This window comes from Capricornis sumatraensis, chromosome 4, assembly GCF_032405125.1.
Source record: "Capricornis sumatraensis isolate serow.1 chromosome 4, serow.2, whole genome shotgun sequence".
Taxonomy (NCBI): Eukaryota; Metazoa; Chordata; class Mammalia; order Artiodactyla; family Bovidae; genus Capricornis; species Capricornis sumatraensis.
In genome coordinates this window covers 149490617-149615317 of record NC_091072.1, presented here as the reverse complement: position 1 = coordinate 149615317, position 124701 = coordinate 149490617, and the positions used below count along the sequence as shown (strand labels likewise).

General features: G+C 45.1%; 3 protein-coding genes across 3 annotated transcripts; 2 read left to right on the top strand and 1 right to left on the bottom strand.

Annotated features, from left to right (window-relative positions):
• Window positions 1–12078: 12078 nt before the first annotated feature.
• On the top strand, window positions 12079–62252 carry DYRK4 (dual specificity tyrosine phosphorylation regulated kinase 4). The gene is made up of 15 exons (XM_068971528.1): window positions 12079–12755; window positions 16045–16138; window positions 34312–34392; window positions 35448–35564; window positions 36850–36991; window positions 38498–38661; window positions 40487–40623; window positions 41498–41638; window positions 44595–44733; window positions 47816–47897; window positions 52138–52310; window positions 54437–54497; window positions 58334–58463; window positions 60672–60847; window positions 62008–62252. The coding sequence occupies exons 1-15, from the start codon at window positions 12079–12081 to the stop codon at window positions 62250–62252; spliced, it is 2559 nt and encodes an 852-aa protein (XP_068827629.1).
• Window positions 62253–65907: 3655 nt separating this feature from the next.
• Window positions 65908–83312, bottom strand: AKAP3 (A-kinase anchoring protein 3). The gene is made up of 3 exons (XM_068972239.1): window positions 83217–83312; window positions 72933–75236; window positions 65908–66063 (listed from the first exon to the last, which is right to left on the bottom strand). Exons 1-3 carry the CDS (start codon window positions 83310–83312, stop codon window positions 65908–65910), a joined length of 2556 nt encoding a protein of 851 aa, XP_068828340.1.
• A 9500-nt stretch (window positions 83313–92812) lies between these two features.
• Window positions 92813–114520, top strand: NDUFA9 (NADH:ubiquinone oxidoreductase subunit A9). Its single transcript, XM_068971280.1, has 11 exons — window positions 92813–92885; window positions 98926–99096; window positions 99976–100073; window positions 101424–101515; window positions 102745–102886; window positions 105802–105904; window positions 106368–106435; window positions 107798–107874; window positions 109560–109655; window positions 111590–111656; window positions 114255–114520. The coding sequence occupies exons 1-11, from the start codon at window positions 92837–92839 to the stop codon at window positions 114432–114434; spliced, it is 1143 nt and encodes a 380-aa protein (XP_068827381.1). The 5' UTR covers window positions 92813–92836; the 3' UTR covers window positions 114435–114520.
• Window positions 114521–124701: the final 10181 nt, after the last annotated feature.

Below are 124701 nucleotides of genomic sequence, written 5' to 3'. Positions count from 1 at the left end.
TCACTTTCTGATAACCCCACACTTTTGTGAAGGGGAGAGAGTGAGGGGTCGCTTCACGAGCCTGTTGCATCAACTCGAATCTCTCTAACCTCAGAATGTCCTTCAATTCTTTTCCCAAACTTTAAAGAACGGAGGCAAGAATACAGGAGCAGGAGGAAAAGAGCTGTCTCTCCCGGCTGAGGTGAAAGGTGGTTTGGGACCGGCCCAGAGCCCCAGCCTTTCAGCTCAGGAGTCACAAAAAGGGCGGAAACAGTTTCTATAGCGACGGGAGCAGGGTGTGGCCCTCCACCAGCGCCCGCGGCTGGGACCCCGCAGCGCCCGCGGTCTGCGCAGGCCCGATGCAGCTCCTCCCGCCTCCCACCCACACCGGCGTCAAGTAAGGGGCGGGGGTACACATCGGGGCCATGGGGATGGAAGGTGGGGCGCGCGAGAGTGACAGGATGCGGGAAAAGAGAAGGACTGCGGGTCTGAGGAGAAAAAGGCAGGTGTGAATGCGCGGAGAAGGCAAGTACTATTTCAGATTTCAATCCGAGCCCAGCTGCATCCTCAGAACCCAACCTCAGTATATTTAGGACTCGTTTCATTTTCAGATCATAATATCAAAGTTTGGCCCCATTATCTCCTTGATGACAAAGTACTCAGATAATAGGCATGTCTCTAAGAAGCATGGATCATCATTGCTGAGTGTAGGACCTATACATAACCCTTCTCTGACATGTATTTCCTTTTTTTTTTTAAACTTTTTATTTTATATTGTGGGCTTCTAAAAAGCCTCCTGATGAAAGTGAAAGTGGAGAGTGAAAAAGTTGGCTTAAAGCTCAACAAAACGAAGATCATGGCATCTGGTCCCATCACTTCATGGGAAATAGATGGGGAAACAGTGTCAGACTTTATTTTTTGTGGCTCCAAAATCACTGCAGATGGTGACTGCAGCCATGAAATTAAAAGACGCTTACTCCTTGAAAGAAAAGTTATCACCAACCTAGATAGCATATTGAAAAGCAGAGACATTACTTTGCCAACAAAGGTCCCTCTAGTCAAGGCTATGGTTTTTCCAGTGGTTATGTATGGATGTGAGAGTTGGACTGTGAAGAAAGCTGAGCGCTGAAGAATTGATGCTTTTGAACTGTGGTGTTGGAGAAGACTCTTGAGAGTCTCTTGGACTGCAAGGAGATCCAGCCAGCCATTCTGAAGGAGATCAGCCCTGGGATTTCTTTGGAAGGAATGATGCTAAAGCTGAAACTCCAGTACTTTAACCACGTCATGTGAAGAGTTGTCTCATTGGAAAAGACTCTGATGCTGGGAGGGATTGGGGGGAGGAGGAAAAGGGGACGACCGAGGATGAGATGGCTGGATGGCATCACTAACTCAATGGACGTGAATCTGAGTGAACTCTGGGAGTTGGTGATGGACAGGGAGGCCTGCGTGCTGCGATTCATGGGGTCGCAAAGAGTTGGACACGACTGAGGGACCGGACTGAACTGAACTGGTAGCTCAGCTGGTAAAGAATCCGCCTGCAATGCAAGAGACCCCAGTTCGATTCCTGGGGTTGGGATGATCCCCTGGAGAAGGGGTAGGCTACCCACTCCAGTATTCCTGGGCTTCCCTGGTGGCTCAGTTGGTAAAGAATCCACCTGCAGTGTGGTAGACCTGGGTATGGCCAGTAAACAAACAATGTTGTGGTAGTTCCAGGTGAACAGGGAAGGGACCCAGCCATACATACACAGGTGTCCATTTTCCTCCAACTCCCCTCCCATCCAGGCTGCCACATAACATTGAGCAGAGTTCCATGTGCTATACAGTAGATCCTTGTTGCTTATCCATTTTAAATGGATATCCATTTAGCCGTGTGTACCTCTGACATGTATTTCTTAAGTTAAAAACCTTAAATGTGCACTATTTTAATTGCTTCCTTATAAACTTACTAACTTTTGTATAATGCTCTTTGAAAGTCTCACTAACTGCTCTTAAAAATTTTGGGTGTGGTTGGGCCTCATCCAATTGAAGGCCATCATATAGAAACGCTGACCTGTGCTGAGGGCCTGCATTGTGTTCAGTTCATGTCTGACTCTTTGCAAGCCCACGGACTATAGCCCGCCAGGTTCCTCTGTCCGTGGTCTTTCTCAGGTGCGTTCTTTACCACTGAGCCCTCTGGGCGGCCCTGGCCTTTCCCAAGGAGGAGGGAATTCTGCCCGCAGACTGCCTGCGGATTTTTGAGCTGCAGCGTCAACTCTGCCCTGGTTCTCCAGCCTCCTGCCTACCCTGACAACCTTGAAAATTTCATGTCTGTTAAAGTCATCTTGGCATTAAGAAATGCTATAAAAAACTGAGTGGTACCGGAGGCTGAAAAGATGGCGGAGGAATAGGACGGGAAGACCACTTTCTCCCTCACAAATTCCTCAAAAGAACATTTCAACACCGGGCAAACTCCACAAAACAACTTCTGTAGGCTGGCAGAGGACATCAGGCAACCAGAAAAGCAGACCATTGTCTTCAAAAACAGTCATTTCTCCTCTAATTTTTATTACTATAACCTACTATTACTATTTAAAAAAAAAAAAGTTTTTTTTTTTTTTTTTAAGGCAAACACAATATATAGCCTTTGGATGGTTGTTGGTTTTTTGTTTTTTGTTTTTGTTTTGTTTTGTTTTTTTGTTTGTTTGTTTTTTAATAATTCTTGTTTTTTTTTTCTCTTTCTTTCCTCCTTTTTCCTTCTGCTTCTTTTCTTTAATATTGTATTTTTGAAATTCCAACCTCTACTCTAGATTTTTAATCTTTGCTCTTAAGGTTTTTGTTGTCAATTTTGTACTTTTAAAAACCCAAATTTCACTCCCCAAGTTTACCTGAGAGCGAGATTACTGGCTTGACCACTCTCTTCTCCTTTGGACTCTCCTTTTTCTCCACCAGGTGGCCTCTGTCTCTTTTCTCCCCCATCTCTTCTCTATCCAACTCTGTGAATCTCTGTGTGTTCCAGACGGTGGAGAACACCTAAGGAACTGGTTACTGGCAGGATTTGTCTCTCTCCTTCTCATTCCTCTCTCTTATCCTCCTGGTCACCTCTGTCTACTTCCTCCCTCTCCTCTTCCCCGTATAACTCCGTAAATACCTCTGAGCGGTCCAGACTATAGAGCGCACATTAGGAAGTGACTACTGGCTAGCTTGCTCTCTCCTCTTTTGATCTCACCGCATCTCATTCCAGTTACCTCTAACTACCCCCTCCATCTTCTCTTCTCCTTGTAACTCAGTGAACCTCTCTGAGTGTCCCTCAATGCGGAGAAACTTTTCATCTTTAACCTAGATGTTTTATCATCGGTGCTGTATAGATGGAGAAGTCTAGAGGCTACTGTAAAAATAAAACTGAAAACCAGAAGCAGGAGGCTTAAGTCCAAAGCCTGAAAACATTAGAGAACTCTTGAATTCAGGGAACATTAAGCAATAGGAGCTCATCAAATGCCTTCATACCTACACTGAAACCAATCTCCACCCAAGGGCCAACAAGTTCCAAAACAAGACATAGCACTCAAATTCTCCAGCAACACAGGAACACTCCCCTGAGCTTCAATATACAGGCAGCTCAAAATTATTCCAAAACCTTTGATGTCTCATAACCCATTACTGGTCACTCCACTGCACTCCAGAGAGAAGAAACCCAGCTCCACCCACCAGAACTCCAACACAAGCCTCCCTAACCAGGAAACCTTGACAAGCCACTGATAGAACCCCACCCACAGTGAGGAAGCTCCATAATAAAGGGAACTCCACAAATTACCAGAATATAAAAAGGCCACCCCAAACGCAGCAATATAACCAAGATGAAGAGACAGAGGAATACTCAGCAGGTAAAGGAACAGGAGAGTTGCCCACCAAACCAAACAAAAGAGGAAGAAGTAGGGAATCTACCTGAGAAGGAATTCTGAATATTGATAGTGAAAATGATCCAAAATCTTGAAATCAAAATGGAATCACAGATAAATAGCCTAGAGACAAGGATTGAGAAGATGCAAGAAAGGTTTAACAAGGACCTAGAAGAAATAAAAAAGAGTCAAAATATAATGAATAATGCAATAAATGAGATCAGAAACACTCTGGAGGCAACAAATAGTAGAATAACGGAGGCAGAAGATAGGATTAGTGAAATAGAAGATAGAATGGTAGAAATAAATGAATCAGAGAGGAAACAAGAAAAACGAATTAAAAGAAATGAGGACAATCTCAGAGACCTCCAGGACAATATGAAATGCTCCAACATTCAAATTATAGGAGTCCCGGAAGAAGAAGACAGAAAGAAAGACCATGAGAAAATCCTTGAGGAGATAATAGTTGAAAACTTCCCTAAAATGGGGAAGGAAATAATCACCCAAGTCCAAGAAACACAGAGAGTTCCAAATAGGATAAACCCAAGGTGAAACACCCCAAGACACATATTAATCAAATTAACAAAGATCAAACACAAAGAACAAATATTAAAAGCAGCAAGGGAAAAACAACAAATAACACACAAGGGGATTCCCATAAGGATAACAGCTGATCTTTCAATAGAAACTCTTCAGGCCAGGAGGGAATGGCAAGACATACTTAAAGTGATGAAAGACAATAACCTACAGCCCAGATTACTGTACCCAGCAAGGATCTCATTCAAATATGAAGGAGAAATCAAAAGCTTTACAGACAAGCAAAAGCTGAGAGAATTCAGCACCACCAAACCAGCTCTCCAACAAATTCTAAAGGATATTCTCTAGACAGGAAACACGAAAAGGGTGTATAAACCTGAACCCAAAACAATAAAGTAAATGGTAACTGGATCATACTTATCAATACTTACCTTAAACGTAAATGGGTTGAACGCCCCAACCAAAAGGCAAAGACTGGCCAAATGGATACAAAAACAAGACCCCTCTATATGCTGCTTACAAGAGACCCACCTCAAAACAAGGGACACATACAGACTGAAAGTGAAGGGCTGGAAAAAGATATACCACGCAAATAGAGACCAAAAGAAAGCAGGAGTGGCAATACTCATATCTGATAAAATAGACTTTAAAACAAAGGCTGTGAAAAAAGACAAAGAAGGCCACTACATAATGATCAAAGGATCAATCCAAGAAGAAGATATAACCATTATAAATATATATGCACCCAATATAGGAGCACCACAATATGTAAGACAAATGCTAACAAGTATGAAAGGAGAAATCAACAATAACACAATAATAGTGGGAGACTTTAATACCCCACTCACACCTATGGACAGATCAACTAAACAGAAAATTAACAAAGAAACGCAAACTTTAAATGATACATTAGATCAGTTAGACCTAATTGATATCTATAGGACATTTCACCCCAAAACAATGAATTTCACCTTTTTTTCAAGTGCTCATGGAACCTTCTCCAGGATAGATCACATCCTGGGCCATAAATCTAAACTTGATAAATTCAAAAAAATCGAAATCATTCCAAGCATCTTTTCTGACCATAATGCATTAAGATTAGATCTCAATTGCAGGAGAAAAACTACTAAAAATTCCAACATATGGAGGTTGAACAACACACTTCTGAATAACCAACAAATCACAGAAGAAATCAAAAAAGAAATCAAAATATGCATAGAAACTAATGAAAATGAAAACACAACAAGCCAAAACCTGTGAGACACTATAAAAGCAGTGCTAAGAGGAAAGTTCATAGCAATACAGGCATACCTCAAGAAACAAGAAAAAAGTCAAATAAATAACCTAACTCTACAACTAAAGCAACTAGAAAAGGAAGAATTGGAGAACCCCAGAGTTAGTAGAAGGAAAGAAATCTTAAAAATTAGGGCAGAAATAAATGCTAAAGAAACAAAAGAGACCATAGCAAAAATCAACAAAGCCAAAAGCTGGTTCTTTGAAAGGATAAATAAAATTGACAGACCACTAGCCAGACTCATCAAGAAGCAAAGAGAGAAAAATCAAATCAATAAAATTAGAAATGAAAATGGAGAGATCACAACAGACAACACAGAAATACAAAGGATCATAAGAGACTACTATCAGCAGTTGTATGCCAATAAAATGGACAACGTGGAAGAAATGGACAAATTCTTAGAAAAGTACAATTTTCCAAAACTGAACCAGGAAGAAATAGAAAATCTTAACAGACCCATCACCAGCACGGAAATTGAAACTGTAATCAGAAATCTTCCAGCAAACAAAAGCCCAGGTCCAGACGGCTTCACAGCTGAATTCTACCAAAAATTTCGAGAAGAGTTAACACCTATCCTACTCAAACTCTTCCAGAAAATTGCAGAGGAAGGTAAACTTCCAAACTCATTCTATGAGGCCACCATCACCCTAATACCAAAACCTGACAAAGATGTCACAAAAAAAGAAAACTACAGGCCAATATCACTGATGAACATAGATGCAAAAATCCTCAACAAAATTCTAGCAATCAGAATCCAACAACACATTAAAAAGATCATACACCATGACCGAGTGGGCTTTATCCCAGGGATGCAGGGATTCTTCAATATCCGCAAATCAATCAATGTAATTCACCACATTAACAAATTGAAAAATAAAAACCATATGATTATCTCAATAGATGCAGAGAAGGCCTTTGACAAAATTCAACATCCATTTATGATAAAAACTCTCCAGAAAGCAGGAATGGAAGGAACATACCTCAACATAATAAAAGCTATATATGACAAACCCACAGCAAACATTATCCTCAATGGTGAAAAATTGAAAGCATTTCCCCTAAAGTCAGGAACAAGACAAGGGTGTCCACTTTCACCGCTACTATTCAACATAGTTCTGGAAGTTTTGGCCACAGCAATCAGAGCAGAAAAAGAAATAAAAGGAATCCAAATTGGAAAAGAAGAAGTAAAACTCTCACTGTTTGCAGACGACATGATCCTCTACATGGAAAACCCTAAAGACTCCACCAGAAAATTACTAGAGCTCATCAATGAATATAGTAAAGTTGCAGGATATAAAATCAACACACAGAAATCCCTTGCATTCCTATACACTAATAATGAGAAAGTAGAAAAAGAAATTAAGGAAACAATTCCATTCACCATTGCAACGAAAAGAATAAAATATCTACCCAAAGAAACTAAAGACCTATATATAGAAAACTATAAAACACTGGTGAAAGAAATCAAAGAGGACACTAATAGATGGAGAAATATACCATGTTCATGGATCGGAAGAATCAATATAGTGAAAATGAGTATACTACCCAAAGCAATCTACAAATTCAATGCAATCCCTATCAAGCTACCAGCCATATTTTTCACAGAACTAGAACAAATCATTTCAAGATTTGTATGGAAATACAAAAAACCTCGAATTGCCAAAGCAATCTTGAGAAAGAAGAATGGAACTGGAGGAATCAACTTGCCTGACTTCAGGCTCTACTACAAAGCCACAGTCATCAAAACAGTATGGTACTGGCACAAAGATAGACATATAGATCAATGGAACAAAATAGAAAGCCCAGAGATAAATCCACACACATATGGACACCTTATCTTTGACAAAGGAGGCAAGAATATTCAATGGAGTAAAGACAATCTCTTTAACAAGTGGTGCTGGGAAAACTGGTCAACCACTTGTAAAAGAATGAAACTAGATCACTTTCTAACACCGCACACAAAAATAAACTCAAAATGGACTAAAGATCTAAATGTAAGACCAGAAACTATAAAACTCCTAGAGGAGAACATAGGCAAAACACTCTCAGACATAAATCACAGCAGGATCCTCTATGATCCACCCCCCAGAATTCTGGAAATAAAAGCAAAAATAAACAAATGGGATCTAATTAAAATTAAAAGCTTGTGCACAACAAAGGAAAATATACACAAGGTGAAAAGACAGCCTTCTGAATGGGAGAAAATAATAGCAAATGAAGCAACTGACAAACAACTAATCTCAAAAATATACAAGCAACTTATGCAGCTCAATTCCAGAAAAATAAATGACCCAATCAAAAAATGGGCCAAAGAACTAAATAGACATTTCTCCAAAGAAGACGTACAGATGGCTAACAAACACATGAAAAGATGCTCAACATCACTCATTATCAGAGAAATGCAAATCAAAACCACAATGAGGTACCACTTCACACCAGTCAGAATGGCTGCGATCCAAAAATCTGCAAGCAATAAATGCTGGAGAGGGTGTGGAGAAAAGGGAACCCTCCTACACTGTTGGTGGGAATGCAAACTAGTACAGCCACTATGGAGAACAGTGTGGAGATTCCTTTAAAAATTGCAAATAGAACTACCTTATGACCCAGCAATCCCACTGCTGGGCATACACACCGAGGAAACCAGAATTGAAAGAGACACATGTACCCCAATATTCATTGCAGCACTGTTTATAATAGCCAGGACATGGAAACAACCTAGATGTCCATCAGCAGATGAATGGATAAGAAAGCTTTGGTACATATACACAATGGAGTATTACTCAGCCGTTAAAAAGAATTCATTTGAATCAGTTCTGATGAGATGGATGAAACTGGAGCCGATTATACAGAGTGAAGTAAGCCAGAAAGAAAAACACCAATATAGTATACTAACACATATATATGGAATTTAGAAAGATGGCAATGACGACCCTGTATCTAAGACAGGAGAAAAAGACACAGCTGTGTATAACGGACTTTTGGACTCAGAGGGAGAGGGAGAGGGTGGGATGATTTTGGAGAATGACATTCTATCATGTATACTATCATGTAAGAATTGAATCGCCAGTCCATGTCTGACGCAGGATACAGCTTGCTTGGGGTTGGTGCATGGGGATGACTCACTGAGATGTTATGGGGAGGGAGGGGAGGGGGGTTCATGTTTTGGAACACATGTAAGAATTAAAGATTTTAAAATTTTAAAAAAAATAATAAAAAAAATTTTGGGTGTGAGGAGAGTCGAATTTTTATTCCCATTTTCTTATTGAGAAAAGCTAAGTGACTTGCCCAAGGCCTCCTGATTATCAACTGCTTTCTTCTGATTGGAGCTTCTCCCATTGGCCCAGGTGTGTAGATTAATACATCTGTACCCCCACAGCCCTAAGCAATATGTTTTACTTTTCCATTAAGATAATGTTGCATCACTGGCTTGGACTGAGTGCAGGATGGGGAGAGGTGGGTTTTAGAGAACTCATAAGACCTACTGGACATGCTTCCAGCCTTGATCCCAATACCTTGGGGCCCAGAGCTTTCTTCTCCCTTTCTTTTCTTTTTTTAGAAAAATTTCCTTGGCGTATAGTTGCTTTACAATGTTGTATTACTTTCTGCTGTGCAGCAAAGTGAGTCAGCCACATGTATACATATATTTCCTCTTCCTTGGATTTCCTTCCAATTTAGGTCACTGCAGAGCACTGAGTAGAGTTCCCTGGGCTATGCAGTAGGTTCTCATTCAGTTCAGTTTAGTTCAGTCACTCAGTCGTGTCCGACTCTTTGCGACCCCATGAATCTCAGCACGCCAGGCCTCCCTGTCCATCACCAACTCCCGGAGTTCACTCAGACTCACGTCCATCAAGTCAGTGATGCCATCCAGCCATCTCATTAGTTATCTATTAGTATCAATAGTGTACATGTGTCAATCCCAATCTTCCAATTCGTCCCACCCTTCTATTCTCCCTTGGTATCCATATGTTTGCTCTCTACATCTGTATCTCTCTTTCTGCTTTGCAATTCGGTTCATCTGTACCATTTTTCTCAATTCCACATATATGTGAATATACAATATTTGTTTTTCTCTTTCTGACTTACTTCACTGGGTGACAGTCTCTAGGTCCACTCATGCTTCTGCAAATGGCACAGTTTCATTCCTTTTCATGGCTGAGTAATATTCCACTCTATATGTGCCACATTTTTATCCGTTCATCTGTTGGTGGACATTTAGGTTGGTTCCATGTCTTGGCTATTGTAAATAGCACTGCAGTGAACGAACATTGGGGCATCTATCTTTTGGAATTATGGTTTTCAATAGGCAAAATGCCCAGGAGTGGGATTGCTGGATCATATGGTAGTTTTGTTTTTAGTTTTTTAAGGAACCTCCACACTGTTCTCCATAGTGGCTACATCAGCTTACATTCCCCCCAGGAGTGTAGGAGAGTTCCTTCTTCTTCACACCCTTTCCAGCCTTTATTGTTTGTAGATTTTTGATGATGGCCATTCTCTGACCAGGGTGAGGTGATATCTCATTTTGGTTTTGATTTGCATTTCTCTAATAATTAGTAGTGTTGAGCATTTTTCATGTGTCTCTTGGCCATCTATATCTCTTATTTTGGAAAAAAATGTCTATTTAGGTCTTCCACTCATTTTTGATTGGGTGCCTTGTTTATTTGATATAGAGCTGTGTGAGCTGCTTCCTTTCTTGTCTTCACCACACATCTCATCTGACTTGGTCATAAAAAGTGGGCCCACAACCCCACAGCTCATGTCCAGGGATCTCTGGCTGATACCCACCTCTTCTGAGCAGCCCACATGCCTGCCATTCTATTAGGGGACACCTGCCACTCGGGGGTGATTGCCAGGCTTAGCAAAGTTTTTTTTTTTTTTTTAGAAGGAGATGAACAGTGCAAAATTTGGGATTTTTTAAAAGTCTGTAATTAACTTGTGCTATTGGAAATGTTCCATCAGCCAATTCAGGGCTTAAGTAACCTGCGGCCCCTTTGACCTGTTTTGGATGACTGATGATAAACAATGTTATTAACTCAGGTTTCACTGTTCAGGCTTAAATGGAGACTTGGTGAAAGTGTGAGGCTGTTTAAACAGGAAGTTCAGACTACAAAAGAACAGTGGAAGTGTCCTCAGTCACCGGTCTTGCTTGAGGGATTTAATTGTCTACACGTAGGTACATAAAATCTAGGTGTTCTAAGGAATTCTCCAAACATGGACTCTGCCAAGTTGGTTCTGAGACTTATGTCTGTTAGTTCCCTTCTCTGTTTTGGACCTTATCAAAGAGAATGATGATAAATGTGAAGGGATTCTGGCATGTCAGCCACTTTCCAACTGCTATTGTTGCCAGCACCTGAACTGTAATGCACACTTCTCAGCATGTGGAGAACCAGTGCTGACCATAGACCCAACATGAATGTGTTGTAACAGCTGAAAAAAGCCAGTACTGGTTTTGTCTGCTTTAATTGAAGATCAGTGGCCATGTTGATATAAGGCAGAAACCAGCACAATATTGTAAAATGATTATCCCCCAATTAAAAAGAAAAATGAAAAAAATCAGTGACCTGGTGAGGGATGCAAAATTCTGGCTGCCCAACAAAGTGTTGATTAGAAGAGAACATTAATTCCAGCAAACGGTAGGCTTTTTAAGGGAGGTCATTTTTAGTCCAGACTTTCTCTCCTGCCTGGATACTCTATCAAATGAGGAGGGATTTGATGTAAAAGCACAGATGCCTGAAGATGAGCAGGTGCTGGGGAAGCAAAAAGCCACTGTTTTGAATATTTAAGAGCTCTTGAGTAGAAGAGGGGGTGAGTGTGCTCTTTGTAGCACCGTAGAGGAGAACAGATGTCAGCAAAGAAGAATAGGTGTCAGCAGAGGAGAACAGGTGTCAGCAAGAACAGGTGTCAGCAGAGGAGAACAGGTGTCAGTGGAGGAGAACAGGTGTCAGCGGAGGAGAACAGGTATCAGTGGAGAACAGGTATCAACAGAGAACAGGTGTCAGCAGAGATCAGGCATCAGCGGAGGAGAACAGGTGTCAGCAGAGAACAGGCTGTTGTCAGCAGAGGAGAACAGGTGTCAGTGGAGGAGAACAGGTGTTAGCAGAGAACAGGTGTCAGTGGAGGAGAACAGGTGTCAGCAGAGAACAGGTGTCAGTGGAGAACAGGTGTCAGTGGAGGAGAACAGGTGTCAGTGGAGGAGAACAGATGTCAGTGGAGGAGAACAGATATCAGCGGAGAAGAACAGGCATCAGCGGAGGAGAACAGGTATCAGCAGAGAACAGATGTCAGCGGAGAACAGGTGTCAGTGGAGGAGAACAGGTGTTAGCAGAGAACAGGCTGTTGTCAGCAGAGGAGAACAGGTGTAAGTGGAGGAGAACAGATATCAGCTGAGGAGAACAGATGTCAGTGGAGGAGAACAGGTGTCAGCAGAGAACAGGTGTCAGTAGAGGAGAACAGGTGTCAGTGGAGGAGAACAGGTATCAACAGAGAACAGGTGTCGGCAGAGAACAGGTATCAGTGGAGGAGAACAGGTGTCAGCAGAGAACAGGTGTCAGCAGAGGAGAACAGGTGTCAGCAGAGAACAGGTGTCAGCAGAGGAGAATAGGTGTCAGCGGAGGAGAACAGGTGTCATCAGAGAACAGGTGTCAGCAGAGGAGAATAGGTGTCAGCAGAGAACAGGTGTCAGAGGAGGAGAACAAGTATCTACAGAGGAGAATAGGTGTCAGCGGAGGAAAAAAGGTGTCATCCAGAGAACAGGTGTCGGAGACGAACAGGTATCAGCGGAGGGGAACAGCTGTCAGCAGAGAACAGGTGTCAGTGGAGGAGAACATGTGTCCGCAGAGGAGAATAGGTGTCAGCGGAGGAGAACAGGTGTCAGCAGAGAACAGGTGTCAGCAGAGGAGAATAGGTGTCAGCAGAGAACAGGTGTCAGAGGAGGAGAACAAGTATCTACGGAGGAGAATAGGTGTCAGCGGAGGAGAAAAGGTGTCATCCAGAGAACAGGTGTCGGAGACGAACAGGTATCAGCGGAGGGGAACAGCTGTCAGCAGAGAACAGGTGTCAGCGGAAGAGAACAGGTGTCAGCAGAGGAGAACAGCTGTCGGCAGGGAATAGGTATCTGCAGAGAGAACAGGTGTCAGCAGAGGATGCTGTTCAAGATCATTTTCTCCAATTGACATTGATGGAGGTCGAACCATGTGAAGGTTAACAGCTGGATGTGAAATGGGTTGTCTGGGAAAACAGTGAGTTCTGTTCCAGAAATATTCAAGCAGAGATGAGTGGTTACTTGGAATCCTCTTGAGAAGGTTATTCACACCAGTGGCGGGATGAGGGGGGGAGATAGCTTCTAAAAATTCTTCCAGCTCTTGAGCATCTGTGAATCTGTGGACCATGGAAAGTATCAGGGAGAATTGCATAGAAGCTAAGGAGTTCTCTTTGGCAGAAGAAGCATGTTAAATACACCATCTCCTGTTCCCAGAACTGTAAAGGGACTCCCTGCAAGTTGTATCTTGCCCCAGTCTCTGCCCTGAATGTGGTCCCCGGGCAGAAAGATCTACTGCAATAGAAATCCTGAAATTACAACAGACGAATCTCAAAAGATGTATTTCCTTTCTGGGCTTTGAAGTTCGGTCTAGATAGATAAAGGCTTCCCTGGTAGCTCAGTGGTAAGCACCCTGCCTGCTAATGCAGTGGACACGGGTTTGATCCCTGGGTCAGGAAGACCCCCTGGAGAAGGGAATGGCAACCCACTCTAGTATACTTGCCTGGGAAATTCCAGGGACAGATTAGCCTGGTGGGGTCAGAAAGAGTTGGACAAGACTGAGTGACTAACACTTCCACTTTCATACATAGAGGAAACATTATGTATAAGATTGTTGTGCTTGCAATAATGCGGTGCCACTGTTTACAGTCTGTCTTGCCCACCAGATTCTGAACTCTTAAAAGCAAGGATTCTGGTTTATTATATGTGATTCTTCTATGCTTGGCACAGTATCTGGCACACGGCGATCTGAACATTTCAGATAAATTAACCTAAGCTGTTTTAGATGTCTTTCCTTTCAGCAAATTTGTACCAAGAGATTTCAAATGCAAACTGCTGTCCTTGTCCCCATGATAAATATAAAACATAAAATACCAGTTCACCATTTCTGTCCCCAGGAGATTGACAAGATACAAACAGACACATAAATGGCAACCCACTCCAGTGTTCTTGCCTGGAGAATCCCATGGACAGAGGAGCCTGGTAGGTTATGGTTCATAAGAACATGAAGAGTCAGACATAACTGAATCGACTTAGCACTAGCACTAACACATGATAATTAACACTAACGCTGTTGACCAAGTGACAAAATGATCTCTATAGACAAAAGTGTTGACATCCAGAGGAAGGAGATAGTAATGGGCTGTAGAAGCAGGAAAACTCTGACCCATGAAAAATAATAGGAACTTAAAATCTCAGTTCTCAAAGCAGTATTCCTCTGAATAACTTCTCAATCATGGTGCTGTCACCGCTTATAGCGTGTCCCCAAGAGCTTATTCCCTGGTGGCTCAGATGGTAAAGAAAGTGCCTGCAATGTGGGAGACCCGAGTTCGATCTCTGGACAAGGAAATGGCAACCCACTCCAGGATTCTTGCCTGGAGAATTCCATGGGTAGGGGAGCCTGGTGGGCTGCAGTCAGTCCATGGGGTCACAAAAAGTTGGACACGACTGAGTGACTAACACTTCAAGAACTTATGGCTGGCGTGGTTTGCAGAAGCTGTGATAACATTTGCTTTGGTGCCTGATCTGCTCCTATTCTGTGGATTCTTAACTCCCTTGGCTCTTGCTAGAGTGAGGGGCTGAAAAGGGGGCTTCCAAGAGATGGAGTGGAGTCTCAGCGGAGGTCTGCTGACGTGACAGAAGGTTGATGATGGCGTGAGAACCCTCTAAGACTCGATCATCCATTTCCTCAAGTCACCACTTTAGCTAGAGTCCATAAGCTTATGGGAGTTAGTTTTTCATCTTGCCATGAGTTAATTATTTAGGGAGTTGTGCTTGGAAGGAAGAAGGTGCAAATGTGACCCAGTGAATCCAGAAGCGTGGATCACTTAAGCTAATGAGTAGGTCCATATTTTAGGGGGAAAGATGCTGGCGGCTGGAGAATGGTTTACTCTGCAGTCAGCAGACAGAGGTGGGGCTTTTTGCTTGATGTCCTGAGCTGCTAACCTCCTTCCTAGCTCCTCGTCCTGCCTTGGCCCTGGTCTCCTTCTGCCATGAGCACGTAAGGTTATCCAGTGTCCACGTAGGCCACCAGAAGGGAGACAAGAGGAACAGTGGTGCCTCAGCCATAATTAGACCTGCCACCTTCTCTTCTCCAAGGCTGCCCGGCATTCTTCCCATCCTGGGGTGGGGACCATTACTTACAGAGTCAGTCCCCTACATACGAACGAGTTGCCTTCCCAGAGTGCATTCGCTAAGTCCAACCTATTTGTAAGTCCAGCAAAGTGAGCCTAGGCACCAACTAACACAATCGACTATATAGTACTACCCTGCAATAGCTTTATGACATTTTCATACAAATAACACATAAAAGGCAAACAAAAAGTAAATAAAACGTTTCTAAGCTTACAGTACAGTGCCTTGAAAAGTACAATAGGACAACACAACAGCTGGCACACGGGGGCTGGCATCGAGTGACCAGGCAAGAAGAGTTACTGACTGGAGGAGGCAGAGGAGGGGGGAGAGGGTGGAGCTGAAGGATGGTCAACAACAGGAGACGGAGGGCAAGCTGTCAGCTCACTCGCGCCTGATGTTGACAGCACAGCTTCTGGTTCCTTGTCAGATTCAGTTCTATCACCCCTCTTGGAAAAACGATCCAGTGACCTCTGGGAAGTAGCTTTTTTTTTTTTTTTCTCATCATAGATGGTGCGGTAGCGCTGGACTTTGTTCTGAACGGCTGCTGCAGCCTTTGTGCCCTGTTTGACATTCAGGTCCTGAACCCCCCAAAACTAACTGTGCCTCCTGAAATAAAGACAGTCCCTTTGTCATCTCCTGCGTCGCGTATCTCTTCTGTTCTTCAGTTTGTTCATCTCCCTCTTGTCTACATTTGTCCTTTCCCTGGGCCTCCAATTCCATCAGATCTTCATTAGTAAGGCTCTCATGTTGTATAGCAACAGGCCTGTAAGGTAAAGTACACGAAAGCACACCCAACTCTGGAGGCTGCATGCATGAGACAATGGACAACCAGACACGTGAACTAACTTCCGTGATTGGACGTGTGAACACACGTTTGCATCTTTGAGAATTCGCGACTTGAAGGTTCGTGTGTAGGGCACTTGCTGTGTTTTACTTCTAATACTGGTTTATCTTTTTGTCTCCTTCTGCAGGACTGAAATGGATGCTAAAAAGCCAAGGAAAGGCAGTGTGACATCCTTCCCAATTTTGAAAGCAGCAAAGAAACAAAATCTCACCTCTGTGAAGGTAAGGACCCTTGCATTTCATTTGGGAGAAGAAAGGTTTTGTTGTGAAGTTTTGGGGACTCAGGACCCAGTGGGACTGTTGTGCCCCAAGCATCTGTGGTGACAGGGGGAAGGGAAGGGGCAGAGCCAGGTCTGGGTGGGCCAGAGGGAAAACAAGCTGGATGGCCAGTGTATGGTTTCTTGAACTTGAGGACTTCAGGATAATAATCTAACAGGTGACCTGCATGTGAGGAATCCTGCGTTAATGTCGCTTCTGAAGCACCTTTTATTCTGTTCTGTGTGTTGTTCTTGTTTAGTCACTAAGTCATGTCCAATTCTTTGCAACCCCGTGTATTGCAGCCCTGCCCTGTTTATCTGGGGTCAGTACTGGAAGTGTCCTGGTTTTGATCAAATAGCCAAGAACTGTTTCAGAAAAGATCTGTTTCTGTTTTTCCTAGCATGGTCATGCTGTTTTTTACTCTGCCTCGAAAGCTAGCAAAATGCCACGGCACCAATACTGTGATGCAGTGACACTGTGCCTGCCCTCTGTAAGGTCAACTTCTAAATCAGGTGTATTTTCTAATCTAATGCCTTTAGTATGGATTTTATCACTTACTCACAAGGTCATATTGCCTGGGATTTTTGTTCTGAAAAATTTGCAGCAGACTTTATCCCAGAGCATTCTGGTTTGACTTCCTGAACCCTGCCTGCATCACTGAGTGGGATGAGTGAGTCCAGCAGCTACCCAAGGCCTAGTGAAAACTCCTCTGCAGGCCATCACTACCTCTTTCTTACTTTTAGGCCCCCTCCTCCAGGCAGTTTTCCAGATTTAACCTTGGCCTTCCTCGCTTGGGATTATACTTCATAAAATTATACCCTAATGGAAAATCCATTGTTCCCCATTCCTACCTCTACTATTATCATGTACAACAAAAAACATCTTGCAGTGAATACATTTGCAAAAGATTTATGAATACCGAAACATCTCCTTTGATAAAACAAAAATTAATATAACATATTTGAAATAGTAAATCTACAGCAAATATGACATTATAAGAAAGGTAACATTCTGTTCACATTTTAAAATATGCAAACAGAATGATCTTGGTTGTGATTTTACTTTGGCAAAATTGTCGTGAGTTTTGCAGTTTACCTGTTTTGTTTTAGCTGCTTGAGTATTTAGCTTGTTGAGTGTTTAGATAGCTCCCACAGAAATCTTAGTGGCCAGTACTGTTATTGTCTCCATTTTACAGACGAGGAAACTAAGATTCAGGTGAAGTTAACTGCTTCACAGCCATAAACGAGTGAGTGGAGGATAAAATTCAAACCCATATTCTTAACAAGTCTATCCCATGCCTCTTTGATGAGTAATGGCAACTCTGTTATATGTTTCTTCACATATTTATTTAAATTAATTTTAAGGAAAGAAAATTCTGCTGCAATTACAGTCAAAAAATAAAATAAAAAATCACATTCAAGATAAACTCACATATGTTGTCATTTGTTAACTCACAGATTGACAGCATCATTTAAAAATACTATTTAAATTTATAACTTATAAGGGTAGCCTAACAACTGATGCGAACAAGTCTTGAAAAGATTCACATATTTAAATAAACTAATAATAATTTATATTTATTTCATGATATTTAATATTATGTTATAAAGGTAGCATTATTATAATTTAATATGTAAGTATTTTTTAATGTGGATCTTGATAATATTTCAGTCAAGAAAGTTTTTTAAAACGTGGCTTTTAAAATTGAATTCAGACAATGTGGAGGGGGGAGGGATAAATCAGGAGCTTGGATTAATTACAGACACTGCTATACATAAGATGGATAACCAGAAAGGACCTACTGTATAGTGCAGGGAACTCTACTCAATATTCTGTGATAACCTATATGAGAGAAGAACGTATGTAAACAGAAACTGAAAAAGAATGAATATATGTATATGTGTAAATGTAAGTTCACATATGATATGTAATATATGTATAACTGAATCACTTTGCTGTAGTCCTGGAATGGATTGCCATTTCCTTCTCCAGGGGATCTTCCCAACCCAGGGCTCGAACCTGGGTCTCCCACACTGTAGACAGACGCTTTACCATCTGAGCCACCAGGGAAGCAACCAAGTTTATATATAATATGTAATATATGTATAACTGAATCACTTTGCTGTACACCTGAAACTAACACACTGTAAATCAACTATAATCCAATAATTTTTTTAGAAAATTGATTTCAGCTGTCTTTGAGAAATGGGTGATGCTCTAGATAGTAATCAGTTCAGTTCAGTCGCTCAGTTGTGTCTGACTCTTTGCAACCCCATGGACTGCAGCACGCCAGGCCTCCCTGTCCATTACCAACTCTTGAAGTTTACTCAAACTCATGTCCATTCCTTTCAAAGAAAACAAGCTCACAGCCACTGCTGGGACCGGAGCAGATTCAGAACTCTGGGCTCTCAGGTGGGGCTGTCCCAGGGAACTTACCTGGGAGAGGCATGGGCAAGGGAGTTCTGCTAACTGCAGTTTCCCAGACAAGTGATTGGGTGCCACAGAGTATCTCAGCACACGTGCTGAGCCTTGGGAGAGTAGGCACCCATTCTGTTACTTCTCTTCTACCCTTGGGCTGACCCTGTGGCTCGGTGGTAAAGTATCCACCTGCAATGCAGGGGCTGCAGGAGATGCGAGTTCCATCCCTGGGTCAGGAAGATCCCCTGGAGGAGGGCATGGCAACCCACTCCAGTATTCTTGCCTAGAAAACCCCACGGACATAGGAACCTGGTGGGATACAGCCCATGGGGTCACAGAGTCGGACATGACTAAGTGACTAACACTTTCACTTTCACCATTATTTATGGAGTGAACTCATATTTATGGAGTGAACTGATTTTTTATGGGGTGAACTTTGAATATAACCATAAGCAGCCAATCTAGAATTGATGGTTCCATGAAACATCAGCACATCACACAACATAATATCTGTGTTTGGGTGGACTCGGGGTTCTGAAGTACAGTGCTTACTTGCTGTTTCCCATTTTTCTCCTAGAACCCCACTCTTCCTCCTGAGATCTACTTAGTAAGTACCAGTGGTTTTGTTTTGCATTCCCAGGGTGCTCTCAATTTGGGGAGAGAGGAGGTCAAAGATTGGAGTTTACTTTCCACTGCTGTGACAAGGACATGGGGCAAGCAGGCATGGAGGCATGTCTCTGAGTACCAGAATTAATCAGAGCAGGTAGATAACTCCTGTTGAATACTTCTTCAGGCCATGAAAATTAGCATCCATCTGCTTGACATTGGAGGTGGGATGAGTTGATGTTGGAAACACAGCCCCAACCCCATATGTGTTTCTGTATTTTCTTTTCTCAACAACATTGAGCAAGTCGGCACCCCCATTTTACAGAGGAGGAAACTAGGAACTAAAGAGATTAAGCAAGTTACCAGATAAAGTAATTCTGCTAATAAAGGCTGAAATAAGAATTCAGATTTTCTTCTATAATTCATTCATGCTTTTTAAAAAATGGTTTTTTATTATTAAATGTTGAGTATGTATAAAAGAATATTCAGGGATTTCCCTGGCGGTCCAGTGGTTGAAACTTCACCTTCCAATACAGGGGGTGCAGGGATGATCCCTTGTCAGAGAGCCAAGATCCCACCATGCCTTGTGGCTCAAAACACAAAACAAAACATAAAACAGATACAGCATGGTAACAGATTCAATAAAGACCTTTAAAATGGCTCACATCAAAAAATCTTTAAAAAATAATAATAAAAAGAAATTCTAAGTATATGTGTCAGGTCTAAAGGATAGTATACAGTAGGCATTTTTGCATGTTTCCTACGCACAGTTTAAGAAAGATGGCCCCTGTGTGTCCCTCCCCATCTTATTTCACCCTGTCTGTTGACCCCCCTGAGATAACCAGTCTTTTGAGTTTTACATTTATCATTCCATTAACCGTGTATTGTTTAATTTTGCATGCTTTTATATGTCTTGAATGGTACTGCTCAGTCTTCTCTTAAAGCACACTTTGTAGCTCCGTACTCACAAACACTGGACAGCATTTGACTGGTTTCACTTGGATTGATCAGGTCGTCACACTGACTGATCAGTGCCTGTGCCTGCCCTTTCGATATGTGAATATTGTTCTTGGGAACCTGTTTATGGATCAATTTCACTGCCATATTCAGTGGTATTGGGTGTACTGCACTTCCTATCAGTTTTGATGGGTGAGTGTTTTTTCCCTTATGTTTTTGCCATTAAAAACACTGCATGTCTTCCTGGTGCATACATGCAGGGGTTTCTAGAGCGTGAATTTAGGAGGGGTTTGCTGGGTGCCAGGGTATGTGAATGCCTCACTTTATCAGATGACACCAATATTTTCTAAAGCATCAGCATGAATGTACCTGGCCTCTTGTAGGATGTACACGTTTCTGCTGATACACACCCTTTTTATTCCTTGATACAGTGTGGCTTCTTAGTTTGCCAGTTTAGAAGACATGACAATATTTTCTTCTATTTTAATTTACATTTTGATGATTATCATGAGATTGAACCTCTCTCTTTTCATATGTTTATTGGCCATTGGTGTTTCTTCTTCTGTGGAGTGCCTGGCTGTGCCTGATTTTGCTTAAATTTTTCTTTTATGTTGTCTTTTTCTTACTGATTTGTAGACTATTTATATATAATATATAAAACATGTGAATAAAATAGAAATAAAATATACATATATTCATTTAATACATAAAAACTATTTAAAGTATTTACTAGTCCTTTGCCAGTTATCATCAGTTTAGTCGCTCAGTTGTTTCTGACTCTGCAACCCCGTGGGCTGCAGCACACCAGGCTTCCCTGTCCATCACCAGCTTCCGGAGCTCGCTCACATTCATGTCCATTGAGTCGGTGATGCCATCTAACCATCTCATCCTCTGCCGTCCCTTTCTCCTCCTGCCCCCAATCCCCTCCAGCATCAGAGTCTTTTCCAATGAGTCAATTCTTCCCATCAGGTGACCAAAGTATGGGAGTTTCAACTTCAGCATCAGTCCTTCCAATGAATATTTGGGACTGATCTCCTTTAGGATGGACTGGTTTGATCTCCTTGAAGTCCAAGGGACTCTCAAGAGTCTTCTCCAACACCACAGTTCAAAAGCATCAGTTTTTCGGCACTCAGATTTCTTTATAGTCCAACCCTTACATCCATACACGACCACTGGAAAAACCATAGCTTTGACTAGACGGACCTTTGTTGGCAAAGTAATGTCTCTGCTTTTGAATATACTATCTAGGTTGGTCATAACTTTTCTTCCAAGGAGTAAGCGTCTTTTAATTTCATGGCTGCAATCACCATCTGCTGTGATTTTGGAACCCCCCAAAATAAAGTCTGACACTGTTTCCACTGTTTCCCCATCTATTTCCCATGAAGTGATGGGATCAGATGCCATGATCTTCGTTTTCTGAATGTTGAGCTTTAAGCCAACTTTTTCACTCTCCTCTTTCACTTTCATCAAGAGGCTCTCAGTTCTTCTTCACTTTCTTCCATAAAGGTGGTGTCATCTGCATATCTGAGGTTATTGATATTTCTCCCAGCAATCTTGATTCCAGCTTGTGCTTCATCCAGCCTGGCATTTCACATGATGTACTCTACGTATAGGTTAAATAGGCAGGGTGACAATATACAGTCTTGACGTCCTCCTTTTCCTATTTGGAACCAGTCTGTTGTTCCATGTCCAGTTCTGTTGCTTCTTGACCTACATACAGATTTCTCAGGAGGCAGGTAAGGTGGTCTGGTATTCCCATCTCTTTCAGAGTTTTCCACCGTTTATTGTGATCCACACAAAGGCTTTGGCATAGTCAATAGAGCAGAAGTAGATGTTTTTCTGGAACTCTCTTGCTTTTTCCATGATCCAACAGATATTGGCAATTTGATCTCTGGTACCTCTGCCTCTTCTAAATCCAGCTTGAATGTATGGAAGTTCATGGTTCACTGACTGTTGAAGTCTGGCTTGGAGAATTTTGATCATTACTTTGCTAGCATGTGAGATGAGTACAATTGTGCAGTAGTTTGAACAGTTATATGTGCAGCCGATACCTGGAATAGGAAATGACAACTGACTCCAGTATTCTTTCCTGGAGGGCTCCATGGCCAGAGCAGCCTGGTGGGCTACAGTCCCTGGGGTCGTAAGGAGTCACACATGACTGAACAACTCAGCACAGCACATTGGTACTCAGAAAACACTGTTTGCCTTCACCTAGCGTAACGACCTCCAAATCCATTCATGTTGCTGCAAGTGGCAAAATGTTATTCTTTTTAAGTGGCTGGGTAGTATTCCATGCATATATTTGCTGCTTCTTCTTAATCCATTTATCTCTTGATAGGCACTTTGGTTGTTTCCATGTCTTGGCTATTGTGAGTAATGTTGCTATGAATGCTGGGGTGCATGTATCTTTTTGAATTAATGTTTTTGTTTTGGGGATATATACCCAGGAGTGGAATTGCTGGGTCATATGTTAGTTCTGTTTTTAGCTTTTTGAGAAGCCTCCCAACTGTTTTCCACATGGGCTGCACCGATTTACCAATAGTGGTATTTTTAAATTATAAAAGCAGCCTGTGTTCATATGAAACACTTGGGAAATAAGGGAGTCTCAAAGATGAGTTTTGGCTGTTGAGCAGGCCTCCTAGAGCTTTGATGGAATACGAGGAGGTCCTGAAAACTGCCTGATGGCCTTCTCCAAGGCCCCATCTTTTTATCTTCCACCCCATACCCCTCCAGAGGCTTTCTCCAGCCACCTTCCAGGGCCCAGGTCTCAAACAACACAGGAATCCTCTCCAATGCCATGTACCCTTTGAATAAAATCTGTTTTATACTGCAGATTCCTAATCTGGACTCAGAGTTCAGGACTGTTAAAGAGACTCCTGTTATATTGGCTCAGAGATCAGTAAGAGGCCACAGAATAATGCATTAAGCTCATAGTCTTAAAGGAAAGTTTCTATTTGCCCTGGTGGATGCAGGCAATCACACGTTCTTCTTCCTACCTCCTGGGGATGCTGCGGTACAATGAGGGTTGTCATGGGCGATGGGTGCCTCTTGGGGAAACTTCCAGAGACAAACAAGCAGGAAGTTCATATATTTGTGCAACCTGCTGGTCCTGTGAGTGGGTGCAGGTGTATAGAGATGCCAGCGGTCCTCAGGGTGGTCAGGCCTGGAGCAGCTGGAACCCGGGGTGGATGGCATCTGTGACCTGCCTCCTGTCTTTACCTGGCTTGTCTTGCAAATATCATTTTTTATGTGTGGTGTACTGTGACAAAGATTGAGAAGCCCTGTTCTGTGCAGTGGTTCTGAGTCTTGGTTCCACAGAAAGATGAAGGATTGCTTTAAGACACACTCCCAGCGGTCACTTGAATGAATCTTATAGACAGATTGGAATTTTGGAGGTTACACCTACCCAGCCACCCCCAAGTCCGTGCAAATTTCTCACAAATGCTCACCAGGGGGACTCTCCTTCCAGTGATGGGGCGCTCACTAGCTCATGAGCTCTAGACTTTAGAAAATCCTTCCTTTTATTATCCCAGAAACGACTTCCCTCTGTATTCCACACATTGACCTGACTCTGTCCTGTGGATCACATGTAACAAGCTTTTATTGTGTCCTAGGTAACCGTCCTTCTGATATTGTCACTCCCTCAGAGATTTTGGGTGTTTTATTAACAGCCTTTTTAAAGAGCAGTTTTACATTTTCTGAAAAATTAAGCAGACAGTACAGAGTTCCCCTATACCACTCCATACCCCATGTCTGTTCCCCTATTATTATCTTATATTCTTATACTATGTAGTCACAACAGGGAGCCAATATTGATACATTATTAACAAAACTCCATCCATACTTGGGGCAGATTTCCTTTGTTTTTTTTTTTGTTTGTTTGTTTTTTTACCTTACATCCTTGGTCTGTTGCAGGATCCCACCCAGGATATCACATTACATTTAGTTCCGTCTCCTTAAGATAACAATCAAGTGTCTTAACTTGGCTATTCAGTGCCTTCCACAGGCCGCCCTCTGCTCCAGCTTAACCAGCGTGAGCCGTGAAGACCTTCAGAGCATGCCCGGATTCTGTTTTTTTCACCCAATGAGCATGTTCCATACCCTCCCTTCCAATGAAGGCTCAGGTCAAGCCACACCCCTTCCAAGAGCCACCCTCTGGATGGACCTCTTTCTGCATGGGCTGCATCCACAGAGGTCGCTTTCTGCTTTGCTGTCACTCACTGCCCATGCTTTTTGTTTGGCATTTGGTTTTGGTTGTGTTTTGTAATGTACTTTAAAAGATAACGTTATTTGTTTGTTTTTCTCTGCGCTGGGTCTTCACTGCCGCACAGACTTCTCTCTCATTTCGGTGGGTGGCTTCTCATCGCAGTGGCTTCTCTTGTCGCAGAGCATGGGCTTCAGGGCACTCAGGCTTCAGTAGCTGCAGTTCCCAGGCTCTAGAGCGCAGGCTCAGTAGTTGTGGTGCTTGGGCTTAGTTGCTCTGAGGCATGTGGGATCTTCTTGGATCAGTGATCAAACTGTGTCTCCTGGGAAGGCAAGCAGATTCTTTACGACTGAGCCACCAGGAAAGCCCTTGTAATGTTCTTTTAATTTGTCCAGTCTTCTCCCCAGTGTTATGCTCCGAGCCCGTATCTCCGAACCGACCGAGAGAGCAAGTCCACCACAGTAATGCAGAAACAAGAAGGGAGTTTATCTCTAGCGCGCTAGGGCTCAAGTCTCATCCCACACAAGGGAATCCGACAAGAGCCCCGAACAAAGGAGTATGGTGGCTTATATACAGGCAGTTCTTTGTCTCAGTTACAGGAGTAGCTGGCGTTACATGATTGGCCAGGCAGGATGAGCGCATATCCTGTCTCTTTTTGGTAAACATGACTCAGGTCCTAGAGACCGTCGTTTGGTCCCTAACATTCCCCCCTGTCCTTAGATCATATACAGGAATCTTCCTCTCAGTCCTGAGACACAGTTTGATATTGTTGTCGAAGCACAAACAGCTGTACTGTATTTATGTGTTTTTTACAAAGGCTATAAGTCTATTGATTATACACGGGCCAAAGGTAAGCATCAGTAGAAGTATTAGCAGGGGACCTAGCAAGGTGGAGATTAGGGTGGTCAACCAAGGGGATTGTTGAAACCAAGACTCAGACCATCTTTGTTGAGCCTCACGTTCTCGTTTACGTTGGGCTAGTCCCTCTCTTATTTTGGACATAGATTTTTTAAACTATTTTTGTATGATCAGCATAAAAACAACACTCTTTTTTTAGGGCAGCACAGAGTCCCCCCTGTATCTCCCCACAGATCTTTTAGTTATGTCTGGGCGCACCTGGACATGCCCAGAATGCATGATTTGGGAGCTTGTCCCTCTTCCAGGGTACATTTACCACTGGCTTAAGGTCAAAGTATAAGTCTGGCCACCAAGTATTTGGTGGATGTATTGCGGTGGTGGAGTTAAGCATCTCACGTGTTAGTCTATTTTGCACCTTCCAGGTGATTTTGACGGGTTGATTCGGGTTCACGCTGGCAGCTCCGGAGCAGGGTAACTGGGTCATCCACAAGCAGGCCCAGCCGAGCTGTCCTGGTCCTGTTGGCGCCTTCGAAGCTTTAGCCTCAAGGGGTTGGACGGGTGCAGAGATGTTTCCCATTTTTTTTAGCGTCTTCTTGCTCTGCTGAAGCAGCTGGGCGTACGTGGTTGCAATGCACCCAAGGCCCGATACCGTCAACCTTTAGGGCAGTTGGGGTGGTAAGAAGAACAACATAAGGACCCTTCCATTTGGGTTCTAGTGCCTTGGTTTGGTGCCTTTTGACCCATACCCAGTCTCCGGGGTCAATGTCATGTGAGGGAATAGTTCCCTTATTTTGACCCACATGTATTTCCCGGAGCAGTTTCCAGACACGAGAGTGCACCTTGCTTAAGGCCATCAAGGCCTCTTGGAGTTGCCCCAACGTGGGAGGTGGTAGTTTTTTCCCTTTAAATATTGGACATACAGGGGGAGGTCTCCCATACATAATCTCAAATGGGGTCAGATTAAGTTGATAAGGAGTATTACGCGCACGGAAGAGGGCGAAGGGAAGGAGGGTCACCCAGTCCCCACCAGTCTCTATAGCCAATTTAGTTAAAGTTTTTTTTAAGAGTCTGATTTATTTTTTTTACTTGCCCTGAGCTTTGTGGACTGTATTCACAATGTAACTTTCATTTAGTCCCCAGGGCTAGGGCAAGGCTCTGAACTATTTGACTCACAAAGGCAGGTCTATTATCAGAGCCGATGGTCACTGGCAGGCCAAACCTGGGAACTATTTTTTTTTTAAATCTTTTTTGCCACTATCATCGCGGTTTCTCCCTTTGTAGGAAAAGCTTCCACCCACCCTGAGAAGGTATCCACCAACACTAACAAGTACCGGTAACCATACTTGCCTGGCCTTACCTCGGTGAAATTTATTTTCCAGTGTTGCCCTGGTCTTTTTCCCCGATACCTCAGTCCTGCATGTTGTCCTTTTCCTGGCCTCATCTGTTGACACGCCTTACAAGCATGCACTATGTTTTTTACAGTTGTCTGGTGCCGGGGAAATCGCAGGCGCGCAGTTTGAAAGAGCATCAGAGTCTTTTTTTCTCCCAGATGAGTAGACAAGTGCAAATGCTCACATAGTTGCCGTCCCAACTGAGCAGGGAGTATCAGGTAGCCGTCTGAGTCTCGGTACCATCCATCTTCACCTTTTTGAAGGTTGGTGTGTTTTTGGATCCAAGCAAGGTCTGTGGATGAATACTCGGGGGTTGAGGGCAGAGTTCCCATACCTGGAGGTGGAAGTCCGATCGCCAACACAGGGGTGATGAAATCTTTATCAGCTACTTTTCGAGCTGCCAGGTCTGCGGCACGATTCCCTCGTGCCGTGGGGCTGTCACCCTTCTGATGTCCAGGTACGTGTACTATTGACACAGCCCGAGGCATCTGTACAGCCTCTAAAAGTCTACGGATTTCAGGCAAGTTTTTAATTTTTTTTTTTCAGCTGTCAAAAACCCCCATTCCCGATATATCGGGCCCTGGATGTGTACCGTGCCAAAAGCATAGCGACTGTCAGTGAAAATAGTTATTTTTTTTCTTTGGCTCTTTCTAATGCTTGAATCAGGGCAATTAACTCTGCCTTTTGTGCTGAGGTATCCGGGGGAAGGGCCTCTGCCCATATCGTCCTTCCAGAGTCATCTACTACTGTGGCTCCCGCCCGTCTCTGTCCATCTTTTACATAACTGCTGCCGTCTGTGAACCATTTTAGCTCACTGTTATCCAGTGGAGTATCAGTTAAGTCCTTTTGCATTGCTGTTACCCCGGCCAGTATCTCATCACAATCATGGAGGGGGCTATTTTCCCCCGGATTGGGCAAAAGAGTGGCCGGATTTAGAGTGCAGGGCATTTGGAAATGAATCCGTGGGGTGTCAAGTAGCAAGGCCTGGTAGTGCGTCAAGCGGGCATTAGAAATCTATTTACCTGGGGCTTGCTTTAAAACTCTCTCTATGGCATGAGGAGTGTAGACCAAGAGTCTCTGTCCATAAGTCAGTTTATCAGCATCGTGGACTAAAAGCGCAGTGGCCACGATGATACGGAGGCAAGGTGGCCATCTGGCTGCCACTGGGTCCAGTCTCTTGGAAAGGTAAGCTACAGGTCGCTTTCATGGTCCCCATCTCTGTGTTAGTACCCCTTTTCCTATCCCCCGCTTTTCATCTACAAATAATTGGAAAGGCTTAGATGGATCAGCGAGGGCAAGGGCAGGAGCTTCTAGCAAGGCTCACCTGAGCTCTTGGAAGGCCTCTTTCATTGGCTCAGTCTATTTTTAGTCCTTGTGTTTTTTGGTCCCTTTATATAGGGGCCTGGCCTTTTCTGCAAACCCCAAGATCCATAACCAGCAATATCCCACAGTTTCCAGAAATTTTCTCACTTGTCTAGGGTTAGCCGGCTCAGGGATCTGGAGGATGGTTTTTTTATAGCCTGTGTTAGCCACCTCTGGCCCTGTTTTATCTTATAACCGAGGTATGTAACCTCTTGCTTGGCAATCTGGGCCTTTTTGGCACTGGCCCTGTAACCTAAAGTCCCCAAGGTTTGGAGAAGGTCACCTGTTGCCTCTTGGCACTCTTTCTTTGTAGCTGCTGCCAGCATAAGGTCATCAACATATTGTAATAAAACAACGGTAGGGTGTTCAACCCGATACTCATGGAGGTCTTCATCCAAGGCCTCGTTAAATAACGTGGGCGAGTTTTTGAAACCCTGTGGTAAGCGAGTCCATGTCAGCTGCATAGGGGTCTGACCACCGTCTTCCTGCCATTCGAAGGCAAAGATCTCCTGGCTTGCAGGGGCAGGAGGCAAACTGAAAAAGGCATCTTTTAAATCTAAAACAGTGTACCAAATGTAGTTTGGAGGCAAGTTGCTTAGCAATGTATAGGGATTAGGAACCATAGGATGAATATCATTTACCCGTTTGTTGACTTCTCGTAGATCTTGAACCGGTCTAAAATCAGTTCCCCCAGGCTTTTTCACAGGCAACAGGGGAGTGTTCCATGGGGACCGGCACCTTCTCAAGACCCTAGCGTCTATGAGGCGTTGTATGTGAGGAGTAATTTTTTGCCGAGCCTCTTGACTCATGGAATATTGTTGCACTCTCACTGGTGAGGCACTGGCTTTTAGTTCCACAATAATAGGGGGCCTCTGTTTGGCCAGTCCCATTCCTGCTGTTTTAGCCCAGGCCTGAGGGTATCTCCGAACCCATGGCTGTACTTCTGGACTTATTGTCGCTGGGGCCTTTGGCAAGTACAGTCTGTATTTATTTTCTAATGCCAGAGACAAGACCTGAAGAGGATGCCCGGTTCTATCTAAAACTGACACTTGCCCGTGGTCGAAATGAACTTGGGCATTTACTTTAGACAGTAAATCTCTTCCCAGCAAGGGCGCTGGACACTCAGGTATCACCAGAAAGGAATGGGTCACTTGGTCCCCAAGTTCATGTGCCGTTTTGTAGTCCATCCATATGGCTTAGTCCCGGTTGCTCCCTGTACCCAGTTACTCTTTTTAGACATGGGTCCATCTTTTTGGTTTAAGACTGAGTATTGGGCTCCCGTGTCCACCATGAAGCCAACCGGTTTTCCCTCCACATTTATAGTTACCCAGGACTCGGGGAGGGGCTTCGAGCCCTGACCCCCCTAGTCGCTATCTTCACCCGTGTAGAGGATATGACTGTCTGGAGAGGGAGTCTCATTCTTGGGGTTTTGGGGCCCCTCTTTTAGATTTTTTTGGGGGCATTTATCTTTCCAATGTCCAAACTCTTTACAAAACACACATTGGTTTTTTTCAAGCTTATGCCTTGTCGTGTTTTTTTTTTCAGTTTTTGAGTCCAATTTTTTTTCTTTCTGGAACCTGTTTTTGTTTTTAACCCCAGCAAAAAATATCTGGGCCAGCTCTTTTTTATTTTTACGGTTTTTTTTAGCTGTAAATTTTTTTTTTCTTTTAATGTGGTCCTCTCTCTCTTCTGGGGTCTCTCTATGATTAAAAACTCTCTCGGCTGCCCTCACTAGATCTTGCAAGGATTGTTCACTTAACCTCTCTATCTTTTGTAACTTTTTTTTAAATATCGGGGGCTGCTTGATTTACAAATGCTAACATAACTGCTGCTCGTGACTCATCTGCCTGTGGGTCCATAGGGGTATACTGTCTAAAAGCTTTCATTATCCTTTTTAGGAAGGCTGCTGGGCTCTCATTTGGCTCTTGTCTCACTGAATTTATTTTGGCCAATTTAGTTGGCTTTTTGGCGGCCGCTCTAAGGCCAGCCATGAGAGTCTGATGGTACACTCGGAGACGCTCTCTATCTTCAGCGCGTTCGAAGTCCCAGTTGGGTCGCACCAAGGGGAACCCCTCCTCAATGAGGTTAGGCTGTATTGTGGGCCTCCCATCCACCCCTGGCACATTTTTCTGGGCTTCTGACAGGATCCATTTGCGCTTCTCTGTAGTAAAAAGTACCTGTAACAGTTGCTGACAATCATCTCAAGTGGGATTGTGAGTAAACAGGATAGACTCTAAAAGATCAATAAGACCCTGTGGTTTTTCAGAGAAGGAGGGAGTCTGGGTTTTCCAATTGTACAAATCACTAGTGGAGAAGGGCCAATACTGATATGTCCGTTCTCCACCCTCTCTGGCTGGCCCCGCCCGGACCGGAAACGCATGAACGGTGGAGGAGGGAACCTCCGGGTCTTCCTCTGCTACGCCGGCCATTTTTTTTTTTTTTTTTTTTTGCCTTTTCCCGAGTTCCCTAGGCTGGGCCCCTTTGTTTGGGAGGAGCTGAAGGCTTGGTTTTCTTTTTGGCTTTTCCCTATGAAACCTGTGAAACCTGTGGAAGCAAGGGTAGGGAAGAGGGAAGGGAAGTGAGGGGCTGAAAAACAAAAGGTTTTAGCCAGGCCAGGGGGTTTTCCACCAGGTCCTGTCAGACCAAAATGTATGGAGTTTGGTCTGGCTGGGTGTCCCGAAGTGTAGGGGGCGAGCATCTTCTCTCTGACCGCTCGAATAGTAGGCAGGCTGAAGGTGCCTTTTTGTGGCCAGCTGACATCAAAAGCAGGCCACTCGGCAGAACAAAAAGTTACTAACTTGCTTTTCTTCACCAGCAATGATAGATTTTGTACTCTAGACTTGAAATCAGAGAAGTGGTTAATCATAAGAGATAAAGGAGTAGAAGTTGTTTGTCCCATGATCACAGAAAAGTACACTGGGAGCCAACAGAGCACACAAAGAGCAGCGCAGACACCACGAATAGACAAACAGATAACAAACACAAGGTGGCCACCGACAATGCACTCAGTCTTACCTGCAGGATGTTCACAGAGCCAGCTGCCTCCCCAGCACGAAACCAGGTCCCGGCCTTATGCTGGACTTAATCCAGTAACCAGAGCCAGCCGCCTCCCCAGCACGAAACCAGGCCCCGGCCTTACGCTGACTTGCCTCTGCACTTTACAGCCAGATGCCTCCCCAGTACAATACCGGGCCTCGGACTTAATCTGGGCTTCTGCAACGTTAGCACCAGTGCTCAGAGCTCTTATCTCCTAACGAGGTTACTCCCTTCTACCAGGAGAGTTGTCCTCCCTGGTGGGACGGAGATCCCGGACAAGCCCCCAAATGTTATGCTCTGAGCCTGTATCTCCGAACCGACCGAGAGAGCAAGTCCACCACAGTAATGCAAAAACAAGAAGGGAGTTTATCTCTAGCACGCTAGGGCTCAAGTCTCATCCCACACAAGGGAATCCGACAAGAGCCCCGAACAAAGGAGTATGGCGGCTTATATACAGGCAGTTCTTTGTCTCAGTTACAGGAATAGCTGGCGTTACATGATTGGCCAGGCAGGATGAGCGCATATCCTGTCTCTTTTTGGTAAACATGACTCAGGTCCTAGAGACCATCGTTTGGTCCCTAACACCTGGCTCATCCTCAAACCCAACTTGTCACAACTGTTGATGGCTAATCCCCACAAAGTTATTTGGTGAAAAGTTGGGACTCAGATTTGCAACTGAAGTTTTTGCTCAGACAGCATCATGGTCCATCCAGTAGGCAAGCAAATCCTCCATCTGGTACACGTTAGCCCATTAAATTGGCTTTGTCTGAGGCCATGGTCCATGCTTTATGTAGCCCCTACTTCTTTAGACTATGTCCCTTTTCTAGGAAATCAAGATGGACTGTTCTCAATAGTCCCATCAGGGACTTCCCTGGTGGTCCAGGGGTTGAACTCCAAACTTCCAATGCAGGATGCTTTGGGTTCCATCCTTGGTCAGGGAACCAAGGTCCTGAATGCTGTACAGTGTGGCAAAAAGATAATACTAATAAATTAAATCGGGGACTTCTCTGGTGGTCCAGTGGTTAAGACTGCACTTCCAATGCAGCAGGCAGAGGTTCAGTCTCCGGATGAGGAACTAAGATCCCACATGCTGTGCCAAATTTTTTTTTTTAAAGTAGTCCTCATCATGACAAGTCTCTGGAGGGCTTAGCTGTGCTGGGTAATACTAAGTTGAAGTATCATACCCAGTTTCTATTTCACTGTGGCCCGGATACCAAGTTTTATGGATGTGGGTCTGGCACAGGCTGTGTCTCAGTTTTGGACATCATGAGAAATGCTGGGCTGGAAGAAGCACGAGCTGGAATAAAAATTGCTGGGAGAAATATCAATAACCTCAGGTATGCAGATGACACCACCCTTATGGCAGAAAGTGAAGAGGAACTCAAAAGTTTCTTGACGAAAGTGAAAGCAGAGAGTGAAAAAGTTGGCTTAAAGCTCAGCATTCAGAAAACGAAGATTATGGCATCTGGTCCCATCACTTTATGGGAAATAGATGGGGAAACAGTGGAAACAGTGTCAGACTTTATTTTTTTGGGCTCCAAAATCACTGCAGATGGTGATTGCAGCCATGAAATTAAAAGGCGCTTACTCCTTGGAAGAAAAGTTATGACCAACCTAGATAGTATATTCAAAAGCAGAGATATTACTTTGTCAACAAAGGTCCGTCTAGTCAAGGCTATGGTTTTTCCAGTGGTCACGTATGGATGTGAGAGTTGGACTGTGAAGAAAGCTGAGTGCTGAAGAATTGATGCTTTTGACCTGTGGTATTGGAGAAGACTCTTGAGAGCCCCTTGGACTGCAAGGAGATCCAGCCAGTCCATCCTAAAGGAGATCAGTCTTCGGTGTTCATTGGAGGGACTGAGATGCTGAAGCTGAAACTCTAATACTTTGGCCACCTCATGAGAAGAGTTGACTCATTGGAAAAGACCCTGATGCTGGGAGGGATTGGAGGCAGGAGGAGAAGGGGATGACCGAGGATGAGATGGCTGGATGGCATCACAGACTCGATGGACATGAGTTTGGGTGAACTCTGGGAGTTGGTGATGGACAGGGAGGCCTGGCGTGCTGTGTTTCATGGAGTTGCAAAGAGTCAGACACGACTGAGTGACTGAACTGAAATGAACTGAACTGAATAAAGAGCTGGAAACAGAAGCCATGGGCTCAAAGAGCAGGACCCAGATTCAAGCTGTAATGTGTCTTTGCTAAACTTGAGTCGTTTTGGTGCTGCTGTCATGCTTTTTGCCATATCTACGTCCTCACACTCCCTTTTTCACTTAGATTTTAGTTCTGTCCTATATAATAACAACCACCAAATTACAGGTTTAATGTGCTATAGTTTTTTAAATGAATATTAAAGTAAATGCATAACCTTTAGGTAACTGAGATCTGTTATGCTGGGCTTCCCTGGTGGCTCAGTGGTAAAAGGATCTGCCTGCCAATGCAGAAGACATGGGTTGAAGCCCTGAGCCAGGAAGATTCCCTGAAGAAGGAAATGGCAATCCACTCCAGTATTCTTGCCTGGGAAATCCCATAGACAGTGGAGCCTAGGGGGCTACAGTTCATGGGGTCACAGGGTCAGACACCACTTAATAACTAAAAAAACAAAAATGTGTTATGTCACACCCCTGCACTGTGAGCTTACTGCCCTTTAGTGGGTCACAGCTCTGCTATTTGGTCTTTCCCAGCCCACCTCTTTCTAGAGGTGAAGTACACTCTGATCAGGTCATTGGTGTCCAGACTCCTATATTCTGGTAGATTCTGCTAAGGTGAAGAGAAATGGCAACCTACTGCAGTATTCTTGCCTGGGGAATCCCATGGATGGAGGAGCTTGGTGGGCTACCGTCCATGGGTCGCAAAGAGTCGGACACGACTGAGCGACTTCACTTTCACTTTCACTCTGCTAAGGTACCTGCAGAGCCACTCTGAGGGGAAAAGAGGTTCTGGGCAAGATCATAGACAATTTTCTTCTCTTTAGAAAGAGCAGCTCTGCTTTTATGTCCTCCCATGTCCAAGGCACCTGGTTAAGATTTTATTTGAAGCAAGCATTCTGTGAAATTTTTTAAAGTGTGAAAACTCTTGGGCAAGTCAATTCAGGATAAGCACTGGTGGAAAGATCGTTTGTTTGGGTATTTGTTCATTCACTCATTCATTCTGTTCTTTGAGCCTGTCTCAGCTCTTCCTAGCTTGGGGGTCAGGAGAGCTGGCTTTGTCTGTATTCCATTTATTGTAATGAAGCAAAATAAGCATTGGGCACTGATGATGACACCAAGTCACATGTTATTCCAATTCTCTCTCACTGGGTCCAGGTTGAGAGTAAGCCTTTGCTTCAAATCCAGAAACCACCTTTCAAGGTCAAGAACTTCAGGGTGACCCAATTCTTGAATCAGGTAGGAAGTGATGCTTCAGGTCTTTTCCCTAGCAGAGGATGAGGAGAGGTGGGTGGCGGGGTATGGCCTTTAACAGGCATTTTTGGACCACTCAGCATAGCATGGTGAACACACTCTACCCGCATCACCACACCCAATCTCTGCCCAATTTTAAATGTTGCTTCACTGACAGACTGTGTGCATGCATGCTCAGTCATCTCAGTTGTGTCTGACTCTCTGCACCCCCATGGACTGTAGCCCACCAGGTCTTCTGTCCATGGGATTCTTCAGGCAGGAAGACTGGAGTGGGTTGCCATGGCCTCCTCCAGGGGATCTTCCCAACCTAGGGATTGAACCTGCGTCTCTTGTGTCTCCTCTGTTGGCAGGCAGTTTCTTTACCACTAGCGCCACCTGGGAAGCTCCAACATCAGACTACCTCTCTCCTAATCAATCAGTCAATGCGGGGGAGAGCAGGGATCCAGATGGACAGGTCAAGTCAGTAGTGTAGAGGAGCTGGAGGACTTCCTTGGTGGTCCAGTGGCTAAGACTCTGAGCTTTCAATACAGGAGACCCAGGTTTGATCCCTGGTCAGGGAACTAAGATCCCACATGCTGCCTGGCATGGCCATAAGAAGTATGTATATTTGTTAGAGGAGTTGGGCACTTGTACTGCCCCGAGGAAGGTTTGCATTGTACAGCAGGAAGAACTTCCCCTGGTCAGGGTGGTGAGATCTTGACATGATAATAATAATGGCTAATGTGTCTGGAATATTCTACATAGATTGTTTGGTTTATCTCACAGAAGCCTTGTGAAGTAAGTCCCAGTTTTATCCCCATGGCAGTGCTGAGATAGTTGAGGCTTACAGAAGGGGTCAGTGTGACTGCCCAGGGTCTGCAGCTAGAAGGTGTAGGAGCAGGGCTTTGAACCCAGAGCCCATCTGCAGGACCACTCCACTTTTCTCTCCAAGAACTTCAAAGGCAGATTTTGCCTTGGATTTGGCTCGTTCTTGCTCTGGGGAGGGTGCTTGGAACACTGGGTCCCCCAAGGTTTCTGTAACTTACCAGCTTCTCCTATAGAACACTAACACCAGCTTCACGTCACTGCCTTTCGTGGACACCAAGGGGAAGAAGACCATGGTGAACCTCCCACACATCGGCAGTAAACTCCCACTAAGGCAGCCCTTGCTGTATCAGGTGAGTTGGGAGCAGTGGGTGTGGCCTGGGGCAGGCAGGTGAAAAGACCTTTCTGCTTTCAGTCCGAGTTCAGAGAGGTCTAGGATGGAGGGGAAAGACCATCTTGAGCTGAAGAGTCGGATTCCGGTCCTGTTCACCTTCTTTACAAGGAATGTGTCCGACCCTTTGTGGCCCTATGGACTGTACTCTGCCAGGCTCCTCTGTCCATGGGATTCTTCAGGCAGGAATACTTGAGCGGGTTGCCTGGCCTCCTCCGGGGGATCTTCCTGACCCAGGGATCTGACCCCCATCTCCTGAGTCTCCTGCATTGCAGGCAGATTCTTTACCACTCTGCCACCTGGGAAACTCCCGTACTACACTTGATCTTAGCCAAAAGGCTGAGAGGTGATGAATGTAATGTTTATAATGAATGTAAACTTGAGCAGTAAGTCGTTGACTTTCTGTATTAAACAGACTCATGGCAGGACTGTCATGAGGATTCACTGAAAAGTTAAGTGTCGAGTGTATTAATGGCAGAAGCATGTATAAACAGTACAAAATGTTGGTTTTGCTTCCGTGTCCCCTAATTGTTTTGTGTAAGGACCAAATGAGATCACGTGAGGAAGTGCCGAGTTAAAGAGCTGTTATACGCACCGATGTTCAAGTGTTTGTGCCCTTGGGCAGGTCACTGTATCTAGTTAGGAACTGGCCTTCTCCAGGTCAGTAGAAAAGAACCATTCCCATCCTTCCTGCAGGAAGATGTCCCTGGGGTTGTCCGCTGCAAACTGTAATGTACAGGAGTTTCACGGGGAATATGGAGAGTCAGATGGGTCCTTCCTTGGAGAGAAAGATGGTGAAAACCTACTGTCACTTCTTTTTAATTAATTTTTTGGTTGTGCTGGGTTTTCAGTGCTGTGCAAGGGCTTTTTTCAGTTGTGGCAAGCTGGGGCTGCTCTTCCTTGTGGGGCTCCGTCTTCTCGTTGCAGTGGCTTCTTCTGTCGCGAGGCACAGGCTCTGAGTGCACTGGCGTCAGCAGCCGTGGCTCCAGGGCTATAGAGCACAGGCTCTGCGGCATGTGGGACCTTCCCAGATTAGGGATCGAACCCTCATCCCCTGCGTTGGCAGGCAGATTCTTAACCGCTGGACCACCGGGCAAGTCCCCCTACTGTCTTGCAATCACCATTTTTCTCCCTGGAGAGAAAAAACAGAGTCTGGCTAGCTAGGGCTATTCTTGGTCAGGACCATAGTTTAGGACACCCAGAATGGCCCAGAGAGTCCTTGATTGCGAGTGTCTTTCCCTGAACAGGAGAGTCCAGCTCACCGTCAGCAGTCTTCTGAGCTCAAGCCTTCTGAGACGGTCTTCCCTTTGAACGTGAAAACCCAAGACACCAAAGCAGAGGAGAAGCCGCCGAAGAAGCACAAACACAAGGTGCCTCTGACAGCGGCAGGTGTGGCTCTGGGGCAGCGGCAGGCTGGGGCGGGGTGGTCACGACATCCAGCCGGGCCTTGTCACTTACTGTGCTGGTACTGGGTTGGCCAGAGAATTAGGTCGGGTTTTCCTCTATGAGGTTATGGAAAAACACCAACTTTTTTGCCAACTGAATACATCAGGGCAGTCTGAGCGAGGGTTGGAAAAGAATTTCCAGACACAGAGCATTTCAGAAGGGGGTGAGTTTATTAAGAACAAAGAGCAGAGATAACTTGGGCGCTTCATGTATAGGCCCGGTCTCACACACATCTTCATTTCCTCGTGAAGTTCCTTCTCTGACTCTTCAGCAGTTTGTCAAAGAACGTGATGTCCCCCCACCTCATTCCTCATCCTGGTTCACCTGCTCTTAACACTGTTTCTCTCTCTTTTTTAATATGACACAATTTAATGCCACCAAATTGCTTTGTTTTAATATGAAATACTCATATATTTTTCTTCCAAACATTCTGTAATTACACATTTGATTTCACATTGATCCAAGATTTAGGGGAGAGAGTTTGTTTCCAAGCGGCTGTATTTTTGTATTGCTTTGCATCATTGTAGCTGATGCTTCAGCTCTGTTGGTTTTACCTAATATCTGCTTTGGGATCAGTTGGCATATGGAATCTGAATTCTGTGACCAGGGATTGAACCCCATCCCCCCTGCAGTGGAAGCATGACAGGGAAGCCCCTCACAGTCTCTCTTAAAGTTTGAATCCCACCCCGTCTGCCCCAGACCAGACACCGGCCCCCGATGCAGTGTGGCCAGTATAGCAGATTAGATACAACACACATCCCTTCCCAGACTGAGACCTCCTGGCTCTCTGCAGATTTGAGCAGGAAGACCTCCTGGACTTGAAAGTCGAATTTATGCCACCTGCCTGCTCCCTAGAAGGCATCGTTGTTTGCGAACTCTCTCAGGATAGACTTGGTGTGGCCCAATGCCAGATGAACTTGGGTGATTTCTGCCTTAACTATACACTTCTGTTGACACAATGCTGACTCCTGGAATCTTCTACCCACGCTGCTGCACCCATAGCTCTTTGGGGACTAAATCTTCCCTCGGCTTCCTTATTTGTTTAAGTGTTTATTGAATGTGTTACAATATTGCTTCTGTTTTATGTTCTGGGTTTTTTTGGCTGTGAGGCATGTGGAATCTTAGCTGCCTGATCAGGGATAGAACCTGCACCCCAGCAGTGGAAGGTGAAGTCTTAACTGCTGGACCACCAGGGAAATCCCCCTCCCTACCCTTCTGGTGTATTTTCTTCCTGGTTGGTTGAAATCAGTACTACACTTTGACACATCCATCCTTGTTCCACTTGGATCCTGTGAGATCCAGGATGTATGGTCCTTAGTGAGGTTCTTAGCCACCTTGTTGAGGAAAGAGCCATCTGGCTCATGAATAGGAAAGGATGCTCTAGTCTAAACCTGGGCACATCGTCACATCACCGCATCTTAACTAACATCTGCAGTATTTTTCACACAGAGGCCCTAACGTTTTTTAAGAAGCAGCTGTCTTCTTATGAGCAAAGCGAGATCCTGGGCTACACAGAACTGTGGTTCTTGGGTCTGGAAGCCGAGAAGCTCCACATGGCTCCGGAAAAATTCAGCAAGACAAGTTTTGATGATGAACACGGCTCCTACATGAAGGTGATGGGGCAGGGGTTTGTGGAAACTGGCTTTGGGGTTTGGGGCTTAGGGACAAGAGATAGTCTGGAAAGGAAAAGAGAGTGGGGTATATTACAGCATTTGGTGCCAATGTATCTGAAATTCTGGGTGTCCTGAAGGATTCTGTTTGGTGCTAAAATCAAAGAAATACCAGGTATAAAAACGGGGAGAAACATGCAGTTAGTACACAAAACACTCTGTTCACAGAATATTGATTTTCAAGAGTATTAGAGGTGACAGGTTTGCATCCTGGATGAATTCTCCCTTTCCCAGGTTCCTCTCCAGTGCCGCCTGGACCCATTGGGAAGGCCAGACCATGGACTAAAATGCAATCTTTCTAAGATTCCCTTTTTTTGTTTGTTTCCTCCATACAAGCCCATGCACCTTTTTCTGTTTTATAATGGAGGTCATTTCCTGCAAACAGACAAAAAACATTTTCCCACTGTCCCCTCGTGCACAGTGCTCCCTTCAGTTTCCTAAAGGTGCCGGAAACTTTTCCCTGTCTCTGTGCCCAGGGTTGCTGCCTCTTCCCCAGTCTGCAGGGGGCGTGTGGAGGCTACAAGATGTTCCTCTCTACCTTGAGGATGTCCAGATGGGTAATGCTTAGTCCGCTAGCCCTGCAGACTGCTGGGAAATTCCTCCTCCAGACACTTCCTCTTAGATTAGGAGACACAATTGATCTTTGATGATTTTATAAAAGAAGTGGATTTTCTTAATCGCATTCAGGGCTGTGTTTCCCAAGCTTTCTGGTGTGCACAGATCACCTGGGAGTCTCATTACCAATGAAAATTCCTAGCCAGCAGGTCTGGGGTGGAGCCTGAGACTTTACCTTTCTAAAAACCTTCCGGGGGATGCCCACGTGGCTGGTCCTTGGACCAGACCTTGAGAAGCAAGGATTTAGTTTCTGGCACACATCTGTCTAGAACAGGGGTCCCCAACCTCCAGGATCTAATTAATGCCTGATGATCTGAGGTGGAGCTGATGTAATAATAGAAGTAAAGTGCACAACAAATGTAACACACTTGAATCATCCCCAAACCATCTCCCCTCGCCTCGGTCTGTGGAAAACTATCTTCCATGAGACCGATCCCTGGTGCCAGAAAGGTTGGGGACTACTGGTCTAGAGCTCTGGTTCTCAGCATTTTTAGGTCAAGGATCTCTTTTGAAATCTGATAAAAGTTATAAAATCATTATCCCAGAGGAGACTGCACATACACAAAATTTCAAGGGCAGGGATTATTCATGGGCCATTGGTTAAGAATCTCTGCTCTAAACCTTACCTTCAGTTCAGCCAGAGGCTGTCAACTTCTCCTTCCTCTCATCTCCCTCCCACCAGGTTCTAGAGTCTCTGAGAAGTTCCCCAGGGATGTTAATTCACTGCAACCTAGTTCCTCCATCTCAACTCTTAGAGCACCACGGGGCAGAGGAAGGATGTTTGCTTTCTGTATGCTCAGAATCTCCATCCTCTTTGTGTTTCAGCAAATGCACAGTATGCAGTGCACAGAGCTACATCCCCAACACAGCTGTACTTCCACATTTATTTTGTCAGCAAGTGTTCATGGAACACCTATTTACTGAGAGCCTATTGTATGCTTGGGCACCTGCTGGACTCCTGAAATACAGAGGGAGCTATCAGAAATGAATAGGACCTGGCCCTTGGCCTCAAGTCAACACAATCAGTGTGAATGATGACATGCAAGTGAATAGTTATAACACCGCCACACTGATGATATGTACACAAAATGCACAAACGCCTACTGACCTGGAAACCATGGTTTCCTCCCTCACCCCTACCTGATTTCTGCAGGTCCTACACGACCACATCGCCTACCGCTATGAGGTTCTGGAGATAATTGGAAAAGGGTCCTTTGGACAGGTGGCCAAGTGCTTGGATCATAAAAACAATGAATTGGTGGCCTTGAAAATCATCAGGAACAAAACGAGGTGTGGCTTTGGTGGAAGGCAGCAGCTGTGGAGGAAGGGCTGCGTGATTTTGGCCCCTTCTCTTTTTAAATTTTATTTTTAATTAACTGTTGTGTATGTTTCTGCGATACAGCAATGTGAATCGCCCATAAGTATACATATGTCCCCTCCCTCTGGCTTGGTGGAAGGCAGCAGCTGTGGAGGAAGGGCTGCGTGATTTTGGCCCCTTCTCTTTTTAAATTGTATTTTTAATTAACTGTTGTGTACGTTTCTGCGATACAGCAATGTGAATTGCCCATAAATATACATATATCCCCTCCCTCTTGAACCTGCCTCCCACTCCCCAGCCCATCCCACCCCTCCAGGTTGTCACAGAGCGCCAAGTTGAGCTCCTTCTGTTATATAGCAACTTCCCACTAGCTATCTGTTTTACATACGGTATGTATGTTTCAATGCTACTCTCTCAATTCACCCCACCCTCTCCTTCTCCCGCTGTATCCACAAGTCTGTACTCTATGTCTGCGTCACTATCGCTACCCTGCAAATAGGTTCCTCAGTATAATTTTTCTAGATTGCCTATATACGTGTTAATATACGATACTTGTTTTTCTCTTTCTGGCTTTCTTCACTCTGTGTGACATCAGCTGCTCCTTGACGCCAGCCCTTCCTGTCTCTGCTTTTTTTCTCTGCTTTTCCTTTTCTTTCCCTCTTTCCCTCTCTATCTGTTGGATTCCATGATGGCGCAGAGAGGAGGCAAGAGTCTAGAGGGTTTAGCACCTCCTGTCCTGTGCACGTGATGGGGAGGACTGAGAAAGGGGTCACCTGCTGTAGCTGATGCGACAGCGTGTCTCCTCTCCCCACCCCCACCCTCCCCACCACTCCCCAACATCTCCAGATTTCACCACCAGGCCCTGGTGGAGCTGAAGATCCTGGAAGCTCTCAGACGGAAGGACAAAGACAACACCTACAATGTGGTGCACATGAAGGACTTTTTCTACTTCCGCAATCACCTCTGCATCACCTTTGAACTCCTGGGGTCAGCTGCTTCCTCTCTTTAGTTCACTTTGTGTTGATAAGTTGCGTAAGTGACCAAAGGGAGCCTTGGAGGTCAGAGCTCTAGACTTGTCTGTATGTGACTATCTATGGGGTGGAGGGGCTTCCCCTGTGGCTTAGGGGTAAAGAATCATTCTGCAGTGCAGAAGATGCAGGAGATGCAAGTTCGAGCCCTGGGTGGGGAAAATCCCCTGCAGAAGGGCATGGCAACCCACTCCAGTATCCTTGCCTGGAGAATCCCATGGACAGAGGAGCCTGGCAGGCTACTTACAGTCCATGGGGTCGCACAGAGTCAGACACGACTCAGCGACTAAGCACCCATGAACTGGCCACCCGCACACAAGCCTTTCTGGTTAAACAGCTTTATGTTAGCTTTCAACATTTACAGGTCAGCGTATTTCACTTAATATAGCAGGACTCTATAGGATTCAGTATATATTCTCTCTCTGTATAATATTCTATATATATTCTATATATAGAGAGAGAGCTATAAGATTCCTGTATGTATATCTATATATGTGAAAGTGGAGAGTGAAAAAGTTGGCTTAAAGCTAAACATTCAGAAAACGAAGATCATGGCATCTGGTCCCATCACTTCATGGGAAATAGATGGGGAAACAGTGGAAACAGTGTCAGACTTTATTTTTTTGGGCTCCAAAATCACTGCAGATGGTGACTGCAGCCATGAAATTAAAAGATGCTTACTCTTTGGAAGAAAAGTTATGACCAACCTAGATAGCATATTGAAAAGCAGAGACATTACATTGCCAACAAAGGTCCGTCTAGTCAAGGCTATGGTTTTTCCAGTGGTCATGTATGGATGTGAGAGTTGGACTGTGAAGAAAGCTGAGCACCGAAGAATTGATGCTTTTGAACTGTAGTGTTGGAGAAGACTCTTGAGAGTCCCTTGGATTGCAAGGAGATCCAACCAGTCCATTCTGAAGGAGATCAGCCCTGGGATTTCTTTGGAGGGAATGATGCTGAAGCTGAAACTCCAGTACTTTGGCCACCTCATGCAAAGAGTTGACTCATTGGAAAAGACTGTGATGCTGGGAGGGATTGGGGGCAGGAGGAGAAGGGGACAACAGAGGATGAGATGGCTGGATGGCATCACTGACTTGATGGATGTGAGTCTGAGTGAACTCCAGGAGTTGGTGATGCTGCCATTCATGGGGTCTTAAAGAGTCAGACACGACTGAGTGACTGAACTGAACTGAACTGAACTGACACACACTAAGAATTCTTTTATATATATATAATTCCTTATATATAAATATTCTATATTTCTTTTATCTGGCAAGAGCCAGCCCTCAGTCCTTTCTGAAAGGCGAGAGGTGGGACCAGGCAGGCAGGCTCATTTAGACGGGGTAGGGCTCCTCCTTCAGGCCCTGTCTGCCCACTCCCTTGTCCCCTCATCTATCAGGAAGTTGCTGTCTTTAGACAGATTTATTCTGTGTGAGCAGGGTTGGTCACTTGGTTGAGTAACTGGAGGGCTCCCTGGATCCTTCTCAAGGGGCTGAAGAACCGTGAATTTATCAGAAGTTTGATATACTAACCTCTTAACACACACACCTGTGCAGCAAAATGATTAAAGGATCCTGCATGTAAGAAACAAACATCCGAGAGGCCAGCACATTTAAATGTTACCTTGAAAGTGAAAGTGAAGTCTCTCCATCGTGTCCAACTCTTTGCGACCCCGTGGACTGTAGCCTGCCAGGCTCCTCTGTCCATGAGATTCTCCAGGCAAGAATACTGGAGTGGGTTGCCATTTCCTTCTCCAGGGGATCTTCCCGACCCAGGGATCGAACCCGGGTCTCCTGCACTGGAGTCAGACGCTTTAACCTCTGAGCCACCAGGGAAACCCGAATCAACTGTTCAGTTCAGTTCAGTCACTCAGTCGTGTCCAGTTCTTTGTGACCCCATGAATCGCAGCACGCCAGGCCTCCCTGTCCATCACCATCTCCCGGAGTTCACCAAGACTCACATCCATCGAGTCCGTGATGCCATCCAGCCATCTAATCCTCGGTCGTCCCCTTCTCCTCCTGCCCCCAATCCCTCCCAGCATCAGAGTCTTTTTCAGTGACTCAACTCTTCGCGTGAGGTGGCCAAAGTACTGGAGCTTCAGCTTTAGCATCATTCCTTCCAAAGAAATCCCAGGGTTGATCTCCTTCAGAATGGACTGGTTGGATCTCCTTGCAGTCCAAGTGACTCTCAAGAGTCTTCTCCAACACCGCAGTTCAAACGCATCAATTCTTCGCTGCTCAGCCTTCTTCACAGTCCAACTCTCACATCCATACATGACCACTGGAAAAACCATAGCCTTGACTAGGCAGACCTTAGTTGGCAAAGTAATGTCTCTGCTTTTGAATATACTATCTAGGTTGGTCATAACTTTTCTTCCAAGGAGTAAGCATCTTTTAATTTAATGGCTGCAGTCACCATCTGCAGTGATTTGGGAGCCCCCAAAAATAAAGTCTGACACTGTTTCTACTGTTTCCCCATCTATTTCCCATGAAGTGATAGGACTCGATGCCATGATCATTTTCTGAACGTTGAGCTTTAAGCCAACTTTTTCACTCTCCTCTTTCACTTTCATCAAGAGGCTTTTTAGCTCCTCTTCACTTTCTGCCATAAGGGTGGTGTCATCCTCATATCTGAGGTTATTGATATTTCTCCAAGCAATCTTGATTCCAGCTTGTGCTCTTCCAGTCCAGCGTTTCTCATAATGTACTCTGCATAGAAGTTAAATAAGCAGGGTGATAATATACAGCCTGTTAGTCAACAGAAAAGTCAAGTTTATAGGACACGAAAGCCCCACCTCCTAGTCTTGTCACTGCCAGAGGGCAACCAGGTGATAAGGGGATTGATGTTGCCAGTTCAGACTCGCCATCATATACCTTCTACACTGCTTCATGTCGCTTTCTCTCCCTCTGTCCCAGCATCAACTTGTACGAGTTGATGAAGAACAACAGTTTCCAAGGCTTCAGTCTCTCCATTGTTCGGCGCTTCACCCTCTCTGTCCTGAAGTGTTTGCAGATGCTCTACATGGAGAAGATCATTCACTGTGACCTCAAGCCCGTGAGTACAGCCTCTGTCCTGTCGGGGAGCTGGTTTCCACCCTCAGAAAGGCTTTGCCCAGTACCCATCCCCAGTGGTAACTGAGAAGGGCTCCAGGATGGAGGCCAAGTGTTTGCAGGTTATGTAAACCACGTGAGATGTAGCAAGGACAAGACAGGGGTACTGGGAGATAAAGAGATGTGGTGTCATCAAGGCAGACGGGACCCGGATGACTGAGCCCTGGGGGGGGAGGTGTTACTCAGAGACATGTGTCAGGCAGGGAGGTGGATGTCCTAAATCCACCCTGTCCTCTGAGTTGGTCCTGTGTGTGCTCAGTCATGTCCGACTCTTTGTGATCCCATGGACTGTAGCCTGCCAGGCTCCTCTGTTCATGGGATTCTCCAGGCATAAATACTAGAGTGAGTTGCCATTTCCTTCTCCAGGGGATCTTCCTGACCCAGGGATTGAACCCAAGTTTCTTGGCTTGGCAGGCAGATTCTTTATCACTGAGCCAGATCTGGGATACTTCTATTAATTAGAAATTGTCAAGATAGAGATGTTCTCTTGGCGCTGACTGGTGGAGCCCCAACAATGACAGTGGTACACTGATTTATTCTCCACATCCAAGTTCCTAATTCTCCACTCTGCACCTCCAAAGGGACCGTGGTCTTTGGGCTTAGGGGACTGACTCTCAGCCAGGAACTCACAAGACAGGTGATAGCTGAGATATGAGCAAATGGATTTGCTTGAGCAGTAGGTCGAGTGGACAGGAGTATACATGCTCAATAGGAAAGCAGACATACACGCAGGAGAGGTTGGTGAGTGTGGGTTCAAGAATCAGGCAGTTATTCCTGTGGACTTAGTGGTTAGTATCAGTGAGCTGAGACGGCCTCACGCATCCTATCCCTCGAGTCATCTGACATTGAGATTCCTGGAAATACGATTAGGACTCTAACCTTCCAGCCCCAGGTGGGCCATGCTCATGTTCTGAGAGGAGAGCCCAGTGCTCTGCCTTCTCATCCAGGATTCTGTTGGAACACCTGGCTTCACAGTGTCTGCAAAGTCAGCACAACGGTCCCAACAGTCCCAACTCCGAACAAATTGCCGTGGGGGATTTTTTGTTTCTGTTTTGGTCCTCAATTGTCATACCAGTATGTTGCTGGGGCACTTAATGGAAGCATCCAATTCAGGCAATGATATTTCTTTTTCTTTCTTTTTTAATTAATTTATTATTTTTGGCTGCACTGAGTCTTCATTGCTGCACAGACTTTCTCTAGTTGTGGTGAGCGCAGGCTTCTCATTGCAGTGACTGCTCTTGTTGCGAAGCATGGAGCACAGGCTTGGCAGTTGTGGCGCATGGGTTTAGTTACCCTGCGGCATGTAGAATCTTCCCGTACCAGGGATTGAACCTGTGTCCCCTGCGCTGCCAGGCAGATTCTTAACCATTGGACCACCAGGGAAGTCCCAGCCAGTGATATTTCTAAGGCCTTATGCAAGCAAGGCATGGAACCAGGTACCAAGGAGATAAAAAGAAACTCACCATCTTCAGGAGTCACACCGTTTATATCAGTAAAGAGTCAGTATGGATGCAAAAGGAATACTGGAGATCAGGAAATATTGGGGCCAGACAAGAGATGCAACCCTGGAAGCAGAAGTCAGAGGAGGGAGACCGGGGTGGGGTTGGAGATGTGGGAGGAGCCCACTTGAAGGAGTGCCGGGGGCCAGCGTGAGGAATCCCGCCCATGACAAGGTCATGCGGAAGGAAGCCTGACAAAACGCAAGGACGTGATCAGGCTTCAGGGGTTCCCCCTGGAATTTCCTGAGCATCCATCCCCCAAGACCAGAGTCTGCCTGCTTTACTGTGTTATGCTTTCCACCTACTCTTCTGTCATTAACAGGGGGCTGTCCCCCCACCACCTTTTTCTGGAAAAAATTAGAGCTTTTAGATAATAAATCTCCTGGGCATAATACGACTGTTTCAATCCAAAAACCCCTCTGATGGCTTTCTAGCCTGCATGCAGGACTCGTACAGCTGCACATGTGATTGTTTGAGGCCTCCTGACCGCGGGAGGCACAGGAAGCTTAAAACATCCAAGAAATGTAGGGGCTTCCAAGGAGTCAAAATCATTAGAATAGGACTGATTAAAGGTTTCATTTGTTGAGCCAATACTTGCTGCCAAATTTTCATATCTTTTATTTGTAGAGATAGTTGGTATATAGAAAAACAGGTAGTAGACCTGGCATTAGCAACATTAGATCTTTGAGTTAAGTACTTTCCTTGTTATAACCCACTGCACCTTTGTTCTACAGGAATGCAACTTTATTTAGTACTTTGAGGGTGATGCAGAGTAAAGAAAAAACACTTCTAGGGAAAAGGAGTTTTCTGGGTGATAGACAATTATCCAGGAAGAGAGCCATAAGAATGTTAACAGGCCTCTTGGCCAGAAGATAATGTAAACCACCTGAGACCTTTTGTATACGGGAAGATATGCAAAAAGAAAGCCTGGTCTCAGTGAGGGTCAGGACTGCTGCCCCTGCATAACTCTGCATATTCCACTATTTCATTATGTACAACTTGGGGTATATAAGCTGATTTTGAAAGTGGAGTCTTCGGAGTCTTGCACCGATGCTGGGCTTCCCCATGTCGTTCTTTTCTTCCCTTTTTCGGCTGAATTCCCATCTGGGGCAGGGAGGCTCGCCATGTCTACTTACTTGTCCTGGCTTTTAAGATCCACACGAGGGAGAGCCCAAGGCGGGGCACACCCCCCCCCCCCGATATTCAAGTGGGCACCGGTGGCCTAGCGTAGATGGTGCAAACCTCTTGTCTCGAGGTTTTATTGGTTTTCCACGTAAACCAAGTTATTCAGCCTCCTTTTCTCCACCTAAATTTCCTACTATACTATTTCTTCCTAATCTACTCATATTTCTATATTAATAAATAAATAAGTTTCTCCTCGCCAACGCTGTCCCCGCTTCGAATTCCTTGGATCCACCGGGGCTGGACCCTGGCAAAGGAGGTTCCAGAAGATTGGTGGACAGTTAGGTAAATAGCGTGCCTCAGCCAACATTGTTAAAACTCGACCTGTGTCTGTCTTCCCTCTAGGAGAATATCGTGTTGTACCAGAAAGGCCAAGTCTCTGTTAAAGTCATTGACTTTGGATCAAGCTGTTATGAACACCAGAAAGGTAGGGCCATGGCAGTTGCTTTGTCCGAATTTCCCCAGTGCTCTTCTCTCCTTTCCTGAAACAAACAGTTCCCACACGAGGTCACCTGGGTTCTCCTCTGGGCTCAGCCATCACAGTTGCTGGTTTGATTTTGAACCAAGCTAGTTCACGTCTCTGAGCCTAAGTTTGCTCATCTGTAAAATGCGAAGGGTGGTTCAAATACGGTAAGGCTGCTCTGCTGCTTTTATACTCTGTGACTCTGGAATTATCCAAAGACCTTTATCCAAATTATCTTTGGGGTCCAGAGAGCACTGGGTCTCTGCTAAACGACAGCTTCTGAAGGCCCCAGCTGTCCCAAATCGAGATTTCTGGGACAGCACCTGGGAGGCTGTACTTTAGAAAACACAGCCATTCTAAAGTTTGGGGTTCACAGCCCTAGATTCTCCAGGTTATTATATTATATAAATGTAATATATTTATATGTTATATATATTATATATGTATATAGTCACAAAAACAAAATATATATATATATATATTTATTTTAAGCTGGAATCTAGAAAGCTGCCCTAGAGTGTTGATTGGCCAAAAAGTTCTTTCTTGTGTTTCCATGACATCTTACTGAGAAACCTGGACGAATCTTTTGGCTGTCACTGGACTTGGCTTGAGTCTTCTCTTTTGGCTTTTGCCAGGTTTGTTGATGTCAAGAGCATGCGCATTGCACAGGCGTCTGCTGAGTGTCTGCTGTGTGTCAGTCGCTGTCTAAGGCATGTGCTGTGTGCCAAGTCTCCTCAGTCGTGTCCAACTTTGTGACCCCATGGACTGTAGCCCACCAGGCTTCTCTGTCCACAGGGATTTTTCATCCAAGAATACTGGAGTGGGTTGCAATGCCCTCCTCCTCTATAGAGTATCAGCAACCAGAAATGAGCATTTCCTGTCCTCTGCAGGCTTACTGCCCAATGGAGGAGACAGGAAGATGTGTACAAGGATGTGTGCAAGGATGAGAAGTATATATATGGACTGAGCTAAGGCATATGAAAGGGGCTTTGGAACTAGCCTTCATGGGGGCAGGGCAAGTCAGAGGAAGTCCCCTGAAGCTGAAGGAAAGACTATTAAATGGATGTTTCTGAATATTCTCCAAAACCATTTTTGGAGACGCCAGTCCTTTATTGTTTATGTATGGAAGCCATAATAAATTCCACCTAGAAAACATTATTTCTCCCAGAAAGAAAGAATATGCTCACCCTCCTTGGAGATGAACTCTCTGTAACCCATTACTTAAGACTTATCTTGGCTGCCAAGATGCTCAGAACTGAACTTGTAACGATCTTACCCTTGGTTTCTAGGTGTTTTTTCCCACTTTTATGTTTTCTGACTTCCCTTGATCTTTATTTTAACCTCAAAACAGTAGAAAGAATGGATGCTCAGTTAGAACTGTTTGAGTTCAAATCCCAGCTCTGCCACCTGCAGTTGAGTGACCTTGGGAATTTACTGAATCTCTGTATGCCTCAGTTTCCTCATTTTAAAGTGGGTATGATAATAATTCCTGCTTCTACCTAATAGTCCATCAGCAGAGGAATGGATAAAGAAGATGTGGTACCTGTATACAATGGAATATTACACAGCCATATAAAGGGAACAAAACTGAGTCATTTGTAGTGATGTGGGTGGACCCAGAGCCTGTCATACAGAGTGAAGTAAGTCAGGAAGAGAAAAGCAAATATCATGTAATAACCCATAAACACAGAATCTAGAAAAACGATAGTGACGAACCTGTTTGCAGGGCAGGAATATAGATGTAGAGAACAAACTTGTGGACACAGCAGGGGAAGGAGAGGTGGGACGAACTGGGGGAGTAGCTCTGACACATATACCCTCTTATGTGTAAAATGGAGAGCTAGTGGGAAGCTGCTGTACGGCACCGGGAGCCCGGCCCAGTGCTCTGTGATGACCTAGAGGGTGCGGTGGGGCACATGAGCGAGAGAGAGGTTCAGGAGGGAGGGGATATATGCATACATATGGCTGATTCACGTTCTACAGCAGAAACTAACACAGTGCTGTAAAAGAATTAGACTCCAGTTGAAAACAACGAAAATAAAATTAGAACTGTTGTAGGGTAGTTGTAAGGATTCAAAGAGTTAATCCATATAAATCACTTGGAACAGTGCCTGACACATGGAAGCATCATGTGAGTATCCATTAGATTTACTTTTAATTTTTCTCTCTAATTGACTTATTTTTCATTGAGGTACATTTGACCTTCAGTATAAGTTAGATTCAGGTGTACAGCATACTAATTTGACTTTTGCCCATGTATACGAAATGATCACCGTGATAAGTCTAGTAGTAACCATTTGTCTGCATAAAAATTATTGCAATATTATTGATCGTATTCCATATGCTGTATATTACATCCTGCGGCTTATTCCTTTTAGAACTTGGTACTTCTCGATCCCCTTCAGCTAGTGCATTCATCCCCACCCTCACCCCTTCCCTCTACTTTCCCGTCCATTTGTACTTCGATTGCAAAGTGCCTCAAGTCCACTTTGGAAGCAGACAGGGCATAAAAGTCGTTTTCGTTAGATCGTCACTTTGTTTTAAATTACAAAAATTATTACATCCTTACTGTAACTGGTTCAAACAATAGAGAAGTGACTGGACTTCCTCTGTAGTCCAGAGGTTAAGAACCTGCCTGTAGGGGCTGGATTTGTTCCCTGGTCATGGAACAAAGATCCCACATGCCAGAAAACACACACACAGAGTGAAGTGACTACAAAAGCCCTGCCCTGCTCCCATCTAGGTAACCAATTAACAGCATTTGCAAAAAACTGTAATGTCCCAGTCCTTTGCCTCACTCAGTCTTCTCAACTATAAAGTCTAGGCTGCCTACAGTACTACCTTTCATACATCCTCCTCTGCTGAGATTTTGTTAAGCTTTTCTTTCTATACTTTACATTATACAACACAGTGCACATAATATATTGAATATGCATGTTAAAATTATGCATTTTGCATGCTACTTTTTCGGTTCTTATACACCTCTTCCCTTGCCAAATTGCAGTATTTTGAGAGCATGTCTACCCCAGGTTAATCAAACAGTTGGAAAACTTAGCTTTACATTTGCCTTACGCTTTCTTTTTTAAACGCTCGTCTTGGGATCCATATGTTTGTCCTGTACATCTGTGTCTCTGTTTCTACTTTGCAAATAAGGTCACCCATCCCATTTTTCTAGAGTCCACATATACACGTTAATATACGGTACTTATTTGTCTCTTTCTGAGTTACTTCACTCTGCAAGAGGGAAGGCGATGGGATGAATTGGGAGTTTGGGACTGACACGTATAAACTATTGATACTAGGCGTAAAACAGATAACTGATGAGAACCTACTGTATGGTACAAGGAGCTCTTCTCAGGGCTCTGTGGTGACCTACATGGGAAGGAAATCCAAACGAGAGGGGATATATGCATATGTATAGCTGATTCACATGGACATACACTTGAGCAAACTTCAGGAGATGGTGAGGGACAGAGAGGCCTGGCATGCTGCAGTCCACGGGGTCTCAAAGAATGGGACATGACTGGGCGACTGAACAATCACATCATAGCTGCTCTACTTCGCCGTGCAGCAGAGACTGTCTCAACATTGTAAAGCAGCTATACTCCAATAAGAGATCATTTAAAAAGCTTGCCTGACAAATTTACTTCCTTAGAACAATGCCTTCTTTAGAGCTCTTTATCAACAACTTGAGGATAACAACCCCTCATGATAATCAGGCTGCTGTGATGATGTGATGAGAAGATATGGGATGGACTCATAAGTCATGCTTTCGAACTGCGGTGCTAGACAAGACTCTTGAGAGTCCTTTGGAGCACAGTGAGATCAAACCAGTCAATCTTAGAGTAAATCAACCCTGAATATTCATTGGAAAGACTGATGCGGAAGCTCAAATACTTTGACCACCTGATTCAAAGAGCCGGCTCACTGAAAAAGACTCTGATGCTGGGAAAGGTGGAAGGCACAAGGAGACGGGGATGACAGAGGATGAGATGGTTGGATGGCATCACCGACTCAATGGCCATGAGTTTGGGCAAACTCCAGGAGATGGTGAAGGACAGGGAGCCTGGTGTGCTGCAGTCCATGAGGTCGCAAAGAGTCAGACAGAGTGACTGAATGATAGATGAGTCATGAGTGCTGCAGATATGTGGTGCTGTGTGCTCTGGGAGGTTTCCATGTGAGCTTTCTCTTCTCTCCCATGCAGTCTACACCTACATCCAGAGCCGGTTCTACCGATCCCCAGAGGTGATCCTGGGCCATCCATACAACATGGCCATTGACATGTGGAGCCTGGGTTGCATCATGGCCGAGCTGTACACGGGCTACCCACTGTTCCCCGGGGAGAACGAGGTGGAGCAGCTGGCCTGCATCATGGAGGTGAGGGGGCCGGGCTGCCTTCCAGCCGACACCCTCAGGGCGGGTAACTTCTGTTCTCAGACACCAAGTGGCATCTGGCTCGCTGTAGAGTGGTGGCCAGCATCTGTTAACAGGGGAGGGTTGGGTGTTTTGAAATTATGTACACGTTTGAGTTGACATCTAACATTTTTATCAGAAATTTAACTGGTTGCAAAGGATGTAATTTCCAGCATATTATGAATCATGATGTTTAAAATAAGACTGGTATAGCAGTCTTTCCAGGCTTTCCAGGTGGCTCAGTAGTTAAAAAAAAAAAAAAATTCCTCCTGTCAATGCAGGGTCATGGGAAATACAAGTTTGATCCTTGGATCAGGAAGATCCCCTGGAGGAAGAAATAGCAACCCACTCCGGTATTCTTGCCTGGAGAATCCCATAGACAGAGGAGCCTGGTGGACTACAGTCCATGGGGTTGGAAAAGAGTTGGCCACAACTTAGCAACTAAACAACTTTCCTATATATTCAAAAGAATCTAAAAACCAGATTGACACAATACCCAACAAAATCTACATACTGTTCAGTCATTAGTTATCATCTTAACTTTCTGGGAAGAATATCTCCCAATGAAAAGGTTTCACCAAGACTCTCATATAATCATGTATTATGCCTGCTATTCTCTTACTTAAAGGTATCTTATTATGAAGCCAAATTAGACGACAGAGGAACCTGGTGGGCTATAATCCATGGGGTTGCAAAGATTCAGACACAACTGAGCGACTAACACTTAATTTTTCTTTTCACTATGAAGCCAAGTTAGACAGCACAGGAAAAAGTAATCCCCAAAAGTGAAAATTTCACATTTAGGATTTTCCCAGTGATATTTTGACTGTGAACAAAGGTATAGCTAATTTCTCACTGTCTACCTGTTTATCTATCCATCCATTCCAAATTTGTATTTTCTAGATTTTCTTAAAGATAGTTGGAAAGACACATATAGCCTTGAGAATTAATATACAGATTCATCTCATGGTTAAAACTAATAATAGAGTATTCAAATGTTTTAGGTATTGGTGCTATGATGATAGCCACGGTGGGATGAACACTACCCTGGAAATCAGTAAACCTGGAAGCTACTCCTCTGTCTCTTTGACAATTCACTTCTGTGCTCTGGGTCTCTGTAAAGTGAGGGGACCAGAGTCCATGGCTTCTGAGGCTGATGATGGATGATTTAATGAAGCATCCCTGAGCCAATCATCTTCCAATTCCCAGGAGAATTGGGGAAGGGGCAACAGATCCAAGTGGAGGTTCCCACTGCCCCAGAACTGATTCAGCTTCCTCTTGATCTCAAGCTGAGGAGCACAAGGGAAGGGACATGGCTGGGAACCAGGCTGGAAAGCCAGGAACCCAGGGCTGATGGGGACACCCCTCGTTTCTCTCTGTGCAGCCCTGTAGGTTGCTGTGAAAATAAGGTGACCAGGCAGACGCTGCTCTTTTCTTTTCAGAAGGTCATCCTGTGGTCTGATGTCCATCTGGTGGTTTCCATCTGCTTTTCCTCCCCTTTCCTTTGATGCTCTGAGCTGGGAGGTGTCACTCCTTCATTCACGGCTGGTGCACAGCTGCACTGGTTTACTCGCTCTGGCAGTGAGAGCTGGTAGCCACATTGAGTGCCCACCTGGCTAGTGCTGATGCCTGTTTAGGGTAACATGGGCAATGCCGATCGATTCTCAGGATACTGGAACGGCCCTGGATTAGGAGTCGAGCCTCAGGCTGTGGTACTGCTCCACCACTCGCTTGAGGTCATCCCTTCATGAAGCTGTTTGTCGTTTACTCACTCAGTCCTGTCTGACCCTTTGCATCCCCATGAACTCTAGCCCACCAGGCTTCTCTGTCCACGAGATTTCTCAGACAAGCATATTGGAGTGGGTTGTCACTTCCTCCTCCAGGAAATCTACCTGACCCAGAGATCAAACCTGCGTCTCCTGCATTGGCAGGCCGATTCTTTACCGCTGAGCCACCAGGGAAGCCGTATTAACTTCATATCTTGGGTCCTTGTCTGGAGAAACCAGTTTGACCAAAGTCCCACCCGCTTCCAACAGTCTTGGCGAGTCTGACCCCAGGAGTGTGAATCCACCACTTTGCCCTTATTGCAGGTGCTGGGCCTGCCACCATCCCGCTTCATCCAGACGGCCTCCAGGAGACAGATGTTCTTTGGTGAGTCCCGGGTCTGACTCTCTTTTTACCACGGTGAATGATAAGATTCCCTAGCCTTCGAAGACACCCCATGCGATGCTCTTCCTCTGGCCCCACCCCAAAGGGCAGGCTGTGCTTAGAGGTTTCATTCAGAAAAGTGAAAAGATGCTGAGAATGGTACCAGGTGTGTGATGGAGGTGGGTGGGGAAGTCATACCAGGAATGAGGTCTTGGCAGGTGCCTGAGAGTGACCAGGTTCCTGCTTAGAAGACCCATCAGCGGGTCTCAAACCCTCAAAGATTAGAACTCTGCCCTCTTTTATAAACTCTCCCCACCTCCCCTAGCAGCTTGCCTGCCCGCTCACATGATGCACTGTGAAGGGAAATCAAAGAGCAGAAGAGTCCTCGCAAGAACAGCGGAAAATTCCATCATTCCATTTCATCATTAATGGAGCCCTATTCTTTCCTGCTGAAATTTTCTTAATTGCCCAGGCCCTTACTGTTCCAGGTTCACTGTGACTTTGCTATAAAATGGATAAGCAAGGGCTGTCAGTACAGTTTTGCTGTGGATATGCGATGGCTTGTCAGTTATGCACAGGACATCTGTCTAATTGCTGGAATTCAGCCTTATCCATGGTCCCTAGGCTGCCCCCCCCCGTCATAGTTCCCAGGCTCTGGATTTTAGGCTTCTCTGCCCTTCCAGCCAAGTCATGCTGTGCGGGACAGACAGATGAATGAACGAGGTGCAACTGAGGCAGGGCTTCTGGGCCACTCTGAACCAGAAGGTGAAGCCAGTCCCAGGTCTGCAGTCCCTTTCCTAAGGGATGCCCATGGAGCAAAAGCCGTAGTGGCCCTAATGACAGCCAAGAGGAGCAAAGCCAGGTGTGAGGGAAGACGGCTCCTTGAAGGGACTCCCCGCCATCTGAATAACACATCTTGTCCCATTAATAGCACAGTCAAAACAAACTGCCCTGGGGGATCCTCCTGGACAAAAAGATTGCAGTCATATCAATGATCAGTCCATGTATATTGGTTCAGCCATGTGGGCGGTTAAAATGTAGTCTATTTCTATATCATTTGGTGAAAAAGCCATGGCCCTGAGCCCCTGCCACAGCCACAGGTTCTCTGGCATCTCTCCCAGCACTCCTGGGGAGCCCATGAGCTAGAAACTAAAAGTTTAAGGTCTGGCAAGAAAGAGTCCTCCAGGATCCCCCTCCAATACCAAAGCTGTCGTCCACTCTGATTGGTTGGTCCTGAGCCATCCCAATGACTACATCTTTTAAACGTCAGCATGTAGTCATGGCCAGAGGCGTAAAGACTGCCTCTCTGAGTAGGGTCAGTGTTGGTGTCCCGGCTGCTTAGGGAAGTGCCCACAGGCTAGAGCTTCTTTGAAAGTGGTCTGATGAGAGCATACCTTCTTTGAAAGAAGGGCTGGCTGACTCACTGGTGTAACTTCAGAACGACAGAACTGGTTGTTTGACGCCAAATATACTTTTCCCCTTCACCACTTTTCTCAGCCTTTTGAATGTCAAAGGATTTTAGGGAAAGATGAGTAGGCTCGTGCTGTTCCCACCTGCTTGACAAAGACATTGTGGGGAGACTCACCTCTCAAGCCTACAACCCTGAAGTCAGGAGATTGTATTTGGGGGAATCAGAAGGAAGGGAATAGAGGGCATTTTGGCAAGAGGAGAGCAAAGGCTCACACATGTCCGTTTCATCGGGAACCTGACTTTTACCATCAGCACCAGGCTTCAGAATGAGCAACGTGGTTTTGGTAGCAGCATCATGCATCTTCCCTTCCCGCACAAGAAAGGACTTTATTGGGAGCCTCATCTTCTTCTATGCTTCCCAAACTTTATCTGACTATGAGAATCATCTGGGTTCTTGGGAATAGTGCTAATTCCCATCATCCTCCTATGATGTGGTGGCTTTGAGATGGGGGTCAGGAGTCTGTATGTTGTTACAGCAGCTTAGGATGAGGCGAATTTGGGAAACACTGCCAAATTCAGTTCTCGTCTCTCGGGATGTCACCAGGTCCTCGACCGCCCCAGCCACTCCAAGTTAATATCTCTAATTAGGAGCAAAGTGATGTTGCTTCAAGGATAGCAAGAGATGTAGGTGGTCCAGGCAAGCAAGAAGGAGGTGGGGAGGAAAATGAGGCAATGGAGAAGAGAGAGGTGGGGAAAACTTGTACAAGAAAAGCAGTTACATAAGGGTGACTGTAGGGTTTGTGTTGTTCTAAGCCCGTGATTCTGATTCTTCTTTGATAATCTGTGAAAAGACAGCATAGGATAAGGTGGGAACCTGGTGCCACAGTCAAAAGGAAAGTGGGGATTTGATGAGATGGTAGGATGGCATCACCAACTCAATGGATGTGAGTTTGAGCAAACTCCATAAGATGGTGAAGGACAGGGAAGCCTGGTGTGCTGCAGTCCATAGGGTCACAAAGTCAGACACCACTGAGCAACTGGACAACAACAAAAACAAGACCCATGCCCTACGCAGTACCCCCAGCCCATTTGTATCTGTAGAAACACATAGAGATACCCACGTGTGTATACACACAAACACACATTTGTGGGCTCTTCCTGGAATTCAATACAAAGAGCAGGTGTTCTGTTGGATACACTGAGATTGCATGGATTGCATAGCTGGAAGCACTTCATTGTGTGCCTTTCATTGTATGAACCCCACTGAGTTTTTGTGAGGATTCCATGGAATGTGTCAATTGTGTGTGTGTGTGTTTATATAAAGTGAAGTCGCTCAGTCGTGTCCGACTCTTTGCGACCCCATAGACTGCAGCCTGCCAGGCTCCTCTGTCCATGGGATTTTCCAGGCAATAGTACTGGAGTGGATTGCCATTTCCTTCTCCAGAGGATCTTCCCAACCCAGGGCTCGAACCCGGGTCTACCGCATTGTAGACAGAGGCTTTACTTTCTGAGGCACCAGGGAAGTCCGTGTTTCTATATATCCACCCTTTTGCATGCGTGTTTGTAAGGTATGAGCATACACGGTGATCTTTCTGAACGCGCTCACTGGTGGATGTCCAAGTGAGTGGTCTCACCTGCAAAGCACCGCACTAGGTGTTCTCACCTTTGGAGCTGTCTCCAGGGCTGCTTTTCAGCAATGACAGATCATACATTTGGTGAGGGCTTTAAAAACGGTGGAAATGGCTGAAGAAAGGCATTCTAAGCTGTGTCTTAAGTCACCAGCCAAGTTAGATCATTGCAATTATGGACAAAATGTTCACATGACTGTAAAAAAAAAAAAGAAATTAATTTCCTCATGTGGTTTGTACATGAGTTCTAAGAGCAAATGCCTTCTCCTAAAATGACTTTCTTGTTATTCTCCATGGATGTCCCAAATTCTCACATTTTGGGGTAAGTGAAGGAAGGAACAGGGGCAGAGATAAACCAAGAATGGACAGTATCCTTTTTGCTCAGAGCTGAATGTTTCTCTTTTCATATTTACTTTTAAATGTTTTATTATTTTATTATTATTATCATCATCATTATTATCATCATAATCATTATTTTGCATTGGTTGAGGTTAAATCATTGAAATCGTTTAATTGATTCTGGGAGGAGGTGGTGGGAAGGAGGCTCAGAACATATGGAGTAGTAGGAAACGTTGTTTGTAAATTGTGTTCATTGGATTGGTTTACATGTGGTTATTTCACACTGGCTGGGGCTTCGGGATGTGTTTGTGTGAGGGTTCTGGGGGAGGGGGGCAGTGTGGGATGGAGCAGGGGAAGGCTGCAGAGACCACGCCAAGAAGCAGCCCGGTCAAGCGAACAGCTGTGATGTGATCAGTGCATATTTACCCCTGGAACTAAACACAGAATGTTGTATCTCTAAAGATTCCAAAGGTTTTCCTAAAAATATAACCAACAACAGGGGGAAAAAGAGATACCCGGATTCCAAGGATCTCACCGTGTTGCTGAAAACCTGCGACACCAGCTTCCTGGACTTCCTCAGGCGGTGCTTGGTGTGAGTTTGTCAGGGTGTCTTTGACTCTGGGGCTTCCTCTTCAGCTCTGTCCTTTCCCACACGTCTGCGGGTGAAAGTCTGGGAGGCAGTTGATGACAGCGCAATGAACACAGACCATAGAGCTTCAGGATTTACAGGGTGCTTCCCCATCCATTGCCTGATCAGACTGCATCCACCCGCCCATCGTCCTGTGTGATCAGTGGGGCAGATGACTTGTTCTGTTTTGAGACGCAGAGGCTGACACTCAGTGGGGTTAAGTGATTGCCCTGGAGTACACAGTGTGTGGGTTGAGCTTTCCTGTTTCCTTGGCCTGACTGTCTGGCAGCGAGGTTGTAGGCACGTCCTCCGTGTCTCCTGCTTCATGAACTGAAGCCAAGGTCTTCACAGAGCCTGTTGGGACTGTTTGAATCCACACCCAATATAAGCTGGTTTTAGCGCCCTCCCCAGAGAAGGCAATGGCACCCCACTCCAGTACTCTTGCCTGGAAAATCCCAGGGACGGAGGAGCCTGATGGGCTGCAGTCCATGGGGTCGCTAAGAGTTGGACACGACTGAGCGACTTCACTTTCACTTTTCACTTTCATGCATTGGAGAAGGAAATGGCAACCCACTCCAGTGTTCTTGCCTGGAGAATCCCAGGGACGGGGGAGCCTGGTGGGCTGCCGTCTCTGGGGTCGTACAGAGTCGGACACGACTGAAGTGACTTAGCAGCAGCAGCGCCCTACCCACCCATTCCCCTAGGATTTATAATCTAAATCCTCTCATATGAGGGAATTAGGGAAAGGGTGAGCTAGAAAACATTTAATATGTACAGTTTTTTAGTATCTTTAGGCATATTTTGAACCTTAGAAAGTAGGTACTTCTGTACTTCAGTCAAGTCATAGAAAAAAAAAACAGCACACAAATCATTTTAGAACAGGACCTAGTTTAGAAGGTATTTAGAAAGTACTAGCTATTGTCACTATTAAAAAAAAATTTTTTTTACTTACTTGGCTGTTCTGGTCTTAGTTGTGGCACGTGGGATCTTTGATCTTCATAGACCATGCAGGATCTTTCAGTTGTGACATGCGGGCTCTAGGGATGGACCGGGGATCGAACCCAGGCCCCTTGCATTGGGAATGTGGAGTCTTAATTACAGGACCCTAGGAAAGATGCCTATTGTCACTATTTTTAAAGAGGTTGAGACTTCCCTGGTGGTCCAGTGGTCAGGACTCTTCGCTTCCCGTGCACAGTGTTCAGGTTCAATCCCTGTTTAGGGAACTAAGATTTCACATGCTGGGTGGTGCGGCCACAAAAATAAAAATTGAAAAAGAACTTTAAAGAATATAAGAAAAGGTTCCTGAGAAGTGGATCTTGGCTCAAGCAAAATGAAGAACTTTTAAAGAACTGGAGTATTTAAAAGTTAGAATAGCTAGTTCTGTGAGTTAGTGCCTTGTCACTAAAATTACTCAAGAAAGGCAAGATGACTCTGTGGTGGGTATTCTGTCAAATATATTTTGTTACTACATTAGAAGTTTGGATTATCACCAAGTCCCCCTTACAATCTTAATATTCTAGCATTCTTTAATTTTCTTTGTGATGTGTTTGGAGGTGCAAATTCCAAAGTTTGGGAATAGCAATTAAGTATCTTTTCATTTTGGTGTTCTTAGTATATTAAATCCTGAAGTCCATTGGTTTAGATGTTGTATACTCTTTCTTGTAAGGGAATTGTTAGGAACTCTGGAAGACTTGGGCCCTGAGATTTTCCTTGGCTTGTCATACACATTTTCTAAAAAGATCACTTCTACTTGTTGCTTCCAGGTACTTCAAAATGAGGGCTTCCCTGGTGGCTCAGCAGTAAAGAATCCGCCTGCAATGCAGGAGACCTGGGTTCAGTCCTTGGGTCAGGACGATCCCCTGGAGGAGGGCATGGCAACCCACTCCAGTATTCTTGCCTGGAGGACTCCATGGACAGAGGAGCCTGGTAGGCTACAGTCCATGGGGTCACAAAGAGTCAGTCACACACACACACACACACACACACTTTAACAGTGTATGTCATAATCTCTGTTCTGTGATATCTCTGAGTTACAACATTGCTTAAATGGGTTCTGTAAAAATGAACCATCTTTATATTTTATTTAAGTTCTTTATTGGGGTCTTTGAGAGTATTTCATTATTAAAAAGGGAACTAGAGCCCTAACCGGTCCTGGGCTTTGTTGGTGTGTAGCTGGGAGCCCTCTCTTCGCATGACCCCTGACCAGGCGCTCAAGCATGCTTGGATTCATGAGCCTCGGAACCTCAAAGCTCGGCCCAGGCTTCAGACCTTGAGGAAAATGAGTCTCTGTTTCCCCTCTGAATCCAGGAAGGACAAGGTTCAAGTACAGCATCACTCTGGCAAAAAAGGTACAGCCTCTCGAATAGCCCATTCTGTCTTCATAATCCCAGGTAGTCAGGTGGCTCTGGAGGACCACATGTCAATTTCTCTGAGCTCAGCCTTGGTTAATTACTCTGGTTTCCTCACCACCAGCCAGACATTCCTTTCTTTTTTTTTTTTTTTAAGATTTTTGATATGGACCACTTATTGTCTTTATTGAATTTGTTACAACATTGCTTGCTTCTGCTTTTTTTTTTTTTATGTTTTGAATTTTGGCTGCGAGGCATGCGGGATCCTAGCTCTCCAACCAGGAATCTAACCCACAGCCCCTGCACTGGAAGGCAAAGTCCTAACCACTGGACCTCCAGTGGCAGTCCTGGCCTGCCATTTCTTCATTTGGGAATTTTCCTCTTTCAGGAAACTTGGTTGTGGCTAGGTTCTCCTTTTTAATCCCCTCTCATCATTAGGAATTTCCATTTTGCTCCTATCTTCAATTCTCTTTCCTCTCCTTTTCTTTCAATCTGTCCTCTTGTGCGTACCCTATAATTACCTTTTGAATTTTTACCAGACAGATTACAAAATTATGCAAATATCTTTTATCTGCAATATAACCTCAGGGTTATGTACTTGATCACTGGAGTCAGGATATCTGGGATAAATTCTGGCCCCACCACTCACTGGGAGTGAGCCCTTGGGCAATTTACTTAACCTCTCTGTTCCTCAGTTTCTCCATTTATGAGAATGAGAGTAAGGCTGATTCTGTCTAGCTGCAGGAAAGAGTGAAGGAATCAGTGACTGTCAAGAGCCTAGAATGATGGGCTTCCCCTGAGGCTCAGTGGTAAAGAACCCACCTGCAGGAGATGCAGGAGACCCGGGTTTGATCCCTGGGTCAGGAAGATCCCCTGGAGAAGGGCATGGCATCCCACTCCAGTATTCTTGCCTGAAGAATCCCATGGACAGAGGAACTTGGCGGGCTACAGTCCGAGAGGTTGCAAAGAGTCAGACAGGACTCAGTGACTGAGCACGCATGCTTAGAAGGATGTCTTGCACGTAGAATGTGCTTTACCAGTGAACCGTTTTTGTATCGTTACCACCAGGGTTTCCCAGAAGTGATTTAGAACCTGTTGGACAGTTAGAACATAACTCACATTTGAACACTTACTTGTTCCCGCTGTCTTCTCCTTGGCAGATGTGGTCCTCCCAGCAGAGGCTAAAGACAAAATCAAAGATGGCGCCACCGAACAGGATGAGAATCCAGGCAATCAGGGAGGCTCTGGCCAGCACACGGCCGAGGTGATCCAGCTGCCTCATCTGGCAGAAGCTTCCAGAAAGCCAGAGGCGGCTGTTGGGCTCGTGGAGTCCAAGACCTCCGCGGGACAACAGAACAAAAAGTCCTCCCCCAAGAACACAAATGCTTTACCGCCTATTGTGTGACCCAAGCGGAGGGTGTGTCTGCTCTTCCCCGCGACCGTGATTTGTATTAGAGACAGTGCTTATATCGTACAATACTTAAGATGGTTGTTTTTTTTTTTTTTTTAACCCATAAAGGTTTGTTTTTTTTAAAAAAAAAAAGGACCTCTATTCACCTGGCTGATTGGCATGATTTCTGTGATGAGGGATTGGAAAGAATAACCTTGCACCCAGGCTTCTTTCTTATGCCCTTAACCCAATCAACAATGGGTGCATGGGGTAGGGTGGGGGTTGGGGGGTGGAGAGGATGTTACTGACCAGAGTTCTTGGCCCTCCCCAATAACTAGAAATTGACTGGAGGCCAGAGAGGAAATTCAGGCAAAGTTTTATTGGGGTCCCTGCTGCTGGAGTGGGGGGTGAGCACAAACAGCAGATTCCCTTGCTCACGCCCTGGGTCCTTAAGTGTGGGGTAAGGGTACAGGGTATGGGTGTGTCCAGGGTTTGGGCTGGAGGAGTGGCTTGCCCGTCTCTTAGGTGGTGGTGTGGGCAGGGGATATGCTCAGTGCCCTGCTTTTGCTCCTGACCCCCTGTTTTGGCTCCAGGCTCTTCAAAAGTGACAGTGGATTTGTTGGTCTCTTTGTATCTTTTGGGTCCAGAATTTGCCCCCAACTGAGCATACACATGGTTATTTTTAGTCCCATACAGTTTCTTTGTATTTTGTTGCTGGAGGAGAGATGTGTCCAGGTGCAAGCACCGCAACTAAGGGTCCCAGGTCCTGGTCTGTCTCAGGGAGATAGCTAAGTGTTACAGCATCACTAGTAAAAGTGAAAGTGTTAGTTGCTCAGTCATGTCTGACTGTGACCCCATGGACGGTAGCCCACCAGGCTTCTCTGTCCATGAGATTCTTTAGGCTTTTCAGTCGAGTACTGGAGTGGGTTGCCATTTTCTTCTCCAGGGGATCTTCCCGACCCAGGAATTGAACCTGGGTCTCCTGCTTTGCCAGCTTCCCTGGTGGCTCAGAGGTTAAAGCGTCTGCCTCCAACACAGCAGACCTGGGTTTGATCGCTGGGTCGGGAAGATATCCTGGAGAAGGAAATGGTAACCCACTCCAGTATTCTTGCCTGGAGAATCCCATGGACAGAGGAGCCTGGTAGGCTACAGTCCATGGGGTCGCAAAGAGTCGGACACGACTGAGCGACTTCACTCCACTTCACTTCACTTCACTCCTGCTTTGCAGGGAGATTCTTTACCTTCTGAGTCACCAGGGGAGCATCACTAAGAGTACTAAAAGAACAGCATCACTAAGAGAAGTCTAAATAATAATCAACTTTTCCCCTCTTGCCCAAGTTAACCTATGCCAGTTAGAATTCTGGTCTGGGAATGACTGAAGCCAAGTTCCAACTCACTTAAACAACAGGGCATTTATTGGTTTTCATGACTGTGGGGAATCAGGATGGGTAAACGGGGACACAGCAGGAATTCAGACAAGATCATGGAGCTCAGATGCTCTCACCCCCTCTTAGTCTTGCTTCATTTATGGTTGACTTCATTCTGAAGAGAAGCTCTGCCCAGGAGTTAAGATGACCACTATCATTCCATCAAAAGTAGCAGTCTTCCTGCTAGTAGGAAAGTCTCAGAAGTAATTGGATTTGAACCCATCACTGCGTCTGAGATATTGGGGTCCTCCAATTGGCCAGCCAGGATTACAAGCCCCATGACTGATGCTTCTGTAAGACCACATGGAGCAGGGGATGACAGGTTTCCTGAAGGTCGGAAGATGAGCAAGCTACAGGATGTGTCCACTCACCCACCACCTGCCCTTCTAGTCTGCCTACTGAACTCACAGTCTATAATTACAGTACAGATAAATGTGTGCAAGTCAGAAACAACCTGGGATATATACCTGGCTTCATAGTTTTCACTTTAATCACTGTGTAATAGTCCATGAAGGGAGACATTGGGTGATTGAAGCCATTGGGTTCAGGTGAGATCACCTGGGGAAGATGATTGAGAACAGTGGAGGGTCAAGAGGGTCAAATCCTGGGAGAGAGAAACATGTAAGGGGTTGAGTAGAGCCCCAGAGAGATGCAGAAAAATAGGAAACCTAGAAACCAGAGGAGGAAGTTTCTAGAAGAAAGGAAGGAGAATGTAAAATTGTTGGAGAACATATAATTCAGAAAGTGCCTCTAAAGTGGGGTGATGTGCACATTAAGTCAGAGCAGTGTCCTAACAGGTGACTTCTCCCACGTCTTCTATCAGAAGAGGTACAGGACTAGCCATTGAACTCAGGTCCTCTGGGCCTTTTTGGACCCCGAGAGTCTGCGACCAAGGATAAAGGTGAGATGGACAGTTCTGGGGAGATAGGACAAGGAGCCAGGTCCTGGTAGCCTAATTTAAAGGATTCAGATTGGATATTGAAAAGTACGTACATGGTTACAAAGGGCTGAAATAACTCTTGACAAACTGTGGCTTATTTAGGGACTCCTTTAAAGCAGGGAAGCTACAAAGGGCTGAAATAACTCTTGACAAACGGTGACTTATTTAGGGACCCCTTTAAAGCAGGGAAGTTACAAGTCACTGATGGGTCGATGGGAAGTATGTATCCATAGACAACAGGCCCACCAGCATTTGGCTGGGCTCTCCGGCAGGCAGTACTTTTACTCTGCTAACCATTGGACTCTTTTTCATTCCTGAGACTGCTTCTTCTTCTTGTCCCATTGAGGCTTCCCAGGTCTCGAACCGACTAATTGGAAAAGACCCTGATGCTGGGAAAGACTGAAGGCAGGAGGAAAAGGGGACAAACAGAGGACGCGATGGTTGGATGGCATCACTGACTCAATGGACATGAGTTTAGGTAAACTCTGGGAGTTGGTGATGGACAGGGAGGCTTGACGTGCTGCAGTCCATGGGGTTGCAAAGAGTCGGATACAAATGAGCAACTGAACTGACTGAGGTCTCGCTGGGAGTAAAGAACTGGCCTGCAAACTTAGGTGACATGATGAGACATGGGTTTGATCTCTGGGTCGGGAAGGTCCCCTGGAGTAGGAAATAGCAACCCACTCCAGGATTCTTGCCTGGGAAATCCCATGGACAGAGAAGGCTGGTGGGCTATATGTGGTTGCAAGAGTCAGACATGACTGTAGTGACTTGGCATGCATGCAAGAGGTTAAATAATAAAGGACATTCTCCTTGAAGAGACTTAATTGACCATAGCTCTGTGGCTCAGATGGTAAAGCGTCTGCCTGCAATGTGGGAGATCCAGGTTTGATCCCTGGATCAGGAAGATCCCCTGGAGAAGGAAATGGCAACCCACTCCAATACTCTTGCCTAGAGAATTCCATGGACTGAGGAGCCTGGTGGGCTACAGTCCATGGAGTCACAAAGAGTCGGACACGACTGAGCGATTTAGCACGCAGGCGTTGGTCCCATTGGATCCCAAGGAAACCAAGCACTCGGAGCCATTTATTTGTAATTTTTATTTTACGTCCTTGCTCACATGGACAAGAATATCTGCAAAATCCAGGGACTAGCGCACGATGACGTGTCTTAGATGTAAGTGGTATGAAGATAATGTTGGGGCTCTGTGAGGAGACGGGAAAGGGGGGCTGCGGCAGTGAGGACGGAGGGAGGGGTGAGGGTGGGGCCCACTGCGGGAAAGAGGGGCGGCGGCGGGCCCCCATCACAGGTTCACCATCAGCCAGTCCAGCAGCTGCAGCCGTGTGACGTTGCCCACCGCCTCGTCCAGCTGTCGCTCCTTCTCGTACCGCAGCACCGACTGTAGAACCTCACCTACGCTGCGCCCCTTTTCCACGGCGGCTGCCGAAAGCTTAAGTAGCTGAGGGAGGGAAGGAAAGCGGAAGTCGAGGAGGCAGAGCATCCCAGCGAGGGTCCGGCGGGGCCTTCAAGGCCAGAGAGCAGGGGGCGGTCCCTGGCCGCGGGAGGGCCTCCAGGGAGATGCTAAGACTACTTCCAAAACCGAGACACTCGCTGGCTTGTCTGACAAGAGAAAGTGGGTTCCATCGCCCTTCATTTAAAGGACAACCCCATGTCCGTGATATGGAAGATGTCCCACAAAGACTAAAGCTTCCTGCTTCCAGTGGCTGTTTGGTCGATGGTGTTCATGCCTTCTAAGGATTCTGAAGTTCTTAAGCTCACTGTAACATCATAAAATGGGCTCCCATCACCGCCCAGAGACCAACACAGACAGGAGAGAAAGAGCCATAGGATAATGTAGATGCTGCTTTCTCAGCCCCATAGGCCAGAGAGCGCTGGGATGATAAAGCAGGAAGGTGACTCAAAAATGCATTCAACCTCCATGAAAATGTTGCCCAGAGAGGTGACAGTTATCTGTGATACAGTGCCAGAAGTCAGCAGAGGCACTGCTCATACCCAAGTCTCTGAACCCTATGTTTAATCCTCTTACCAGGCATAAAATGAGAAAAGCCCAAGCAAGTATTCTATATGAGCCCAGTATATTGCCATTCATCTGGAATCTGTGTGGCAACAAATGAACCAGCCTTCCATTTTGTGTGTTCTGCAACTGACTCTATGAGAAGTTCAAAGGGCAGATTAACAGGCCAAGTATCAGGTGTTTCTCAGGGGAAATTCCAGGCAGAAACTGAAGTGCATAAGGATACTCTTGAAACAGATGGAAAGACAAGTCTCCGCAAAGAGGAGACAGAACGAAGACTCATTGTACAGCTGGTCACTGTACAGTTAAAAATGGTCATTGTGCGGCTAAACAATAATACCAAATCCAAAATGAAGACTAAATAGATGGAGATGAGTAAGGAAACACAGGAAAACAAAAGACAGAGCAATAGAAATTAACTGTATTGAACAGTGTAAGAGATAGATTAAACCTCCTTCAAAAAGATTGAGAAAATAAGCAGAGTTCAGGGGCCTGTGGGACAGTTCCAGAGGGTTTTACATTTATGTCCTTAGAGAAGAAAAAGGGTAGTGCAGAAATACATTTAAAGAAATAATGCATGAAAGCTTCCCCAATTTTCTAACAGACATACAGACAAATTCAAGAAGCATAGTGAACTTGAAATATGATGAACCCCCATAATTCACTTCAAGACCTATCACCATCAAATTGCTGAAAACTAATACACTGGCCACCTGCTGCGAAGAGCTGACTCATTTGAAAACACCCTGATGCTGGGAAAGATTGAGGGCAGGAGGAGAAGGGGACGACAGAGGATGAGATGGTTGGATGGCATCACTGACTCAGTGGACATGAGTCTGGGTAAACTCCAGGAGTTGGTGATGGTCAGGGAGGCCTGGCGTGCTGCGGTTCATGGGGTCGCAAAGAGTCAGACACGTCTGAGCGACTGAACTGAACTGAAAGAAAAAGAGGAAGAGATCTAAAAGTGGCCAGGGACAAATGGCACAGTATACATGAGGGAACAGCAGTGCCAATGACAGCGAATTTCTCATCAAAACCCAGAGAGGACAGAGGAGTGAAACAGCACTTTCTAAGCACTAAAAGAAAAGAACTGTCAAACCAGAATTCTATGTCCAGCAAACATATGCCTCAGGAATGAAGGTCAAATGAAACTTCAGATTAAATTAAGATAATTCATCACCAGAAAAATGCGTTGTTTCCTTGCACAGAAAGAAAACGGTATCAGAAAGAAACTGGGAACATGAGGAGCAAACCAACAACAACAGAAATGGTAAAAATCTCAGGATAAATGATGAACGATTTGTCTCCATTCTTTAAAATATGATTTTATGGTTGAAAGCAAAAATAATATTGCCTAAGGATTTTAGGCAATAAAATTAAATAGATTTTAGGCAGCTAATTACATAAAATAATGGCAGTCTCAGGCAGAAGGGTGAAGGGCCCCATAGGGCAGGAAGATTTCTACATTCTAGCCTAAGTGGTCACTGTTGACTCTAAGTAGACTCTGACAAGTTAAGTATGCGGATTGTGGTACCCAGAGAAACCACTAAAACACTACACAAAGAGATATAGCAAAACACAACAGATGGGTTAAAAGGGAACACTGAAAAATGTTTAAAAATAATTCAAAAGAAGACAATACAAGGAAAAGCAGGCTAAACATAACTAACTGTTCTATCACTGGGTTGGGAAGATCCCCTGGAGAAGGAAATGGCAACCCGCTCCAGTATTCTTGCCTATGGGGTCGCAAACAGTTGGACAACGACTGAGTGACTAACACTTTCACTTTCACTTGGCCTCTTCCTGCTAAACCCCCCTCCTTTCCCAGGCATTGCCAAATGTCCCTTAGGAGCAAAACTGCCTCCAGCAGAGGACAGTGGAGCTAGGCAAAGATTTATTTGATATGACATATCTCAAGTGCAAGCAATGAGGTAAAAACTAAACTAGATGTCATTGTTAAGAACTTCTGCTCCTTGAAACACTCCATTAAGTGAAAAAAAAAAAAAAAAAGCTCCAGAGAGAGAAAGTATTTGCAAAATATATATATCCGGTGAAGGACCTGTATCCAGAATACATCGAGAATTCGTGTAACTAACAACCCAGTCAAAGTATGGACAAAAGATTTACGATTTACATAGACAACTCACCAAAGATTATATATGAATGGCTAATCAGCACATAAAAAGATGCTCAACATCTTGTCATTTTAATGTATGTATGTCAAATTAAATCCACAATCAAAAACCACTATAACAGTTATAATGAGAAACAGAACAGAATAATGTTGATGAAGATATGGAGAAATTGAAATCAACGAAATTGCTGGTCGGAATATAAAATGGTACAGCTTCTTTGGAAAACAGTTGAACAGTTTCTTAAGAAATTATACTTACCATAAAATGCAGCAGTTACAGTCCTTGTCACCCAGGAGAAGTGAAAATGTATATCCATACAAAGACTTGTATGTGACTGTTCATAGAGGCATTAATCATAATAGCAAAATAATGGAAATAACCCCAATGTCCATTAATTGGTGAGTCAATAGAGAAAACATATACAATGAAATTCTATTCAGCAACAAAAGGAATGAACTGCTGATACATACTGCAACATGGATAAACCTCAAAAACCTTATGCTAATAGTGGAGAGCCATATGTAAAAGGCTATTACTTTATGACTCCACTATTTTCTAAAATGAAAGGCAAATCTGTAATGACAGAAAGCAGGTTGATGGTTACCAGTGGCTGGGGGTGAAACTGAGACACATGGCCTAGAAAATTCTGAGACAGAGAAATAAGGAGTCTCTAGTCCTATCAATACGAAGACATATGACAGAATTACAATAATTAAAGCAATATGCTATTAAAATAGTATTAAACTTAGTAAGAACAGATGAATGACTCAATGGAATAGAACAGAAAGCTTAGGGAAAAAACAAAGACATATAGGTATCTGGAAAAAAATAAGACTGAATTCCTATGTCATACCTTGTATAAAAATGAATTTGCAATGGATCAAAGCCTTAAACATTTTTAAAAAATCATAATTGTGCTAGGAGAAAGAACACACGGGGAAGTGTTGTTACTATCTTGTAGTGGAGAATGTTTTCCAAAATGTGACACAAAATCTAGAAAAACCTAAAATATGAACCATCATATTTGACCATGTAAACATTTAAAATAATTCTTCATGGCAAAAGCAACAAAATGAAACATCAGTCAAAAGTCAAATGATTTAAAAAATCATATGTAATATCACAAAGGCTATTTTCCTTGTATTATGTAAAACTCTCACAGATCCGTAAGAAAAAGACCAACAACCTAGCAGAAAAAAAATGGGCAGAGTTTGCAAACAAATGATTCATCCATGAAAAAGGAAATTCAAAAACGGCTCTTAGGAACTTCCCTGGTAGCTCAGTGGCTAAGATACTGAGCTCCCAAGGCAGCGAACCTGGGTTCGATTCCTTGTCTGGGAACTAGATTCCAGATGCCACAACTAAAAGTTCACAAAAAGGGCTCAGTGCAGCCAAATAAATATTTTTAAAAACCAAAAATGGCTCTTAAACACATGAAAAAGTATTCACCCTCATTCCTAAAAAGATAAGTGCAAAGTCAGGCAACACTTGGTAAAGACCAAGAGTTTGGCATGGACCGTAGGTTAGTCACTATGTGGGAAACAGGTGCTCTCATTTTATTTTGATAGGTGCTGGAATTGGTGCACCCTGGAGAAGGAAATGGCAACCTGTTCCAGTATTCCTGCCTGGGAAATCCCAGGGACAGAGGAGCCTGGTGGGCTACAGTCCATGGGGTCGCAAAGATTCAGACACGACTTAGCAACTAAACAAATATGTATTAACTTGTATGCTACGTAAGTATTTTTGGAAAGATAAACAAGAAATTGATCAGAATGGTTTTCTCCAGGGAGGGCAATGGAATGGGGAGATAAAAATGAGAAAAAGTCCTTAATTTTAATTGTGCATTTTGTGTGTGTGTGTGCCTTTGGATTTTGAAGTATGCACACATTACCGATTCAAAAATGGATACAGGGACTTCCATGGAGGTCCAATGGTTAAGCCTCCTCACTGTCAATACAGGGGGCCTGGGTTCCATCCCTGGCTGCGGAACCATGATCCTATATGCTGCAGGGCATGACCAACAGTTTTTTAAAATGGATACAAATTTGTTTAAGGGAATTGGGCTCATGGATATGCTGGTATGACCAGATTTAATCACCAGCATTAGCATGAAAATAGTTGCCTATATTAACTAAGTCTCTTTCCCCCCCCCAAAATTCGCAACTTTTTTATTTACATAATTTCTTTGATGTATATGCCATCCAACTTTTCTTAAAAATATGCTGCTGCTCAGGACAAATCTACTCACTAGGTGACATTTGCATGTGCTGTTGCCCATGTTTCCCATTCTTTTCCTTGAAGAAAATGTGTGTGTGTGTGTGTGTGTGTGTGTGTGTGTTGTGTGTGTGTGTGTGTGTGTGTGTAGAAGGAAGCCTGCAAGTCTACTGTCTCATTCTAGAGAATTGTATCATAGACATTCTAATTCAAAATAATCGAAAACTAGAATGTATTATGATTGTTGCATAGGAAGAGGTAGACTTAAAAGATGGTGTCAGAACAAAGCCTGTTTCACACACTGTACATGTGAAAGCTATGCTTCTTTTTAGATTTTTTCATTAGTCTAAAGCTTTCCTGAATATTGGCACCTCTGCTAATTGCAACTTATGAAAATAATTTGGTGGCTCAGAGAGTAAAGAATCTGCCTGCCATGTAGGAGACCTGGGTTGGATCCCAGGGTTAGGGAGATCCCCTGGAGAAGGGAATGGCAACTCACTCCAATATTCTTGCCTGGAGAATCCCATGGATAGAGGAGGCTGGCAGGCTAGAGTCCATGGGGTCACAAAGAGTCAGAAATGACTGAGCGACTAAGCACACACACACAGAATAATTTGTTTTACAGACTGGAAAAACTGTGAACAGACAGAACTTGCCAAGTAAGTACTCTTAGGGATAAATCAAAGATTGGATCTCCATGTTCTGTCCTCTGGCCCAATGTGGAACAGGCATACAGATCAACTGGGGGTTTTGCTAAAGGTTCTGATTCAGTAGGTTAGGAGTGGAGCCTGAGGTTCTGCACTTGGCAATGCTGTTGGTGTACAGACACGCAAGGAACAAGCCTACAGAGTCCTGTTGCTGCAAAAGGAGCAAGTCGACAGGAGAGACAGTTTCTCGTTTAAGCCGAGTACAGACTATTCTGTGTGCAGTACAGTCCTGTGTCTTCCTGGTCATCAGATACACCAAGTAACCCAGTTATAAGTGCTACTAACCCCGTGCATCAAACAGCGAAAGCCTCTTCCTCCATATCCTCTGGTTTCTAAGAAGATGGGTGCTTTTTATAATAACCCCAGCCTCTGGTGCCACCTCCTATTACTTAATTGGTAAATGTCATTGTTCCACTTCTCTTAATTGAGAGGAAGTAATATTGAAAGAAAAAAAAAACCCTGAGAGAGAGAAAGAGAGAGAGACTGTGTATGTTGTGGGGGTGGCCTCTTAATTCCCCCTCATTAGCATGGAGCACCAACTATGTAAACAAAAGCTTCCCAGACTCAAAGTTTCCCTTCCATGAGCAGTTTTGAGGCCTAAATTGGGAGAAGAAAGGAGGTAGAAAGCACACTTACCTTTATCAATAAGAACAATAATAAGCTGGTTTTTCTGTCTGCCTTATTCTTTAGTCTTACTTATCAATTGATTCAGAACTTAGGGTGAGGGGAAGAGGGATGCTATTTATTGAATCCCTTCAAATCCCCAATGGCTCCTAGATCACCAGCAAGGAGAGGTATGATGGGCTTGAAAACACCATGAATCTAAACCCTTCACCCCCAGCCAACAAACACATCCCTGGGATGCTTCCCAGCATTTCCTTCTCATTCTTTGGGCAAAGCTGTCCTACCCAGAGTTCAGTCTGAGCCCAGACCTTACTCTGATTCTTGCACCAACTCACTTGGAGGCTCCTTATTTGTGCATTCCCATCTAGATACACAAAAAGAAAGAGAGAGAGAGAAAAAAAAGTGTATCTTCTTTTCCCTTTGACACACCGCTTATTGGGCAAAATCTAGTTTTAATTTACCCATTGGCTAGGCTATGAGTTTTGAGCTTCGAATGTTTCCTGTTCCCATCCTACCCTTCTTGGGGCTATCTTCCCATTTTGAAAGAAAAAGCACTTAAAACCCTAATTAACCCTAATCAATCTTCTCCAAACCCCTGGCTCTACCGCCTTACCTTCTCCTGGATTCCTTCATCGTCACCGGCAAAGTACAGAATAGGGACGTTGAGCTCAGAGGCGGCTACCCACTGAAGAACGGCTTGGAGCTGCTTGTTCTGCACTGTGTCCGTCAGGTTGTGGTTGCTGACAATCACTTTGGGTGCTGTGCACCCTTCGGGGAGCTGTGCTGATAGACTCCTCAGTTCGTTGTGGATAGCCTGATAGGCATTCTGTAGGAGCGTCTCTGCAGTCCCTGTGCCCTTGGTGGACAAACACTCATATAAACTCTCTGGGAAGGCTGACGTCGGCCTGCTGGCATCCTCGGACTTGTCGTCTCCCAGTTCTGCCAACGGAGAGTCGCAGGACTTGGCAATGATGAGACACAGCTTCATCACTGAGTCCATCAGATGGTCTACCATCTGCCCGTTCATGCGGCTGTCAAGTTTGTTAGCCACCATCTTGGTGAGCCCTGCAAAAGCACCCCCAGGCTCATCACATTCATTTAATTTGGCAGGAGAAGGAGTGGCGGGTCTTTCATACTGGGGGCTGTCTTCCTTGGCTGCCTTGGGATCACAGCTATGGTCGCTCTTGAAAATGGTCTCACTGAGCAAGTTCCGGATAAAGTTGAAGAAAACGCTCATTAGGTCCTTCTTCTCCACTTCTTCTGGGTCAGCTCCCACTCGGGGAGACCGGAGGCTGGACTCATGGGAAACGGCCGGGGACTTCATGGGATACAGGTTGGAGGTGCCGGCAGCTTCGAGGAAACTCTGTGCATCCATGTTCCCTCCCTGGGCCAGGTGGTACTGGATCAGAAGTAAGGCAGACACAAGCAGGTCCTTGGCCCAGGAGTCTGAGTCACACAGAAAATTCTCAGGTTTTTCTGGGCACTGCATAGGGAGGCTGAAGTGGCAGGGGTCAAAAGGGAACGCCAGGGGAAAGTCCGGCACAGGTTTACACTGTCTTTTGGGAGTTACGAAGGGTGAGCCCTGGAGGCATGAAGGCATGCCTTCCTTCTGCTGGCTGTTGTGCCACAGGGTCAGCCCCTCTTTGATAATGTGTTCCCCCACAGTCTCCACACAGGACTTCTCGGGTTTGGGCGTGGGGGTGCATACTTTCTCCCTCACTTTACCTTCTGTTTTCATGGAGGCGAAGTTGACGTTTCGGTGTTTAGGATCACCCATCCCTTTCATAGAGACGAGGGAGTAACTTTCAGACTTATCCTTGGTTTTCCTGACTGTCTCAGGGGTTTTCTTGGCAAATATCACCGAGTAGAGTTTCCCCAGCATGGCGTCCATGATGTCCGTGGCCTTCTGGCTTCCATGAGAGAAGCAGCTTCTTTTCACAGCTGAGACAAAGTCCGTGTCCGTCATGAGGCTCCCCGTGACGTCGTGGAGGTTCTTCATGAAGGAGTCGATGAGGTCGGAGACCACCTCTTTGGCATGCTTGATCAGGACCCTCTTCAGCACGATGGTGGCAATGGTCGTGTCCTTCACCTGGATCTTCAGGGTCTTCATGATGGAGACCATCATGTCGGACACCACACTGTTGGCGTAGGTCATGATCCCTTGACTGACAGAAGTTGTGAAGTCATCGGGCCTTTCATGTCCTCTGAACATCTTTCTCTCTGCCGGTAAGGTCCTTCCTCCCTCTTTGGCGTCGTCCGCGTTACGAGATTCGAATACTTCCTTGTAGAAGAAAGACTTCTTAGAGCTAGGCCTGTCCTCTGGGCCCCTGGCTCCCTTGCTGCTCTCCTTGATCTTCAAAGTGCTTTTGTATTTTAAATTAGGGGGGCTCTGTAATGTCCCCGAGGCTCTGTCACCAGAGCCCGGAGCCTTATTCGATGGGGTGTTTTTGGAGCACGCAGTGACGGTCTCATTCACCAGCTCCGACGCCACATTGCTCAGGCTCTTGTTGGGTGGGGGCTCATCCCCCATGTACACTGATTGGTGGACACACCTGTTCTCAGAGCCGTCAATCTTTTCGTTGATCTCCTTACGGGCCATGGCAATGACAAGATTTGTGAGGCGGTTGGCGTAGAAGGAGACTTCGTCTACGGAGCTCCCATTACCGGGGTGCGTGCTGGGGCCCTGGTGCGGGTTCTCTCTGTGACTTATCTCAAAATGCAGCCTCCCTGGACTGCCCCTGGAGGTGGTGTTGTAATAGTCCACGCAGAAACCTTTGCGTGGGTCTCCTGAGCTGACCATTTCCCTGCTGAGCGATGATTCTCCGGGCTTGAACCTAACGTCTTGGAATCCTGCTGTGCTTTTTTCTAGGTCTCTGCGGAGCCAGCTGAGCACTCTGATGGGATCGTGTGAGGCTTCCTTAAAAATAGACAAGGATTCATCCGACTATAACAAAGTAAAGACACAGGATATTCAGGACAACCTCAAAGAGCAGTCACAGAAATGGTCGCCCGTCTCACGTCTCAACTCCTCCATCAGCCCAACAGATGGAAACAACATTTACTGAGTGCTTACTATATATCAGCCTTCCCTAGTGGCTATCAGTAAACAATCTGCCTGCAATGCAGGAGACCAGAGTTCAACCCCTGGGTCGGGTAGATCCCCTAGAGAGGAAAATGGCAACCCATTTCAGTAATCTTGCCTGGGACATCCCATGGACAGAGGAGCCTAGCGGGCTACAGTTCATGGGGTTGCAAGAGTTGGACGCGACTGACTGACTAAACCACCACCACCACCTACTATATATCAGGCACTGTTCTGAGTACTTTAAAACGAGGACCTCATTTAATATTATTCTGTGTGTGCAGATGTGTGCTCAGTTCATGTCTGACTCTATAAGCCCATGGACTGGGCTCCTCTACCTGGATTTCCAGGCAAGGTTATTGGAGTGTGTTGCCATCTCTTCCTCCAGCGGATCTTTCTAACCCAGGGATTGAACTCGCATCTCCTGCAGGCAGACTACCACAGAGCCACCTAGAAAGCCACTATTATTCTGGCAATAAACTTAAATGCTAGCTTTCTTATTACCCACATTTTAACAGAAGAGGAAATTGAAGAACTGAGGGATCCTGTTAGTTACTTGCCAGAGGTTACACAGCTAATCACCAATGGAGGTGGAGTTCCAGCTGGGCCAGTGACTCCTGGGCCCCTGCTCTCAGCTACTGTACTCTGACACCTCTAACGACATAGATCCTTAAGATCTGACCCTCATCAGCTACAGAGTTCAAATCTGCATTAAATCAGATTTTTCCTGTGTTGCTATTAATTACTATTTTTATGGTTGATCTGTTTTATTTAGTTAGGTCTCTTATGACAAGTATAGGGCTTCCCTGGTGGCTCAGACAGTAAAGAATCTGCCTGCAATGATGGAGACCCGGGTTTGATTGCTGAGTCAGGGAGATTCCTCTGGAGAATGGAATGGCAACCCACTCCAGTATTCTTGCTTGGAGAATCTTGTGGACAGAAGAGCCTGGCAGGGTACAGTCCATGGGGTCACAAAGAGTTGGACACGACTGAGCGACTAACACTTTCACTTTCATTACAAGTATAGTTTTCAAAATATCAGAAAATTCAAGGACAGTGGTGCATAATTAATCACTTTGCTGGGCTACGCAAGCACAATCCTGATATGCTCATTGGCTTCCAGTGGACTACTGGGGATGCTTTTAGGTTAAGAATCTGATTTATAAATGAGGAATTGTCTGTGGGACAAATTATTAGTTTTGAGTGAATGCAGAGTCTTTGGTAGATGCTAGCTGTGCTAAGCACATGCACATGTTTATATGTTGGCCTCATTTCTAAACTTCACTTGAACATAGGCTAAAATAAGAATGTATGTGAAAGTGTCCTATTTACCATCAAATGTAAGGGATCACTGTAACTATTGGAGTTACATCTCTCTGAGGATAACCACAAGAACTGCTGATCTTTAAAGAATAATTTGGTATTTTAAAAGGGGAAAAGGGGAGGTGGTAAGGATTGGGAGATTGAGATCGACCATATACACTATTGATACACTATTGATAGTACGTGTAAACTAGACAACTAGACAACTGATGGCAACATACTTACTATACAGCACAGAGAACTCTACTTACTGCTCTGTGGTGACCTGAATCGGAAGAAGATCCAAAAGGGAGAGGGTGTGTGTGTGTGTGTGTGTGTGTGTACACACATACATATATACACACTAAGTACTAAGTCACTTCAGTCTTGTCTGACTCTTTGCAACCCTAAGGACTGTAGCCCTCTAGGCTCCTCTGTCCATGTGAGTCTCGAGGCAAGAATACTGGAGTAGGTGGCCATTTCCTCCTCCAGGGGATCTCCCCCAGGGATTGAACTCGCATCTCTTGTGTCTCCTGTATTGGGAGGCGGGTTCTTTACCCCTAGCACCACCTGGGAAGCCCTGTATATATGCTGCTACTGCTGCTAAGTCACTTCAGTAGTGTCCGACTCTGTGCGACCCCAGAGATGGCAGCCCACCAGGATCCCCCATCCCTAGGATTCTCCAGGCAAGAACACTGGAGTGGGTTGCCATTTCCTTCTCCAATGCATGAAAGTGAAAAGTGAAAGTGAAGTCGCTCAGTTGTGTCCAACTCTTAGCAACCCCATGGACTGTAGCCCACCAGGCTCCTCCATCCATGGGATTTTGCAGACAAGAGTACTGGAGTGGGGTGCCATCACCTTCTCCGGTATATATATATACATATATACACACATATATACAGCATCTCACAGCTAGCACATGGTGGGGGCCAGGATTCAAATCCAGTTGACTCTGAAATTGGTTCTCTCCACCCCTACAGTCAACAGTCTACTGTAATGTCTGGATGAACTGGGAAGAAGACAAAAGCAGCTGGACCTCTACAGCCTTGTTTAAGCTGCTTGTGGGCCACAGAACTTGGTTCACAGTCCTCTAAATTGTTTTCCTAATTTGAATGATAGCTGCTACAAGGAAATTTGTACTCGAGTAGAAAACTCTGCACAATCTATAGCATACTCCTCCACGTTTTCTGATTCTGATTCTCTTGGAAATACCTGATAACTCTGGAAACTATAGATAACTGTTAGCAATGCAGTATGATTTTTGTCTACACACATGTTAATTCTGACCAGGAAAGAATTGCTGACTTTCTCGCCCACTTTGGAAGATGTCAGTTTGGCTTCCATTTGCACAGTTCATTCCAATACTCCCGATCTACATACAGGTGGTTTTTTTTTTTTTTTTGACTCTCCTTAGAACTGCACCATTAATGAATTAAATAAAATCTCATTAATGAGTTAAATAAAATCTTTCCCATGAGTCTATTTTATGTTCATAGGAGAATCATTATTTCACCTCTCTCTGAAAATGATCTTTTAACAGTTTTGCAAATTTGTCAAGATGTCCAGCAGATCTGCTTAACAGAGGTGAAGGCCATCATGGGAGTACTGTACCCGATGTGTCCTCTCTTGCCTCCCCCGAGATGGTGTTTTAGGCACCATTTTAATTTTCCTCTCTTTGCCTTTTCCTCTCTTTGCCGAATTTAGTTTTTGATTTTCATTTTAGTCCTTCCACAGCCACCAATCATTGGTGGCAGCAATGCTTGAGAATTTTGGTTTTACTAGCTCACTACTTGGTGATTTCTTCAATGGATTAGTGGTTTATAGAGATCTACTCTCTGTTGGTGAGAGACAACAGAAAATCTACTTGGCTAGTATCTTTTGCTCATCTTAAGAACTTTGTGCCCAGTTGGAAGGAGAAGGGTTCTTTAATCTCTGGACAGGTGAGTTTAGTTTTGTATCTCTGACCCTAAGACTCAGCACAGTGTCTGTGCCAGTCATTCATTACTGTCTCTCAAATCCAAGTCGACCCTTTTTAGTCTTGCTTTGTGAGTTGGGAGCTGGACCCTTTAAACATTTCTCCTTGGGTGGCTGGCTTTGTTGGCAGAGGGCACTGGAGGGGCGCTACCTGGTCATCACAGGAGGGAGGGGCGTCCCTTCTGGTCCCCTGTGCCCTCTGGCAAGTGTCTTGAGTGCCACTGGGATGCAGGCTGCTGTCCAGCTGCAGGGCATGCTCTCCAAGGAGATCTGAAGCAGCCTTTGTTGAGGGCAAGGGGACTTTGTGAGCCTTAACTTTCTTCCTCATTCACTCTTTCAGCCTAGGGGTAGTAGCAGCTTTCTGCATTTGCTGCTTCTGGATCTCTTATTAGAGACCTCTTTCACAGCTTTTAGTAGTTAACTTAGTTAAATACCTCTTACTTAGTTAAATATCTCTTATGCCGTCAGTAATTTAATACTAAAAAAAACTGACGTGGTTTCCCTTTTCTGATGGGACTCTGACTTAACAGTGCCTGATACTAAGTAAGTGTGGAATAAATGTTTGTTGAAGGATGAGGGCAGAACAATATCACTTAGATGAGAGTTTATATTTCTGAGAATTTTGAGCCATCCTACGCATCTACTCCACGTTCAGGTCAGGACGGGCGGCGGTGAGGAGATATCCCTCATCTAAGGTAAGGAGCAGTGGCTGTGCTTTGCTGGAGCAGCTGTGAAGAGATACCCCATGTCCAAGGTAAGAGAAACCCAAGTAAGACAGTGGGTGTTGCAAGAGGGCATCAGAGGGCATACACACTGAAACCATAATCACAGAAAACTAGTCAATCTAATCACACTAGGACCACAGCCTTGTCTAACTCAATGAAACTAAGCCATGCCCTGTGGGGCCACCCAAGATGGGCGGGGCATGGTGGAGAGGTCTGACAGAATGTGGTCCACTGGAGAAGGGAATGGCAAACCACTTCAGTGTTCTTGTCTTGAGAACCCCATGAACAGTATGAAAAGGCAAAATGATAGGATACTGAAAGAGAAACTCCCCAGGTCAGTAGGTGCCCAATATGCTACTGGAGATCAGTGGAGAAATAACTCCAGAAAGAATGAAGGGATGGAACCAAAGCAAAAACAATACCCAGCTGTGGATGTGACTGGTGATGGAAGCAAGGTCCAATGCTGTAAAGAGCAATACTGCATAGGAACCTGGAATGTTAGGTCCATGAATCAAGGCAAATTGCAAGTGGTCAAACAAGAGATGGCAAGAGTGAACGTCGACATTCTAGGAATCAGTGAACTAAAATGGACTGGAATGGGTGGATTTATATCTACTGCTGCGGGCAGGAATCCCTTAGAAGAAATGGACTAGCCATCATGGTCAACAAAAGAATCCGAAATGCAGTACTTGGATGCAATCTCAAAAAGGACAGAATGATCTCTGTTCATTTCCAAGGCAAAACATTCAATATCACAGTAATCCAAGTCTATGCCCCAACCAGTAACGCTGAAGAAACTGAAGTTGAACGGTTCTATGAAGATCTACAAGACCTTTTAGAACTAACACCCAAAAAGATATCCTTTTCATTATAGGGGACTGGAATGCAAAAGTAGGAAGTCAAGAAACACCTGGAGCAACAGGCAAATTTGGCCTTGGAATATGGAATGAAGCAGGACAAAGGCTAATAGAGTTTTGCCAAGAGAACACACTGGTCATAGCAAACACCCTCTTCCCACAACACAAGAGAAGACTCTACACATGGGCATCACCAGATGGTCAACACCGAAATCAGATTCTTTGCAGCCAAAGATGGAAAAGCTCTATACAGTCAGCAAAAACAAGACTGGGAGCTGACTGTGGTTCATCATGAGCTCATTGCCAAATTCAGACTTAAATTGAAGAAAGTAGGCAAAACCGCTAGACCATTCAGATATGACCTAAACCAAATCCCTTATGATTATACAGTGGAAGTGAGAAATAGATTTAAGGGACTAGATCTGATAGATAGAGTGCCTGATGAACCATGGACTGAGGTTTGTGACATTGTACAGGAGACAGGGATCAAGACCATCCCCATGGAAAAGAAATGCAAAAAAGCCAAATGGCTGTCTGGGGAGGCCTTACAAATAGCTGTGAAAAGAAGAGAAGTGAAAAGCAAAGGAGAAAAGGAAAGATATAAGCATCTGAATGCAGAGTTCCAAAGAAGAGCAAGGAGAGATAAGAAAGCCTTCTTCAATGATTAACGCAAAGAAATAGAGGAAAACAACAGAATGGGAAAGACTAGAGATCTCTTCAAGAAAATTGGAGATACCAAGGGAACATTTCATGCCAAGATGGGCTCGATAAAGGACAGAAATGGTACGGACCTAACAGAAGCAGAAGATATTAAGAAGAGGTGGCAAGAATACACAGAAGAACTGTACAAAAAAGATCTTCATGACCAAGATAATCACAATGGTATGATCACTCACCTAGAGCCAGACATCCTGGAATGTGAAGTCAAGTGGGCCTTAAAAAGCATCACTACGAACAAAGCTAGTGGAGGTGATGGAATCCCAGTTGAGCTATTTCAGATCCTGAAAGATAATGCTATGAAAGTGCTGCACTCAATATGCCAGCAAATTTGGAAAACTCAGCAGTGACCACAGGACTGGAAAAGGTCAGTTTTCATTCCAATCCCAAAGAAAGGCAATGCCAAACAATGCTCAAACTACCGCACAATTGCACTCATCTCACGTGCTAGTAAAGTAATGCTCAAAATTCTCCAAGCCAGGCTTCAGCAATATGTGAACCGTGAACTTCCAGATGTTCAAGCTGGTTTTAGAAAAGGCAGAGGAACCAGAAATCAAATTGCCAACGTCTGCTGGATCATTGAAAAAGCATGAGAGTTCCAGAAAAACATCTATTTCTGCTTTATTGACTATGCCAAACCCTTTGACTGTGTGGAGCTCAAGAAACTGTGGAAAATTCTGAGAGAGATGGGAATACCAGACCACCTGACCTGCCTCTTGAGAAACCTATGTGCAGGTCAGGAGGCAACAGTTAGAACTGGACATGGAACAACAGACTGGTTCCAAATAGGAAAAGGAGTACATCAAGGCTGGATATTGTCACCCTGCTTATTTAACTTCCATGCAGAGTACATTATGAGAAATGCTGGGCTGGAAGAAGCACAAGCTGGAATCAAGATTGCTGGGAGAAATATCAATAACCTCAGATATGCAGATGACACCACCCTTATGGCAGAAAGTGAAGAGGAACTAAAAAGCCTCTTGAGGAAAGTGAAAGAAGAGAGTGAAAAACTTGGCTTAAACCTCAATATTCAGAAAATGAAGATCATGGCATCTGGTCCCATCACTTCATGGAAATAGATGGGGAAACAGTGGAAACAGTGTCAGACTTTAATTTGGGGGGCTCCAAAATCACTGCAGATGGTGATTGCAGCCATGAAATTAAAAGATGCTTACTCCTTGGAAGAAAAGTTATGACCAACCTACATAGCATATTGAAAAGCAGAGACATTACTTTGCCAACAAAGGTCTGTTTAGTCAAGGCTATGGTTTTTCCTGTGGTCATGTATGGATGTGAAAGTAGGACTGTGAAGAAAGCTGAGTGCCAAAGGACTGATGCTTTTGAACTGTGGTGTTGGAGAAGACTCTTGAGGGTCCCCTGTACTGCAAGGAGATCCAACCAGTCCATTCTGAAGGAGATCAGCCCTGGGATTTCTTTGGAGGGAATGATGCTAAAGCTGAAACTCCAGTACTTTGGCCACCTCATGTGAAGAGTTGACTCATTGGAAAAGACTGTGATGCTGGGAAGGATTGGGGGCAGGAGGAGAAGGGGCGACAGAGGGTGAGATGGCTGGATGGCATCACGGACTCGATGGACGTGAGTCTGAGTGAACTCCGGGAGTTGGTGATGGACAGGGAGGCCTGGCGTGCTGCGGTTGTTGGGGTCACGGAGAGTCAGACATGACTGAGAGACTGAACTGAAGCGACTCATCTATAAACTTTGAGAACATTTCTTTTTGAGTCTCTTTCTGTTAGAAGAGTAGTTTTACAACTGTTACATATTTTTTTTTAATTAACCGTGGCATATTTCTCCTACTAAGTATCATATTATAGGATTTTTAACCCCTGAAAATTATACGTGGAATTTTTTTTTTTTCTAAAGGAGTTCATTTTCCCCCCAGGAATTTCATCTTCAAAAATAAGAGGTGGTGGGACTTCCCTGGCGGTCTGGTGTTTAAGATACTGCATTTCCACTGCAGGGGGCATGAGTTTGATACCTGGTCAGGGAACTAATTCTTTTTGGTAATTACCCATAATGTTTTACCTAACAAAAATAATAAACCTGCTTGTTGTTGTTGCTTAGCCGCTCAGTTGTGCCCGACTCCTTGTGACCCCATGCTGTAGGCAGCGTGGCCAAAAATACGATGGAAAAAAAAGAGGTGGCGGTGGAGAGAATAAGGCTACTCTTAATGGCACTTCACATATTCCTAGGTCCGTATTTATAAGGAGGCTGGCCCTTACCATTTTCCAGTCTTGGGGTTGGCTGTCTCCGGGGGAATAGACGTCAACTTTGCATACTCCATTTTGGCTTTGTAACCAGTCAACCCTATCCGACATCTGGAAGTAGAAAAAAGGAGAAGGATCATCAGAAGGGCTAGTTCCCTGGTGGTGAGGAGTAATAAGACAAGTGACTGAGATGAGGAAGACAGGAGTGATGCTCTCCACAGACATCTGTCCTGAGAGTAACTTCAGACCCACTTACCTCTGGACCTCTGCATTCTCGGCTCCAAACCACAGAAGGACTTCCTTAGAACATGCATCTCTAGTACAGGACCAGAGGCTGGTGTCTTCTAGAGGTGCTTAATACAGATTTGCTCATGAACGAACCTGAGCATATTCTGTGTCCTAGCTTGACCACCCTTTCACATCTTGGATTTTCAGTATATGCTCGAAGCTCAATTTGATCAAAATAGAATTAACTCACTTTCCCCTCTCTGCTCTTGCCCCCACCAACTTTTCTAAGTAATGTAGGCTTCATTGTAATTGATTTCTAGAGGACTGACTTACTTATATTAGCAGTAAGTCTAGGATGGCTTCCTTAAGAATAATCCCTCTTCCAGTTAGTCAAAAGTCCTGGGGGAATTCTCAGCCTCCATGGTTCCACCAAACTTCTGAATGGTAAGAAAAGGGAGATGTCTTATGCACCATCCAAAGGGCCTTGGAGGTAGTGATGTCCCAGATGATGTTGGTTTTTTTCATAACCCTCCCAACTCTTTGTTCTATTTCCTAATTTCTGTCATGGCACCACCATCTACCTGGTCTTCCAGAAAGCTGGTCTTTATTTCACATGTATTCTTCCATCCCAAGCCTTCCTCTAGCTACTGTTTCTCTTTTTTCTTATTTGTAGTCATTTTTCTTGAAATAATTGCTTATGCTTACTGCTTTTTCTACTTCATCTCACCAGTGAGCACCAACCCCTCATCCATGGCGGATTAGACTGTGGGCTTAGTCTCATCGACTTTCTGCAACACTGCATCTTATCTGATAGTTCTTGGAAATGTGACTAATTATCATACTTGCTCACCGATAACCTACAAGTATGAGAAGCTTCTCTTTGCCCTCTTTTGTCAAGTCAGAATTCCATTATCAGGCCTCCTCACTGAAGTTTCCTTTCTTTTGTTGTAAGTGTTGCTTAGGCCTATATTTCTCAACAAACAAGGTGGAATGAGATGGCCAATTTTTTCTCCTCAGTGCCCCCAAAACATCTTTGTGAATAGACACACATATTTATATCTTGTTTTTAACAAATACACTGGCTTAAAATTCTGTCAAAATAAAGTCCAAAAGCTTATCCTAAATTTTTTTAGACAGTAAACTTATGTCATATAATTAATTGCTTGAAATGAATGGAACATTATTTGTGATTTAATGTCCAGTTAATTGGAAATATTTGATTTAAAGGACTTTAGGTTTTATTTGTGGATGGTAGATATCTCCCCCCCAAACAAAGCCAACACAACGCAAACACAGATTATACACAATTTAAACTTATTTATAAGTGGGTTTCCAGGTGGCTCAGTGGTTAAAAAAAAAAAAATCTGGTTCAATCCCTGGATTGGGAAGATCTCTTGGGGAAGGAAATGGCAACCCACTCTGGTAATTTTGCTTGAGAAATCCCATGGACGGAGGAGCCTGGTGGGCTACAGTCCATGGGGTGGCAAAGAGTTGCACACGACTGAGTGACTGAACAACAATAAGTGGGTTTATTATTTTTGTTGCACAAAAAATTGTGGGTAATTATTAAAAAGAAAATATAAGATCTTTCCAGAGAAGGCAATGGCACCCCACTCCAGTACGCTTGCCTGGAAAATCCCATGGATGGAGGAGCCTGGCAGGCTGCAGTCCATGGGGTCACTATGAGTTGGACACGACTGAGTGACTTCACTTTCACTTTTCACTTTTCACCTTCATGCATTGGAGAAGGAAATGGCAACCCACTCCAGTGTTCTTGCCTGGAGAATCCCAGGGATAGGGGAGCCTGGTGGGCTGCCGTCTATGGGGTTGCACAGAGTCAGACACGACTGAAGCGACTTAGCAACAGCTGCATAAGATCTTTCAAGAGCTACCTGTTCATGCTCCCAAAAGGATGTGGACTTGTTTTTATACCCCAATCACTAACTTAGGTCACTGATCTGGTAAAAGAGCTTTCACTCTTCCTAACACTGTGATAGAATAGATTCCTTGAACAAGCCATGGGTTTTACATTGTGATTAGACCCTAGAAGGATCTTGCTTAAAAACCCTGAATCAACTATTTTAAAATGCCGAATCTGAGAGACTAATCCTCAGAGAACCTTATTTCACTGGTTTTAGGGTTTGGAAACAAGTGGATAAAAGTTTCTTTTTCCTTTTTAATATTTATTTGATTGCACCAGGTCTTGGGCTTCTGAGGTAACTCAGTGGTAAAGAATCTCCTTGCCAGTGCAGGAGCAACAGGAGACATGGGTTCGATCCCTGGGTTTGGAAGATCTCCTGGAGGAGAGAATGGCAACCCACTCCAGTATTCTTGCCTGGAGAATCCCATGGACAGAGGATCCTGGGGGGATACAGTCCATGGGGTTGCAAAGATTCAAACACGACTGAGGCGACTGAGTATGCGCATGCACACCAGGTCTTAGTTGCAGCATGTGGGATCTAGTTCCCTGGCCAGGGATCAAACCCAGGCCCCCTGCATTGGGAGCCCAGGATCTTGTCCACTGAACCACCAGGGAAGTCACAGCGCTGAATTTCTTAAAAGCTCCTTGGGTGATTCTAACGGACACCTAGAATTGAAAATCCCTGGGCTTATATGGAGAGATCCTCTCTGCAACAGACTTGCCAGCTCCAGAAATACAATTGTTTATTCTTTGAAACATTTTTTTCTGAGATTTTGTAAGCTTCTTGGTACCTTATTTTAATGTTTTTTTAAACCTCTAACTATGAAGTTTTTACTGTCTATGAAGTTAAACCTTGTTTTGTCTCTCAGCAGCTCATTGTTTTATGTAAATATTCATATGCTTGAATCATCACCATGAATAAAGAAATGGAAGGCACTGTTCCTTGTCCAAAGAAACAAAAGACTTAGAAACAGGTTGCCTAGACTGTTGACAGTGCAAGTCTCTTAATCTCCAATTTACATTCCATCTTAATGCATGACTTCTAATGGAACATGATGATGTCAGTAGGATCTACTGATTTATTTAGGCTACGTGTCTGACTCTCTGCAACCCCATGGGCTTCAGCCCACCAGGCTTCTCTGTTCATGGGATTTCCCAGCCAAGAACATTGGAATGGATTGCCATGCCCTCCTCCAGGGGACCTTCCTGACCCAGGGATCAAACCCGCATCTCTTGTGTCTCCTGCACTGGCAGGCGGATTCTTTACCACTAAGTGCCACCTGGAAAGCCCTATTTAGGCTATACTGCACAATTTAAAAGCAGGGATGAAAACAAAGAACAAAAAGTAGGGAAGTTGTGTGGTCACTTACTCTTACTGAGGACAGGTTCCGAGATATGAGGAAAGCTCTGGATTAATTTCTTGTTGTCTTCACTATTCCTAAGTTTACCCACTCCTTCCATGAAATATAAGGAATCTGCAATGGAAAGACACAAATAAAAATGACTAATATTACCTCTGAACTTTATTGCTCTCATTAACGAATGATTTTGACCTATTAATTTTCACATATGATACACAAGTGATGAGCACAAAATATATTCATGTTCAAAGTACAGATATCATTCTTGCAGTCTCGTGGTTCCTACATGACAATGAGAGAGTCATTTCCTAGGCGGGTTGATAAGAAGTCCAGGGGTCCCCAAGGAGAGAGGGGTCTGGAATTCTCAAGGAGGAAGAAAGGACAAACTTTTTCCCCCTCTACATTCCATAAGGATTATATAACGATAATGTATCCTGCTTGAGGACAGTCTCTGGGAAAAACCTTCTGGCTAATCCTGTTATCTTAAAATGTAAATTATGGGAGTAGGTCTAGTGAGGTCTTTACAACCTCCAGACATTCTTTTGACTCACTGTAATAACTAATTGGAGAGTCCATTGCTAACGCTAACAAGGGGGTACTCTTTCTGCCCCTTCTGATGTCTATGTCAGAAGCTTTCTCTATCCCTTTTATACTTTAATAAAACTCTATTGGACAAAAGCTGTGAGCCATCAAGCCTTGTCTCTGGCCCCAGATTGAATTCTTCTCCTCCGGAGGCCAAGAATTTAGGTGTCTTTTCGTGGTTCAGCAATAACCTTTCAACAACAAGGGTTTTATCATCTGACCAATTATTTCTGAAATGACTATAGTTATTCTCCACTTTCCAATCATTGGCAGACAGACTTATTTAACAACAAGGACACTGAAAGCTTTTAGCCTAATCTCAAACTTGACTTGAACAGGAAGTCAGAAGTTCAGTAGCTAGAATAGAGAGTAAGTGCCCTGAGTTCCTGGATCTCAAAACACTTTGTAAGTTCTCCTCTGAGGATTCAGGAGAAATGAGTCCTTTTGTGACAAAGGGAATTCACAATTAATGTCAAAACCAGCTTCCAGATCAATTATCTTCCTTATAATTGTCTGCTGAATGAATATATATGAATATTGCCTATTGCTAATTCTGGATAGCTCAGTTTTTCTTTCTTTCTTAAACTGGAGAATCTGAGGGAAAAAATGACTTGCTCAAGTTTGATAGAGTGGTAAGGCTTTCACAAAGCTTGACTTGTTTTGAGGATATGCTCACCCCAGAGACTTACCAAAGGTATAAATATTTATCTAATGATTTATTAACGGATCTCCTATCCCAATAATAAAAATGAATCAATTATCTCAAAAGTGCTCTTATACTTATTTCACACTTACTCATTACATAGATTCAGCAAACACTTCCAGAGGTTTTTATTTATTTTCTATATCCTCTGCACTTTTGTTTGCATCCATGAAGTTGTTTTAGACTTTAAATTTCATAAATTGTCCTGGATAATAGTGTATATAACGACGTACTTAAATGCCTTTTGATGGTAATGCTATTCAGACTTCTAAATATGTATACATGTCTCAGAATGAAATGGAAAAGAGAGAAGGAAAATCTAGAGATTTGAGTTAATGAATGGATTCATCCATTTCCTAACTTCAAAGTGGGTGAGTAATATCCTGGAATTAAATGGAAAATAAATGAGACAAACGACGCTGTTATCTATTAACTTTGATGAGGAAAGAAGGCTAACTACACACAATGTGAAGATAAATGGACCTTGGGAATCATTTATTGTAACATTCTCGTTTTAAAGATAAGGAAACTGACACCCATAAAGGGACTATTAAAACCAATCGATAGATTCATTGAGATATTTACAGCTCTGCAGGTTAACCTTCTGGAAGCTAAGAATTTTTCTTATGGCCAATAGGGGGACCCAATGGAACAATAGAAGGACTGACCTAAAACATTCCTTTAAAAGGTCAACGTGATTATCACCTCAGTGATAACTGAGGAGTGCAAACCATGAACTCCAGCCAGGGAGGCATAAATAATAGAGGGGCTTGTTTATGGAGCTGTATCCCAGACCCCAGTTCCATCTCAGGACATGTTTCCTGTGTTCATCACAAGCAAGAGCTCCTGTTTACTCAAGGTTCCTAAGCTCGCAGAAATACTCAAATTACAGGCAGCGTATGTGAAGCTTTTGCAGAGTTGATATGTATCTGATCAAGTTTTGAAATTTACTAGACCACTTTTTATTACTAATTTTAAAAAGGAAGAATATATTCTAATGTTTTATTTTTCTCTCTTATTCCCTTTCTCTAAATGCGAAGCATACAATAGACACTCCATAAATGTGGCTGTTGATGAAATCAGTCTCATGCGATTTTGTTTAAATTAAGGATTAGAAGACTGTGAGTCTCTCTCTGTGTGTGTATCTTTTTCTCAGTGGTACCATTCAGTGTAAAGCTTTCCTGTGGATTTCCTATATTTTCACTTCCCCTTGTTAATAACTTCTCTCTCCATTGCCCTGTTAGTACAGATGTTTTGTTAGTACAGCTATATATATTCTGCTTTGCCCCAGTTCTTTGTTGTCTAGCCAAGGAGTCAGAAATAAGAGAGGATGAAAGTGGATGAGAATTGGGACTCAGTGCAATACTAATCTGATTTTGCTATTAGAGCGCTGGAAAAAATCAGACAAAAAAACAGACAGAAAAATCTACCCCATTCCCAACTTTTAGAATAGCCCACACATGAATAGGAAAAGTCAGCAGGTAGTTAAGCTTCCAGTCACATCATGAAATTGAAAAGCAGACACCCTCATGTCTGCAAAAGTATGGCCAAGGAGATCTAGTCCATCTGAAACAAAATTAAAACTTACAGCAAAGATGGTAGGTAGCTACCATCTACTATCATTGTGTTGAAGGAGAGGCTCATTTATTTCCAGAAGATTCTGACATGACATTAACTGGGACAAGAGGGAGAAGAGGGTGACTGTTAAGAGTTACCCATTCCTTATCACTGAATTTTCCGTTTTAACCACAGAAGATCAGAAAATGGGCTGTCTCATCAATCCAGTGGGATCTCCTACCTCTGCAGCACTGGAAGAGTGAACCACAGAAGGCTCCAGAAGATACTTTTAAAGTCAACGAAGATGCTGGGATGTTCGTGCTCAGCTCAAGGTCTTGTTTCCTCCCCCAGCCTTCCATGTACCTCCCCCTTGCTGGGACTGGAGAGTGACATCAGAATCACAGCTGGTGATATCACTGCTTCTATAGCAACAGTGGTGACACCACCAGAAATTGAGTGATCATCAGACAAGGGGAGGGGTGAAGATACACTGCAAGGCCCTGATGCTTAGTTTGGAAGAACTGGGCTTGCTTTCTCCAGATTGATTTTCTTGTTTAAGTGTCTAATTTTTGGTAGGGAATACGGGAGGGGGAAGGGGCTTCCCCGGTTGGCTCAGTGGTAAAGTATCCACCTGCCAATGCAGAAGACCCAGGCTCCATCCCTGTGTCGGAAGGATACCCTGGAGAAAAGAATGGCAACCCACTCCAGTATTCTTGCCTGGGAAGGAGTCTGGCAGGTTACAAACCATGGAGTCACAAAGAGTTGGACATGACTGAGCACACACACATAGGAGAGGGGTATGCATAGTTTTGGAGAAGGCAATGGCACCCCACTCCAGTACTGGAAGGCTGCAGTCCATTAGACTTCACTTTCACTTTTCACTTTTCACCTTCATGCATTGGAGAAGGAAATGGTAACCCACTCCAGTGTTCCTGCCTGGAGAATCCCAGGGATGGGGGAGCCTGGTGGGCTGCCATCTATGGGGTCACACATGACTGAAGCAGCAGCACGCATAGGTTATGCCAAGGGATAGGCATAGTTTATGCCAAGGGATTCCACTAAAAAGAACAATAAGTATTAGGTATTATCATATCCAGATGGGTGCAGAGAAAAAAGAATTGAGGGTCTACTAAATTTTTTATGCAAAGTCCATGGAATTACTTCATTCTGTGGGATTCAGCTTGGACTCTTAATTATGAGCCTCTTTCATTAAAAAAAACATTCTGAGATAGTTTGTCTAAACTGACCACCTCTGGGTTATAATAAATCTGAGGTCAGAGATATAGTAGCACTACAGCTCTCGACCTGAGAAACTGTACTGAGATGAATTGGCCCAAGAGCATTTAGTTGGCAAATTTCTAGGCTTGAGGAGACTTTGTTAGTCATACATTCTCTTATATCTTAGGTATGCTTAACGACTCTCTGAGCAAGGTGATGTATCCATTTTCTCCCAAACACTCTTCCCGTCCAGGGAGGCATGTGTAGAACCTCACCCAGTTCACCACACATACCTGGTAGGCTAGAACTGGGCTCTAATATTCTGATTTTTAAGTCGATGATCTTTCAACAGTATCATGCCACCTTGAAACTAGTATTGAGCATACATGGCACTGTTTGACTTGGAGATGAAACATATTTGACAACAGTACACAGGTGTTAGGATTGTGACTGATGACAGTGGGATCTGTCAATTTACCAGAACCAGGAGACTTCTATTCATATGGACTCCAAAATCAAGTATTAGCAAAATATAAGTGCTGAGTGAACACAGGATGAGGGCATTGAAATATAAGAGTGCAGCATTAGGAAACATCTTTGGTATAATCAAGTTACTTTCCTCTTCCAATTCACTTGGTAGATGACAGGTCAGTTAAGTGGCGGAGGTGAGGCAGAGTGGGACCAACCAACCTTGCAAACCTAGTAACAAGCCACTTCCACTCACTACATGTCTTTTGTTCATCCTAGCAAGGCACCCTCCTTTCTTCCTGAAAACACAAAGCACTGAAGAAATGACCAAGTCTGGAAAGATTCCCCCAAACCCAAAGGAGCTTGTTTTCTGATATGCTCTAGGTAGATGTCTCAGGACATGTTGCTGATGGCTGTTCTTACTCTGGGATCTTGAGAGGCTGCCACGAAGAAAGGATTTAAAAACACAAGTCTTCCTCTTCTCTTTCTGGAATTTCGTCAAGCTCTAGATACTACTTTCTGCCAAGGATCCACAATTAAGATACTACACACTCGTTGCTCTAGAGAGAGCCATCTGGAGTTTCTTCCTAGAAAAATATGCAGATGGCGTGTGCGAACCATCTGTCATGTCCGACTTTGCGACCCCATGGACTGTAGCCCGCCAGGATCCTCTATCCATGGGAATTCTCTAGGCAAGAATACTGGAGTGGGTTGCCATTTCCTCCCTCAGGGGAGCTTCTCCAACCGAGGGATCAAACCTGTGTTTCCTACAGGTCTCTTGCATTGCAGGCGGATTCTCTACCGCTGAGCCACCGGGGAAGCCCTACTAACTTTTACAGGACATTTCAGGAGGTTCACAGACTTCCGGAAGCCCGCTCCTGTGTCAGAGTCCAAGTTAAGAATCCCTGGATTCATGTCGGGTGGTGAGATAAGGGCTTTGGTAAATCATAGTACTTAAAACACAGGTGGAATGATACAACACGTCAGAGAAGTCGTCTTCGAGGTCATCCACGAGCAGAGACTTGAGCTCGTGACACGCCGAAGGAAAAGGGAACAGCAAGAGCCAAGGCCCCGGGGGACGTAACCTGCTCTTCTGACTCCACGAACGCATCCTTTCTCACGTGTATTTCTCTCCCTCACCTCTTCTCTCCGCGTCCCCACCCACTCCAGTCCTCGGGGCCCCGGCTCTCTCCTGGAAAAGCTTCCAGGGCTCAAGGGCCGCCCCAGCGGACACTTTCAGGGAGCGATAAACTGAGAGTTGGGGAAGCTGAGCTGCTGCCCTTGATTCGGTCTGTGGTTTACTCTGAACTTCAGGTTCCTCGATACTCCGACGTCATCTTTACCGTCAGCTCCTGACATGGAACTCTGATCTCAAGACGCCTCTCTTTTTCCTCCTTTCCTCCCGGTCTCCCTCACATCCCTCAACCCCTTCCCGCGGTTTCCTAAGCGCTCTTCTGAGCCACCGTCCACCCCACCCTCCAACTTGCCCCTTTCATTCCTAGTTGGCGCCTGCGCAGATGGCCGGGAGGATGCCTTTTGACCCAGCCTGGTAGCCGTAGTCGGCTGGAGCGCCGGCCGCCGGGGATTCTGGGAGAAGATGGCGGCTGCCGTTCACCCCCGAGTTGTCCGCTTCCTGCCAATGTCACGTAAGTGTCACCGGGAACGGCGGCCCCGGATGGGAAATCCGAGATGCAGATCTAAAGTTTTGGGAGTGGCGCCATGTGCTGCAGCGGTCGCGCTGAGTCCCTGGGCCCCCTGTTTTTTCTAGGTCCGCAGCTGCCTCTGTCCGGTTTCTCCTTTCTCTCTCCTTCTCCGGCTCATATATTAAGTTGTGCCCTTGGGAAAGGGCCTTTGCGGAGAGAACGTGAGCAAGGGAAGAGGAGAAAAGAGGAGAGAGACTCAGAGTACTGATAACGGCTGGAAGGTTGCTGTTTAAGTTGCTTAGTCGTGTCCGACTCTTTTGAGACCCCAAGAACTATAGTCCACCAGGCTTCTCTGTCCATGGGATTCTCCAGGTAAGAATACTGGAGTGGGTCGCCATTCCATTCTCCAGCTGATGTTTCCGATTCAGAGATCGATCTCGCGTTTCCGGTGTCTCCTGCATTGGCAGGCGGATTCGTTACCACTGAGCCACGGGGGAAGCCTTGACTTTGATGTTATAAGAAATACTGGGCAGAGGAAGAGACATGCCCTATGATATAGTTTATATGTAGAATCTAAAAAATAATAATTTAAGTGATGAACTTATTTACAAAACAGAAACAGACTCACAAGGAACTTATGGTTACCAGGGGAAAGGATGGGTGCGGGGGATAGCGCGTTTGGGACTAACACGTACATACTGCTATGTTTAACACAGATTGGCTCAGATGACAGAGAATCCGCCTGCGAAGTGGGAGACCTGGGTTCGATCCTGGGTTGGGAAGATCCCCTGGAGAAAGGCATGGCAACCCCACTCCAGTATTCTTGCCTGGAGAATCCCCGTGGACAGTAGCCTGGCGGACTACAGTCCATGGGGTCGCAAAGAGTCTGACAGAACTGAGCGACTAAGCACAGCACAACCAACAAGGACGTATTGTATAGTGCAGAGAACTCTGCTCCACATTATGTAACAGCCTAAATAGGAAAAGAGTTTGAAAAGAATAGACGTAAGTATATGTATAACTGCGGAGAAGGCAGTGGCACCCCACTCCAGTACTCTTGCCTGGAAAATCCCATGGATGGAGGAGCCTGGTAGGCTGCAGTCCGTGGGGTCGCTAAGAGTCGGGCACGACTGAGCAACTTCACTTTCACTTTTCACTTTCATGCATTGGAGAAGGAAATGGCAACCCACTCCAGTGTTCTTGCCTGGAGAATCCCAGGGACGGGGGAGCCTGGTGGGCTGCTGTCTATGGGGTCGGACAGAGTTGGACACGACTGAAGCGACTTAGCTTAGCTTAGCTTATGTATAACTGAATCACTTTGCTGTACATCTGAAACTAACACAGCATTGTTAGTCAACTATACTCCAATATACAGTAAATTTTTTTTTTTTAAAGAAATATTGAGGGGCAGGATAGGAATCTGAAATGAATGGGGAAAAAGGGATATTGGAGGAAAGATTGACTTTATGACTTTGTGAAAACTCTGAATCAGTCTAAACTTCAGATTCTGTGTATGACAGTGGAAATGATCATACCACAACATCAGGGAGTTTCTGAGAAGATTCAATAGATTCAAGTAGTATTTGTAATAGTACTTTTCCAAATCAAAATAAAGGGAGAAGAATAAAGGAATACCTTAAGATTTGTCTAAGTAGAGCTTATTGTTTCTGTTCTGACTGGATCTTCTGTGGTCCTCAAGTTGAAAGCACACATTTGCTCTTCCACTCACTAAGAGAGACTAGAAAGGCAAGGAAATTGGGAGTACAGCTTCATCATTATTTCACTCTCCTATCCTTCACCAACATGCCCTGTGTCAATCTCCAAAAATTGCATTTTCACATTGTGTATTTCGGTTATTACAGAATATCATTTGCTCTCAAAATTAGGTGCGTGTCAGAATCATTCTTAGAGCTTTATAATATTAAACAGAAATAGGGACTCACTGAAGAGCTATTCAATCAGAACTTTTGAGACTGGCTTCTTCCACCTTGCATTTTTAAAAGCTCCACAGGTAGTTCTAATGCTTAGCTGAGTTGAGAGCAGCAGTATTTGGGAGATTCCTTTTTATTTTCCATCTTGGGTAGAACAACTCCACACCACTGGGCAGGTGTTTGGTGCATGCCATTTACAATGAATGGTTTCTTAGCCTGACTTCTTTGCAGAGACATTTGCTGGCTCTTGTTAAACAGTTACGTTGGCGTCACATAATGTAGGTTGTGAATCAAATAACTGCAATTTATTGAGTACCTGCTACCAGCTAACCACAGTCATAGACATTTACATACATTTCTTTTCCCCTTTAACTCATTTTTTTCCCTAACTGATGCCATTCCTTATACTCTTTACCACTCGGCTTTGTTGTCTCTGGTAAAGTAAGCTTTTGAGTAAACTCTGGAGAGTTCAGTCTAGTGTGTAATGTAATCAAAACACTACAGAACTTTGTAAAACACAGTGAAATGCAGAGAGACTGTTAAGTACCAGAGGAAGTCAGAAGAGGGAAAGATTAAATGGGAACCCACTCCAGTATTCTTGCCTGGAGAATCACATGGACAGGGGAGCCTGGTGGGCTATACAGTTCATGGGGTCGCAAAGAGTCAGACACGGCTGAGCGACTTCACTTTCACTTAGGTCATCTGAAATTGGGAGGGAAAATTGGAAGGCTTGTGGAGAATTTCAATACTTCCACTGATTTTTGTTTGTTTAGAGCTGTTATGATCTGGAGAGTAAGAGGAGCTGGGCTTTTTCCTGGCACTGGCAAGGACAAGGAGATGAGAAGGGAAGCAGGATGTAGAATTCTTCGGAAGCAGTGAAATGACTTCCTGAAGATCTGAAACAGTAGGAAAGGAGGTTGAATACCTCCTTGGCATGTACGCCAAGTCGCCTCTGTTGTGTCTGACTCTTTGTGACCCAATGGACTGTGGCCCACCAGCCTCCTCTGTCCATGGGATTTCCCAGGCAAGATTCGGGAGTGGGTTGCCATGCCCTCCTCCAGGGGAACTTCCTAACCCAGGGATCGAATCCTTGTCTCTTACGTCTCCTGCATTGGTAAGCAGGTTCTTTACCACTAGTGCTACTTGGGAATCCTCATTAGATGGAATCAAATAATGGAGACCTTTGAAAGCCAAGCAGAACGTAGACCAGTGGTCATCCAAATGGATTTTGTAAGAGGAACCAATGATACATAAAAATACACTATTAGGACTTAAAAAAAATGTTTTCTGTAATAGTAATACCTAACACATAGTTCAAACTATATACCAGACACTTTACTAAGTGCTTTCATATATATTGCATAACATGTATAACATATTGGAACTACACAGAAGGTGCATGTAATTTACAAATGATACTTAAAAAACAAAAACACCAATGCAGTGTGCCAGCAAATGTGTTTGGAGACTATTGGTTTAGATATTAAGTAGGAAGCCAAAGTAGGTTTAATGAATAAAGAATATTATTTCCCTGATGGTGTTCCCAGTAAATGGAAGAAAATGGAGAGCCTGGAGTCAGAGGGTAATCACTTGAATTTGTGGAGGACCCCAGGTGGCACTAGTGGTAAAGAACCTGTCTGCCAGTGCAGGAGACAGAGGAGACCCCGATTCGATCCCTGAGTCAGGAAGATTCCCTGGAGGAGAAAATGGCAGTGCACTCCAGTATTCCGGCCTGGAGAATCCCATGGACAGAGGAGCCTGGCGGGCTACCGTGAAGAGTCAGGGGTCGTGAAGAGTCAGGCAGGCTGAGCTACTGAGCAGCCATGAGCATGCATAGAGTGCAAGGTAGATCCATGTGCAAGGCACTTACCCATTTGTTACTGATGTTCATGCCAGCCCCCTAACATGTAAGCTCCGTGCAGCCAGGGGCTGTGTCTTTTTTACTGTGCTAGCCACAGTTTCTTGAAGAGTGCTTAGTCTGTAATTGTTGAAAAAACAAACAACTGTGTGAGATGAGTGTAACATTACCTTCTGGGGATTTTCACAGCAATAGTATCAATAAATGAAAGTAACTGTTACTCATGGAATGCTTCATGTGTGCCGGGGTAACGTGCTACATGCTTTGTACACATTTACTCCCTTGGAGATGTTCATACCTTGACTCTGGTAATTCTCCTGATTTTGTTTGCTCTGGTCTTTATCCTGTGCCCTAACTTCCTTACTCATTATTTCTGATCATTCCCTTTCATACATTCTCAACTCCCCAGTCTGTATCCCTTTGTCATAAAAGGGAAAAAAAAAAAAAAATCAAAGCTGATTAAATCAAGGTTTCTACATGTTTCCTACCTGCCCCCGAGCAGTGGAGAGCTGAGTTAAGGAACACTCCACATGAATTGACTGTTCTTATTTTAAATTCATGAATAAAAATCTCAAGTTAATTTTCAGCGTATTTTTCTAGGAAATTTGCTTTCCCTTTCTCCATATGGCTAGTTGATGTTGCCAGTCTCCTAAGACTTCCAGCACATGCTTCTGTCCCACTCTCAGCTTTACAGAGAATGCGAAGGAATCAGATGGGACGCATCTTTTCCCCACTGTAAAAATCTGAGGGCTGAGTTGGGGTGAGTCTCTGCTCTCCCTCCTCTTACAGTGGATGAGCTTCTCCTGGTCTGATGGAAGGGCAGTCAGGTCCCTCCCTTGGCCTTTGGTCTCTTCCCCCCTCACCTCTTCTTCCCTCTCCTGGGTCACTGACATTTTCCCTCTGCTGGGGGCTTTCCGTTAGCATATGAATGTGCTATAACAGCTCATGTCAAACAAACCCTTCCTTGTCTCCTTGTTCCTCTAGTCCTGTCTTTCTTAGTCCCATCACACCGCGTCCCCCAAGAAGGCTTTTCAGTCTCCTCCTAGGACCTCCCCACTGCATTCCTACTCCAGAAAAATTGTTCTTGTTCAGGCCACTTACAGCCAACATCTTCTGGATCCTAGCTATCTGCCCTCTGCTTATTTCCCTTTTCAGCAGCATTTGATAGAGTTAACTATTCTCTCCATCCATCACTTTCTTCATTTGACTTCTGGATTACCATTTTCTTTTGTTTTCTCTCTTTTTCAGTCTGCTTTGCTGGCTCTTTGGTTTAGGCACAGAACCTCTCCGAGCTGTGGTTTTCTGGTCTGCAAAGTGGCAGTAAAGATAATGTGAAATAAAATAATACCTAAGAGGGATGCCGGATGCCTCTGTAAGTTTAGGTGTTATTTAGATGTTATTATTTTGTTACTATTATGTGTCTGATCTGCAGTGTTTGTTTTTAATGTCTGTGGTTTCAGTACCTGTCTGGTAAGCTAGGCTCTTTCTCCAATTCCACACTTTTGGATAGGGAAAAACTGGTTTCTGGGCAGTCATCTCTAGTAAGCAGACACAGCTTTACTTTCTTAGTAGCTTACTCATCAACTTTGGATGGTTTTCAGTAGTGTTGTACTAAAGATACAGTCTGAATTGCACTCTTAAAAAAAAAAAATCATCTTTCATCTCTGCCTCCAGCCCATATCACCGACTCTGCTTTCATTCATCATCAGTTTCACAGTCTGCTCCAGGCGTGTCTTTTGCTGTTCCCTGCACCGGGCTTATTCATTTCTACTCCTGCGTTGTTAGATGTGTTAGGTGTTTCACATGGAAATCTATCTTTTCTGTCATTAATCCCTCAAACCTTTCTCAGAATGCTTTATTCAGGAATCCTTCCTCAGGGTCATCTAACTTATGGTGCCTTTAGTTTGCATTCTTTCTGCTCCTTTCATGGGGAGGTTTATACCCTCTTAATTTGTAATTGCTTATTATTTTTCATACAGTGATTTATCTTTCTAGGTAAATTATAGCCTATAGGACAGGGATTTTGTGTTCTAATCTTTATACAGTTTCCTTATGTCCTGTGGATTCTTTGTTGCAGTCATTTGTATTTATTGTTGCGGTTGGCACTTCAGTTATAACTTGTAATTCAAAAGTTAACTTTGCACTGTTACCTAAGTAAGTGAAAATACTGAGAGCAAAATAATGTTGCGTTTCCAGGAAGGGAAGCTGTCTGTATTCATGGTCACTTTTATGTGCGTTCTGGGTTTTCTTCAAGGCTCTTCTGTTCCTGCCCTAGCTGCCTCTGTGTTTCACAGCCCACCCCAGCGCCAGCTTCATCATGCAGTCATACCACATGGGAAAGGTGGGCGTTCCTCCGTCAGTGGGATTGTGGCCACTGTGTTTGGAGCAACGGGATTCCTGGGCCGCTACCTTGTCAACCACCTTGGTAAGTCAAGTTCCTCAAGTTCAACAAACTCCAAAGCTCTTTATTATGTTTATCTACCGAGAAGCTGTGAGCTCTGTTTCTTTTCATTGTCACAGTGTTTTGAATTCCTCCTATCTTGGATTTATGTAGTTTTGGACTCCTGTATATTCAGAGCAGGCACAGACTTCTTGTACAGGATGTTAATACAGAAATAGGGAACCCTGAAAAGTTAACAATATCTCTGTTGAGGTTATGTGCTCTGTGGTGTCTGACTCTTTGCAACCCCATGGATTGTAGCCCTCAGGCCCCTCTGTCCATGAGATTTCCCAGGCAAGAATACTGGAGTGGGTTGCCTTGCCCTTCTCCAGGGGATCTTCCCCACCCAGGGATCAAACCCTTGTCTCTTGTGTCTCCTGCTTTGGCAGGTGGGTTCTTTACTGCGCCACTTCGGAAGCCCTATGACATCTTGAGCATAATGGCAAAATATATTTTTTAAATTAAGCATAGAAGTGATTCACGTATCATACTAGAGTATTCATTGAAAGGACGGATGATGAAGCTGAAGGTCCAGTAATTTGGCCGACTGATGCAAAGAGCTGACTCATTAGAAAAGACCCTGATGCTGGGAAAGGTTGAAGGCAGGAGAAGGGGATGACAGGACGAGATGGTTGGATGCCCCACCGACTCAATGGACATGAGTTTGAGCAAGCTCCAGGAGATAGTGAAGGACAGGGAAGCCTGGTGTGCTGCAGTCCATGGGGTTGCAAAGAGTTGGATACAACTGAGCGACTGAAGAACAAAGACAGTCATGCTAGAACTGAAATGTTTACAAAACCACTGCTGTATAATGTAATTGTATTACGTTAACATTGATCCTTGCTTCAACCTGTTCTTTTCTAGGTCGCATGGGGTCACAGGTGATTGTCCCCTACCGGTGTGAGCCATATGACACCATGCACCTTCGTCCCATGGGTGACCTGGGCCAGATCATCTTTATGGTGAGAGCCCGGGTTACTGATCATTGGAGCCAACTAATGTAAACTGCTAAGGTCATTTCTGGGAGAGAGAGGCAGTATAACCAAGCAGCAGTTTCCTGCCAAAGTGGACCAAGGGTGTCCTCCATTCACAGGCCATTCTTGTAAACCCTAGTCCAGCGCTTAGCAGACTTTTTCCCCTAACGAACCAGACAGGAGATATTTTAAGCTTTGCAGGTCATGATTACCCAGCTCTGCCCTTGTAGTTTGAAAGCAGCCATGTGCGTGCTTAGTCACTAAGTCATGTCTGACCCTTTGTGATGCCGGGGACTGTGTCCCGCCAGGCTCCTCTGTCTGTGGAATTTCCCAGGCAAGAGTACTGGAGTGCATTGTCATTTCCTTCTCCAGGGGATCTTCCCGACCTAGGGATTGACCTGCATCTCCTGCACTGGTAGGAGGGTTCTTTACCACTGAGCCACCTAGGAGGCCCCCAAAACAGCCATAGACAGTGTGTGAACAAATGGGAGTGGCAGTGTTCCGATAAAACTTTATTTACAAAGTTAGGTTGCAGGCTGGATTTGCCTGCGGTCATAGTTTGCCAGCCCCTGCTCTTAACCCGTGCCGGACAGTAACCTTTGGCCACATCGGCTCTTGAGCCCTTGAAATGTCACTTGGTCTGGATTGAGGTATGCTGTAAATGAAAGAGTTGGTGCTAAGGCAATACTATTCAATATATTGTTAGTAATTTTTCACATTTATCACATTGAAATAGTATTTTGAGTATGTTGGGTCCAATAAGGTAAATTATTAAAATGAATTGCTCCTGTTTCTTTTCATTCTTTTAAATGAGGCTAATAGAAAAATCAGAATTACATGTGTTCCTCATGTTACATTTCTCCTGGACAGTGTTTCTCTAGACAGAGAAGATTACAAACAGGGTGGTTTATAACCTGGCTAGCTTTGCATAGATGTCACTTGAAACACTTCTTCCTGAGCGTTCAGTGTTGTTACTCTGCAGCCTTCAGGTTCGTCCTTCAGGCCAATAGTTGCCAGGAGGGCAGGGCAGCGGGGCGGGTTGGGGAGAGCCTGCAAGGGAGCGGTAAAAAATGTGTGGCCCTTTTTGGTTGTCACGTGACTGGAGTCCATATGGTTGATTAGGTGGGACCAGGGATGCTGAGCATCCTCAAGTGCACAGCATGGTCCTTTCCACGCAGAACTGTGCTGTCCCAGTGCCTGCAGTTTCTGTGGAGAAACACTCGGGGCCTGGGTGCCTGGCTCAGCTGTTCACTAGCCGACTTCTCTTTCATCATCCTGTCTGGGCCTGCACTCTTCCACTGACACACTTTGCTCTTTTAAAAAACGTTTGTGTTACAGGACTGGAACGGGAGAGACAAGGACTCAATCCGAAGAGCCGTGGAGCACAGCAATGTGGTCATCAACCTGGTCGGGCGAGAGTGGGAGACCAAGTGAGTCTCGGCCTCCTGTCTCTTCTTTGCACACGGGCTGAGGGCTCCGTGGATGTTTCCTGGGCACATAACATGCCAGGGATTGTAGCTGTGACATTTTTAGGTAGTTCATCAGTGTTGATTGAACAGCCTTTTCACACCCAGGGGCCACCCTCCCCACTTGACCCCTCCCTTCTTCCCACACACCCCGGCCCCCCAGCTGAGGATTTAGTTGGTGGTAAGTCCAGTGTGCAGACATTGTGACATGCTGCTCATGAAAATCCAGGATAAATCGTGCGAGCACAGTGGGTGCCGTCACCTTGCCGGCCTTGCCACTGTGGGTCCTATGTTTGGATCTTTCCAGCTGGGATGGGGTAGGAAGGAGGGTTTTCCTGTTCCCCAGACTAACAAGCTACACACTGGTTTTTCTCATGTGAGCAGTCTTCTCAGTCTGTTCTCCATGTTGTTAATCAAGGATAGCATGAGTGCCTGTTTGAAATTGATTTTTAGCCCCTGTGTATGTTGTTTATCAACAGATAAGGTTGAGGTTTTTTTTTAACTTTTTATTTTGTATTGAGGTATAGCCGATTAACAATGTTGTGACAGTTTCAAGCGCATAGCTGAAGGGGTTTTAATCCTGTGGTTCTGCAGCTCTTTGTTTATGCTCTTTCTCCACACTTGTGAGAGTTTAACTTGGATGTATTTAGGGTGTGCCTGCCTTGTCACATATTTTTAAGTTCTCTGATGACTTGCGGGCCTTATTCAGCCTATTAGCCCCTGAGATGACTATCACAGCCCTTTGTACAGAGCAGGCTCTTAGTTTATGTTATTGCATCAAATTGGTGAGTGATGTATTTTTTTTTTTAGTTTCCTTTTTTCCTTCTGAGGGGAACAAAGGCCCAGGAATAAGAAATGATTTCCCGTCCAGCACCCAGCACTTCCCCCCTCCCCACCCAAACAGTGCAGCCAGACGTTGTTAAGGGCCTCAGCCTTGGGGAGCCTTGAGGGCAGAGGACAATACCTCTGCTGTTTGATCACTTACAGTCAGCCTGACATTATGGTAATGACAGTGAGCAGGCCTGTAAAATTAAAAAAAAACAAACTATTACCTTTGACTTCGGGTTAAATCGTTGCTATTTAAAAGCTTAACTATTATGAATCCCAGCAGTCATATGGAAACCAGCTTATCATAGAAAGCTTTGCAGTCCCAAGTCAAGTGTTCTTAACCATCCCCTGTTTTTTCCTTCCAGAAACTTTGATTTTGAGGATGTTTTTGTCAAGATTCCCCAAGCCATCGCTCAAGTGTCCAAAGAAGCTGGAGTTGAAAAATTTATTCACATTTCACATCTGAATGCTGATATTAAGAGCTCTTCTAAGTATCTGAGAAACAAGGTACAGGACAAGTCAATTTGGAAAGAGGTTCACAGAGCTGGGGTTTCTTGGCCCCTTAGGCACGTGAGTTAAGTGAGAAAGGTCTCTCACCGACGTGTCCAGAATTAGGGGATTTCTAGTTCTCCTGTCCAGGGTGTGATTGTCGTGTGGGTGAGGCGTGGTTGGGTGTCTTCTGTTTGCAGGGAACTGTGCGAAGCGGCTGCAGAGATGGGTGGCTCATCCTGTTACCTGCGCTGAAGAGTGTAAAGTTTCTTAGCGCGTAACAGAATTACGGGCTAAACACAAAAGGTAGAGCCTGATTCCTGTACCAGAGTCGTACCCGTGTCACCCAGAAAAGCTCAAGGACTGTCTTTCCTTCTCTGACCCCTGCATAGTCATGCCTTATGCCTTTGGAGGAGTGATGTGAAAGCTGGGGTGACAGGATAAATATCTGCAAGGGAAGATGGCTGTTCACATTGTAGTTAGCCTTCCTGGACTCCCAGAAACCCCACTGTGATCCCAGTTGTGCCTGGAGATGGACCAGCCTGGTTTGGAGTCGGCCTGTAACCAGAGATGTTTTATCAGCAGGGACGCAGGAGGGGCCCTGGTGCCTGGAGCTGCCTTCGGCATTTGGTTCCTGCCGTGAGGGGTCTGCTTGGGGTCAGGCTGATAAGGCCCTCAGGGTTCCTTGACCCTGGCTCCAGCTGTTGGATCCACTGTGATCTTTAACTGAACAAATCATTTATTAAGCACCTTCCGTGTGCTCCATGGTATAGTGGGTGCTGGGGAGACATGGCCTTAGCTCACGTCTAGTTTCTAATCCATTGACGAAAATAATTTCACATGCACCAGGTGTTGCTGAGTAGTTTGGGGAATCTTATAAAAACATCCTCAATATCAACATTCCTGGAAAGAAAAAATAGGAATTGGTTAAGAATACCTGACTCAGGATTTCAAAGCTATCTGTGAGAAGCTGGTTTTCACTCTGTTGCTCGAATTCAGAATATAATAATTAAACTTTGAAATAGCAATGGTTTAACCCAAAGTCAGGAGAGTGAAGGCAGAGGTGGGCCATGGACTCTAGCCTGGAGCAGATGTCAGTGAGGGTTGGTATGGAGGAAGGCAGAAACAGTGGACTGGGGTCCTGGGCAGGTGAAGGGTTGCATCTCAGGAGCAGAAGAGCAGGGAACAGGCAGGCTGGCAGCCCAGGAGCTTGTCAGCAGAGAGCAGCTCGGAGGAGGGGTGCTTGGGGATGTTCTGATCTGCGGCATCCAAGTTGAGAGTGGGGGAAGTGGGGTGGAGATGAGGTTTTTGGAGTTGAGAAGCTCAAGAAACTGAGGTCCGAGTCCTCTGGGCTCTGTTGCCACCCCTGGCAGGCACGGGTGGGAAGAAAGGCCAGGCAAGGCGCTGACAGCTACAGTGACCAAGGGGCCTTGTCTCAGAAGGGACAGGGATCCCGAGAGAGGGTGTTGCAGCAGAGGAGGTGAGGAAGGAGGGCCCCGTGCCCACTCCTCTGGGCCGGCGTGCCCTGCTGCCGCTTCCGTTGCTATAGCCTCCTGCACCCCACCCTCCTTTCTCTGGCAGGTTGCTCATAATTGACACAAACCAGAGAATCTGTGATTGGAAGGGAAAATGGAGGCCAGAAAAAAAACTCTTCTGGTTTTTCTCCTTCCTTCTGCATAAGTTTCCCTGGAATCAATATGGAAAGAAGCCCATATGGAAAGAGCTAAACGATGCAGGGCTCTTTTGTGTGTCATTTTCTTTTTCAATTCTGTGTACATGAATCCCCCCACTTACTGCCGGGATTACATTCCTGGACCCTCAGTGGCTGCCTGAAACCAAGGATGGTACAGAACTCTCTAGTATATGCTTTGCTTACCCTGTACATACATACCTGTGATCAAGTTTCATGTATAAATTAGGCACAGAAAGACTGACAACAGTAACTACTAATAAAAAAGAGCAGTTATAATCAGTTCAGTTCAGTTCAGTCACCGTCGTGTCCGACTCTTTGCAACCCCATGAATCGCAGCACGCCAGGCCTCCCTGTCCATCACCAACTCCTGGAGTTCACTCAGACTCATGTCCATCGAGTCTGTGATGCCATCCAGCCATCCTCTGTCATCCCCTTCTCCTCCTGACCCCAATCCCTCCCAGCATCAGAGTCTTTTCCAATGAGTCAACTCTTTGCATGAGGTGGCCAAAGTATTGGAGTTTCACCGTTAGCATCAGTCCTTCCAATGAACACCCAGGACTGATCTCCTTTAGGATGGACTGGTTGGCTCTCCTTGCGTCCAAGGGACTCTCAAGAGTCTTCTCCAACACCACAGTTCAAAAGCATCAATTCTTCGGCGCTCAGCTTTCTTCACAGTCCAACTCTCACATCCATACATGACCACTGGAGAAACCATAGCCTTGACTAGACGGATCTTTGTTGGCAAAGTATTGTCTCTGCTTTTGAATATGCTGTCTGGGCTGCTCATAGCTTTCCTTATAATAGATTGTAATAAAAGTGGTGTGAATGCAACACCCAACCCTGTCTGTCGCTCCATCTGCTAACTGTGCTCACCCTTCGTCTCGTGATAATGTGAGATTCATGTGCCAGCAGGCCCGAGAAGGAGGACCTGAGATTTCCCCACACCACTCAGAGCAGCGTGCACTTTAAAAACTTAGCAAGTATTTCTGGTATTTTCCATTTAATATTTTTAGGCTACAGTTGACCGTGGGTAACTGAAAGTGGGAAGCAAAACTGCACATAAGGTGGGGCGGGGGGTGGTGTGCCTATAACTGAGTGTTATCATAGGATGCCCTTAGCCTGGAGGCAAACATGACCTGGAAGGACCCGTGGTGTTCTGATAGCAGAAGAACGTTCTGGTAGTGGAAAGATGGAAGTTTCGCTCACTCACTGCAGAGCTCTGTTGTGTTTGGCTGTCTAGGCTGTTGGAGAGAAGGAAGTGAGAGAGACGTTTCCAGAAGCCACCATCATAAAGCCGGCTGACATCTTTGGCAGAGAGGATAGATTCCTCAATTATTTCGCAAGTAGGTTTCCTTCCTTCAAATAGGAGAATGACCGTCTTGGCGTCATCTGTTAAATACTTCCATCTTCTGTGCATCTGTGGTGCTACATTGATCGTACGCTTCGTGTCTGTTTCCACCTGCATCTTTCTCCGGGCTTCTTGTGTTGCTGGCCTGTTGATTAGAATGGGGCGCAGGTAGAGCTGCACCTTGGGAGTGGGCCAGCAGTGCAGAGCGGCCAACAGTAGCCAAGCCGTGGTCCTCTTTCCTTGTTCTTCCTGTCCCTAAGTGTTTGACCGTCCTTTCACTTCCTGTGTTTGTTGTGTGAAGAACAAATAAAGGTGGCTGCCTCTTAATAAGATCGTTAACTCCCGCAGAGTCAGCTGCATTTATTTATTTTTACTATGCAGAATAGCTCGGGACACTCAGAGAGAGGAGGGTCTTCAGGCAGGTGAGGCCTTCTAAGATGTTGCCTTTGTTCTGCCAGATATCCGCTGGTTTGGTGGCGTCCCTCTTATTTCCTTGGGCAAGAAGACTGTGAAACAACCAGTATATGTAAGTACCCTGGATAAAGGAGCTTTTGCCAAATTCAAGATTCAAATGATCGGTTTTCAGGTTTTATCCTAATTCTGTAAGTTCTGACGTTTTTGTCTCTGTCAGATTGCTTTGACTGACTGTTTCTCAGTGTACCTGAGAGGTCCAGGTACCCTGTGCATTTTCACTTGTTTGTTCACTCGAGAAGGAATATCACTGGGATATTCACAGTGTCTCTGGGCATATTTGTGAAGACACAGATGCGTGCTGCCTCAACGCTGGCCCCAGGCAGGGGCAGGTCTGCATGGCAGTCGATGGGCAGTGTGATAAGTGCTGACAGGGAGGGGATTTCACGTAGGTCACGTAGGTAGTGACATCTTAGGAGACACCCTGAAGATGACTCACAACTGGTCAAAGGCAGTGGGTGGGGTGGAGTGGCCCAGGCAGAGGGGACCAGATGTCAGGGAGCAGAGGTGAGAACCGTGTGGATTCCGTGTGGTGATGAACCAGGGTTTCTCAGCTGGAACACTGTGCACTTTCTGGGTGGGATTACGCTTTGTTGTGGAGCTGCTGTGGAACGGCCTCCAGCCACCAGATGGCAGTAGCTCCCCCGCAAACTGTGCCGATTAAAACTCTCCAGGCGTTTGCCCAAGACTCCTGGGGGCCCGAATCACCCCCAGTGAAAACGGTGGGGTCTGATATCATATGGATTATTATGTTATATGTATATTATATATTATTATTAATCATAAGTGAAGTGAAAGTGAAGTCACTCAGTCGTGTCCGACTCTGCGACCGCATGGGCTGTAGCCCACCAGGCTCCTCCTCAGTGGGATTCTCCAGGCAAGAGTGCTGGAGTGGGTTGCCATTTCCTTCTCCAGAGAATCTTCCCGACCCAGGGATGGAACTAAGGTCTCCCGCATTGCAGGCAGACGCTTTAACCTCTGAGCCACCAGGGAAGCCCTGAATATATATCATAAGATTATTCTAAAAGTCAAAATGGTAGAATCTTGGGTGTTCCATGTGGTTCAGCCTCATGGTTTGTGACAGCGCGGTGACAGACGAGGAAGAGAAGGAGGAGGATGACGGGGTGAGATTGGAGCTGGTGGGACAGGCCTGGGCACGGCCTGGAGATAAACATGCTCCCACTGGAGAGAGTATTGATTTCGGTGACCCTTCCACATGGAGCTGATTTGAGTCCTTGAGAAGTGGCTTTTAGGAGTTTTCTGAAAGCAGACAGTGATGTCATTTTAATGGCATTATTTTGTGGTGATTGATGTGGCTTGCTCTCCTTTCTCCCTCCCTTTTTAAAATTCTCTCCCACATCTCTCTGTTGCTCTCTCTGTCAGCAATTACTGAAACATGTGTTATAATTTCTTGTAGATTGTGGATGTCACCAAAGGAATTATTAATGCAATTAAAGACCCAGATGCCAGAGGGAAAACTTTTGCCTTTGTTGGGTAAGCGACTGGAGTTTGACTTTAAGATCGTACAGCCTATTAAAATAAAAGGATTGTGATTTACAACAACAGTAATTTCTAGACATGTCACTCACAGGCTTATTTGTTGCCTTTTCCAGAAATGAACAACTTGAAAATACATAAAATCAGTTTATTTACAGTGCCATCAAAAGAATAAAATACGTATGTATAAATTTAACAAAAGAAACACAAGGCTTGTATACTGAAAATCACATAGCACTGAGGAGGAAAATGAAGGAAAACCAAAATAAATGGAAAGACATTGTGTATTCTTGGGTTGGAAGAGTCGATATTGTTAAAGTGGCAATTTTCCCCAAATTGATCTGTCTGTTCAACTTGATGTTACCAAACTTCAAGCAGGTTCTTCTTTTTTTTTTTTTTTTGCAGAAATTGACAAATTTATTCTAAATATATTCAGAAATACAAAAGACCCACCATAGCGGAAACCATTTTGACCAAGAGAAATAAACTTGGAGCACTTAAGCTTTCCAATTTCAAAACTTACTCGAAAGCTCTAATTATCAAAACAGTGTGACACTGGCATAAGAATAGATGTGTAGGTCAGTTAAACAGAATTGATAGTCTAGAAACCAGACTCCATGTTTATGGACAGTGGATTGTTGAAGAGGCACCATGACACTGCGATGGGGAAAGTAATCATCTTTTCAACAAATGGTACTATCCACATGCAGAAAGATGCCACAGATTCTGATTTCACCCCATACGTGAAAAAATTAACTCAAAATAGACCAAAGACCTAACTGTAAGGGTTAAGCTAGAAAACTTTTGGAAGGAACATTTGGACCCGGGGTTAGGCAGAGATGTTGTAGATGTGACATCAGAAGCATACTCCACCAAAGACACAAGTGGATAAATTAGACTTCATTGAAATTAAAAACGTTTGTGCTTCATAAGGCATCATTAAGTAAGGGATGAAACAACAAGATCATCAACTAAAAGGCAGAATGGGGTGGCAGAGAGAGGTATATGGAAAATTTGAGGATGGAGAGGAAGATAGGAGGCACCCCCTGAGAAAAGAGGGAAAGAGCACTCCCCCCACCCCAGGAGCACCCGGTAGGAGCACAGAGCAGAGCTGAGCTTCTCCTTGAAGCTCAGATCAGAAATGTAAGAGGAGGCCCAGGAGTATGCTTCTGCAGCTCTGTCTTGCTGGGGCTCAGATGCAGATACTTGGATTAACCAGAGAAGGGTTTTGCTCTGCAAGGATGGGAGAGGAGCCGGGGGGTGAGGTTTTGTCAGGACATGTACGAAGGAGCGACTACAGTGCTGAGCCATGCGATCTAAGCTGGGAAGGACACAGCCTTCAGTGTCCCTTTCTCTGTGAGCAGAGACGCCTAGACCATTCTGAGTCACAGTTACTGGAACTCAGAATGATGGGGGTTTGATAAATGAAAGAGACATTATGGAATAGGATGACCTGTGTAATCTTATATTTATAAAAGCAAAAAATGAATAAGGGAATAAGAAGGCTATATTAAGTTTATTAGCTTCATCTTAGGCTGGTGGTTTTTCCTTGTGCTAATCTGTATTTCCTATAGGACATACATGTTTTCCATTTTCACAAGAGTGATGTTATCTTGTTAAACTGAGAACAGAAGTGTGTGAGGAGCAGGTAATCTGAAGGACTGTGAACCTTCTGTTCATAGGCCCAATCGGTACCTGCTCTTCGACCTCGTGCAGTACGTCTTTGCTGTGGCTCACAGGCCCTTCCTGCCGTACCCTATGCCACACTTTGCCTATCGGTAAGTAAAGCGCTGCTTTTTTGTGCTTCTAGAAAAGAGCTAACCGGATACTCCCCTTTGTGATGCTCCCCTCCCCAGAGATTATAGGGAGTGTGTCCCTTGTGGTGAAATCTCAGAATCTCTAACCGGGAGGGGCTCCTGACACCTTCTTGACGTCCATCTGGGAAAGAACCAGAGGAGCTTGAGAAAGGGAGTGTGGCTTCATGGGTGAATAAACACCGTGGTGGAAGATGGAATCTGTAGATCTTCACATTATCCCACTAGAAGTCCTGGGTGTCATTGGCAGTGTCTTGCTTGGCAGATCGTATAAAGGAGCAGTTAGGTTTCCCTGTTTATCCACTCGCCCAGCAGTGGGAAAGGGACCCTCCTTCATCAAGGCAGTCTGATCACATGGCTGGGGAAAGGAACTTGGTTGATGTAGCCGCTTCCTACAGTTGCTTGTCTGTTTTTCCTGCTTCTTGCCTCACTCTTTCCCGTGTAGGTTTGTTGTTGTTGTTTAGTCGTTAAGTCGTGTCTCTTTGTGACCTCATGCACTGTGGCCCAGCAGGCTCCTCTGTCCATGGGATTTCTCAGGCAAGAGTATAGTAGCGGGTGGCCATACCCTTCTCTAGGGCATCTTCCTGACCCAGGGATCAAACCCACATCTCCTGCATTGGCAGGCGGGTCCTTTACCCCTGAGCTACCAGGGAAGCGCTCTGTAGGTTTAGCACCTTGGAATGATCACGTCACACAGTAAGGTCATGGTTAGGGACACTTTCATGTCCAGTTTGCCAGAGATTGATGAACCAGCATGGCAGCTGAATTCTTCATTTGCTTGATCACTCAGTCACTCTGCAAACATTTCTTGAATGCCAGCTGTGTCTTAGGCAATGTTCTAGGCGCTCAGGATGTTACAGGAAACCCTCAAAAAGCCCATACACTAACAGGTGTCAGAAAAATAGAAAATTAGAAGGCAGTGTGGTGGTAAGATTCACTGATGTGTTAGCATAGAACCAGGACACAGACTTGGAGGATTGTAAGCAGTGTGTTTTGTTTTTTTTTTGTTTTAAGCCAAAGCTATCCTTTTTGCCAGTAAAGCAGGTTGGACAGAATCTGAGGCTTGCTGAGTTCTTGGAGAACTTTTGACCTGTCTTCAGCTTCCTTTTCATTTTTTTCTTATCTCCCATTGGAATAATGTTTTTCAGGCTTTTAAAAAGCAGCAGACGCCTGGGTTCAATGACTCTTTGCATAAAGGCCCCTTAGGACAAGCAGATTGAAGTAGAGCTGGCCCCATGGTTGCCCCTGGGGCGCATGCTCCTTGCTCCACCTCCAGTCCTCTGTGGGATGTGGGGGCCCCCAGGAATTCCTCGTGTGCCTCCTGTCCCAAGGACACAGGAGACCGGAGCTCAGGTGACAGATGAGGAATCCCCCAGGTTTCAGTAGGATGAAGAGATGGCACCGAGGAGGCAGGTGGCCCTCTCGTCTGGGTTTTCTCTCGGCTTCCTGATTCAAACCCTAGATCTTAGGCGTCTCCTCACTTTTGGATCCCCTGGATCCTCAGGGCCTCTGCCTTAAGGCTCACGCTTTCTATCTTGCACAACACCTGCCTCGCCCCTTAACAGAAGCATATCTGAATATCTGGGGCTTAACTCTGATTGAATTTTGAACAGTGGATCTGTTTTGTTTGTCTTCTGGGCGGGGCAGCTGCACTCTCTCTTGGTTTTCCTGATTCATTGTCCCTTTGGTGGGGCCAAGGAGAGCCAGCGCGAGGCAGGTGGGCGGGCGGGCGGCTTGAAAGGAGAGGTGACCTCCCAGGCTGGGAGCCGGGAGGTTTGGTGCTCATTGGTTTCTTTAAACGCACTCAGTGACTTCCCGGCTCCCTGGCAGCTGCCGTGCCTGGCGTGAACAGGGAGCAGAGATGCTCATCACATGTGCCCTGTTTGTTCCTCTTCCAGATGGATCGGTCGGCTCTTTGAAATTAGTCCATTTGAACCCTGGACCACGAGGGATAAAGTGGAGCGGGTGAGTATGAGGGTGACCAGCCCTTGCTGGGTGGGTGATGGATGAGCGAGTGTTGAGTTTGCTCCAGGGACCTCCTGGGTCAACTCCACGGGCTTGTCTGCAGTCCCTGTGTCTCAGGTCAGCCCCGCCATGTGCATGAACCTCACCCGTGCCCAGCCTCTCCAGGCCCTGTCTTGGAGGTTCTCAGGTTTTCTCTCTCCCCTGGATCATCTCCACCGGCGTACAGACATGCCTTCCGAGCTCTGTGTGTTAAAGGCCAGAGTCCTGCCCTTGGCCCATCCCATCTGCTGCTGCTGTGTCCTTGTACGTCAGACTTTCTGGAAGAGCGGGCTGTACCTGGGGCTGCTAGCTTCTCACCTCCTCCCTGCTTTAATCCATTCCTTTCAGTTTTTATCTCCACTGTCCCCCTAAACACTGCTCATCCCAGGTCACCTGAGGTCTCTGCTGCCAGGCCTGGTGGTTAGCGCCCTGACCTCCTCTCACCCGCGGGGAACCATGCTAATCAGAGGCGGCCCTCCTTCCTCTTGAAGCCCTGACTCCCCTCTGTTCTCCCCGGTTCTCTTGCTGCTCCTGCCCCCGTCGATCTCCCTGGCTCACCCTCTGTCCCTGGTCTCTGGTGTTGGGGACCAAGGGCTCTCTCTTCCGCCCTTGTCTGTCCTGGCTCTTTCTCTGGAAGACTCTCACCTCGTTCCGTTTGTGCACTCATGGCGGCAGATTCCCCACCTGGACTGCCCTCCGCCCACCCAGCAGCAAGCCTCCCATCTGTTTAGCTGTGTAGTCATCATCTAAAACCTGGCTCGTCCTAAAGGAGAGCCGCAAACCTGCTTTTCTCCCAGGCCCTCTCAGCTCAGTTGATGGTATCACTGTTCTCTGATACTCAAACCCCAAATCGAGGATTCTGCCTTGATTCCTTCCTTCCCTGACCCCTCTCCATGTAAACAGGACTGCCCCGTCCTTCCTGCTGGGCTGGGAGTGTTCTGTCCCCGAGTGTGCTCGAAAAGCAGCCCCCACAACAGTGACTGCGGAGCACTTGAGACGTGGCTTGTGTGACGGCAGAAATAAGATTTGAATTTTGTAAAGTTGTAATTAAATTAAAGTCACTGCTTTGGCTGGTGGCTGTTGTTCTGGACAGCACAGACTGGCCTGTTGGTACTGCTGGGCGACACTCAAGTGTGCCAGCTCGCACCTCCTTCTTCCTACCTTTTTGTTCAACGTTTTATTATGGAACTGTGTATCACAGTATTGGTAATTTTCCACTTCTAGAAAAGTGGGGGATTGTGTCCCCTCTACCCACTCTAGTTCAGGCGGTAGGTCATTCCATCCTCTGGCCCGACTCCGGGTGCCTCTCGTCCCCTGCAGTGCGCTGGTCGCTCTCTGTCTTGCTGTCTCCATGCTGGTCTCCCTCACTGGTCGTTTGCCCACTGCGCGTAGAAGTGTTTCTAGAGAGGAAACAAAATAGATACACTCTGCTGCCTCTACCTTTGAAAACCTGTTCCCTCTTACGACAAGCAGCGGGCATATTGTCCTCTGAGTGTTGTTGTTTAGTCGCTCAGTCACGTCTGACTGTGCGACCCCATGGACTGTAGCCCGCCAGGCTCCTCCGTCCGTGGGACTCTCCAGGGAAGAATACTGGAGTGGGTGGCCACGCCCTCCTCCAGGGAATCTTCCTGACCCAGGGATCGAACCCTCTTCTCCTGTATCTCCTGCACTGGCAGGTGGATTCTTTATCACTGAACCACCTGGGAAGCTCGCTCTGAATGTTATCTAAAAGAGAAGATGAAACAGTCCTTGGAGAATGATGTGAACAGGCAGCCGTTGTCCCTGCTCTGACGGGCTGGGTCTAGAATCCAAGACCAGTCTCCAGATGTCCTTTCTATGTTCAAGAAGGATCGGGCGGGAGAGCTGGTGGGCAGGACGCTCCAGCGTGTCTGACGGCTGCACCTTGTACATTTGTCACTGAGGAGTGTTGGGGCAGCAGGCTGGTGGGTTTTGGATTTGGTCTGGGGGTCACTGGGCAGCTCTTAGGGGAAGGATGGTGGACGCGCCTGGGCTGGAGAGGGTTGACGCTGCTGCAGGTGAACACCCAGCCTCCTCGTTTGCTCGTGGATGAGCTGGAGTTTTTGGAATCTCCAGGCTTAACCTCTTTCCCTCCAAACAATGTGGGTTTGGGTTTTGAGATCCATAGTCAGCATTAGTCAGCCAGGTTAAGGAGAGCTGGAGCATCAAGGTTCATGGATTATTGCTGAGTGATCTTAATTCGGCAAAACCGAGGCAGAAAGCCATGCTTAGAGAACCAGCCGGTCCCATTTCTCTGCTGAGCCTGTGGATTTCACAGTCCCTCTGCTCTATCCCAGACTGACTGCTCCTTACCCCTCACCTGAGCCCTGCTCTGTGCTCGGGGATAGACCTGGAGCTGACCCGTGGGGCCTGCCTTTCCCTCCGCACGTAGGCCCTTCTCTCTGCTCTGCTTCTGGTGGTCTCTGGCCACTATCCACCGAAGCCAATGAAGTCTCAGCGGCGGGACTCAGGCCAGCTCGCGGGTTGGAGTGTCTGCGAGGCTGGCCCTCAGTGCTCTCTGTGCCTCTCGTCTATCCGCAGATTCACACCACAGACAGGACCCTGCCTCACCTGCCAGGCTTGGAAGACCTGGGCGTTCAGGCCACGCCCCTGGAGCTCAAGGCCATCGAGGTGCTGCGGCGTCACCGCACCTACCGCTGGCTGTCTTCCGAGATTGAGGACGTGCAGCCGGCCAAGACGGTCCCCGCTAGTGGCCCCTGAGCCGCCCGTGGCTTTTGGTGTCGTTCGAGTCGCTACCCACCAGGCCACCTTTGGCAGAGAATCCTGTATATAGTGAATGAGAGCCTCTATTAAAACCTGAGATGAAATTCTGTGGGCGCTTTTTCTTTTTTGATTTACAAAGGGAGAAACTCAGCCACCTAGAATTTGAGCACCATTTTCTTTAGTTATATATATTTAATACACGTACATCTTTTATTCTCTGAAATGCTGGAGGATTTTAATTTCCTTCCGTCAGGCCACTTCTTGTGAATGTTCTAGAAGACTAGAACCCCTTTTTAAGGACAATATTGTGAAGGCCCCATGTGATATGTGACTGCCTGTTGACACACGGTAGTTGAGAAAATATGCAATGTCCCATAAATAATCCGAATTCATCCACACTTTGGGTATTAAAAAAAAATTATCTTAATGCTCTCTAAACACGCTTAAAACATCCTACATACACAGAAAAACATTGTCCGTAGCCATGGATCTGCCCACAGTAATCCCCCAGTCCCCTGCTCAGATCTGAACTTGTCAGGGGCTCCACCCCGCCATGGTCAGGACAGCACCCAGGTGGTTTCAGACACATGGGTGGATGGGACCCACCCCCACTCATCTGGTGTAAAGGAGGCCAGTGCTTCAGAATTAGGATCACTGCATAAGCTTTAACATCGCAGCCAAGACCCAGACCCAGAGTTGGTTTCTTGTCTGCAGATCCCTCAGGAGTGTGAGCAGAAGCCCCTAGGAATTGTGGGTGAAGCTAATGCACTGCCCTTCTCGGCGGCCCAGGCTTGGTCACTTGGTCACCACCCTCCTACACGGCCCAGCCCCTTGCAGTGCAGCCCTCCATCTGCGGAGCGGGAGGATTGGGCAAAACCCTATTCAGTTATAGCAACACCCGTCTCATCCTCGTGGAGTGAGGAACATGAGGGCTGAAGTGAGCTCTCTTCCCTGGCCCTCTAGGCTCCACAATCTTTCGTCCCCAAGTGGATAGAAATGTGCCATTCAGAAGGTGGTTTCTGGACCAGCATCCCCTGGAAGCTTGTTGGAAATGGAGAATCTGAGGCCCTCTCCTGGCCTGTTGAATCAGGATCTGTCTTTTAAAAATCTTAAAAAAAATTTTTTTGACCACACCACACAGCATCTTGGATCTTAGTTCCTCGACCAGGGATCGAACCCGTCCCCGCTGCACTGGGAACATGGAGTCTTATGAATGGGACCAGCAGGGAAGTCCCAGGATCTGCATTTAGAAACTATCCCTGGGAGATGTGTGTGCACACTGGTGTGAAAAGCACTGATATTACAGAAACCTTGAGTCTTGAGTGTGATTCCTGTTACTCATTCAAGTGACTGAGCCCCTCCCCAGACCTGCTGAATCATGAATCTCTGGAGGCAGCACTGCATGCCAACGAAATCTCAATAAAACCAGAGGATAAACAAAACAAGAATATATGATGAATCCGGGAAATTCAATGGACTGAGGAGCCTGGTGGGCTATAGTCTGTGGGGTCACAAAGAGTTGGACACAACTAAGACTAAACATACATATGATGAATCTGAAAAATAATCTGGAGAAAGGGCCCAGGTATTAAACACATGGATTTATCCTCATGCACACGCATACGTGAGAGTCAGTGTTCTAGGAAAAGGAGCCCAACCTCGCTTTTTTCCTTCAGTTGAGAGAGCTTTTGGTTTGGATGGTATTTCTGCTGGCCACAAGCCAGCCAGCAGGCACAAAGGTGGTTTTGATTTGAAAACTAACTAAGTACGGTATCTGCATGTTCCAGTGTCACTATGGCTCATCAGTTTGTATTGTAACTCATGATGCTGCACACATGCTTTTTCTAGAAGTGTAGTTAACCTAGGAGTGTGCTTTCCTGTCCTGTCACACCCAGTGGCCCCCTTTTGTATTTTATAATACATCTTTTATTAGCCTTATGTGAAAGTTGTATTATTACAACTTATCTAATAACATGCAATCAAAATACAATGCCTTATCTTATATAACATATATAATAAAACAATATTGCCAGTAATAAAAAGGCTTCCCTGGTAGCTCAAATGGTAAAGAGTCTGTGTGCAATGCAGGAGATCCAAGTTCGATCCCTCAGTAGAGAAGATCCCCTGGAGAGGGGAATAGCAGCCCCATCCAGTATTCTTGCCTGGAGAATCTCATGGACAGAGGAGCCTGGTGGGCTACAGTCCATGGGGTTGCATAGAGTTGGAAACAGCTGAGTGAGTAAAACACACACTCACCAGTAATAACACGTGAGCACAGGTGCACTGAAGGACAAACTGAAGTGGTCAACAGCTTTCGTCCGGTGGGCAGCCAACTCAGGCACACTGGTATGCTGGCCAGATGTAAGGCTGACTCTGCCCCTTAAATAAGTGGAGCCTCATTGTTCTTCCTGACATCAGCTTCTGAATCAGTGAGCAGCTTCTTGTAAAATGAAAGTGAAAGTCGCTCAGTTGTGTCCAACTCTTTGAAACCCCCATGGTCCATGGAATTGTCCAGTCCATGAAACTGTCCAGGCCAGAATACTGGAGTGGGCAGCCTTTGCCTTCTCCAGGGGATCTTCCCAACCCAGGGATCTAACCAAGGTCTCCCACATTTCAGGTGGATTCTTTACCAGCTGAGCTGCAAGGGAAGCCCAAGAATACTGGAGTGGGTAGCCTATCCCTTCTCCAGCAGATCTTCCCAACCTAGGAATTGAACTGGGGTCTCCTGCATTGCAGGCGGGTTCTTTACCAACTGAGCTATCAGAGAAGCCCTTCTTATAAAGTTCAGAACAAAACAAAATAGAATTTGTTTTAGATTTACAGAATAATTGCATTCTTAGAAATCTCAGCATATGTTAACTATATATGCTAGAAATCCTTTTTAACTGTTAAACAGTTAAATTTCCAGTTCAGTTGACTCAAAGTTGGCTTTTAAGTCACGAAAGATGTGTTTCATGTCTTCATTTGTGTGTTCTGACTTATTGCACCATGTTGACCACTCCTGGTCCCCTGCCACCTGCTCCAAATGCCCATAGTCCCCTTCAGTCACTGCAATAACCAAACATGCACCCACAGACTTCTGGGTGCCCTCCAGAGGCTGTGCCACTCCTGAGAATGACTGCTATGACCCCTGCCAGGGACACCTTTGAAGGAGTGCTGCCATCCTGACTTGGGGGCTGAGTTTAGGTGAGGTGACCATGGCTTAGTGCGAATGTGGACACCCTTTGAGCAGAAGTGTGGGATTCCACTGACCTCCCCACCAGTCATGCAACACAACATGGTTTCCTTGGCTTTTCTGACAGGTGGGCCTGATCTCCGCGAGGCAGGAGTGAGCGGTGGTGTGAAGCAACATCTTCTTTTCCTGCCCAGGAGGTGAACCTGGGGAGCCTGGATGAAAACCAGGCATCCTAGCCACCCGACCAGCAAGGTTAGAGACTAGAAGCTATTTGTCCCTGGATCTTTGCCTCCAGTGAAAAATGCATTTATCCCAGAGGCAGAAACTGTAAGTTCAGTTCAGTTCAGTCACTCAGTCGTGTCTGACTCTTTGCGATCCCATGAACCACAGCATGCCAGGCCTCCCTGTCCATCACCAACTCCCAGAGTTTACTCAAACTCATGTCCATCAAGTCAGTGACGCCATCCAACTATCTCATCCTTTGTCGTCCCCTTCTCCTCCTGCCCTCAATCTTTCCCAGCATCAAGGTCTTTTTCAAATGAGTCAGCTCTTCACATCAGGTTGCCAAAGGACTGGAATTTCAGCTTTAGCATTAGTCCTTCCAACGAACACCCAGGACTGATCTCCTTTAGAATGGACTGGTTGGATCTCCTTGCAGTTCAAGGGACTCTCAAGAGTCTCCTCCAACACCACAGTTCAAAAGCATCAATTCTTCGGTGCTCAACTTTCTTCACAGTCCAACTCTAACATCCATACATGATCACTGGAAAAATCATAGCCTTGACTAGACGGACATTTGTTGGCAAAGTAATGTCTCTGCTTTTCAATATGCTATCTAGGTTGGTCATAACTTTTCTTCCAAGGAGTAACTGTCTTTTAATTTCATGGCTGCAATCACCATCTGCAGTGATTTTGGAGCCCCCAAAAATAAAGTCAGCCACTGTTTCCCCATCCATTTGCCATAAAGTGATGGGACCAGATGCCATGATCTTCATTTTCTGAATGTTGAGCGTTAAGCCAACTTTTTCACTCTCCACTTTCACTTTCATCAAGAGGCTTTTTAGTTCCTCTTCACTTTCTGTCATAAGGATGGTGTCATCTGCATATCTGAGGTTATTGATATTTCTCCCGGCAATCTTGATTCCAGTTTGTGGTTCTTCCAGTCCAGCGTTTCTCATGATTTATTCTGCATGTAAGTTAAATAAGCAAGGTGACAATATACAGCCTTGATGTACTCCTTTTCCTATTTGGAACCAGTCTGTTGTTCCATGTCCAGTCCTAACTGTTGCTTCCTGACCTGCATATGCAGGTCAGGTGGTGTGGTATTCCCATTTCTTTCAGAATTTTCCACAGTTTATTGTGAGAACACACATTAAGACATAAAGAAAATTATTTTTCTTCACCATAATTTATGTTGTCAGATTAACAGATGCTTTGTAAATGACAAAGTGCATTCCATAGAAACCCAAAGAAAGTGTTTAATTAAAAACTGTAGCCCAAATCCTAAACTTTTAAACTAGAATTAATAGTAAAACAGTAAAGATTCCAAATAAAATTAAACTTGAGCAATCTAGATGTCAAAATCACCTGAAAAGACCAAAAGTGACATCACTTAGAAAACAAGGAATGAAATTGAAATCTTAAGATGGATTTGTTAGACTCTAAAATGCTAAATTTTTAAAAGTTACAGATAGTTTCAATCCTAAATATACACATTTTATCCCCAAATTTAACATAAATATGAATCGAGCTTTGAATTCATTCCATGTATTTAATTTTAAGTTGTCTGGAGGTTGAAGACTTTTACCAACTTGGTAAACAATTGTTCCATCCCAAGCTTTTTTTAGAAGTTTCTTTCTTTAACAAAAAATTTTTTTCTTTTTGGCTGTGCTGGGTCTTCACTGCTGCGCTCAGGCTTTCTCAAGTTGTGGCAAGTGGGGGCTATTTGCTAGCTGCAGTGTGAGGGCTTCTCATTGCAGTGGCTTCTCTTGTTTCGGAGCACCGCCTCAGTCGTTACAGCTCCCAGACTCTAGAGCACAGGCTCAATAGTTGTGGCACATGGGCTTAGCTACAAAGGGCTTAGTTGCTCCGTGACATGTGAGATCTTCCCAGATCAGGGATCGAACCTGTGTCTCCAGTATTGGCAGGCAGATTCTCTACCACTGAGCCACCAGGGAAACCCAGGAATTCCCTTCTTAGTGCATGGAGATTGCGTGCAATCAGGGATGTGCCCTGGGCGCAAGATCTCGACCCTCAAGTCCGGGGTGATTCTTTTAATGGCAAAGACGAATGAGCTAAGTGTCCATCCATAGGGGCTTTTCCTAAAGGGACTTGGCATCCTGCTCTCTGAGGGGTGATCTTGTAGCCCACATTCTCTGGGTTCAAGCTGCATATGACTTAATTATCAAAGCTGATTTCAGCCACCCCATTTACCTGCATGAGTCTTTACCTGTGTCATTTACACTTTACCTGCGAGAATCATTATACCTTTAATGCTACAAATCTACTTACCCTGTGACCTTATTCTAAGTTCCTACACCAGAATCTAAAGTCCTGTCTTCCCTGGGCCTCCTGTATATCTATCTCCCTTGGCTTTGCTTGGCTGTTTGATCTTATCCTAAGGACAGTTCCAAGTCCTAGAGTGGAAGGGACTGTGGCAAAAGTGTGAAGAGTGTGGAGAAGAGACTTGCTGACAGGGTTAGGGAACACTAACAGATCCATAAATTGCGCTGGTCATAGCAAACACCCTCTTCCAACGACACAAGAGAAGACTCTACACATGGACATCACCAGATGGTCAACACCAAAATCAGATTGATTACATTCTTAGCAGCCAAAAATGGAGAAGCTCTATAGTCAACAAAAACAAGACCAGGAGCTGACTGTGGCTCAGATCATGAACTCCTTATTGCCAAATTCAGACTTAAATTGAAGAAAGTAGGGAAAACCACTAGACCATTCAGGTATGACCTAAATCAAATCCCTTATGATTATACAGTGGAAGTGAGAAATAGATTTAAGGGACTGGATCTGATAGATAGAGTGCCTGATGAACTATGGACTGAGGCTCGTGACATTGTACAGGAGACAGGGATCAAGACCATCCCCATGGAAAAGAAATGCAAAAAAGCAAAATTGCTGTCTGGGGAGGCCTTACAAATAGCTGTGAAAAGAAGAGAAGCAAAAAGCAAAGGAGAAAAGGAAAGATATAAGCATCTGAATGCAGAGATCCAAAGAAGAGCAAGAAGAGATAAGAAAGCCTTCTTCAGTGGTCAATGCAAAGAAATAGAGGAAAACAACAGAATGGAAAAGACTAGAGATTTCTTCAAGAAAATTAGAGATACCAAGGGAATATTTCATGTCAAGATGGGCTCAATAAAGGACAGAAATGGTCTGGACCTAACAGAAGCAGAAGATATTAAGAAGAGGTGGCAAAAATACACAGATGAACTGTACAAAAAAGATCTTCATGACCAAGATAATCACGATGGTGTGATCACTAATCTAGAGCCAGACATCCTGGAATGTGAAGTCGAGTGGGCCTTAAAAAGCATCACTACGAACAAAGCTAGTGGAGCTGATGGAATTCCAATTGAGCTGTTTCAAATCCTGAAAGATGATGCTGTGAAAGTGCTGCACTCAATATGCCAGCAAATTTGGAAAACTCAGCAGTGACCACAGGACTGGAAAAGGTCAGTTTTCATTCCAATCCCAAAGAAAGGCAATGCCAAAGAATGCCCAAACTACCACACAATTGCACTCATCTCACATGCTAGTAAAGTAATGCTCAAAATTCTCCAAGCCAGGCTTCAGCAATATGTGAACCGTGAACTTCCAGATGTTCAAGCTGGTTTTAGAAAAGGCAGAGGAACCAGAGATCAAATTGCCAACATCTGCTGAATCATGGAAAAAGCAAGAGAGTTCCAGAAAAACATCTATTTCTGGTTTATTGACTATGCCAAAGACTTTGACTGTGTGGAGCTCAATAAACTGTGGAAAATTCTGAAGGAGATGGGAATACCAGACCACCTGACCTGCCTCTTGAGAAACCTATATGCAGGTCAGGAAGCAACAGTTAGAACTGGGCATGAAACAACAGACTGGTTCCAAATAGGAAAAGGAGTACGTCAAGGCTGTATATTGTCATCCTGCTTATTTAACTTCTATGCAGAGTACATCATGAGAAACGCTGGACTGGAAGAAACACAAGCTGGAATCAAGATTGCAAGGAGAAATATCAATAACCTCAGATATGCAGATGACACCACCCTTATGGCAGAAAGTGAAGAGGAACTAAAGAGCCTCTTGATGAAAGTGAAAGAGGAGAGTGAAAAAGTTGGCTTAAAGCTCAACATTCAGAAAACGAAGATCATGGCATCTGGTCCCATCACTTCATGGAAATAGATGGGGAAACAGTGGAAAGAGTGTCAGACTTCATTTTGGGGGGCTCCCAAATCACTGCAGATGGTGACTGCAGCCACGAAATTAAAAGACCCTTACTCCTTGGAAGAAAAGTTATGACCAACCTAGATAGCATATTGAAAAGCAGAGACATTACTTTGTCAACAAAGGTCCATCTAGTCAAGGCTATGGTTTTTCCTGTGGTCATATATGGATGTGAGAGTTGGACTGTGAAGAAAGCTGAGCGCCAAAGAATTGATGCTTTTTAACTGTGGTGTTGAAGAAGACTCTTGAGAGTCCCTTGGACTGCAAGGAGATCCAACCAGTCCATTCTGAAGGAGATCAGCCCTGGGATTTCTTTGGAAGGAATGATGCTGAAGGTGAAACTCCAGTACTTTGGCCACCTCATGCAAAGAGTTGACTCATTGGAAAAGACTGTGATGCTGGGAGGGATTAGGGGCAGGAGGAGAAGGGGACGACCCAGGATGAGATGGCTGGATGGCATCACTGACTCGATGAATGTGGGTCTGAGTGAACTCCAGGAGACGGTGATGGACAGGGAGGCGTGGCGTGCTGCGATTCATGGGGTCGCAAAGAGTCGGACATGACTGAGCGACTGAACTGAACTGAACTGAACTGAACAGATTCAGAAATGGATCTGTAAAACTGTCTCCAGGATAACCAGGGGGCAGGTAAGAGCTTGTGTGAGGAGGGAGCAGCCACTGGGAGTGAAGAGAACCATGTGAGCAATGCCCTGGGTCTGGAGAGATGCCCTGGGGTGTGGGAGCATAGGTGGTTACAGCTGTGGGCAGGGTTAGGGGGTGGGGGAGGGGAGGAGGGAAGAATTTAACCCTTACCTTGGGAGTGGTTCCCTGTGATTTAGCAAGTAAGCTCTGTACAAAACTCCACTCCCTAGCTGTGAGATTTGGATAAATTCCCAGCCTCTGTTTCTCAACCTCAATATCCTTGTCTATAAAGTGAAAAATAATGATAATAATAGCTACAGACACTACATCAGAGGATTGTGGTGAGGAATTAAATGAAATAATGGGTCTAAAATGCTGAGCCTGGCCCACAGTAAACTCTAAGTAAGTGCAAGCTCTAATTCTTTAAGTAGCAATGCCATGACTGAGTTCTCACGTTTCATTTCGTGAACAAACAGCCGCCTTTATTGTGGGAGGGAGTGTCCCTATTTTTGAAATGATGGAAAGAGCAGCTTAATGACAGTACCTTATACAATTAGCAAGTAGTTGAGCTGGTTCTGACCTTCTAGGAAAGTCTTATGGATTCTCGGGAGAAACACAGGCCCAGATTTACATTCTAGAAGGTTGTGTGGTGAGTGGGAGGTGGAGGGGACAGAAGGGAGAGTTGAACACAGGTCTAGGCACCTACTTGAGCATGCTCATGCCGGCTCAGTCGCTCAGTCACCTCTGACTCATTGCAACCCCAGGGACTGTAGCACACCAGGCTCCTCTGTCCATGCGATCCTCCAGGCAAGAGTACTAGAGTCGGTTGCCTTTTCCTTCTCCAGGGGGATCTTCCAGACCCAGGGATCAAACCCAAGTCTCCTGCATGGCAGGCAGATTCTTTACCATCTGAGCCACCAGGGAAGCCAGAAGAGAAGTATCATATTAGTGAAACATCACCCATTAATGCCTTAGCGCTAATGAAGGCAGCTCCTGCTCACCGATAAGAAAGTGAATAAGGATGAATAATTTATGCAGGTCATGTGGGTTGGAGGGTGTTGGGTGGAAGCTGCACTAAGAAATTTGAATTGAAGAGTTGTAAAATAGTTTAGAGATGATCTCGTCTGATCTTTACATTCTATCACCGAAGAAATTGAGTAGAAACAAAAGAAATGAAAGCTCTGGAGGATCTGGGTGGACAAACGCTTCTGGGACCAGGCAGACCAAACAGGACAAGGGGAGGCAGAAGGGGGTGGGGAATTCTGTGCTTCTGTGGAAAGCTGCATTTTCTGGACTTTAGACTGGATGAGCACACACAGGTCCAGTTTAGCTGATTCTAACTCCAGGGAGCTACTTTGAGACGCTGTAAGCTGCTATAGATAATCAGCAGCAATGCTGTCAATGAAAAACATACCCGTGCGTGCTCAGCCACCTCCGACTCTTTGCGACTCTATGGGCTGTAGCCTGCCAGGCTCCTCGGTCCATGGAATTTTCCAGGCAAGGACACTGGAGTGGGTTGCCATTTCCTACTCCATAAAAATGTATATTCACAACCTAAAAGTTGCAAGTTATGTTTTATTTGGCTGGAAGTTGTAGGACTTCAAGCCTGGGAAGCAGCATCTCAAGTGAGCCTGAGAGAACCACTCCAAGGAGGTGAAAGGGGAGCTAGGATATATGGGAGTTTTGCAACAAAGTGCAGGCAGTTGGAATGAAGGATTACTGTTAATAAGAGAAAACTAGATATCTCAAGGAATCCAGTGCTTTTCTCTGTATGGGAAAGTGCAAGAGTCTGGGGTCTTTGACATCATTCCTTTCATATGCACCTCAACTATTCTGGGCCAGCCTCCTGTGTTTTCACACCCTGCTTTCCTCGGGGTTCACTGTGGGGAGTAGGAGCTTCTGTTGTTCATTCATTCAGTCTTGTCGACCCCAGGGACTGCAGCATGCCAGGGATCCCTGTCCTTCACTGTGTCCTGGAGTTTGCTCAAACTCATGGCCAATG

Coding starts and splice junctions, on each gene's coding strand:
- AKAP3 (XM_068972239.1), bottom strand. CDS start 83,312: ATGTCGGATAGGGTTGACTGGTTACAAAGCCAAAATGGAGTATGCAAA. Junction 75,237..83,216: donor AACCCCAAGACTGGAAAATG/GTAAGGGCCAGC, acceptor TCTATTTTTAAG/GAAGCCTCACACGATCCCAT. Junction 66,064..72,932: donor ATGAAGGAATCCAGGAGAAG/GTAAGGCGGTAG, acceptor TCCCTCCCTCAG/CTACTTAAGCTTTCGGCAGC.
- DYRK4 (XM_068971528.1), top strand. CDS start 12,079: ATGTCAGTGGAGGAGAACAGGTGTCAGCAGAGAACAGGTGTCAGTAGA. Junction 12,756..16,044: donor GTGTCAGCGGAAGAGAACAG/GTGTCAGCAGAG, acceptor CTCCTTCTGCAG/GACTGAAATGGATGCTAAAA. Junction 38,662..40,486: donor AACACGGCTCCTACATGAAG/GTGATGGGGCAG, acceptor TGATTTCTGCAG/GTCCTACACGACCACATCGC.
- NDUFA9 (XM_068971280.1), top strand. CDS start 92,837: ATGGCGGCTGCCGTTCACCCCCGAGTTGTCCGCTTCCTGCCAATGTCA. Junction 99,097..99,975: donor CTACCTTGTCAACCACCTTG/GTAAGTCAAGTT, acceptor GTTCTTTTCTAG/GTCGCATGGGGTCACAGGTG. Junction 102,887..105,801: donor CTAAGTATCTGAGAAACAAG/GTACAGGACAAG, acceptor TTGGCTGTCTAG/GCTGTTGGAGAGAAGGAAGT.